Raw genomic sequence first — 143664 nt, forward strand, 5'->3', positions numbered from 1 at the left:
ACGTCCTGGAGAACAGAGCCCACAGTATGTCTAGAATACTTTCCCAAATGTAGCATGAACAGGAAGTCACGTTTTAAATCAAGCAGGGAAGTTTACGGCTGAAAGAAAACTCTTTCTGAAAGCAAACGCTGCTTCCAATGTCCTTTCGTTTTGGTTTAGTTTTGAGTCCTCATTTTTATGAAGTTTTAACAGAAAGTCTACCTGGGCATCACGTTACCTCCCCCCCACCGCAGCCTCGTGCAGTGGTAACATCTGCACAGTATTTTGCCCAAAGTCCCACAGCGACTAAGTAAAGCCTTTGATTTGACCCCAATCTGTCTGACTCAAAAAGCTATATATCCATGCTCTCTCAGCGTCCCCCGAGTCAAATATCTTGAGAGCAAATATTGCGTGTGACTCCAAAAGGACTTTAATGATTGATCTTCATGTAACATGATTTTTCTTATTTCAGAAGGGATGAAAATTCGACGCCATTTTAGGGTACAATGCAAGTCAAAAAACACATTCCAATGTTCTGTGTATTTAAAAAAAAATAAACAAAGTAAATCACTTCAAAAGCATTATGACTTCTCCCAAGTTAACAACAAACAGAAAACCAGTCTCACTCCACACTGAAGCAATTGGGCAGAGACAGGTGGACCAGAGACTCTTTGTATAAAGCATCACCCACAAAACGCCAGCGCATGAGATGGCAGCTTTCAAAACAGTCCATATGCACAGTCTGTCTGCTGTATGCGGTGTGCGGTGTGCAGCGTGAACCCCGGGCATCTCGGAGATGTCCCCCAGTGGGAGGGGACGGGCCACCTGGGCATCCAGGAGCTGTCCTCCAATGGCCAGAGGGAGACGAGCTGCAGAGAGTCATGCTTCAGGGGTTCAATGACATCAGGACTCTGAAAGATAGGATGTTACTGCTGCACAGAGGCTGCAGGTGAAGCACTTCATAAAGAACAAGAAACGTATCTGAGGTCATTTCAGAATGCTACCTGCAAACATGTGCGAGCACAGCTGTCTTGGAGGAAAGTTGGACTAGAACAGAAAAAAGACAGCGTCGGTTTGATCTTCTCCAGAAAGTGCATCTCTGTGCCTAATGAAGCATGTGTTCGCATGGTTTAAGGAAGACGTGTGAGGCGGTGACCGAATTTTTTTCCTCTAGCATCAGGGACAGTAAATAACATCCTCCCAGAGAATAGAAACGGGAAAATACCGTCAGCATATATTATACGAAGTTACACAGTGGAAGCGAATGCCGCAACAAACAAGCAGGCGACTTGCTTCCCCAACCCCAGAGTGAGATGACAGACTCTCCTAGTGATGGAGAACGATTTATTCCTCCCCGGCAACAAACATTTAATTACCAGATCAATCCCGTGTCATTGTACTGCATGGTGGAAAATCATCATCATCTTCCACATGTAGAAAGACAATGAATTTGAAAACATTTTGTGGGTTTTCCTCACGGAATGAATGTCCAGGATCCCACTGGCTGTGCTCACACACGCGGACCTGCAGGCACAGCCAGCCTCGCTCCACTGTGGAGAATGCACCAACCCTTCGGGTCTAGCACCCCAGCTTCTGACGAGGCAGCGATTAAGAGCACAGCTCCGGGGCCACACTGTCTAGCTCCAAAGCTGGCTGTGGGATCTTAGGCAAGGCTTTTAACTGTATGTGCCTCAGTTTCTTGGTTTGTAAAATGAGGCTAAGAGTGCCCTACCTCAGAAGCCTATTGCGAGGATTAAATAAAGTAATACAAATAAAGTGCTTAGAACAGTGTGTAGTAAAACACTCAATAAGTGACAAGACATCATGAGCCTTTTCTCCTCTGTCACTATGCTTGTGTTGGCTAGAACTCTTGCCAGAGATAGAAAATCTGACTCAAACTTAGCTCACATAACTGAAAAGTCCAGGGGAGTAACAGCCTCAGATACAGCTCGATCCAGGGACTCTAATAGTATTGTCAGGCCCTGGTCTCTCTCTCTCTATCTCTTATCACTCCTTCCTCTGGCGTGGCTCCATTCTCAGACAAGCTCACCCCTCGTGGTGGCAAGGTGGCTGCAACAACATCAGCCTATATCCTCCCAGGTTCAAGTTCAGCAGGAAAGAACACAGCATACGTCTCAGTAGATCCTGCACAAACTCAGTAATTCAATCTAACCACACCAGTATGAATCACTGCTCTTCGTTTCTCTGATTACTGACAAAGTTGAGCATATTTTCATATGTTTATTGGTATTTATATCATTAAAGGGTGTTAACTTCATCATTTTATTGAAAAACTGCCTGTTCATTGTGCACAATATGAGAGGAGGGTATATTTTCTTCCAAGTACATTGGTTTACTATAGGAGGTGTTCCCAGATCTGCCAAAAGGAGAGGTGCCTCGCCTTTCTGCACAAGACCTTCGCTCCTATGATCTGTCAGTCTGTTGAGGTTAAAACAGTAACTCCAATGTGGCCCTGCTCACGCTCAGCTCCACCTGAAACCTGAAACCGCGGCAATGCCCAAGCCTCTTCACCTCACGCACTCTTCACCCCTAAGTCCCAGCCTGACACCCGCTTGGCTCCTGGCGCTGCTTATTTCCTCCAAGCCCCATGGAGAAAGTCCGGCTTTAGTTGTTCCCACTCCCTTTGGAATCATGTTAGATCAAGTCCCAGCTCTTTTCTAAATACTTGATGAAAACTTGCTTCCTCAGCTGCCCACACCCCCATCCCTCAACACGAAAGCGTTGGAAGAGCCGACCCGCTGCACGCACACAAATTTTCTGAACACCGTGGTCCCAGGGGGGTCACCGTCTAACGTGCCTAGGGAGCTGGGAGCCAAGAATTACCCCCACCAACGCGCCTGGTGCCCTTGGCTTTGCGCCCAAGCTATTTCTGGCCCAAGTAAGTCCTTCTCTCTTTAAGGACTTGACTCAAATGCCCCCCGAATCTCCAAGACTGGGCGCGTCATTCCTGGCCCTCTCCTCCTGGGCCATGTGACTCATGCCCGGAACAGTGCTGAGCTGAGATCGCCGGCTTTCCCACCCACGGCTTCCCCCACCTGCTTGCACCTAGCACAGCACCCAACACAGAGTTCAGGCGCGGCACATGTCGGCTGAAGGAGTCCCCACTTGAACGATGGGATGTTCATCTACACCCGAGAACCCCATCATCCTCGTGACCCCACCGCAGTGCTTCCCGAAGTGCGGTGAACATTCTCATGACTCAAAGTAAGAAGTACGAAAACAAGATGGGGCTTTCTCTCTCTTCGTCCTGTTTTGCCAAATCCTGTGCCACCAAACATGGCTAAAAATGGCATAAGAATGCCAGTGTGGTGGTTGTAGGTTTGAGGAGGAAAATAAGCAATTTGACAAACACTTGTCAAGTGCCTCCAACACACAAAGTGCTGAAAGGAAAAGTGGGGTATGTATCAGTCAGGTTAGGCTAGGTTTTGCTGCAATAACAAACAATCCCTAAATCCCAGTGGCTTTTAACAACAAAGGTGTATTTCTTGCTCATGCTACATGTCCATTGTGGGTTGGCAAGGGTACCCAGGCTGATAGAGCAGCCTCCATCTCTAATATGGCTGGTCAGCATCCCAGAGGGCATAAAAACTCTCGGGGGTCGTGCACTGGCAGTTAAACGACACCCATCGCTTCCACTCACAACTCATGGGCCAGAACTAGGCCCCACCCAAGCATAAGGGGACCAGAAAATACAACCTGACCGTATGTTGGAAGGGGGGGAACTGGAAATATTTGGTGAGAAGCACTCAGGATGCCCGTGGGAGGTAAGTTCTGGGCCTTGGGCCTTGTCTTTGATGGAGGGGGAATAAAAAGGGCACCAATCATGTGAAGGAGGAAAGAAAGGAGGATGTGGGGGACGCTGGGGTGGAATGAACAGACCTCAGGGACCCATGAGTGTGTGACACAATCTGCTGAACCTAGAGCTACCACTTGTTATGTGTGTAGTACGTACCAGGTGAGCTCTTGTGCTAAGCTTCTGGATCAGTTAGTGTGCTCAGGAGGTTACAACAGAAATCCACTCTGGCCAACAAGCAAAGATGGGCGATATCAGAAGGCTCCAGAGGAGCTCAGAGAACTGGAGGGAAAGCAGATGAACCAGGCCTCCCATTGGAAATGAGATCAGCTCCAGGGGTCTTGACGGCAGGACCAAACCACTGTCCCTTCAGCTCCAAGCTGTCTTCACGTCACGCAGGTTTCAGATCCCCAGCAGAGAGGCTGTGGCACGGCTAGGGTTTTGGTGCACCATCAGTGAGGGGAGGCCAGGGCTCTCTGACTGGTAACCCCACTAAGACTGCATGCAGTAGAGGCTTTCCCAGAGGGGAATCAAGGTGCTGCTTCTAGAACAAGGGGGAGTGATTGATGACGGCTCAGGCAAAACAGATGTTCACAATAGCATTTACATCCAGATTCTCACAACCACAACATGGGTATCACCATCCCTGCTTTCACACAAAGGAGCTAAGCCTCAGAGCCTAAGGAATGTCCCAACATCACACAGCTGGTAAGTGTCAGAGGCCCAATGCTGTGGGACCCCAGAGCCTGCACTTTTACTACTGTTATCTACTGTCTCATGCAGACCTACCGGCCTTTTTGTTGCCGTTTTTCATGAGGCACTAAAATGAGCAGAAGGAACTTGAAATGGCCACAGCACGACTAATCATGCAGCCATCACATCTGTAGAGCACTCTATAGTCTACAAAGTGTTTCCACACATGTGATCTCCTTGGGCCTCCTGAGACAGCGTGAGGTGGCAGAGCCCCATCATCCATCCCATTTACTGGATGAAGACATGGGGCTCGGATCCCATGATTGCTTGGGAGCTGGTGAGGGTGGGCCCAGTGTTTCCAAGTCTTGTTTTCTGGTTGGAGGTGATGACCTGGCTGGGGCTTCCTCAGACTCAGTTTGCTGGTCTGCAGTGTGGGGCTGGCAGGTCGGAGCCCAAGTGCAGGATGGTGGTTGGAAATGACAGGCACACAAGATGCACAGGAACCCTTGGTCTCTCAGCCTCGCCAGGGGGCTCTCAGGGGAGTTCTCCACGCTGAGTGTGTGGAGGTCTCACTTAACGTTCTTAACGGAATTGGGGAGGTGTAACCGAAGGGAGGCTCAGCTCCCAAGCCTTCCTGCGTCCCTGCCATGTCTGACTCAGGAGGCCTCTATAGCACAGGGTCCATGCTGTAAAATGGAAAGCTGAAAGCAACTCACCGTAGCTTTAGGGATGTCTGTAGAACTGAGTTAAAAACAAAAGAATGAAGGAGCTTTGGGTATTGAAGCTTCCCTGTCACTTGCCCTCAGCTTCCTGCCTGGATGCATCAAGCCACTGCTGCTTCTCCAACGCGTGGAGGCAGCATGATGAGGTGGTTGGGGTTGACCAGATGTCTCTGGAGTCCCACTGTGTGGGTTCAAATCCCAGCATCACTGCTTGCTGCTCTGTGAGTCTAGGTGAGTTATTCATTTCTCTGAGCTCATTTCCCCATTAGTGAAACATACCCACTTTGTGGGAATGAAGATAAAGTGAGATAATCCACAGAAAGCACCTAGAATGGTGCTCAGCACAGAGGAGATGTTTGGAGACATTCAATAGATGGTAAATCAGAGAGACTGAGTAACTTGTCCAAAGGTACACAGCTAGGGAGTGGGAGAGTCAGGATCCAGATCCAGATCAGAGTACAGATTCGGAATGATTCTTCCCACCATGCCATGCTGCCTCTCAGGGGGGATTGGGGTTTCTGGTAGAAAGGGGTAAATTAGTGTCTCACTTCACTTCCCACTGAAGCTCTCCCAGGATTCATCATCATCCCATCTTCAATGGACTTCTTACGTCCATGAGCAGAAAGCATGATCCTTGGTGCAAATTTTTTCCTTAAATTCACCTAGCCTTGCAGTTGTCAGACCTGCCCCAACCTCTTAAAGGGAGCTTTGTAGGCTTGGTAATGATGTAGGGAATAGTGTTTTTGTACAGCACATGCCCACTTACATAGAGGAGAAAATTCTTCCATGGAGAATCCTCTAGCTTGACCCTCATGCAAACCAATTTGAATAATCAGAAGACACACTATCTCTTGTAATGGAGAGTCAAGAGATGATGAGGGCTTCAGGTATGGTATGATCAGGGCTCTATCTGAACTTCTCTGTGGCTCTCTGGGCTCAGCCCTCCTCCACACATTGACTCTGTACTTTGAGCTAGCTTACTTCATTGTGGCATATGGCAGCCTACAGAAATGGACTTGCTACCTGTCACATCTAGGGAGAGAGAGAGGACACTGCACCTCATTCCAGCTTAGGCCACCCACCCATCCTGACCCAATAACTGTTGCTGGGGCTATGCTACCTGATTGTTGGCTTGAATTCAAATTCCTGAGCCAATTATTGGGAATCACCCTTAGTCCAATCAGGCCGTTGGGGTGGAGGTAGGCTCAGAATCTGTGGGACACAGGGGCCTCAGTGGAGAGGATGGAGAAGAGGAAGAGTAGATGCTGAGTACTCAGCCAACAATGCCCACTCTGGGGTACAAGGACAGCGCAGCAAGGGGGCAGCACAGTAAGAAACTGCTGTGCCTAGGAACCCAGGGGAAAAATCTCATAAAATGTCAAATCTCTTTAAGTCAAAACTCTAATATGAGGTCACCACATTGAATTCAGAAGAAAAGTGCCATCATAGTTACTATTCATTGAGCAGCATCAATTGAACAGTGATGTTGGTGCTTCCCTCCATCATATCATTCCATAACTTAATCCTCACAACCACCCTTAGAATTTGGAATTACCACTCGTATTTTACAGATGAGGAAACAAGGCTCTGAGCAGTATTGTGACTTACTCATAGTCACACAGCTGAGAGGGACGGACAGAGTGGGAAAAAAAAACTTGGATTTCTGTGTGGAAAAAGCCCCAGCACCACATTTTGCTTGTTAGACTCCAAGAAACAAAAGTAGGATGTGAGTTAATTTCATGTGGTGTAGTTAATTTCTAATACCATTGTCAGAAAGCAGGAAATAAATGACCTTCAGCCTCTGAGTCCATGGGAAAAACACAAAAAACATTGTTAAAAGTTACAAATAAAGTGCAAAATGGGACCAGGAGAATTGGGGGAATTAATAGGAAGCCACCACGCATTCTTCTCCCTAAACACACAGAATCCTACTTAGATTTGGGACAGAAGGTGGGACCCCCGCCCCCGCACCCAGGGCCAGCTCGTCACGTTTGGACATCACTGTGGAAGTGTCTTAAAAGGTTGTTTTAAGCAACAAGGTCTTTGAAAAGGAGGTATCTTGGTCCAGCTGGTCAGCTGTCCAGACGGGCATTAACAGCATTAGAACGGACATCTCTACTCAAGTGAGTCTCCGCATGAGGAGCACTTAACTGCACAGGTTATTTGGTGGTGGGGGGGTTGGGATAAGAGCCATCTCGGGGGTCTTATTGAGAAGGTGGCCCTGCAGTTGTCCCCATGGTCTGCGGGAGTCCACATCTACTCCCCCGCACCTGCAGTGGCGGTTGAGGCGGACTGGCTTCCTCTTGTTGCTGTAACAAAGTACCATGAACTTAGCGGCTTAAAACCAAATAAATGCAAGTTGATTATCTAGCAGTCCTGGAAGTCAGAAGTCCAAAACGAGTCTCATGGGGCTAAAATCGAGGTGTTCTCAGACTGTGTTTCTTCTGAGGCTCTAGAGGAAAAATCTATTTCCTCGTCTTTTCCAGCTTCAAGAGGCCACCTGCATTCCTCGGCTAGTGGCCCCTTCCTCTGTCTTCAAAGCCTATTATTGCAACATCTGCTTCCATTGTCACATCTCCTCTTTGCTTTTGACCCTCCTGCCTCAGTCTTATAAGGACTCTTGTGTTTATATTGGGCCATCTGGACAATCCAGGATCATCTCCCATCTCAAGACCCTTAATCACACATGCAAAGTCCCTTTTGCCTTGTAATGTAACATATTCACAAGTTTTGCAGATTAGGACATGGGCATCTTCGGGGGCCTTTACCACATGAGAGATAATAAAAAAAGCATCACCTTATGAAGCCACCATCACCCACCACTGACGACTCAGAAAGACACTTTCTCTAATGGATCAGCTTAAAATGGAAACTAGCAAAGGAATATTCTGACCATCATTGCTCTCATTCAGGATTTTCTATTTTAGTTTGATAACATTTAACAGAGAGAATTTTGAGGCTGTATACACACATGCGTACACAGTGACTGGGGAAATGAGGAAATTAGCTGGATGATTCAGGGTCCTAATACTTATTAGGCCTAATATTTCCAAATAAATCCCCCTCCCACCCAGATAGTTTGAACTTGAATGGCCATTTCCCTTTCCATGTGCAGACTCCAGGTGTGTCTTTGTCCTGTCTCTTCCTACCTGTGACTACTAGGAGGCTGGTCACAGGTGACTCTGCAAGCAGATAGGGCGTTGGGGGAGGCCAGGGAATCTGGGAGGAGGGATGGCCAGGGTGGGGAAATGGGAGACTGGGAACACCCCCAGTGGGACAGGGTTTCCCCAACTTCAGGCATTCAGGTACTATTGTTAACACTGTTCTATATTGGTGTCTTACCTCTGCTATTATTTACTTAACATTTAACTTAAATCGACTAACTTTTGGTGAAATAAGTTGTTTTATCTGATATTACTTCCATAAATGAGAAAAACAGAACATATATAATAGAACAAATTATCAAATATTATTAAAACAAAAAAATATTTAATATTAAGATAAAAGATATCCATACGCCACCTGAAATAATCTCATTTGTTGTACACATCAGAACTTTTCAAACTTTAATGTGCACACACATGGCCTGGCGATCTTGTTAAAGGGCAGAGTCTAATTCAGTCCAGTCTGGGGTGAGGTCTGAATTTCTGTATTTTTAAGCAACAAATGGTAACGTGAGGTCCAGCAGACTGAATCACACACTCATGGGGCCCTGAGGCCTGTTCATTCCACCCCAGCAGCCGCTGTCCCCACCTTTCTGCCCACTTCCCAGTGATTGGTGCCCTTCTATTATTCCCCCTCCATCAAAGACAAGGCCAGAACTTACCCACCATGGATGTCACGAGTGCCATTCACCAAACATTTCCAGTCCTCCCCCTCCAGCTCGTGGTAGGATTGTACTTTCTGGTCCCCTTCCGGTTGTGTGGGATCCTAGTTCTGGCCCATGAGTTGTGAGTGAAAGTGACATGTGTCATTTAATTTCTCTTTTCCCATTGGGGATGGTGACTGACCATGAGGAAGATGGTGGCTGTTCCATCAGCCTAGGAAGACTTGCCAACCTACAATGGACATGTACCATGAGCCAGAAATAAACTTTCATTGTTAAAAGCCACTGGCTCAGGGATTGTTTGTTACTGCAGCAAAACCTAGCCTAACCTGACTAATACATACACCCTAGTTTCACCCACTTTACCCTTTAGTACTTTGCATGCCAAAAGCACTCGGTAAGTATTTTGTCAAATTACTATTGTCCTCCCCAAACCTACAACTCTCATGCTAGCATTCTTATACCATTTTTAGCCATGTTCAGTGGCACAGAATTTGGTGAAACAGGAAAAAGAAGAAAGAAAGCCCAATCACGTTTCCTTGCTTCTTACTGAGCCACATTCGAGCTGAAGTGGGATCCACATAGCAGTTCTTCTAACCCTCATCAAAGGCCTACACTTTCCCAGCTCTTGTTCCTAGTCACCTTCTGCTACGAAGTTTCATTTTGAAGGTTTTGTACAAGGCTGCTGAGGGTAAGTGAAGTTTGGTCCACCCTTCCATGGAACAAATGTTCTCCCAGACAACCTGCCTGGCTGATGTGGACAGGGTTCCATCAGCACAGATGGCAATTTCTTCCACATGTGATGACATCACCTCTCACTAGACCACAATTCCAGAAGCAATGTAAATTCAACAAGTGACTATGGGGGAAGGACTCAAGTGTGGCAGAAAATGCAGTGAACTAGGACTAAGAAATGTGGGCTCTAATCTCAATTCTGCCATCACCCTTGTTCGCCAGCCTCTTTTGAGGGCAAGTGAAAGAACTCAACTCATACAACTTATATGAAAAATAGAAAATAAAAACCTCTCTAGGTTCTCAAAAAATATCAAGAAGAAACTATCTCCCTCTGTGACAGCACACTGCAGTCTTTTGTTGGCTCTGTTCTCAGACCTGCTTTCCCCAAGTGGCTGCAAAGATGACCACAGCATGTCCAGGCTTACACTCTGGCAGCTCAGCGACCCAGGAGAAACGGACACCCTCTTTCCAAGGGTTCCATCAAAAGTCATAGAACAGAATTTCATTGGCATGTTTCAGTCACATGCCCATCTCTGAACCAATCACTGTGGCAAGGGAAATGCAAGTGTTCTGACTGGCCAGGCCTGAGACCCATGCCCACCTCTGGAGCTGGAGGTTGGAGCAGCTTCAGTCAAACCACATGGAATGAGAGTTGGGGAAGAGTAAGTTTCCCCAAGAAAATTGGGGTGCTATTTCCAAAAAGAAGGAAATGATTGCTAGAGACACAAAAGCAACTGTGAGCCACTTTACCTGCCAACTTCCTGCCATCCCCCAATCTCATCAATTCTAAGCCAAATTCTTTGTCAACCTCCCAGGGAAACTGTAAAGGTCCTACAATGCAATGTCGTTGAATGCAAACAGATTGCAAAGTGACACTGACAATCATCCCAAAGATGCACGAAGTCATGAACTGCAGGAAAGTGACGGTGAGGGGCCTCTCAAATGAAACACAGGGCTGTTGGCAAAGGAGGGTCTGACCGAAGTCAACAGCTTATAATTGAAAAGGAAAAGTCTACAGGGATGATGCTCAAATAAGAGTTTCAAAAAAGAGTGATTTAAACATCAAAGTTGATGTCTTCAAATATTATTGTCAATATCAATCCTTTTTATAATAAGACTCTGGATATTGGGTAGTGCTAACTCATGGTTTGGTTAAAAAAAATTACACTCCCCCAAAAAATCAAGATTTGACCTTATTTTGTATGTTCCAAGAGTTAGTGCACAGCTGCAATTACAAAGCAAATTTGGTTAAGTGTATGGTACATTTTTCCCAACTAAATGGGCATAGAGGGGAATCTCATTGAGGTCTTGATCTGAATTTCCCTGACCCTAATAATATGAGCAAGAATTCATAAATTCATTGGTTTCTTGTGCTCCCTCTGCTGAGAAATATCTGCTCATGTCTTTTGCCCATGTTTCCATTTTCTTTTCTTACTGATTTGTAGGTGTCCTTTTTATATTCTTGATACTAATCTCTGGTTGTGTATACCGCAAATATCTTTTCCTAGTAAGCTATCGTTTCAATTTATTGAAGGTATCTTTTAATTAGCAAAGCATTGATCAAGGAGTTTTTGTTTGCATGTTTGTTTTCGATTCAATGAGAAATATTAGCCCCTATTTTAAGCAGATTTACTTGAAGGGTTGTTTCCCAGGAACAATTATCTTCAGATACGAGGAACTTCTGCAGTTCAAAATCAAACTCTTTCTTTCAAGTTAGTGCAAGATGCTGAGAAATTTTTACTCTGACTTGCTTCTTTCAACATTCCTAATCAGCACCAGGAAACAACCCAATATCTTTCCTTGGAATGGGCCAGATCAGATACACTTAACAGGACTGGTGTTTCCCTTATGTGATATGGTTTATCCTTAAATTGATAACTTCTGGCAAAGATCTTCATGTTACTTTAAGTTCCTTGTTGGGAATTAGAAAATACTCTAGTTACATCATTATCACACTCAAAAATCATCAGTTAGGTTAGCTATATTCTAAGAAGATATCTGAAAAAAACAATCTTGTCATATTAGTTTCCAGTGTAGAAAAGAACATATTATCTTTATGAAAATTCTACAAGTACATTGCATTTTATTCACCATCATGCACTTAAAAAAAATTTATTTCTCCATCTGGAAGAAAAACAAAGTTAAACCTTTACCTCATACCATATAAAAAAAAAATTAATTCCTGATGGAGTGAAGCTCTAAATGAAAAATAGAACAGTATCAGAAGAACATTTTCATAAAATCTATAGGAAACCTGCCTACTAACAGACAGAAAAGTTAGAAACCCCAAAAGAAAGAGCAGACAGACCCAACAACACAACATTTTTAATTTTTTAGGGTGCAAGCTTCTTAATCAACCCAATTAAAAGTGAATAAGCAATAAGGACATTTAACCACAAAAAAAAAAAAAAATAGGCTAGATCCTGGATTGGTTTATTTGGTTTTCATTATGTCATTGAGAACCCAGGCTCTATTTTTTCACACTGTGATCGTCAACTTTGGCTTTTGGCCTTGGGCGTGTCCCAAGATGCTACAGCAGCTGCAAGCGCCGCAACTTCCCTCAACAATATCCAGAAGCAAAAGAAGGAAAGACTGTACTCCTTGAGTCCCTTTTTAAGAGTGGGAAACCGTGCCCCAGACTTCCCCTCTCAGAAACCCCCAGTAGACTTCCGTCACTGGGGAAGTCTACTCTCCCCTATATCTCATTGGCCATAATCCCATCACAAGCCTATGCCTAAACCACAGAGCTAGTAGGGGGAGGGTGATGACCACGGTTGGCTTGAACTAATCAAAATTCCCCCTCTGAGGCTGGGGAGAAGCTCATCCCCCCACACTCCTAAAGCCCACGGCTGACCCTGTTAGCCAGGAAGAAGAGGGAATGGTTGTTGGGTAAACCACCCACAGTACCTGCCATGGATAAGATAAAATCTCCTCCTCAAAATAACCAAATAATTACTGAGTTTAGGATATGTGCCAAGTTGCCCTCTAGAAGCTCATAGTCTAGTGCAAGAGTTGGCAAACCTTTTCTGCAAAAGGCCAGAAGATAAATATTTCAGGCTTTGAAGGTCATTTGTTCTCTTGTGCAACTACTCAACTCTGCCACTGTAGCTCAAAGCAACCATAGAGAGTACCTAAACAAAAAAGCATGGCTGTGCTCCAATAAAACTTTATTTACAAAAAACAAGTGGCAAGCCAGATTTGACCCAAGGGCTATGGTTTGTGAACCCCTTGTCTAGTGGAAAGATAAGCACGTAAACGAAGATCTCACACTGGCTTGCAGACATGTTTTGTTTGGCAAACCCCAGGTTTAAGCAAGACATTCACTTTCTAATTGACCTCAGTCCCCACTATTCCCTGTTGCCTTCCACCATGCCACTTTCACGTTTACTGTCATGATTTCTGAGTAAAGGTAAAGGCTGTTTCACCCAGAGTTCCAGAAAGCGCTCCTTTGCTTATTTATGGCATCTTTAGGGACAAATTTCTTTTGAACGTAAATTTCATTAACAAATACCACATAATGAGACCATTTGTTCCACTGTGATCCTTGGTATACTTTGGGACCTCAGACACACACACAATTTAAATTATTTGGGCACTGATTTTTCTAGGCATGCAGTCCAGAGGAGCCCCATGATAACCCTTTCTCGGGAGTGATCAACAGCCCCGAGTGGTCCCTGTTGACGAGCTCCGTGGTAACCCAATCTCGGCATTCTGCTGACGAGCCACACTCCCGTGGTTTATGAGCTCAGTGGAATCCCTCAATAGAATTATACCCTTTTATTGAGTCCTGAACCATATATTATCATGAGTCCTAAACCAGTTCAAATGGTCCATCCCCTCTGCCTTAACATTAGACAAAGCTTTCAGCAATTACCCTTCTCTTCAAAGAATGTGTTTTCTTTGGCACTGAATCCTGCTGAAAACTGATGTGCCCGGGGCCTTCTGCACTTCACCTCCAGGCTCCGTGCAAGGCTGCCCCTGACTCACATCGGCGTCTGTAGTCATTCAGCCAAGGACCATGGGGAAGCGAAATGTCTCCCTCCATAAAGACAGGATCAGTGAGGAAAACTACACGTGTGGGCTCAACTTCAGAGGGAGTGGTCACACCCCTACAAAGAGCAGCAGCTCTCCGTCACCTGACATCTTCACAGATGTCAAGCTCCTGAGAAGCACGCTTTCCATCCCTGACAAGCCGAAGGCTCTCCAGAAGGTGGGGCTTTCTTCGATGATTCTAAACAAGAAGACGCACCATTTATTTTCATTCATTGAATAAGTATCTATTTGGCATCTGCTATGTCAGACACCATGCTGGGCACTGCCGAACAAGTAAGGAATGGAAAAGACCCGGATCTGACAGTGTCGTGCGGTGTGGAGGGCAAGTCAGGAGCCCGTGATAAAGAGGTCACCAAGTCTGTGATGTGAAAGTAAGTCGTCGTCAGTGACAGGAAAGAAAAAGGACAGGACACCGTGTGTATGTTTCCTGCGGCTGCAGTACCAAATTACCACAAACCGGCAGCTTAAACAATGGCAACTTATCTCACAGTTCTGGAGGCTAGAAGTCCAAAATCAAGGTGTGGGCAGGGCCACACTCCCTCCAAAGGCTCTGGGGAGAATCATCCCTAGTCTCTTCCAGCTTCCGGGTGGCCCCAGGTGTTCCCTGGCTTGTGGCTGCCTCGCTCCAATCTCTGCCTCCATCTTCACACGGCCTTCTCCCCTCCTCCCCATGTGTTTCTCTTCCGTTTGTCTCTTATAAGGACTTTTATCATTGGATTTAGGGCCTACTCAGATAATCCAGGATAATCTCCTCTCTTAATTATATCTGCAAAGACTCTTTTTCAAAATAAAGCCACACTTACATGTGGAACCTGTAATCTTTTGGGGGCCACCACTGAACCCACTGCACTGTAAGAGATAATAATAGGGTAGCTTACTTTAGATGGGAGGGGGTCAGAGAAAGGCTCTGAGGAGGTGAGAGTTAAGCTGAGACTTGAAGGATGAGGGGGAACACACCAGGCAGAGGGAGGAGAACTGGATGGGAGAAGGGTATTGCTGACTGAGGGCAATGCAAAGGCCGTGCAAAGGCCCTGAAAGCAGCTGCAGGTACAGGATTCCAGAAACCGGAAGAAGCCCGTGTGGCCAGAGCAGAGCAAGTAAAAGGGCCTGAGATGTCCTGGGAGGGGCAGGCAGAGGCTTATCTTGAAGGCCTTCGGAAGCCACGGTAAGGAAACGGGATTTTACTTCCAGTGCAAGGAAAAGGCACGGAGGAGATTTTAGCATAAGAAAAGGATGATTAAATTTACATTTTATCTTGAAGACATTTTCAAATAGCATAGCTGTCCTCAGTGTAAACTGGGAATTATTATTTTTATTGTAGTCAGCAATAACAAATGCATCGTATTTTATCATTTACACCATTACATGCATTAACTCATTTAACTAAAAAATGCACATAACCCAAATACAAGCCAGGGCACCACGCGGTCCAGTGCCTGTCTGATATCACATTTTAGGAAGTACAGTCTAGAGATCAAAAATAATTAAAATCAATCCAATCTTTACCAGCATCTCTTCTAGAACATCACAGGGGATCTAATCCACACCAACACTTAAACCCTCTTTCCCCATTGCTCCCCTTCTCATCTCGCATCTCTTCTAACCCACAGCTTCCTCAGAAGCCTCCGTCCTCATGCCCAGCCTTGACTAATCCCCCAGCAAAATCTCTCCCAAAACCCTAGCCTAAGGTTCTTGACTCCTCCACCCCACAACTCCTTACTCAATCCAGCTGGCAGACTTACAGCCTCCCTTAGCAGAGAGAGGAGGCCGAGACCGGGCAGCCAGGGACAGAATCCACAAGCCAATCACGCTCTCTCTCTCTCTCTGTCTCTGGAGAAGCAACGGTAGCAGGAGTGTGAAGACAATTTTATGTCTTATCTGACTTATTTTCACACACAAATTTTTAATTTTAACCTCCATGAGGGCAGAAACAACATCTTATACATTTTGCATCCCCTACATTGTAGAGCAGACCTCTTTGCACACACATGAGACAGACTGATAACAGAAACCTGCCCGAGGCCCTGAATCCTTGCTCTGTGATCAGGCATTCTTCCTTAACTTCAGCTGCAAAGTCACTGAGCTGAAAGTGTCTGTTCTTAATTAAGCTTTGGCGACATCTGTCATGAGTGATTGGTGACATTTTTCCATCCACTCATCACTCCTAAAAATGGACTCGTTCCTGCTAATGAGGAATCAGGAGACTCAGGCGGCCTGGAGCAGAGGTGAGGGAGAGTGCGGGAGTCATCCAGGGGGAAGCGCAGAGAGGATGAGGAGGAGCAGCTCCCACACTCAGGACCCTGCTCCCAACTGCAGCTGGTGTGGACAGCAAAATCCCCTTCCACCAGAAGCACGTGCCATCAGTGAGACACAATCCTAAAACGGGTAGAGGAAAGCAGAGAGAGAGAGAGAGACGGTCTCCAGGAAAAGCTTGGAGAGGCCAAGAGGCTGTGTACTTCACACGGACTGCAGGCTCCTCCGGGCAGGACCTGTGCTTCATTCCATTGGACTTCCTGCCTCCCTCCACCCTCCACCTCAGGCCCCTAGCCTAGGACCTGGCGCCGTGTGAAGCTAGTGGGTTGGTGGGTTGGTGGGTTGGTTGGTTAAATGAGCAACTAAAATTTCTAACAAGGGCCCTATATTCCCTTCCTAGGTGCTATTCCTCTGAGACTTGACAAAAGCCATAAGGTCACATTTGCCCCTGCCCCCTTAGCCAACCGCCAACTTCCCAGATTGAGAAAGAAAAGTAATGATTTCTTAAACTCCCAGTGTGGTATAATAAAAACTATATCTTTGGTCTTTGTCCTGGGTTGCTGGCACCAAGCTCCTAAAACCCTTGGGATTTTCCGAGTGATGGGAACGTCTTGTATTCCCCTTTGAGCCCCTTTGAGCGTACCTGAGTTTATGCCATGAGGTGACGCTTGGTCGGCCCTCTAGCTAGCTTCAGGATGGGAGCTGGATGCCAGAGGAACCGACCACTGACCAGAGGGTGGGAACTTTCCGTCCTACGCTCCCCAACACTGCACAGCCCTGAACTCTGGAGGTGGGGAGGGACTAGAGATTGAGCTCAATCAACAATGGCCAATGATTTAATCAGCCATGCCTTCAAAACTTTGATTAAAATCCTGACACAAGAGGCTGGGGAGCTTTCAGGTTGGTGAACACATGGATGTGCTAAGAGGGTGGCACCCTAGAGAGAGCATGGAAGCTCTGCCTCCCCCCACCTTCGCCCTGTCCATCTCTTCCACTTGGCTGTTACTGAGTTGCATCCCTTATAATAAAACTATAATTGTAAATACAACACTTTCCTGAGTTCCTAGTTCTCTAGCAAATTATCAAACCTGAGTGGGGGTGGGGGATGTGGGAACCCCCTAGCTTGTAGCTGGCCAGGCAGATGTGCAAGTAGCCTGAAATGGGGGCAGTGTTGTGGGACTGAGGTTAACATGCGGGGTCTGGGCAGACTCCGGGTAGCTAGTGTCAGAATTGAACTGAACTGTTGGACACCTGATGGGTATCAGAGAACTGAAGAATTGGTGGTTGTTGGAAAAACAAAACACACAGAGACCCCAAAGATGCCCACGAGCCCAAGAGGCGCACATCTAAGCCATCCATCAGAGAATCTTATTTGTTAGAACTTCTCATTTTAAGCTTGTATGACTACTTAAATTTTTATCCTTTCTAATGTTTTACAAACTTCACTTAAATCCCTCCTCAAATGCAAACATTTTTTAAGCGCTTACTATGTATAGGGGGCCAGAGGCAGATGGTCTTCAAACGTTTAAGCTCATATTACTCTAAAAGAATTATGATATACTATGTAGGCCCTTGCACATTTTTGGTTGACATCTAAAATTTTTATCATAAATTTAAATAGTACAAAGGATGCAAGTCCCACTGTATTGTAAATACTGACATCTTATAAATAGAAAACTGTTACATCACTCTTATAAATGTTTCCAATGGAATCTCAGTGCCACAGCAATTCGATACCCACCATCAGCTATTTTAAAAAATACATGAACACACTCTTCTTTATGAGTCAGAAAAGTTTACATTTTCCCTTCTCCTCCTTGAAATCATACTTACTTTTCCTCACAGAATTTTATTGTAATATAATTTTTATGCTATAAAGTCTTATTAATCACCCTACCATAATTCTATACAGGAAAAAATATAATAATTGAAATTCTAGTTTACTTTTTAAGTTCTGTAACCATTAGGCTCTGGGTGTTAAAAATGTTTCCCCTTGGGCCGGCCCCGTGGCTTGGTGGTTAAGTGCGCGTGCTGCAATGCTGGTGGCCCAGGTTCGGATCCCGGGTGCGCATTGAGGCACCACTTCTCCGTCCATCCTGAGGCCGAGTCCCACATACAGCAACTAGAAGGATGTGCAGCTATGACATACAACTATCTACTGGGGCTTTGGGGGGAAAAAAATAAAATAAATAAAATCTTTAAAAAAAAAAAAAAATGTTTCCCCTGGATTGAGCTGCCATTGCAATTATCATTTGTACACATTTGATTGGGGCAATATGGATACATTACAAATTTTTGTGTATACGTGTTAAATACACACACACAATTTATTGAAAATACATGTCTTAATGAGGATGAGGGGGGTATGAAGTTTTCACAGACAGTGGTATTTTGAATGTCACTGTTTGGCACTTCAGGGTAAGGGGAGGCTGAGTCGTTTTTTGTGAAAGTGAGAGAGAAGCATCTGGAAAGAGTAGGAGAGAAGTGGCCTCCATAGCAGGGACCTTCTCAGGCTGACGCGTTTGAGCAAAGGACACTTAAATAGTTTCCTTCGAAGCTACCTTTGCTCACATCCCCCTGGAAAGTTGTCCCACGCCTCCAGGGATACCTGTAGCCCGGGTCTGAAGCTCAAGGCGCAGGCAATTCAGGTAAGAACAAGACACATCTTCAATCTTGCAGGAGTTTACCTCTGGATAGGGGGATGGGCTAGAGGCACCTCCCCTGAGATTAATAACTGTAAAAGATTAAAGAACTGCTCAAGACATAGATGTGGTAGGCAGCACAATGTTCCCCAAAGATGTCCACATCCTAATCCCCAGAACCTGCAAATATGTTACCTCACGTGGCAAAGGGGAACGAAGTTTGCAGATGGTGTTAAGGTTGCTAATCAGCTGACTTGAAAATAAGGAGAGTGTCCTGGATTTTCCAGTTGGGCCCAATGTCATCAGCAGGATTCAAAAGTGAAAGAAAGAGGCAGAAGAGGAGATCAGAGTGATGCTCTCTGAGGAAGGGCTCAACCCTCTGTTGCTGGCTTTAAAGATGGAGGAAGGCAACCTCTGGAAGCTGGAAGAGGCAAGGAAATTCATTCTCCTTTAGAGCCTCCGTCAGGAATGCAGCCCTGCTGACACCTGGATTTTAGCCCAGTGAGACCCATGTTGGATTTCTAACATATACAACAGGAAGATAATAATTGGTGGTGTTTTAAGCCACTAAGCTTGTAGTAGTTTGTTACAGCAGCCACAGGAAACTAATACACTAGACAAATGTTCCCCACACAGGACAACAGGAGCCCTGGTTGCTCAGAAAGAGGCACTGCCTCCGGCTGGGGGCTGAAGAGTGTGACGGTCAAGCACTGGCCAACTGAAGGTAGCCCACACCTGGGCGTGAATCCTGGCCCCTTCCAGCTTGGCCCAGGGTGCACCGCCAGGCTGAGGACACAGGTGTGAGGCCCACTCAGCTGCCTGCTACTAGCGTCCCCACATCCACCCTGTCGGCTGTGGGGCCTCAGCAGGTCTGAATAAAGGTGGTCTTCACACCTCTAATCCTCACAACAACATTGCAAGGTGCACTGTTATCCCCATTTCACAGCTGAGGAAACTGAGGCTCATAGAAGTGGAGGAATTTGTAACCGGCAATGGCTATCCCATCCATTATCCTGGGAGCTTGTCACAATCTAGATTCCTAAGCCCTACTGCAGACCCTCTGAGGACGGATCTCCAGGAATCAAACCCGAGAATCTTTTCCCCAAGTTCCACAGCGGGTTCCAGCTCCCAGGTGGGCTCAGGGACCACTGCACAGTGTAGCTCTGAGCTGCCAGGGTAAATCCTCATTTCCGCATAGTGAAAAAAGGTAAACTGAGGCACAAGAAATTTTGAAGAGTTTATCTGAGCAAAGCAGGGGCTAGGGCAGAGGTTTTTAAGGAGAAGACACAGAAGCAAAGCAATCATTTAACTGGCTGTAGCTTAAACCGTTGTCTTATCTAGTTATTTGGCTGTTATGATAGTTGTTTTTGAGTTTCATTTTCTCAAATTTGAGAAAATCTAGTTGGCTGTTTATAATTAGTTGTTCTTTTTTTTTTTTTTTTTTTTTGGTGAGGGGATCAGCCCTGTGTTAACATCCGCCAATCCTCCTCTTTTTTTGCCGAGGAAGACGGCCCTGGGCTAACATCTGTGCCCATCCTCCTCCACTTTATATGGGACGCCGCCACAGCATGGCTTGCCAAAGCAGTGCGTCGGTGTGCGCCCGGGATCCGAACCAGCGAACCCTGGGCCGCCACAGCGGAGCGCGTGCACCCAACCGCTTGCGCCACCGGGCCGGCCCCCTAATTAGTTGTTCTTCAGTTTTGTTTTCTTAGATTCGAGGGCACTGACTCTGGCTTAGGGTTTGGTTTGCTTATGTAGGCTGAGGGCACGAGGGCCACCCCAATCTGATGGCCTCCTGCTTATAACCACCTTAACAATAGGCAGCTCCCAAGTACCTGCCACCTGGCCTCACAGGGAAGTACTGGTGCCAATCAAAGGCTGGGCTAGGGAGACGGGATCCTTCTCTATTATGTAGAAATTGTTCTCAGCCTTCGCTGCATCTTAGCTGTCATCTGGGAGAGGGAAAAAGCCCGTCTGCCTGGGGCCCATATGACGACAAAGGCTCTGATTCAGTTGATTGGGGTGGGGCCCAGGCTCCAGTAGTATTTTAAGCTCCATTTTGTAAATGAGGAAACTGAGGCACAGAGAAAGAGCACGTAATTTGCCCTACATCACAAAGCTAAAAAGCAGCACTAGTGGGACCTGAACACAGATACTTGCTCCAGTGTCTGGGTGCTTAACCACTGCCTGCTTCCTGGGAAGTGAGACCTGCCTCCCTCTGCCCCATGCCCAGGTCCCAAGGGGTTCACATTTCCCTGTAACTGCCCTGGAGTCGGTAAATGCCAATGGCAGCAAGCTGTCCACCCATCCCCTTGCACTTGGGCTGAAGGCCATCTCGGGCTGCAAGAGAAAAGTCAAGATGGGGAGATGCCTTCCCCACCCACGTCCTAACTGCATCTTCCACCCCCGCCAACAGGAGTGCACTGCGGGGCTGCCCCTGCACCCCGGTGCCAGCGGATGCAGCTCACGACCAGCACACATCCACCCCCTCTCCACTGAGTGTGTACACAGCTACCGTGTTTTTCCTGGAGAAGCCACATTTCATCTGATTGGAAATATTATGTTCTTTTAAAAATCATTTTAAAACATTATGGACAGATGGACATTGTGAAATGGGAGGGGCTGTTTACAAAATGAATGTGTACAACAATTCCCATTTGTACAAATATATATGTATATACATGTTTAAAACTAGAAGAATATATACCAAGATGCTGACAGAGGGTGATTTTTATTCTGTCAGAATTAAATAAAAATATTTAATATACCCAGATTTCTGATTATCTGGGTATATTAAATATTTTACAACGAATTTGCATTATTTGTGAATAATAAGGAAGAGGAAAATCAAAGTAATAATTTTTTAAAGCAATGGTCTACAATAAATTACAACGTTTGGAATTCTAACCAAAAATATTCTTGTACCTAATCCTATATTAGTGAGGGTTGCTAAGGAACCACATGATGCAAATTAGGAATAATCCCAACGATAGCTTGAAAGGGTGAAAACAGAGGCAGGCAGTCAGGTGGACAGGAGCCTATGGATTGGAGAAAGGAACCCTGAGGCTTGTGTCTAATCTTGCTGGCTCCTGCTTCTCCAGCTCATGTGGAAAGGAAAGATGGTTTGCTCCCCAAAGCACAAACCCTTGGGTAGTCGAGTGCAAGAAGATGGAAGCCCAAGACAGCCAAGAGACTCTCCAGAGAACAATCAGGGCCAGGAAGGAACTAACCATCACCAGTATCTAGCAAATACTTATTACGTGCCAGGCACTGGGCTCAGCGTTGATTTAATTCTCACGACACCCGAAAAAGGTGGTCTATTATTATCCCCATTTTACAGACAAGGAAACTGAGGCACAAAGAGTTAGGTGACCTGCCCCAGGTCACACAACCAATAAGGGTCAAAGTTGGCCTGTGAACCCAGACGGCCTGATTGGGACGCCATGAAATGACCCTGTGCCCCCAGAAGGCGGAGTGAGAGCTTTCATTGTGTCAGAGAGAGAATAAGGTGCAAGCACAGCTTTCAAGGCCAAAGCCAGAGTGAGAGGAAGCAGACCAGCCCTGGTGGCCTAATGGTTCAAGTTCAGCACACTCTGCTTCAGCCAGCCTGGGTTGGTTTCCCAGTCTCAGAACCACACCACCATCTGTCAGTTGCCATGCTGTGGCAGCAGCTCACATAGAAGAACTAGAAGGGCTTACAACTAGGACATACAACCATGCACTGGGGCTTTGGGGAGGAAAAAAAATAAAAAGAGGAAGACTAGCAACAGATGTGAGCTCAGGGTAGGGAACCTTTCCCTGCAAAAAAATAAATAACTAAACTTCTATCTTAAAAGAGTATGAGGAAGCAGTAGCCTCTCTTCTTAAAGCAGAATGAGAAATAGAGAAGGAAAAAGATGAAGTATTAATATCTAGGAGTAGAGAGAAAAGTATGAGATTTTATATTTGGCTTTATTTTATTAATTCCTGCTAGGTTTATTGTTTCTATAAATAAGGTGTTGTTTGATGTCTATGTTCTCCTGCTTAACACAGGAGCTGCGTGGTGAGTGTGTGTCCACATGTGTGTGAGTGTGTACGCGTGCCTGTGCACAGATGATGTGTGCATGCGTGTGTGTGCATGTGGGGGTGTGGGTGCATACATGTGTCCACATGTGCGAGCGCAAGCACCATGAGTAGGCACACCCGTAAGAAGCCTGGTGCCCAGACCATCACCAACACTTGTGTTCTCCCAGCGGCAACCTGGCCTGATCGCCAGCAAATTCCTCACGGGAAATAAACAGCCTCGGGGAGCGGCCCTCCACCCCTTTCTCAAAGCGCAGCAGACGTCTCCTCCTCTGTCTCCCCGCGCGCCCACAGAGCCCCACGGACAGAGCGCCTCAGTCCCACTTGTTGACCGACTGACAGGGAGCCGGACTGTAGCCGGGACAGGCCCGGCGGGAGTGCCAGAGGCACAGTTAGGGGCCCCTCCTTTCTGGTCTGACACTCGCCTGTTACACATTCCTCAGATTTGAAAGAAGAAAAAAGCTTGCTTATTCCACTCTCTCTGCAGATGCACAGGGTGTCAGTGACCGTCACTGTCGAGCAGAGGCCAACGCCTGGCAAGGCAGCAGCACAGGCAGCCCCGCGTCGCCCGGTGGCCTGCGCACCACGAGGGAGGCTGCATCTCCAGCCCCTCCTTCTGACGGTGCACAATGTAATCCACACATTCTGAGCTGGGCTCTTCCAGCTGTGATGATGGCCACACGCTCTCAAGTCTGCCCCGCAGTTGGTACTGTTCTTGACCCCATGGGAGGGAGTCCCACTTTTTGAGCCTTTCTTGGAACCAGGCAAACAGCAGAAAAGTGAGACCTGATGGAAACTCCTTAGCAAGCAGGGATCTCCCTTGCCTAATCCTAATACGGTCAATAATCTCAGAGCACACTACAAGGACTGAAAAAGAGGAGTTCTGCAGCCTTTCCTCAACTCAAGCCAACAAGCAGAGCCTTCCTTGGGGGAATCACCCAGAAGACAGGTCAAAAGGAGAAGTGCCCTAGAGAGCAGCCCCTCCACAGATATGGGGGTGGGGGCAGCTGTAGAGAGGTTACACCCCTCCAGGGAGATCCCTGTCCCATCTGTAAAGCCAGAGAACTCTAGGATCATTTCCAAAGCAATGGGGCAAGTGTGAGAAATGGAGAGCAAATTGCGGGAATGGAGCCTACTGAGCATTCTGGTTATTTTTCAAAGCATCCAGAAGAAAGGTGTCAATTCCCCAGGAAGGCGAATTAAATAAGAACAGGCCAGGGGATACTAGCTAATGCAAGGCGTGATAGCTAATGCCGAGGGAGACGGTGGGGAGCTGATAATCAGAGCTGAAGGAAAGAGACACTGTTGACAAGTGAAGACTGTCAAAAGTGTCGCTGAGGACCAAGATCATTCTTTCACTCCAGACACCTAGTTGGCGTCTGCTCTGGACCAGGCCCTGGGCTCCACCGTTTCTGAACGCGAGCAAGTGCCAGGAGCCAGTCGGCTCACCGAGCAAGGCAGACGATAAGGAGGCCCCTTACATAGGTGTCTCCACCCTTCTGAGGCAGCCAGCACCCCTCAGCCTCCCACGTCTCATCCACAGCCACAGAGACCAACACAGCCAAATCTCATTTCAGAGATGAGGGATGGAGGGTCTGCCCACCACAAATGAGGGGCAGAGGCAGGACTAGAACCCAGACCTCCCTAGGCCAACTCATGGGTGGCGCCATTTCACACGCAAGGACCGACCCGGAGCAGGTGTTTGGGAGCAGAGAAGGCTGCCTGGCTCCTGGTGCCCCTCAAATTGTGCACAACAAGACACCCCGAAAAGCAGCCAGTCGTAAGTGGGGTGCCATCCCAACCTGGGGCTGACACCACTTCTCATCTGTAAGTGATTCCTGCACCCCTTATCCCTCAGGCAGCACATATTCAGAGACTCCCAAACACTTCTTGGGGCCTGTGTGTCAAGTCCTGGGCCATCAGGTGTGAAGTTTTCATGCCTTAAATGCCACACTAGTGAGGCCAGGCTTTATCCTGTAGGGATGGTGTATGGGGTGGGGGTGGGGACTGTGGACAGACCCTAAAGGGCTAACAGGGATCAGATTTGCATTTTAGAAGGAGCAGTCCAGAGCCACATACGGATTAGAGAGGAAGCAGAAAGCCCGCCACAGGCCACTGTCATAGCTCAGGTGAGAGAGGACAAGGGCCAAACTGAAGTGTGGACAGCCAGCCATGGAATCCAGAGATTATTTTTATAATCAAAAAAAATTCTCTTCTGTAGATGGATAATGACGATGGTTTCACAACAATGTGAATGTACTTAATGCCACTGAACTGTACACTTAAAAACGGTGAAAATGGTAAATTTTGTTTTGTATATTTTACCACAATAAAAAAAAAACCCTCTCCACCTCCAAGTAACACTTGTCATTTGTCAAAAAGACAAAGGGCATAAATTCAAGGACCACCCTCCCCTAGGTCTCTGAAGAATGAAGATGAGTAACATTTGATGGTATTTACTGTGTTCAGGTATTGTACAAAGTACTTGTATTAACTCATTTAACCCTCACAATGAACCTGCAAGATAGATACTGTTATTAAGCCCATTTTACAGAAGAGAAAACTAAGCAGGGGGAACTTAAGTAACTACCCCATAGCTCACATGTGGCAAAGCCAGGATTTGAACCCAGGCAGTCTGACTTCAGAGTCTGCGTGCTCACCCACTAAACTAAAATGCTCTGTCCAGTTAGATGCTAAATATCTAAACAAGAACAAAAAAATGTTGTCTACTGACGGCTAGCCCCACTATTTGATGATTTGGCTTCCACTTCCACCCAGATGTTTGGCATCACATAAAAAGATGATGTGCCCATGAGCGTGAGCCACTCAGGAATTAGAACTGTCGCTGGAAGAAACACTGTCTTAATGCAAGGTCATCATTTCATGAGTTAACGTCCTACCCAAAAACGTTTCCTGACCTCCTAGGGTATCATACTTTTTGAGGATCTGTTTCTGACAGCCTTTTGCTTAACTCAGTGCATGTTCGAGCAGTAGTTAATAGACATCCTGGCCATTTCTCGTTCTCCATCTCGTATTAGCTGAAGTCACATCGGATTTTTTTCCATCACAAATAACAAAAACCATGCATATTTAACTTCATCTCTGGGATTAAAGTAAATACATAATTTTGGCAAATTACTTGGAATTACGGGCTAGCAGCATCTGGTTCAGATATTCTCGAGTAAATTATTGGCACGGTCTCTGCCACATTTTTAATTTTAACCAAAATGTTCTCAGAAACGTGTGTTTTCTGTCCCGTTTGCATGCAATCAGTTTTAGAGGGCCTCAGAGTTTTAAACTGGGGTTTGAGAAATTAGCTGTGATACCTGGGCGCTGCCCACAGGCCTTGAAGAGCCGCCCTCCCTCCCGGAGCTGGGGGCGGCGGCTTTCCGCTCCTGCCTCCCGTTCTTCAGACAGAGAGGCCCGCAGGTACTCTGTGTATGCGTTCCTCGCCCTTCGTTCTGCTCCCAAATTACATACCTCACTTTCATGTCAAGTCCAATATAGCTTCCTTAGCAGTTTTTTTTTCCTCCTTATTCCACATCAAGAGTACCCAATTACTTTTATAAATACTTGTTTTAAAAATATCACAGTGGTTTCCTGCTGCTTCAAATTCTGAAGGGCTATGCAGGATTTTAGACTCTTATAAATCTTTCAAACAGTTTATATTTTATCAACAAAGTGTGCTTTTTTGTAAACCCTAAGTATAACTCCTCATCAAGGACATTTTTTTTTCCAATCATTTGACCTTTCCACAAAAACGACAAAATAAAAGGAATTTTTGCCATTTCAAAGTCATTTGCAATGCCCTCCTTGCGCTCATTAACGCCGCCACGCCCATCAACAAGAGCGGTGTTTTTGGTTAAAAGAGAAAGCATGAGGATTGTCAATTCCAAAATTTCCCAGCAGAGGTAAAGCAGGGTTATGTACTGGGTCTTTAAAAGAAAATTCCAGGAAGGCCTTGGCTTTTGTTAAAACCGAAAAGCTCCCTAGCTCAAGGCAGAGCCTTCTTGAGTGAATGTTCACGGTGGCAGTCACCAGGCCATGTGGTGAGACGTCAGCAGGGGCATGGAAGGGGTCAGCCCGCACAGTGGAGGCTGGCCTCAGGGTCCTGAGGATGCCACTGCCCTGCAGTCTACTCAGCTGTCTGCATTTACACCAGCACTCCTGTGGTTTTCCACTGGGAACTACTTGAAGATAACCAAAGGATAGCCACCTAGGAGGCGAATCCCAGAACGATATTCCACCACGAGCAAGATGCACCACACCAATCCAGCTGTATCCATCAACCAAGGGACCGTCTAGAAGCTCAGGAGACTGTACTTGAAGTACAGTCTCTTCTGCTATGTCTGAACTCGTATTTCATGTTTTGGAAACCATGCTGGGCAGGGAGCAAGAGAACAAGGGGAAAAGAAATGTAGTCTGGGTATATTTTAGAGCCTTAGGCCTCACACACAAAAAGAATAAACCAGTTCTTTGAAGTATGACCTTGGGTTAGTACTCTTGTATCCCCCTGAAAATCCAGGAAACTGTTTGTAATCAGCTCAGAGTCACCACCATCCCCAGCTTACCACCCAGTCCCACCACATGCCTTCATCCAGCAAATATCTGATGACCCGCATTGGTAGGAACGTTCCCAGTTCTCCTAGGAGCTGAGGAAGAGCCAAAGAAGCACGAAATGGGTACTTCTCCTCAAGAATCCAATTGGGTACACAACCCTAAAGCTACGTAACCTCACTAGGCACTATGTGGACAAGGTCAAGGAGGCATCTGACAATCAGGGCACTAGGAACAGCTAGGAAGGCCCAGCTCCCAGGGGCTGGATGCTCAGAGAAGGATTCCAGAAAGTGAGGTTTGGGCCAGGCCAGAGGAGGCATGTCAGCTGGGGTTCTCAGAGAAACAGTGCCAGTTAGACATGTATATCCGTGCGTATTTATATATTTATACACATACACAGATTGATTTCTTGTAAGGAATCTGCTCACACAATCGCGGGGGCTGGCAAGTCTGAATTTTTAGGATGAACTGGTTGGCTGAAAACACGGGCAGGAGCTGATGCTGCAGTCTTGAGGGAGAATTCCTCCTCTAGGAGACCTCAGTTTTCGCTCTTAAGGCCTTCAGTTGATTGGATGGGGCCCACCCACATCATGGAGGGTAATCTTCTTTACTTACAGTCCACTGACTACAGATGTTAACCACATCTACAAAATACCTTGGCAGCAACACTTAGATAGTGTTTGATTAAACAACTAGCTATTACAACCTCGCCAAGTTGACACATAAAGCTAACCTCACAGGAGGCACCAGACAAGGAGGGAGAAGGGGAGAGATGAGGGGTGTTGAGGCAGACTGGGCCTGGGAGAGAATGGCAGGTCGGGGTGCTGAAGGCCGTGAGCTGAAAACAGGGCTAGAAGGCGGGAACTGCTGCTTGGGAGTCAGTGTGGGGAGGACTCTGAACCCTCTGCTAAGAGGTTTGCGGCTCATGCCCTGGCCCCTGGGAGCCGTTAAAGGTTTCCCGTGACACAGGCAATACCACAATCTGGCGGGAGTCTGAGGATGGGCTGGAAAGAACAGACCACTGAGAAATCTGCTACATGAACCCCAGGGAAGGACGAGAACGAGGCTGGCGAGGGGAGCGGGGCTGAAGGGCTTAAGGGAAAGGATGAATGGCTGCAGGAGGCAGGCTGCCCAGTCGGGGAAGGGAGGGGACCGGCACACGGGGTGCTGAGGGACGCAGCCGGGAAGCACGCCCCGTGGGCAGCAGTGGGAACATCAGGAGAAGGAGCAGCTTGGAGGGCAGGATGAGGAGTCTGGGTCTCGACGTTTTGAGGGTATGCGCACAGAGACCACCGGGAACATTCAGCCACACGCAGAGCAGAAGGCATGGTCACGACGGAAAACCATCCATGCCGTGGTAACTGATGGCATCTCCAAGGGAGAGCCTAGAGTCGAGCCTCGGAGAGTGGCTCCAAAGCACAAGAAACCAAGGGGACAGGAGTAGAATGTCAGAGGGTCGTCAACAGATGCCAGCCAGGCCACAGGGGGAAGCGGAGGGCATAGTGAGGACCAGGGGATGAGAGAAGGCCTTAAAACAGCAGAAGCAACACAGTGACCAATGGGCTCGCAGTGACCCCGGGAATAAACGTGAGCTGGCCCTCAGGGCTTCCCCCACGTGCAAGGGAACAGGAAAGAAGAGTCTGCAGCCAAGGTCCCCAGGCTGTGCGGGCAAGGAGGGGCCGAGGCAGAAAGGGGTTTCCCCAGTGGACTCAGCCCTTCTGGGGGCCCAAGGGGGCGAGCAGAAGATGCCCAGGGAGGACGGGCAGATGTGAACTAGACTTAAGTGGAAGTCTAGTTAACACCTGACAAGTAGGATGGGGGGTGGCGGGTTACTGAAAGCGAGGAGTAGACAACAGGGATGAAGGACGACAGTAAACTGGGAGAAAGGGCCAGGTACACGGTCGTGGGGGGCGGCCAGACTGGGAGGCAAACCCAAATTAATTGATACACACACAGCAGGATACAGGAGACCCAGGCTCAATCAAGAATGGAAGGTTAGGGGGTCGGCCTCGTGGTGTAGTGGTTAAGTTTGGCACGCTCCACTTCAGAGGCCCGGGTTCGAAGGTTCAGATCCTGGGCGCAGACCTACACCACTCGTCAGCTGTGCTGTGGAGACGACCCACATATAAAAAGTAGAGGAAGATTAGCACAGATGTTAGCTCAGGGCTAATCTTCCTCAGAAAAAAAAAACAAAAACAAAAACAAAGAATGGAAGGTTAGTGTGGCCGTGTCAGGAGGTGGCCACCAGCAAACACTGCTTCAGACCCCTGCCTAATGCAAAAGGGTTGGTGGACACAGCACCCCGAAAGGATGCCAATAGCTCACACTTCCACGTCGTGCTTAGTGTCCCCCAGACACGACTCTAAGGGCTCTACACACTAACATAATCATCACATCCCTAAGAGAGAGGTACGATAATTATCACCATTTTACAGATAGAGAAATAGAGGAACAGAGAAAATTTGCCCAAGGTCACATAACTAGCAAGGGCAGAGCTGGGATTCAAACTGGACAGTCAACTTAAGTGTGAAGGTTAAATGACTTTTCTGAAACCATAAAGCAAGGAGATAAATTCAGAACTCAAAGGCAGGGCCCGAGCATATATATGGTGGCTGGTTTACCACCTAGAAACAAACCAGCCTGGGTCACCCTCTGAGCAACATGATCTAGAGGCAGAAAAGGGGGCTCACCAGGAGCTTGCAATGCCCCCTCCAGTCCTCAGTCAGGCAACTTGTTCTCAAAATCATTGCAAAGACTTGTCCCAAACCAGGATGACGTCTGCACAGGAGCCAGAGGCCCGAGGGCAGAGGGCAGGGGCTGCAGCTTGAGGCATCAGCAGCCTGGACAATGCTGGAGGTGCTCTGAGAAGCCAGGGGGTCACCGGCCAGGAAAGTCCCCCACCAGACTCATGTTGAGATTCGGGGGACACCAGATCGCTGGAAGTGGCTCAGCCGAGGGGCTCCAAGGAGACGTTTCACATCAAGGTCCCTCCCACCTCTAAGAGCCTCTGTAGCTACACTGCCATAACACAACAGATTTGGAATTGGGAGATTTATGGACGATCTGCTGTGTCATGTGATCTCTAACCTGCTGAAATCCCAAATGGTAACTAAGCCAAGTCCAAACACCCAAGACAGAGAGAATAAAAGAAAGTCTTTACCCTGAAAAGAAGCATACTGCTTTTACACTTGTACCTTGCCTTTTACTCCTAAAATCTTCCATCCTACAGAAGGGTTACCCGCTGCAAGGCACGAACCAGATGCTGCTTTTGTGCTTGTCTACCCAGCCGGCACCTCGAGCCTCCTGTTCTCAGCCAAAACCCTCTTCCTACTGCAGGGAATTACGGTGTAAACCCTCAGCACCTCTCAGACCCTCCAATTTCCAGCTCCTCCTCCTGCTCTCTCCTGCTCCAAGCCGAGTGCCCAGCCTTTATTCCACAGGCCCGGTTCCCCTGCCCATTCCACACGGCCTCCCCCACCTCCTCCTCTCCTTCCTCTTCCCCCTCCTCCTCATCCTCCTTCTCCTCCTCCCCCCCCCCATTTTCTCCTCCTCCTCCTCCATCTCCTTGTCCTCCGCAGCTGTTCTCAGGACAAGCAGCTAATGCAGGAAGGAGAAAAGTGAGTTCTACTCTGGCAGGAGGAGCCTGGAACAGGGCAGGAGGTCAAGGAGCAGGGGCGCCCCGGGAGACAAGAGAACAGCACCAGAGCACTTCCTTTGGCCCTCTTGCTGGTCACCCAAGCTGCCCCCTCAGCGCAGTCCATGACAAGTGGCAGCTCCGGGCAGCCATGCCCACAGTCCACAGAACAGGAAGTCGCCCAAGATTCAGAAGTGTGTCCAGGGACAGTTGTCATTTTCCTAAATGCCTCCTCACCCATCATATAAATCAGAATTCCCCAAAGTGTGATGTAAGTATTATTGGACCCCTCGAGATGATTCACAGGGCAATGGACACATGCTTTCTATTAAAGAGATTTGTGTTTATTTTTAAAATCACCCTCTATTTATAGGACAGGATAGTGGTTTTTGTGCATAGTCATGGTATAAAATTTCCTGCTAAAATAAATTTTCTAAGTGAAAAATGTGAGCCCATTTAAAGAAAAAGAGAAAGTAAGTTATTGCAAGAGTGGTGTGCAAGCATAGCAAAACCACAAAGGTGACAAGCAAAATGACTGACGATCGGTGGTTCCGACATAAACTGCGTAAATACAGACCCATCCCGTAGACCCACCTTTGTCCCTGATTCATTGAGAATAGGTCAGAATCACAAGCCAACTCAATTCAACGGACAAATATTTGCCAAGAGCCTTTGCCATGTCCAGGACTGTGAGAGTCACACAGAAGAGGGAGCTCCCACAGCAGCCCTGGACTTCAGGAAGCTTACAGCTCACTTGTTGGAAAGAACAAGTCTACACTCAAGGAAACCGCTGGAGAATGGAGCAAAACAGTATGTAAGAGGTGAGGGAAGCCAACTCAGAGCAGTGAGGGGATGAGAAAAGGGAGCCCAGCACTGGCTGGGCTGACTCCAAAGGTGGGGCTCAGGATCGGTCTCGGAGATCTCTTCCTTCCACTCTGACCTCACCACCTGGGTCCCTAGGAGTCACTTTGGGATGCTGGTGACCTTCCTGTGGCAGCAAAAGTCACCAGAGCACTGTACCTCTAAAGGTGTGAGAAAGGGATGGACACCAGCGAGGCACATCCTGGTTGCTCTGTAATCCTGACAGCCGCCCTCGGAGCCCACATGGCAAGGCTCTTCCCAGGTAGCACTGGGAACCTCAGCTCTAACTGGTCAGGCCTGGCTGAGGGTCACTCTCTAGGCAGCCTGCTGCCTACTCTCTGCTTTCCTTGTGGGCTTCTCCTCGCTCTGGAACTCCTAATGCAGCTCATCTGTGGTGGCTGGGGACCATCATCTTCCTTCCCATTCAGAAGCTGACCTAGGAACCCAGAGAGTGGGGCCTAACTGAGTAGGAACAGAGGCAGACAACCAGAACTGCTGCATTTTCCTCTAAATTTTGAGACTTGACATCTTTGGGTGCCTCTGGTGCCCTGTGTACAGTAAGGTTCCATCTTAGGGAACTGCTCTCCCTGCCCCACCCACAGGGTCCCGGGTGGGCACCAGTTGTTGACAAGTCACATGGTCGCCCCCTGGACCACAAGGCATCAGAGCAGGTATCTGAGTCAATAAGACAAAAGGAGATGAGCATGCCCCCAACCGTGCTCTACACCAGCCTAACAAGCCAGCTCTCACTCAGCCTTTGACCAAGTGTTCTCTCTGCCTGGCATGCCCGCCCCCACCTCCTTCCCCAAGATAACTCCACAGGACTCAAGGGTCCCATCACACCCAACAATAAAATCCATTGTTATGGACTGAATGTTCGTGTCCCCCAACATTCATATGTTGAAACCCTAACCCCCAATGTGATGGTATTTCGAAGTGAGGCCTTTCGGACTTAATTAGGTTTAGATGAGGTCATGAGGATGGAGCCCCCCATGATGGGATTAGTGCCCTTATAGGAAAAGACCAGAGAGGTTGCCTTTTCTCTCTCTCCACCATGTGAGGACACAGCAAGAAAGTGGCCGCCTGCAAGCCAGGAAGAGGGCTCCCACCAGAACCCAACCATGCTGGCACCCTGATCTCAGACTTCCCAGCCTCCAAAACCGTGAGAAAATAAATGTCTATTGTTGAAGCCACCAGTCTGCAGTATCCTGTTATAGCAGCCTGAGCTAACTAGGATATCCATCCCCCTTACCCTGGACACTGGTCCTAAATTACTCATCTCTTGCCACTCTCCACATCAGTCACTACTCCAGCCACACCAACCACCTTTCAGTTCTTTGAACAAGCCAAGCTTAATTCCAACCTCAGCACCTTTGTACTTACTCTGCTTCTGCCTGGAAGCAGCCTCCCCCAATCTTCACATGGCAGGTTTTTTCACATCATTTCACATCACCTCCCTGTTCAGGGAGGTCTTCTCAGAGCACCCTCTCTGACATAGGCCCTTAGACACCATATTTTCTCATTACCTTATCTGTGCATGCAACCAGCGACCTTGCCCATCTTACTCCCCACTAGATCCCCCAAGCCCAGCACAGCGCCTGGCACACCAAAGGTGCTCATCAGACATTTGTTGAATAAACGACTGAGACAAAAAAGTCTGGCCTCCACTGGTGCAGTCAGAGAGCCAGGCTGCCGGCTGAAGGGGGAAGGGGTGACCCCTCCTGAGGAAATACAGTCAGTGAAGGACTTGGCAAACAGACCCCAAGGCTGGTCAGAAGACGGCCACATGCGGAAATATGCACGACCAGATTTCGTGCACTGTGCAAGTTTTATCTTTGACCGTACTTATGGAAACATTATTCAAGAACATCGTGAACACACAAAAATAAATCTTTAAAAATACCATTTGGACGACAGACACATAGGAATGAAAGATTTTTCTCTTTCTACTAGAGCAGTCCATTAAGGCATTCTAAAAAGCAAATGTGGTAAGTTCCTGCACACAGTAACCAGCAAAGAAAAACGTACCCAGTCACCACCCACCCAGCGTCCCCCAAATGAAACCCACCCCAATCTCCCCATCCAGATGGAGTGGCCCCAAACAAGAGGGGAGGAGGGGCCACTTGCCAACTGCTGCCTGCCTTCTGAGGAGCTGATGGTGCCCATGGGCGCAGAAGGTCACGGTTCTTACTCAGATTCGGATGCGGGTCCTAGAGTGGCCACAGCCACCACCCCCTCCTTTGATCTTTGGGGAAAACAATGACTATTCGGTGCCTGCCAGGTGCCAAGCACTGAGCAAGGCATTTTGACACATGATCTCATTTAAGCCTACAACAACCCTATGAAGTACACAGTATTATCCTTGGGCTCATGTGGAGCTGACTGAAGCTCAGAGAGGCTAAGTAACCTGGCTAAGGTCACACAGCTAATCAGTGGCAAGGCTGAGATTTGAACTCCACGGCATCTAGGTCCCCACCCACCCAGAAGCTGTCCCCACCTCCACACTCCATGGATCAGCTCTCCTTGCCCTTCCTCATCTCTGCCATGAGCAAACTGACAACAAGGACCCAACCTCTCCTCTTTTTGTCTCTCCTAAACAGCCCCCACAGGCCAGGCCGAGAGGGAACGTCATGTAGTTGGTGACGGCATCCCCACGGTGCTTGCAGAGCACCCCCTTCCAGCCGGCCCCTCCTGTCTCCTGCCCTCCCCTGGGGGTTGTTTTCTCCTCTTTTTTTCTCATCAATTATCAGCCTTCTTGCTTTGGTTTTGTGTGCCTAATTTATCTTGTTACCCACTTCTTTTTCTTTGTAACCTTGCCAAACAACAAGAAGAATCTAAAAATATTCTTTGGCTCTTTTTATTTATTTTTTTTTTGTGAGGAAGATCGGCCCTGAGCTAACATCTGCCAATCCTCCTCTTTTTGCTGAGGAAGACTGGCCCTGGGCTAACATCCCTGCCCATCTTCCTCCACTTTATATGGGACACCACCACAGCATGGCTTGACAAGCGGTGCGTCGGTGTGCGCCTGGGGTTCCGGGCCGGCCCCTCTTTAGCTCCTTTTAGATTATAATCTTACCTTTGTTCCTTTCCATTTCTGTCCTCTAAGGACTTTCTTTTAGTTTCCTCTTTTACTTTTCTCTCGTCCTATTTATTTTGCCTTTCTCAAGGTTTTAAGGTCTTAGGGAGGAAAAAAAAAAAAAAAATATATATATATATATATATGCACACACACACACACACCACACAGACACATACATGAGTACTGGATTCCTCTGGCCATCAGGCTAACTAAACTCACTTTGATCAGCATCAAAATGAAAGTGTTCTGCAACATAATCCATAATCCTTATTGTTCACTGGTGGGGATGGAGAAGTGGGGTATGACTCCCAGAACAATAATAAAATACAAAGATCTTGGAATTTAAATACCCAGGTCCAAATCTGGACTTGAACCCTTCCAGCCGTGTGTGCCTTGGACAAGAATCTCTGAACTTCAGCTTTTCACCTGTAAAATGGGAATAATAACTCTACTCCCTCCCAAGGTTGCAGAGAGGTTTAAAGGGGCTATATGTATGAAAGCACTTTTCACCTGTAAACAATTCCAGCATAAAGCAGTATGGGCTCAGGGCCGTGGCTGAACTATGAAGTGCCACAAGAGGTGGAAGGGCACCTGTTGAACCGTCCACTGGACATCCCACCTGGACCGCCCGATAACACTTTACACTCACCACCTTCCCCCCAAACTGGGCTTCCCCTCTGTGAATCCCAGTTCTGCTAACGGAACTAGGAGGCATTTTGTCATCCAATAACCACACACACACACACACACACACACAGTCTGCTGCAGCTCAGGGACAGTAGTGGGTGCTACAGACTGGACACTGAACATGGCAGACAACATCCTCTCCTTCAGGGCACTTATAATTTATTTTGGGTGAGAGAAAGAACAAGACAGGCAACAATTAAATAAACAAACAAGGTAACAAGTGAGCAAGGCCCCTGATTTGCAGGAACAGCCTGTATTAAGACTCGAAGGCAGGAAAGAGGTTGATCTATTTGCAGTACGGAAAGAAGGTTCTGGAAGGGAATGACGAGGGAGAGGCTGGTTCCCATGAGGTCTGCAAAACCAGCAGGGCCAGATCTTGCAGGGCCTCCCCGTCTGTGCTCAAGAGTGTGGACTGAATTCTAAGGAGGACTCTGGGGATAAGCAACTGAGTGGCATGACTTGGTTTGGGGTTTATTTTTGTTGGTTGGTTTGGTTTGGTTTCTTTATCAACCTGGCTACGGTGCAGAGAACTTGGATTGGAGACAGTGTTGGTGAGCCAGAGTGGGAGCAGGAGCCCAGCTGGTCAACTCCACGATAGTACAAGACAGAGATGATGTGGGTGGTGGAAACGGAGAGAGGTGAACGGAATCGACGGGTATTTTGGAGTCAGAAACAACATGAACTGGCGATGAGTTTCATACGGAGGCGGGAAGGGAAGGAGAAAATGACTCATTTCCATACCAGAGATGACTCCTGGGGTTTGTTGCTGAAGCAACCAGAGAGGTAGTGATAGCATTGACTGAGATGGGGGTGGAGGAGGAGAACAGGAACATGGGGCAGGTGAAGAAGGGAATGGTAAAAGATGGGCTCAAACTTCCATCATTTTCCCCACTTAACCCTAGTGTGCAAAAGTTGGTTATCTTGACAGTTTGTCCCCCACGAGCTTCTCAAAATCACCTATTCCTCTGCATCTCCAATTGCCACCTGACTTCTCAATGTGTTCCTGCCTCGGAGGTCTCCACTCCAACCCATGTGCTGCACCCACACTAGCCCCACATCCTCAGGACTTCCTGGAATGCGGGTAACACACCTGCCGTGATTGTTTAAGACTTTTTGCGTTGGGGTTTCTGTTACATGCAGATGAATGCAAACACACCAGGCCCTCGGGGGTCTAACTCCAGTTGACACTCAACCACAAATCCTCTCCTCCACAAACACCACCAAACCACCCACATTTCCAAGCTGCCCTCTCTCTCTCTCTTTTTCTCTCTCTCGCTCCTCTGGGCCTCTGTATGTTGGCCCAGCTGCCTAGGATATTCTCTCTCCTCATTTCCACCCTCTAAATGTCTCCTAACCATTCTTCAACATCCAGTTTCTGGGTTTTTTTAAGTGAATGTAAAAACTAAAATTTTTCACCTTTGATGCCTTTCACGAGTCCCACAACCATTCTCCTGGTTCCCAGGGTAATCTGCCTTCATCTCTATCATAATTCCTACCACACGGTGCTTCCTCCCCTCTAGATTGGTACTGCCATAAAGGCAGCGCCTGGCTCTATTTCTTCCCTGTTGCCCAGTATGCAACACTAGGTCTAGCGCACAGACACGCACAAGAGTTTGTTGAATGAATGAATGTCAGCACAGGTTAGTGCTATAGACTGAACATTTGTGTCCCCCCCAAAATTCGTATGTTGAAACCCTAACCCCCAGTGTGATGGTATTTGGAGAAGGGGTCTTTCGGAGGTGATTAGGGTTAGAGAGGTTATGAGGGTGGGGCCCTCATGATCAGATTAGTGCCCTTATTAAAAAGAAGAGGAGAGGGCCGGCTCCGTGGCTTAGCGGTTAAGTGCGCGCGCTCTGATGCTGGCGGCCTGGGTTCGGATCCCGGGAGCGCCCCGAGGCACCACTTCTCCGTCCAACGTGAGGCCGAGTCCCACGTACAGCAACTAGAAGGATGTGAACCTATGACATACAACTGTCTGCTGGGGCTTTGGGGGGAAAAAAACTGAATAAATAAAATCTTTAAAAAAAAAAAAAAAAAAGAAGAGGAGATATGAGATCTTTCTTTCTCTCTCTCTCTCTCTCTGTGCACACTCCAAGGAAGGCCACGTGAAGACACAACCAGGAAGCAGGACTTCACAAAGAACCCAACCATGCTGGCACCCTCATCTTGGACTTCCAGCCTCCAGAACTGTGAGAAATAAATGTTTGTTGTTTCAGCCACCCAGTTGATGGTATCCTGTTATGGCAGCCCCAATGGACTAAGACGGATTCTAAAATCATCAAACAAAGTGAAATCTGGAATGGACAAAATTAACCTTAAAATCCTGTATACCACACACGAAAATACAGTATCCACGTTATGTGTCCTGTACAGTAACTCTTTTCCCCACTGAATTTTGAGAAACACTGAGTTCCACTGAAGAGAAGGATAAATAGAGACACTATATGACAATGTTTCTCATTTAAACCACCCCGATTTAAAACAATCACCAAGCCTTGACGGTCCGCATGTGTGGGAAGGTGAGGCGAGGAAAGGGATGGGAATGGATGGAGACTTCTACAGTGACTCCGACTTGCCTGAAGGAGTTTACTTGATTTTTGTTTTAATATTTTGCCTCTATAACCTCAGCCCCCAGCATACCAGGAAAAGGTTGTGGTCATCATTTACCATCAGGATCCAATGGAGCCTTTTTATTTCTATGAGTAATTTACAGAAGTAATAATAAAAAGATAGTTTTTAAAACTTTATTACAAAATTTAATAATTTGAACATAGAAATTTTTCATTTCCTATTTTCCTAACTTTGAAGGCATATAAACTCACAATGAGCAATGTCTTCTACATGCAACTATTTATCAGCTGTCATGCATGAGCCTGCAGCTTATCCAGTTATAAAGACTGAGTCCAGATTTCAAGTAAATCTCTAATAAGCTCTAGTTTCTCATTATTTCTGGTTCTTCTTGCACTTGCATCATAAAATTAGTTACTTTTGAAACCTCTGATGGCTCACAATTTTGTTAAAGAGAAGACAGTCATCTTCTGTTCTCCTTAATTGCAAAACATTTTCATTTTTAAATTTAAAAACACTATATGAATGATTAGTCCAATAATTTTCTTTTCATTTCTATATCACCTATTTCCTTTTGATCACCTTTGTAAACACATCTGACTTCATCACTTGTCCCCTTCAAATTGTATCAAGGAAACTGTGGCAAACAAACAGTACAAAAGGTAAAAAAAAAATTGGCCCCCACTCTTTTAGCAAAACAGGATGGCCCAGGTTCTCGTTGCAAAATATTGGGTGATGAAATCATTCCTGTCAAATGACTAACTTTGAGGATATCATATTTTCTTTTTGTCCTCAGAAATATATTGTTTATTCATCGATTCTGGAGTTTGAGAAAATTCATCCAGATTATTCTCTTGTAAAACTCATAGTCTGAGACTTTGCTTATAGAATCAATTTTACTATTATCATTAGCATTAACATTGCTGCTGTCTCTTCTGATTTGTCTACTGTAAAACATTTTCCTTTGTTAATTTTCTTCCTTTACCATTTTGTGCAGGAAATGAAAAATTCTGTATTCTCAATTGTATGCAATGAAAGTGATAATAATAAAACTACAAAGACGGTGTCCTCTGTCTTCTTTTATACCCTCTTGAAAGATGATGCAATACTCCAAGCCACGTAATAAGAAAACTAAAGTGATGCAACACTTCTAGGTGGCGATTCCCTCATTCTTCCATTTCCTTATTATTTCAGTGTTTTTAGCATAATTGGCAATAATTCATAAGTAATGATGAAACAATTCCTGGGATGATAAAATGGAAACTATTTCAAGATATAAGAAAAATTAAGATCACTAAGACCCTGCGAAGTATCTTAGATTTATAAGTGGTTTCAACGGTCCCATATGGTAAATTCAAGATGGAATGAGTTTTATTCTGTTTCTGTTAAAAAGTAAATGTTCTCTTCGATCTTTGGAAGATCTCTAGAAAAAGACCAAAGTCATGAAATATCAACCTTTACAAAGAGTTAGAACTGCTTAGGGAAAACAAAAACACAAAAACTAAAATTGAGTCCAATGGACCCTGGTCGTATACTGATGGCTAAATCACGTTAATAGATTTTATCATTTCAAGAAGATTTTCAAAATCTGGCTCACTGGGAAACTGCCCCACAAAAAGACTCTTCCTTCACCCTCTTGAAATCCAACAGGTCTCAGACCAAAGTTGAAACGCAGTCAGAGAGAGCCCCATGGTACCCCAGCCCCACAGATGCTCACCTCTGGGCTCCACCAGTGCTCCCCATGGAGACCAGGCAGCCCCCTGCCTGGGACATTTTCTCCTGGAGTTCGTCTCAGCACACAATGAAGACGCCAAAATTATGACCCAAGGAACAAAGAGGGCTTCTGGAATACTATTCAGGCTTCAAAGCAAGGCCCTAACAAAACTCAAACCACAATCAGACACGCGATGTTTACTGCTTTATATTCTTTCCAGGAAATGGATTTATTGTGAGGGAGACAGTGTTCCTATTCTCTTGGGGTTTTTAAAAATTCTTTTTTATCTTTTGTATTTCCAGTCAATTCACGAATATGATTTGACTATTAATCTATGACATAGAGGAAATGTCCAGTTCACAAATGTGGTGGGTTCCAAAACTTCGGGAGTTGGTTGTTTTGGGAACTCAGAATACATTTTCCTCCAATAAACAATATTATAAATGGGCCGGCCCTGTGGCTTGGTGGTTAAGTGCGCGCGCTGCAATGCTGGTGGCCCGGGTTCGGATCCCGGGTGCGCATCGAGGCACCACTTCTCGGATCCCGGGTGCGCATCGAGGCACCACTTCTCCGTCCATCCTGAGGCCGAGTCCCACATACAGCAACTAGAAGGATGTGCAGCTATGACATACAACTATCTACTGGGGCTTTGGGGGGAAAAAATAAAATAAATAAAATCTTTAAAAAAAAAAAAAAAAAAAACAATATTATAAATGATAGTGAGGTTTCCAGACTAGCCCCACAAAAGCCTTCTTAACTCACAGTGTCGTTGAAGTCCTGTACTTTTATGGTGAAAATTAGTACGAAGCAAATTCGTTGTAGTACTAATAAACCCAATATTGAAGACATATTGTCCTCTATCCTGAATTCTATTTAATGAAACAACCAGTTGAATGAAAGAAGATAAGGGGAAAAAGGGAGACTTTTTTTGTGTATGGGAGGAAGATTAGCCCTCAGCTAACATCTGATGCCAATCCTCCTGTTTTTGCTGAGGAAGACTGGCCCTGGGCTAACATCCGTGCCCATCTTCCTCCACTTTATATGTGGGACGCCACCACAGCATGGCTTGGTAAGCGGTGCGTAGGCCCACGCCCGGGATCCAAACCTGCAACCCCGGGCTGCCAAAGCAGAGCACACAAACCTAACCACTATGCCACAGGGCCAGCCCCAAAAGGGAGACTTTTTAGGGAGAGACCTCTGCTTTCTAGAATTTTGGAGGCCGATAGCAGCAGTTTGCTCTTTGTCCAGCTTCGCTTGGATACTTGCTCATTTTACTTCATATAAGCATGACCTCAAGGAGCCACAAAGGAAGATGGCAAAGGACGGGAGGAAAAGCAAAAAGTTTGAAAGAGATTTCCTTGATGGGGGAGGGGGAGACTAAAGCAGGTCTTTGTGAGGAGAAGACTGCCTAACTCAGCATTAACTGATTTGCTAAGACAATTGAGGAGAAGGCTGCAGACCCCATAGTAGCGCCCCAGGCCCTCCAGTCAGGTAGAGATGAGGAGAGAGTCCACTGTTTGGTCAGACAGTTCCCTCTCTGACCATCAGGTGGTGCCATCAGCCCAGACAGGCAGCCACAAGGAGGCGGGGTGTGCAGTAGGAGGGGCCCTCCACGTGGAAGCCACGTTTTCCACTCAGGCTCTGGAACTCACAGAAAGCCTGGACTAGACAGCATGTATCAACCTACACGACACTGCCTCATCACCCAACAACTGTTCCCATCCTCCAAGGCCCCACGTGCTCACACCTGAGCAAGAACACCTTCTGTCCCGCTGGGCATGGCAACCCACATCAAGATTCCAGCTAATTACTCCCATTCCTCTTATCAGTATTTTCCTTCACAATGTCAGCAATGGGGCCCTGACCATTTCCTAATGCCAAAAGGGAATCTAGTCTAAGAGCATCCTAGAGTCTCATCCCTAAAGACAGTCATAATGAGAGAACAAGATCTTCTGTGGTGAGCACAGATTTGTCACAAAGGCCCCAACAACAAGGCCCCAGACACTCTCGCCAGCATTATCCTCCCCTTTAACACCAAACTGAGCAACCCCTACTCCAGATACAAATCCCACTGTATCCCCTCCATGCATTTACCCCTGTGGGTCCTCCCTCCCTCCTGTCACATCCTCTCTCTTTTCCTTACACCTACTTGTCAGTATCCTCTCCCCTTTCAAAGTCTAACACAAATTCCCTCCTCCACCAAACCTACTCACTAAATGTTTGAATTTAACTGGTGAACTGGAGTTAGACAGAAGAACGTGGGTCCCATGCATCAACGACAGAAGCCACTAGATATCACGAGGCAAGCCTGCCTCATCCTTTCCACAGCTGGTTGGGTCTTAAACTGAGAAGGACCATCCATCTAGCCAGACTCCCTGCAGAACCTCAGGGCAATCCCAGCTGGTCTGTCCTCACTCCTCCCAAGTCTCAATTCCCATCTAGGGTGGACTCAGGTCTAGAGAGCCACCAAAGCTGCAAGCTTGGTGTGTGGCGCAGTGTCTGTTCTCAATTCATGTTAGCTTTATAATCATCATCATCATTACTATGATGACGACTACCCCTTCCCCACCCCCACTCTCATCAGCCACAGTCAGCCAAACCAGGCCTGAGTTATAAAGCTCCAAGAATGAGGGGGGAGAGCACGACAAAGTCACCACTCTGAGCTCCTCTCCCCACTCCCACCCCAGGCTTGGGGCCTAGACTGGTAATCCCAGCAAACTGCCTAATGATTCTGCAGAATCTTCTCAGCCCTGACGGCACTGCCGGGATGGGCATTCTTCTCTGGATGTTTGGCCCTGGCCAAGCAGCCTGGAGGTTGAACCTTTTAGAACTAGTACTGTACTTGCAACACCTTCAAATCTTTTTTTAGTTCTAAAGAGGCAGTTGATTCAGGTGGGGGACACGAATGTCCCCTGTGAGGCTGGAGCAAATAGCCTCAAAATGAATTTTAAAATTATGCAGGTCCTCTGAGGGCAGCCTCAGGGCCTCATGGCACCAGCGCCTAGCCAAAGGCCACAGTGAGGCAGGAGCTCAGAGACCTCCTTCTGCCTGGCCGCTCTCTAGGTGCCCTCAGAGGCTTCTATCAAGTAGATTCAGAGGGTTTGCATCCAGCAAAGGTGGGCTTGCTCCCACCCTCTGGACCTCTCTTAATTCTGTGCTCAAAGAACCAAGTTACCAGATACCTTTTTTAATGCCAATGTTGCTCACGTTCTCACCTACAAGAGGCTCCATGGAAAGAAAGCCTACCCAGGAAATTCAGGGGCTTATGGAATTCCTGAGAGGCCAGAACGCTGCTGTTTGTTTGTTATGTTTTGTCTTTCAGGATCTACAGGAGATGGTTTTTCATAAACTAATAAAGGAAGCGAACTGTGCAAACAAAAGCAGGGTGGGAAATGCGAACCACCCATTTTAATGTACTCCTACCCCACCTCCTTCCACAAAAGATCTGAGGCTGCAAGAAGTAATTGCTGTTGGAATCATGGGCATGAGGGGTCAGTTTCTTGCCACCGCTGCAGACTCGGACCTTCAAAGTGACCATTTATTGGGGCTCTGAAAGTCGGGCGGGGATAGTGGACAGCAGCTCTCTGGTGCTGCAACCTGGAGGAGAGGCCACTCCAAAGGCGCCTTCCCCACCTCCTCCTCCCCTTCCTCCCTACTCAGGGCCGCTCCACGCGCCGGACGACTGCGGCCAGCGGCGGCCACCCTGCCCCCACCCCCGCCTCCGCTTTCCCTATGCCCGAGTGCAGCAGAGACCCTGGGAGAGAAGCTTTGGAAGCCGAACGGCGGCCGGAGGATGACCTGGCCCAAGCGTCTCCGCACCCCATCCCCCAACTGTGTCACATGGCGGCCCCAACGAGGCGCGCAGTGCGCCCCACCGCGGAGACCCAGGGCCGCGTCGCCGCGGGCAGGGGGTGATGAAACCTCCCCGGCGCATTACCGCAGAGGGCGCGGGCTGGGAGCGGGGCGGGGTGGGGGATGGGAGGTGGGAGCTGGTACCCTGGCTCACCTGTTCTCCAGGAGGAGGGTGGAGACGGCGGGGGAGGGGCGAGGACGCGTCAACCCCGGGTGAGCGCCGCAGGGCGCCCGGCCTCAGCGCTCGCGTCCCCGCCCTCCTCCAGCCCTGCGAGCCCCCAGAGCTGCGCCGTCGGACTGACGATGCCCGGAGCAGTTCCTGGCCCCGGCCCCGGCGCCGGGGAGACGTGAGCGTGCACACGTACACACACAGCGGGGGAAGAGGCGCTCCGAGCGGCGCCCAACTTTCTCCCTGCTTCCACTGGCCCGAGGAGAAAGCAGCCGGGGCCAATCCAGCCCCGGCCGTGCTCGGGGAGGGATCTCGAACAAGAAAGGAGAAGAGATGAAGAGAATTTCCCCAGGTTTTGTGGGTTTGGTTTGATTGGGGCTTTTTTGGTTTTTTGTTTTTTTTAACCATTTCCATCCGAGGACTGGAGAGTGAAGGGAACTCGGAGCCGGGCGGCGAGTAGCGCTTTGGGAAAATTGAAGAGTGTGTTTGGAGACGCGGAAAGTTGCCTTTCAAGCTCCGGCCTCCGGGGCACGCGATGCTCCGCGGCTGGCTGACTCAGGGCTGCCTGGGCCTCCTTGCCACCCGCCTGGAAATGATGCAAGTCCAGTCTGTCACCTGGATCCCTGCAGCCCAGTTGGGAATCCGTCTGGATTGGGGGAGGGGCGAGAAACTGGCACCCTAGGTGTTGCACGGCCCACGAAAGCGGGGCAAAAAGGAAGGGGGAAGATGGGGCAGTTTTCAGGTCAAGTCCTATACCTAGTGCTTCTGCTCCTATCTTACATAGTTTGAGGGGTTTTTTTAATGCAAAGCGTCACAACGCCAGGAATTCCCATGTGTGCTCGGTTTGCCCCCAGCATCACTGTGCCCAGGAAAGTCCTGCAATCTGTCAAGGTCTCGGAGCTGGGAATCTCACTGAATTCCAAACATCGGAAAGAGGAAACTTTCCCAGCACGACGCGGGTGTGGTTCGAGCCAGGGGCCCCGGGGAGGGGGATGGGGACGCTGTCCCAACGCAGAGCGTCCCCTCTCGCCCGTCTCTAGCTGCAACCGGAGCTGAGATTCGCTTTTACTTTTTAAAGTCCGTTCGGCCATTGCCGTGGAGCACCCGCACACGCGCACGCATCTCCGGCCGCGCTCCCACACACTCACACGCACGCAAACGCGTGGCCGTCGCCAGGTCGCCAACTTTGTTCGGCGCTCCCAGCGGCGCTCGGCTTCCTCGTGTAGTAGTTGGGCGCAGGCCCCGCCTCCCGGCCGTCTTGTCAAATGGGCGGGGGTCTCGGATTGGTCCAGCCGCCGGGACAACACCTGCTCGACTCCTTCATTCAAGTGACACCAGAGCTTCCAGGGATATTTGAGGCACCATCCCTGCCACTGCCGGGCACTCGCGGCGCTGCTAACGGCCTGGTCACATGCTCTCGGGAGAGCTACGGGAGGGCGCTGGGTAACCTCTATCCGAGCCGCGGCCGCGAGGAGGGAACAGGCGAGCAAGGAGGAAGAGTGGGAGGAGAAGGGGAAGCGGCGAAGGAGGAGGAAGAGGAGGAGGGGAGCACAAAGAATCCAGATCTCCGGGCAGGAGGTTTACACTAAGAACCATGTGTGCCGAGCGGCTGGGCCAGTTCATGACCCTGGCTTTGGTGTTGGCCACCTTCGACCCGGCGCGAGGGACTGACGCCACCAATCCGCCCGAGGGTCCCCAAGACAGGGGCTCCCAGCAGAAAGGCCGTCTGTCCCTGCAGAACACAGGTAAGTGCGTGCGCCCCCGCGGCTAGGAGCTGTTAGGAGACAACACCGTGCACCCACGTAGCGCGCCCCAGGAGCTTCGCCCGGAACTAGGCGCCCACCCAGGGCCGCGCAAACTCTTGGGGTGGCGTGGGACGTGCAAAGGAAAGCGCGAGTCGAGGCGAGGTCCGCGCCGGGCTCCGCGCGCCCGGAATCCGCACGTGCTGGTAGGGTGATGAAACGGCTGGGGCAGGACTTGTTGCTGTCCTCCCCGGGGTCGAGGGTAAATGAGGCCGTGCCTGACGCGACCAGTTCCGGCCCCGGAGTCCCGGGTTCTTTGCAAAGGTCCCTGCTCCATCCTAACCGGCCCGCGGGAGTACGGAGGGTCCCCGGAGCCGGGCTGCGCCCTGCACCCGGCGAACTTCTCTTCCCATCCGGCGGGCCGCAGCAGGACCGCTTCTCCCCCTTCTCAAAAGATGCCCGACATCCGAGAACTCTGTAGGCGAAACATTGCATTGAGAACTTTCCCCTTGGAGGCATTCCTTTCGGAAGGAGGGGATGGCGCAAAGCGTACCTTTGCAGTGCTGCCGCCGTCCCCAGCTCCAGGGCAGGTCAGCAAGCGAAGAAATGGTGACATGGCCCGAACCGTACGCCGCGGCTGCTCTCCTCATCGGCAAGCTGCCGAGCAGAGCCAGGCGTGCAGGGCACGCGGCTGGCCCTTTTCCCAGCTCCCGAGAGAGTAAGAAAATCTGCCTCCAGCTCCTTCGCTGTTCGCGGCCCTCCCTTTATTTGGGGGCCTGCGGACTGGCGGCGGCGGCGTGCGTGCGCTCACCGCACGAGCGGGAATGCACGAGTGCCCATTAGGGACGCCCCCAGCGAGTGAATCGCGGCCCTGCGCGCTCCTGCCCGGCGCGCCGGGACCGCGCGTGGGATCATCCGGAAGCCTTCCACCTCCACTAGCCGGTACCAGTACCCTGCTCGTCCTAGGACCCTTGCCCACCCTTCCCCCGCTGCAAAGGTTTCGCTAAGGATTGAGCGTGATTCTCCGTAGTTGGTGACTCTCAACAAATACACGTTCCTCATTCTCTCGGTAGATTTAATCTGAATGCGGATTATCTACTCCGACCCCTCCCATCTTCCACAATATACTTTTCTGATGTAATTCTGTGGTTGGTTTAAATCAGGGAATTGGGTAGGGGGGAGGGAAGGAAGAGAAGCTTTGCATACGGCAGCCTTGTGACAGTTAACTCCCTCAGTCTGTCCTTTCAGAGAGACGAATTAGGGCCACATTCTGCGAAGGAAGGCAGCAAACTGCCGGGTCTCGGGAATTCTAGGGGATTAAGTGACATCTCACGCCGGATCTCTATTTAAAAGGAGCCTCTCACCACGGTGGTTGCGTTTCTGCAGGCTAGCCCCTGTCTGACTCGATTCCTGCGCCTGCTCTCCAACCGAAGCTTCTACAGTCTGGTGTTTTTTATGCGGATGGTTCGGAGACTCTGCCTTAACAGGAATTTTGTTTTGATTTTTGGATGTTGAATCATAAAGCTAAATTGAAAGTGCTTTTTGGACGCTCTCATTTGGGGGTCAGGAAGGAAATGGCTGTAAGTTAATAGCAGCAGCTTTAAGTTCCAAGTAGAGAAGGATATTTCATTGATGAAGCACAGAAGGGAGAGAGCAAGCTAATCGTTTAAAATCTGATTTTTGTCTGGGCTTAGAAAGCTGAAATATCTTCTGCCCTCAAACTAAGTATTCCCACAAATACTTTACTAAGATGGGAAAGATGAAAAACGGAGTGCTCAGACCTAACTTCTGGTTGTGATTTTTTATAATGTAGGTTTGGCTAATTTTCTACAAATATTTACGAATACTGATATAAGTACTTTCGTAAGTAGATTAAATGATGAAATTTCCTTTCCCTGGCTTTTTAGATCCTGAAATAGTCATTTCTAACTTTTTTTTTCTTAAATTTTCTTTTAGTTGTTACTTTTATTTCAACCGGCCTCTGCACTCCCCAGCGTGGCTGAGAATTTTGTATATATTTGTATGTAATTCTCATTTTAGCGGAAATCCAGCACTGTTTGGTCAACGCTGGCGATGTGGGGTGTGGCGTGTTTGAATGTTTCGAGAACAACTCTTGCGAGATTCGGGGCTTACATGGGATTTGCATGACTTTTCTGCACAACGCTGGAAAATTTGATGCTCAGGTAAAAACCGTATAGAGCACGAAGAATGCTTGGGGTTAGTGTAGCATGACTGAAATGTTTGTTGGAAAGACTTGTTAACAGATTTCCTTAGCTGATCTTTGTGGTGTGTTTTCGCACTTGCAAAAGACATTCTAGATGTACTGCAAGATGCCAAAGTCTCCCCGCTCCACTCTCTGGAAGTGTCACGGAGGCTAAATCCTTCTCCGCTCTTAAGCTGTGTCTACACAGGCAGAGTGGAATGGAGACCAAGTTGAACCATTATCTGAGGATTCTTAGCAGGGAAGACAAAAGTCGTAATAAATGATAGACGTCTTCTGAGGGGACACACTATGTCTGAACACCCAGAACCCAGTCTGCAAGGCCCATGGCATTAGGAACAGTAGGTTGAGGGGGGAAGGGCAGGGACTCCAACTATACATTCCAAAAGCTATTTTCACCTAATAGGCAAGAATAAATGACACAAAATTCGTAGAAATTCATCATCTCATAGTGGGTGTATGGGCAGGCAACGTGGATAATTCAGGGCCTCCAGAAGAGCAGACTTTTCTTCCTCCTAAGTAGCAGACTCTCCTCTCCCAACTTGAAAAGTCAAAATCCTGAGTAAGTGCTGCCATTCTACACTCTTCTTTTGCTCTGTACAATAAACATAGTCAGGGCCTGACCCACGTCGGTTGTCCCAGAGTCCCAAGGATAAAGCCCAGTTGCTGTGTGGGGCAGGAAAAAACCAACAAGCAACCTTGTGGCTCCAGTGCTGATAATCCACATACATTTCAGATGGCATGTGGCATTGGGCTCACTTTTTTCATGTCCTCCCCAGCCCATATATGCACGATGAAGCACCCTGTTATAAGAAGGTATAACCTTCCTCTCCCATTTCATCGGAGAGTGATGACAATGTCTGGATGAGACCAACAGTTTAGGTGTGATTTATGAACATCACCAGTCACCATCAACTGACATCCTGTAGAGAGCCTGACAAAGCAAGGCCTGGGAACCAGAAAGGGATGCGACCGGGCTGGCAGCCTACAGTACAGAGGATGTGGGGTGGCAGGAGGGGAAACAGAAACCAGGGAAGGAAAGAGGTAGACTGTTTGAACTCCTTGAGGCTCCCTAATAAAGCATCCCTTCTGGATTCACTGGAATTAGGAAACGTAATAGGAAATCCGGAGGAAAGATGTGTATTGAAGGGCAATCCCACAGGATGTCAGGGAAGAATACCAAGAGCAGATTGCTGCAGCCCACGCATACATTAATCTTCCTTTTCTTCTCCACCAACAGGAGTGTGTTCTCAAGTTAGAAGCATCCCTTTCAAGTCGGTTCTCAGCACATAACTACTTAATAAACTGGCACACCCAACCCTCTATCCTATTTGGCTCCCACTGGAGAGTCAGAGGAAAGGGGGCCACAGGGAGTTGGTTTTTCAGTGATCAGACACGACCTATAGACATTTCAATTGCTTCTAAAGGAGAGAACCAAAATAAATGTGCTGGCTGGCTTCCCACTTCCAACCTAAACCCCTTTACTTTCTCAACTCCGTTACTTCCAGGCCTGTCTAAAAACAGAGGGGTGACCTCTCCAGCGACAGCTTGTTTCTATAGCGATGGAGGGTGCGGGGATCCCTGGGTAGGTATCCCACAATGCCTCTCTGCCCTGGGAGGTTGATAAGGGAACTAAAGGCCTGAGCTCGCCTCCACACCCCCAACAGCTGTCTCCTTTCTAGGATAAGAACAATCTAATGGAGTTGCCAGGAAAGAGAACTGTAGGCCAGATGTATGCCTGGCTGCCGCGGCGCTCAGAGGCAGGGAGCCTGGGGGAGGGGCTGTCAATTGGGCAGTTCAGACTCCAGATGCTGCCAGGCAGTGTGCCAGGCGGGCCTTTTAGAGGCAGTAATCCTAACAGTTTAAAGGAGTCGAATCGTTTTCAAAAAGGAAAAGAATGTTCCTCCTTAAAGGATAGGAGGAGACAAGAGTCTGGGTCGGGGGCAGTGGGAGACACTGAGGCAGAAAGGAGAGGCACAGTCAGCTCCCCATCTTGACATCACTTGTGGAAGAGAAGGAAAAGGAAAGGTGTGAGATTTGGACAAGGAGGCACCTTCTGCTTGGGAAAAACTCCTGCTGGGAAGCACCAAGGAGTTCTGGATTGATGTCTGGCCAAAGTCCCCTTGTGTTCCAGAACAGTTGCCACCGAACAGCCAACACTGGGCTGCCTTGAGGACAGACGGCCACGGAAGCCCCGGGACGAGGGAAACTAGAGGAACAGCTGGGGAGGAAGTAGGCAGATTTGTTAGTCTCCCGAAGGAACATCCTTTTTGGGCAAATGCCAGAGGCATCGTGTCACTCTAGACATCCCTCCTGATTGAGCATCACCCTGTCACCTGCAGGGACGTCAGTCTGGGGCAGGGCCATGGGGTTCAGTTGTCAGAAAAATCCTGGGTACGCCCAGGAAGGGTAAATGGCTAAGCGTGTAACAGGACTCATTTCTTCTGCCCCTTTCTCGCTCGTCTCTGTCCTCTCTGTTCTCAGGGCAAGTCATTCATCAAAGACGCCTTGAAGTGTAAGGCCCACGCTCTGCGGCACCGATTCGGTTGCATAAGCCGGAAGTGCCCAGCCATTAAGGAAATGGTGTTTCAGCTACAGCGGGAATGCTACCTCAAACACGACCTGTGCTCCGCTGCCCAGGAGAACACCCGGGTGATGGTGGAGATGATTCACTTCAAGGACCTACTGCTGCATGAGTGAGTGCTGCCCCACGGGCCGGGAGGGAGGCCTCAGCGTGGCTAGAGGGCTGGAGAGTCTTCTTCAGCGAGAGGGGCTTGTTTTTAGAGGCTGAGCTCTCCTGTCAAATGGGAAAGGTTATGTTTACCTCAGAGAGCTGCGCTGACTCCCCAGAGAGTCCCTTTCCTGCTGGCCTTCAGGAAAAGTGAAAGAAGTTTCCACCATCAGTTTCAAAATCATAAGCAATAGAAACGGGAAACTTTTTTATTAAGTATGAAACGTGTAGGATTCAGAATACCCTTTGTGTTGCCCTCAGCCAAGATCCAACAGTTCTCTGAGTCTTCCAAGTAGCCGTGGAGGTGCCCCAACAGACAGCCATGAGATAATAACATTTGTCAGGCATTTACTAAGTGCCAGGCATTGTGCCAAGTGCTCTATGTGAATTTTCCACTTGATCCTCACAACAGCCCTGTGAGCTAGGTACCATTCTCATCCCCATTTTACAGAAGAGAAAACTGAGATTCGCTGAGATGAAGATCACACAGCCAATGAGAGGCAAAGCCAGGACTGGGAGCCAGGCAGTGCAGCTCCAGAACCTACGCTCTTAAATGCTGAGGGCAATGGCTATTTTTCCTGCCTCCATAAGCTCTCCTCTCCCTTAGAAGGTCCAGTTCACCTCCTCTAACATGTTAATGCCCTTTCAGAGAAAATGCAAAGCAAATGTCAAAAACTTTAATCAGCTAAATACCTTTATGCCAAAGTGAGGAAGTGTGAACTTACCTATGTGAAGACTTGCAATTCAATAATAAACCTAGGACATCTCATTCCTTAAAAAACTCCCATCTAGGGCAAGCTCTGATGGCCTAGTGGTTAAAAAGTTCCACACACTCTGCTTCAGCAGCCTGGGTTCAGTTCCTGGGTGTGGAACCACACCACTCATCTGTCAGTAGCCATGCTGTGGCAGCAGCTCACATAAAAAGAGGAAAGGTTAGCAAGAGATGTTAGCTCAGGGCGAATCTTTCCCAGCAAAAAAAAATCCCATCTATAGGATCCTAAATTTGGCAGAGTGATAAAGCACGTGGATACATAATTGCTCTAACATGAAGCCTGGTCGATAGCCCAGGAAGGTTATGATGGCCTCTTCCTCAGAGACACAGGGCAGAAAGCAAGACACCAGCTAAGCAGACCAGTACAAGTCATTGCCACCTTGATGGCACCATTGGTCTTTCTGCAGTGACTTGATGGGCCAAATCAATACAATTTTATGAACTCTTGCTCCTAGTTCATGCCATGGACTTCCCCTGGCTGTGTCATTAAGCAGGCTATTCCCCACCCTACCTTAGATGATGGAGGACAACCATCACCTGTCACTTTCCCTTGGTTATGAGGTTCTAGGTATCTGGCAACACCCCTGGTGCAGTGTTAGAATGATAAGACTCACCGTGCATCTCTGCAAGTGGCTCTTGCCAAGAGCAAAGTAACGTCGCCTTTTCCTTGAGTTACACTAATGCCTGATAAAATATTTTTTACTCTTCCAAATACCTGTAAAGAAACAACAGTATCAACAACAACAAAAATAATAATAGCTATCATTTTTTTAGTGGGCCACGCCCTGGGCCAGAGACTTTACCTGGATTATCTTATTTATCTTTCCCAACAACACTAGGAGATGGAGATTACTGTCCCCATTTAACAGAGCAGGAAAGTGAAGCTAAGAGGTTAATGATGTTACTCTGAGATTTGATTCCTGCTTTTCAGCTTGGGAATTGATATATATGACTGAAGCCAGTTATCAAGAATAGACCTCAAGTCTCCTTGCTCCTGGCCTGCTTGCTCCCTACTAGACCTGCTAAAGGCTCATTGGTCCCCAAATGTGGCAGGGTTTTCCCTTTTCTCAAATATATCCCCATTGCATAAGGAGAGCGCTGTGAAATTCCCTTCCTTCAAGGTGCCCCTAGAAGAGGCAAATGCCCCATGGATGAGAAACTCATGAAGTTCATTTGTCCTCAACCCGCTATCCATTAGAGATAGTTTGTTAGCCTCAAGAAGAGATCATGGGGCGCTAGTTTATAAGTCTATGATACATTCCTGGAGCTGAGAAGACTTTCTCTTTTTGAAGAAAAATCTTCTTTGGGAAAACTGAAGGTTTTGAAGTTTTTCATCCCCGCTGGAATTTAAAAGGGGTAAAGTGCTGTAGCTTTCTGTTGTCTCCTCCATGGAAACATGGCCTGTGGGGCCATGAGACCCTTACTTTCAAAGGGCTCCTCGCATCATTTAGAATGAACACATAGCCCCCCACCACAGCCTGCTCTGGTGCAGGTGGCCCACCCCACAGGGCCGCCTGGGCCTCTTTTAAGAACACTCACTGTGGCTGCTCGCAAGTCCTCTTGCCGCTGCTAAGCCAGCCCCTCTCGGCAGCCGGTCTCGCCTCGCTCCGGCTCCCCACAAACCCCCGCTACCTTCCCTTCTGAAGCCACAACTATGCAGTGCATCAACTTGTACTTCAAGCTGAATTGCCTGAGTTTTTTGTTTTTTAAACAATCTTAACTGATTTTTGCACAAAAGATCCCATCAGTCCCCAGATATCAAGACCATTTAAGAATGTGTGGCATTAGTCACAGACAAGAAAATGGGAACTGAATTTGCTCTTCACTTTAGAGAGGAGGAAACCGCAGTCACCCCAGAATCCACATCCATCCCAAAACTCTCATATGCAGTTAAAGTGGCTCCCTTCAAGCTCTCCATTCCCCTCTGCTCCCCTCACCCCTTCCCGCCCCACTTTCTCCATATCAACTGCCTTGGCCACCACACACCCTGTCACTGGGTGCTGGCAGCCTCTAGGCACGTCCCCCTCCAAGTATTTTTTAAAATCCTTTAGCCTTGCTGACACCCAGTTGAGGGAGCTGGGCTTTGTCATTAGACACGGGCTGAGCCTGCAGCCTGAGAAGGCACCACGCCAGCTCGAAACACAGCTTAGATTAACACACCCTCCCCACGGTTCACAGCTTTCTCATCAGGAGAGAGCGCCAAGGGCAGAGGAGAGCGTGGGCTAGTCCAGCCTTCTCAGATCCGCCTTGGGGTTCCGAGAGTCATCTGGCAGGCAGGACGCCCGGGGGAAGGCGGCCAGGGGGCAGTCCGTCCATTCCCAGTAGTCCATTCCCCTCCCCTTACTCTGCGGAAAGAAACTTGAAGCGGAGCAGTGGCTTAGTGTCCCAGAAAGACAGAGATTCTCGTTCTCAGCCCCTGCCGTTTGCTCCTCTAGCCCCAGAGGAGTGGCAGGTACAGTCTGGTGCTGAAATCCTGGTACTGCCGCGGCAGATACACTCCATGAACTGGAGCTACCGGCAGTCAGCAGCTAGTTTTCAAAAGATGGAAGGAAACACACATGCATTGAGCATTTGCCTTGTGTGGCTCCAAGATGATGAGTTGATCACTGTCCTTGTCACTGTTAGGGGCCTGCCTTAGAGAATTTAAGCACCCTGCCCATCAGCCGTGCACAGACTCTCTGACTCCAAAGGCATCAAGTAGGCCTTAAAAGGCAGCTTGATCTCTATCAGCCAGAACATTCCTCCTCTGCACTGTCAGCCCAGCCCCAGGCCTTCCCAGCCCAGAAGCTGCCAAAAGCCACTTTCTCCTCACACTTTTACATCTGTGAAATAAGGACAGTTCACTCCATTACAGCTTGAGGGCTAATTCCCGAAAGTGGCAGTAAACTACTTCACAAGTCTTACAACACAATCTGCCCTTCCTGCGTGGCAACAACTGCCAGCTTGCAAAGGGAAGATTACATGGGCCACAATGCAGCCAGCCAGGTGGTCCAGGCTCACAGAGGACACAAGTCTTGCTCCTTCTTATAAATGGTCTCACGGTGCAGAGTGAGTTCCCTGCCCGCAGTGGTGGCCCAGAGCTGCCGTGCTCATGGTCAGATATATCCAGGAACTTTGCTGGCCAGGGACTGCCTAAGAACACTGGTTAGCTGCAGGAAACGTTCCACACCCTCCTTGAGGCTTTTAAAAGGCCAGTGAGATGTAAGAAAGGCTCCATGAGCAAGCGATGAGAGCCCATTGCCGGGGACACTCTTACCAGATGGGCTCATAAATATCAAAAGCAGGCACACTGCTGCTGCCTTCTGCACACACCTCCCACCCCCAGGAGGCAGGTTTGCATGACGTGATCATTCCTCCTCCAGCACTTTTCCTAAAGGACAACCCAGGGCAGCTGGAATGGCCTGAGCAGCTGGCTCTCCCCTCCGGAACCTAGCGTGTTTATTTCACAGACAGCTGCCTCTCATTCTAAACACTGGGCCCCTGGCGGGCAGCCCTCCCCTCCGGTTCTGGGGAGGCCCAGCCTGGAAGAATAGAGATGCTGAGATGGCTGCTCCCGCTCCCCAGCCTCAACTACCAAGAAAGGGAAGAGCTCCATGGGAAAGGACATCCCAAGGAGGCGGTCTTCCTCCCACCCTCTCCACCCCTTCCAGACTCCTCCAGGTACGGAGGGAAGTGCATCCATTAACTTCCAAAAGCACCCCTCTTCATCATGAGTCTGAACCAGGGGCAAACACAGACATGGGGAGAAGGGTTTCTTGGGTGCCTCACTTAGAGAAAGCTCGCCCAGGATAGTGGCACCCAGTGCAAAGCCAGCCAGCCTGCTGACGCCACAGGCAAGGGGGCGATGTGGGGCTCCCCAAGCCCTAAATCTGCATGGCTCCTCCTTCCCTGCCAAAAAGGCTCCTCAATTTGGTATTTAAGGCTCTTCACCATTTGCCTAAATATTATTCCACTGGCCCCTGAGACCCATCTCCACTCCTACTAAAACCCTCCAGGTTAGCCTGCCCGACACGCCCAGAGCTCTCCTGCTCTCCTGGCATTGTTGCCATGGCTGCCCTGCGTGGTGTCCTCACCCCACCTTCCCTGAGGCTCTTTCTTTTAGCATATGCACCTGTGAATTGTCACTGGCCCTTTTTCTTGTGGGCTCTGTCTCCAACCTCTGACTCTCCAGCGCATGGCATGGAGCCTGGTACATGACCACCCAGTACATGGTAGTTGAGGCCAGTACTCCAAAGAATATGAGTAAAGGCTGAAGTAACTCTGGAAAGCTCTTTCTCCAAACCAAACCCAAGCCAAGCACTGGCCATCTCTCTCTTCCCTGGTGTTGTCACTGCCCTCCATGGCCCACGCGGTTCTGGTTCCATTCCTGGTCTCTCTGCTCTCCATCTCTAGACCCTACGTGGACCTGGTGAACCTGCTGCTGACCTGTGGGGAGGAGGTGAAGGAGGCCATCACCCACAGTGTGCAGGCACAGTGTGAGCAGAACTGGGGCAGCCTGTGCTCCATCCTGAGCTTCTGCACCTCAGCCATCCAGAGGCCGCCCACCGCGCCTCCGGAGCACCGGCTCCAGGTGGACAGAGCCAAGCTGTCCAGGGCCCACCACGAGGAAGCGGGTCACCGCCTCTCAGAGCCCAGTAGTCGGGAGACCGGCCGAGGTGCCAAGGGCGAGCGAGGTAGCAAGAGCCACCCGCATGCCCATGCCCAGGGGAGAGCCGCCGGCCATGGGGCCCAAGGAACTTCTGGAAGCAGCGAGTGGGAGGATGAACAGTCTGAGTATTCCGATATCCGAAGGTGAAACGAAAAGGCTGGCCAGGAAATCTTTCCTCCACGCCGTCCATTTTCTTCTCTATGGACATTCCAAAACATTTGCCATTAAAGAGGGGTGATGTCGCACGCAGGATTTGGTGGGGACTGCGGACCTGAGGAAGCTGTGTATTAGTGGGATGAACAGGTGAGGCGGAGACTGCCTGGGCAGCAGCAAGGTCTGGGCCGTGCCCAGTGGGTTCCGCCCTCGCACACCCTGAGGTGAGGGTGCCACGTGTCCTTGCAACTTTGTCTTCTTTCTGTCGTGGAGCCACTGGGCGGCGGCCTGCTGGGGAGATGGAGCGGGGAGGGGACACTTGGTGCGGGTCCCCGCCCCGTAGCTTCTGGTGCTGTCTTGGCGGACAGCAGCTGGATTCCGGTGCAGGAGTGGATGTGAAAATCTCCATGCGAATCAGGAGAAGGCTGGAAAGGAGGCAAGGACCGTGTGGGTTCTTGGTGCCAAATCGAAATTCAGTTTCTTGTATGGGACCTTGAGGTTTGGAGCTGCTTGGCAGGGGAGGGCGAGGGTTCTAAGTGTAATTTCTGAGCCGTTGTTCTGTCTGGGGGACCCTGTCCGAGGGAGTGGCCCCGTGTGTTTGTATCTTAACCACTGCTTGAAGTCTCGATTTCACTTTTTTATTTATCCAGTTACATCTACGTATCTGTCGTCTAAATAAATGGCTTTCAAACAAAGCAACTGGGTCGTTAAAACCAGCTCAACGGAAAAAAAAAAACAGCCCATCTTTTAGGGCTGATTTTTTTAAGTGCTATTTTAAAAGGAAACAAAGAGCAAAGCAGCTATCCATCTGACTGCCTGGTGTGGGCTCGGAGCCGCTTAGGGCAAACCCCACACCTGGAGTAAAATGCACACACCAGGAGTTCGTTTGACAGACGTCCCTCAGCATCTCCTTATCTCACCTCGACCCTCAGCCAAGATCGTTAATGCACCATACCCTGGACTCCGTGAGGCCAAGTTGGAAGGCTGCCTTTTCCGTGCTGGAGGATGGAAGAGGGGAGAGGAGAATGGAGACTACTCAGTAATTTCCATGAGGGAATGCCGACCTTTTACATAAATGGAGAAGACTGCCGAAAATCGCAGAGGGACAGGATATTCCAGATCCGATTGGAAATTTAGCAACAAGGAAAAGAGTCAGCGTGGACAAGAAAAGGCAGAGAAGAGAGACAGAACTGAGAATACAGGCGAGAAGGGAGAGGATTATAATAGAAAGTGTCAGCAGTGGATTTCTTGCGGTTACCTAAAACATTTCAGAGAGATGCCTTTTCTTTTCTTTCCTAATAGGCTGTCAAATTAAAGCCTATCCTTCCTTGCAGCCAATACTCAAATAGGACCCCAGTATTGCAAGGAGTGGACGAGTGTCCTCAGCCAGGTCCTTCTAGAGCAGGGGTCAGCGAATTTTTTCTGTAAAGGTCCAGATAGCAAATTCACTATTTTCAACTTGGCCGGGCATATGGTTTCTGCCGCAACTACTCAGCTCTGCCGTTGTAGCTTGAAGCAGACATACGCAGACCACACGTAACAAATAGGCCTGGCTCCGCTCCAGTGAAATTGTATTTTAACAAGTGCCCCACTGGCTTTGGCTCTTGGTCTGAGTTTGCTGACCCCTGTTCTAGTAAGTGGGCAAAAAATATGCATCCTGCGTTTGTATCAGCTCATAGCTCTCCCTCAAAGCAATCTGAAGCCAGAGAGAAAGAAGCTAAATTTATCTACTCCAAAATGATCTGTTCCACGGAATGCCCTTACCCAAAACAGCTCGTATTTAAACACCCAAAGTCCAACCTCATTGCCGCCAGGACGTGGTGCTGGAGGGTCAGTTCCCTGATCTTTCATGATCCGTGTTGGAAAGAAATCATTTGTGTCTTGGGGGAAGGGGAATGAAGTGTTGAGAGAAGCACCTAGAAAGACCTGGAGCTGTGGGAAGCAGAGGAGATGGTGCCCTTAATCGCGCTCTGCCTGCGGCGGGAGGAGGACTGGTGTGGCAGGCTCTGCCACGGGAACCCAGCGTGAACCGCGGTTGTCTCCAGCATGGGCCACTGCAGCGCGTTGACTGTTTCACTCACATCACTCAAAAGCTGAAGCAATAACATTCTCCAGCGTTGCTGGGTCAGCTGTTCATTTGTTCACCAGCTCCTGGGCTGGATGTGTGAAAGGCATCACTTTTATATTTTCCTCAGTGTAAATGTTTTATGTGTTCGCCTACTGATGTCCCATTTGTTGCTTCTATTGTAAATATTTGTCATTGTATTTATTATCTCAGTGTTCCCCGCCCCTCAACGCATAAACCTGCTTACGATGTTCATTTGAACCCCTTCACGGATCTCCGTTGTATATTTTTCATGCCACTGGTTTGTTTTATCTCACAAGTCAGGTAGATATCATTTCATTCTGGTTCCTAATGTTTTGAAGCATACGATAGTATTTATTGCTAAGATTCTTTTGCTCAAAACTGAGGAAAAGTCCAAATTCCTGTAAGCATTCATTTGTCCCATCTAAACTGTAAGCAAAGTGGTCATTAAAAATAGACCCTTGCCTCGGGCTTCATGCTTCATACAGATTTACTCATGAGCCTTCCTTTGAGGAAGGATGTGGATTTCCAAATAAAGATACGATGTTTATTTTGAGCTTTGCATGTTAACAAGATGATCTGAACACCTCTCCTCTGTATCAATAAATAGCCCTGTTATTCTGAAATGAGAGGACTGAGTGGAGTGAAATGCTGACACCCAAAACTAAATAAATAGAAAACACCAGCCCAGAACTTTAGTCATATTTTGACACACACACACAAAGAGAGAAATCTAAACTTGAACCAAGTAAACGGCTTCGCTAGAACAACATGGAAAAACAATGCTTCCAGGGCCATTTCCTAAGGAAGAACAGCCTCATCTGATCTCAGAATTGGCACCAAGTGAGCTTGCTAAGTCATAATACCTGTTTCTGTTATGGATTTAGGCAACAGGATCTGTACATTGTCACATTGCATTATTTTTCTCCCAGCATTAATAAAGGTTTTAAATAAATGGCTCCCCCTTGAGTAGCATTATTGTCTGAGAGGGCGTTGGACGTCCAGTGCAAAGGGGGACGGCTGTGAGCAAGTCGCCTTTTGAGTCCTTTTAAAATGCTGGATGTTCAGTTTACAAGGAGGGGAACGAGGTGAAGAAGACCACCCTGGGCTTCTCCTCCATCAGAGGGACTCTGTCCAAGACCCTGGCTGAGTCACCCAGACACAGAGGAGAATGAACTCCATGCAGCCAGCCTGGAAGTGCCAGCCCCATGGCCATTAGGGAGGTCACAGCTCCCTCTGGTCTCCCCTGGGCCCTGGGACCCCTCCTTTCAGACTGAGCCTGTGCGGACACCACCAGCATAAGTGCTCAGTGGCCTGGCACAGGCAGGGAAGTTCACCGCATCCTTCCCAGCTCTTCTCACCACAGCAAAACAGAGCTGGAGTCCCTGATCTCTGAGGGTTCACACACCATTAGTGTACCTACTATGTGCAGGGCACAGTGCTAGGTATTTCGCATATATTATCTCATCCTAACTGTGTCCCACAAGTAGCAAATATTATTCCCATCTTACAGATGAAGAAACCAAGGTATTGAAAGATAAAGCAACTTGTCCCAAACCATGTGGCTAGTGAGGGGGAGGTCTGAACCCAACCCAAGGTCTGCGACCCTGAGACCACATGCTCTCCCCCACTTCAGGCCTAGATTCTCCACGTGCGATTTATTGTTAATTTAAGCCGATCAGTGTTATTCCTATTGTACATGAGGCTTAGAGAAAGAATATTTATACTCTTACATTTACAGCAACAGGACGCTGAGGAGTTCTGCTTTAGAATGGAAAGGAAAATTGACACTTTCACCTTTCTTATCTGCAAAGACTCAAGTTTTGGTTCAGCTGAGGGAGAACGGGAGAATCACAGAGTCTCGTCACTTTTCTGTGCATGTGGGTAATTGTCTAAAAGGTTCTCCTCAAGGGCCACGGAGGAAAGCGTGTCGGGAGTGGCTGGCTTCTGAGAACATGTAGCAGAGCTTTCTCCACTAGACCCACCAGATCACCAGCCCTGTCTGAGAAGCCGGGCTCCCCTGAGATCTTCACACCATCATCGTCCTCATCGTGACAGCAGCAGTTTCTTGTGGATCTTTTCTGTGCCCCATGCACTACCTGGTGCTTTATGGATATTATTTGAACCCCATTTTGCACAGGAAGAAACTGAGGCTCAAAGGCATCTTACTATGCCTAGAGCCCGTCACAAGGCTAGCAAGCTCCAGAGGTGGCATGCCAACCCACCCCAGGGCTCTGCTCTGTCTTACTCGCCATCTCCCACCCCAGGTGGGAAAACATGGGTTAAGTACACCCAAGTTCAGAAACGCAGCTGCCTCCCCCAACCCTCAGGACTGCTCCAACCCATCGGTTCAGGAATTATTAGGCTGTGGGAGGAAGAAGGCAGAAGGGCTTCCAAATACGCTGGTATTTAAGTGAAGTTTCCAAAGGAAGCTGGAGCTGCATGCCCCAAAATCTGGAGACGGAAATCTGAATTTGTTCTAAAGTCAACAAAAAAGAAAGCCCCCCGCTGAGGAGGGGACAAGCCTTGGCCAGAGAACAGGTTTCATGTGAAATTATTTTTTTGTGGACGGAGAAGAGAAGAAAAGAGCAATAGAAGCCTTGGGCTGGGAGTCATGTGCTGCTGCTGCGTAAGCAGTTCGGTTTTTATCACCCCCCAAAAAGGACACACGCAAAACGTCACTCCCCAGAGAGAACGGAAGAAAAAAGCCACAAAGCCAACCTAAGCTTATACGTGAAATGGGCCCAGCAGGATGAACCCTGCCGGTCGACAGAACACAAGCCTGGTGGCCCTTGAGGCTGTGTGCCCACCTAGCCACCGTTCAACATCCGGCCTGCCTGGGAGAGCTAAAAGTTGGGAGAGGCCAGAAGAGCTCCTCTGAGGAATTCTCACTGGCAGGGCAATTGTTCACAAGGTACAGAGGAGAATCAGCTGGTTCCATTTTCCATTAGACAGTTTCCGGGATTTTTTTATGGTTCTTAAAGTTAAGGGGGAGTGCCCACGTGAAAGAAGTGACAGGCTAAAGAGGATCAGGACCGCCTGCCCGCTCACCCTCCGGAGTCACGAATGATACTCAGCCCAGGACCCACGGTGCCAAAGAGTGCTTTGTGCAGGAAGAATGACCAGGCCCTAGAATTCTGTCCCTGTCACTTATTGCTACGTTAACAAACTACCCCAAAAACTTGGTAGATTGCAACAACCATTTTATTTTGCTCACAATTTTGTGCATCAGAAATTTAGAAAGAGCTCAGCTGGGTAGTTGATCTCTTCTCCATGTGGCCCCGGCTGGGGCAACCGGGACTGGAGGGTCCCCTCCCCAGATCGCCCCTTCAGGATGGTACCTCAGTGCCCCGGCCTTTCTCTCTCTTGTGTCTCTCCACGTGGCCCCTCATTCCCCGAGGCCTCTGGAAACAAGGCCGGCTCTGGGCAGTTAGCCTCCCTTCTCCCACAGTGCCTGGCTTCCCCAAGAGAGACTGGAGGATTCTGCAGCATATTCTGCAAATCTAAACTAGGGTTTTTGGGGCCAGCCCCATGGCTTAGCGGTTAAGTGCGCACCCTCCACTACTGGCAGCCCGGGTTGGGATCCCGGGCGGGCACCGACGCACCGCTTGTCCAGCCATGCTGAGGCCGCATCCCACATACAGCGACTAAAAGGATGTGCGACTATGACATACAACTACCTACTGGGGCTTTGGGGAGAAAAAGGGCAAAAACAAAACAAAACAAACTAAACTAGGGTTTTGATGTCATCCTTGGTATTGTAACAACCCCAGGATCTGAACACCATGAGGGCAGAGACAGGGTCACTTTTACAGAGTTTCTCGTCTCCCCAGCAGCCCTGTCATTGCACAGTGTGAATGAATGAATGAACGAATGAATGAGTGAGTGAAACCTCTTGTCTAAAAGAGTGCAAAATTGTCAAACCAGATGTTTCAATTCACTGTGACGTCTAAAGTAAATATGTCCTTGTGTCCTTGTGAGGGGCATCGACATGTGACAGAATCAGTGAGTGGGTGTCAGAGTTTAAAATCATGGGAAGCCTGTAATTTTGGAGTCAGGAGACACAGATGGGAGTACTGATCCAGCCACTTACTTGTCTCACACCAGGTAAATCTCTTCTATTTTTAAATAACAACTGAAAAAATAAATCAGGGCTGCACCTGAGACCTTGACAAATCACTTGAACTTTCTAAGCCTGTTTCCTCAGCTACAAAATAAGGAATCTAACAGCTACCCTGCTTCCTTCACAGGGGTGGGGAGCATAAAATGACTGAAGGTGTTCAAAAGTCAGAATACATAGGAAATGCTTTGAAGACTGACACGCCATGTAAATGGTAGGTATTATTTCTCCTGGCCATTTTGGAAGGCTTCTGCCTAAAGCCAAGAGCACAGGCAGAATGAGCTGCCCCATCCTTTCCACTCCGTTCTGGCGGTTCTCTGAGGCAGGTACGAAGTCTTTTATGGCCAGAACAGAGGGGCCAGCCCCGCCTGGGGGGACTTTGAACCAGGCATGAGAGGTCACAGGCTAACTAGGTGGGGACCCTCTCTAGGGTCAGAGAGTGGCCTCCCAGCGGCTCCGTGATGCCGCAGCTCTCCCAGGCAGGAGCTCCAAGTGGCAATCAGCCGGGCAGCGATGAGACCATGCTGGGGAGCAGAGGGCCTTCCTGCCAGGTTCCCTGCAAACCTCAAGGCAAGGCACCCACAGAAAAACCAGTTCATAAACCTCCTTAATGAGAAAGGAAAGCAGAGACTGACAGAGACAAGGGAGGAAAGAGATTCGGGGCCAGAGCCCACTCCACTGCGTGCCAGGCTTCCTAAGAGTTTGACATTTGGAAAAGATTTGGCCTGGAGGAGCCAAGGATTTGGGACAGGGCTCCTTCCGGCTCCCAGGAGTGTCCAGTATAAGAGGAGGAGGAGGAAAATGACTCAGCTGAAATGAAGAAAAATGTATTTTTAAAAAGCGAAACATTGAAAGGCACAAAGAGATAAAACGGAGCCCCAGGATAGGGCCCAAATGCCTTCTCAGAGTACGTGGGGCGAATTTGCAAGAAGCTAGAGAGCTCGCAAGGGTTTCTAGACCAAGAATAACACCATGAAAATGAAGAGAATCTTCTGGGCTTGCCAGGTCCACGGCCCTTGGAGCCGTCCCAGCTCCTGATCCCTGGGGGGCTGGTGCCACCTCTGCAGGAGAAATGCTGAAAGCAACCCGGCAGCACAGAAGCTTCTCCACACTTCTGATTCTGAAAATGTAGTGAGTTCTGTAACAGAGGGGTGGGGTAAAACTCATCTCCAGGTCAAACGCACATTCACCTGGCGGGGCAAGCCTGGGAGGAGGGGTCCACGGGGCCCTGCTGGACTCCCCCTCACTCCATTCCGTCCACAGAACCTCAGGGGGCCATGAGGGAAGGGAGGTGGAACGAGGCTCCCTCCCCAGAAGTTAGCACAACTCCATCCCTCCAATAGCCAAGGTCAGATGACCTTGATTGCAGAAGTGTCATTTTGAAATACTCGGTGGAGAACAAGCGTGATGACGACATAAGACATGAGAATAAAGAGAAGCCACTGGCAGACAGCTCTGCGTCTCCCTTCCCTTGGGGCATCCAGTGAGTGTTGGGTTCACGCTGGGGTGCCACCTCCTCCCTAGCATGGAACTCCGTGGAAACCCATATTTCTAGAAGAAGGAAGGTTGGGAAGAAGAGTTCAGCTCAGCACAGCCCAAGAACTGCGACCCCTCACATGGGCGTGTCAACCCTGCCGGCCTTTTTCAGAGTCTCCCGGCACTTACCAGAGCTTGCTGTCGCTGGGAAACCAGCAAAACGTGTTCTCCTGGGAGGATGCAGAGCAGGGAGGCCAGCCTGGTGGGGAGCACAATGACGGACGCAGGGGAGGACCCCCGGAGGCTCAGCTGATCAAACCTCACTGGCCCACCGTCCTGACGCAGGGCTAGGCAGAAGGAACGGGGCCAGCTGCCCTCTGAGGCCCCCCTGCCAGCCATGACTGTTCTGAGATTCCTTTACCAACCTCTGCTTTTCTACACAGTCACCCAGGGGCAGAGATGGAAGCAACCTCCATACACGTATTTCCAGGGCCTGGGGCCTTAGAAGGTGTGTCAGTTAGGGGAAGCAGAGACAGAATCAAAAGTGCAAGAGATTTGTTGGGGAAACGCCGTGAAGGACCAAGTGGAGAGCAGGAGCGGGCAGGTGGAGCCTCAGGTCACAGTGCTGGTCTGACACCTGCGGAGGGGGGTGCGGAGGGCCAGGCAGGAGTGCAGTGGGGTTCTGAGGAAGTCAACGCCAGCATGATGGGAAGCCCCAGGGCAAAGTGTGCTGCTAGAGGAGGCCTGTGTCAGGCAGGAGTGGCCGGCTCCAGCCCTCCTGTGTGCTCGGAACAGCTGAGGAAGAGCGTGGCTCAGCCTGAACACTGTGATGGGCCCTGAAGGCGTGGCAGGCAGAGGCTGTGAACTAACACATTCTTCATAGCAGCAGACTCTCACGGCTACCTAAGAGCCAACGCTTTTTAAAAAATCTTTAAACAGAGCACTACACTTAGTTCTTGAGACAGGACCTACCCATGACCAGCCCTTTGGCAAGAGGCTTCACAGGGTTGTCGTGAGAAACAAATAGAGAATGGATGTAACAGTAATTTGCAAACTAGAAGGCCTACACTAGAGGATCACAAAATGGTGGCTCACAGGCCAGATATTGCCTGTATATGTTTTCTCTTTGACCTCACATATTGATTTTTTAAAGCCAAATTAGTTGCCAGCACATACAAGCCACAAATATCCAGATTTCCAGCTTGTCTTCAAGAATAAAAACATCCACCAACACCAAACCCACGACCAATTCACCACAATCACCACCACTCCCTATCGTCTTACACCCTACCTGCCTACTCATGTGCTTGATGAGACTGGCCACTGTAGGCCTCCTGCCTACACTCATGGATGCAACTAAGCAATTCATGGTCATTCCATTTCCTAGGGGGATATAAAGAGGAACGTTTAGAAAACTGAAAAAAAAACTCCAGGAAATTAAAATATGAGAGAGGAAAATTAAAAATTCAATAAAAAATTGGGAGATCAATTTGAGAAAATCCCTCAGAAAGAGATGAACTACGGAAGAGAAAAAATAAGAAAGAGAATCAGTCTAGGGGCTTTAACATCCAACCAGCGGGAGTTCCAGAATAAGGGAACTGAGAAAATGGTAGGGAGAAACTTACCAAAGAAATAGTACAGAACTGAAGGGCAAGAGTTTTCAGACTGAAAAGGCCTCAAGGGGACCCAAGACAGTGAAGGAAAAACTCCCCAACAAGATGTGTTCTTGTGAAACTTCAAAACTCCTAGGGATAAAGAGGAAAATCCCAAAAACTTCCAAAGAGGGCGGAAAAAATCACGTAGAGTCAAGAATCAGTATGGCATCGGACTTCTCAACAGCAAAGCAGCCAGAAGACAAAGTACAGCATTCTGAGGGAAAGTAATCCTACACAGTCAGATCACCACCGAGGTGGAGCACAATCCAGGTATTTTTCAAACATGCGAGGTCTCAAAAACTTTGCTCTTCAAATATCCTTTCACAGGAAGCCCCCGAACGCTGTGCTCCACCAAAATGAGGGAGTAAACCAAGAACAAAGACACAATCAGGTCCAGGAAGCAGAGATCTAACACAGGAGAGAGGGAAGGGACTTCCAGGATGACGGTAAGAAGAGTCCATGGTGACAGCTGAGCAGCCAGTCCCACTGGGAGCAGAGGACACAGGGGACTGCAGACGAGCACTTCATGGTTCTGCCAGAGGGCTGGGGGCTAAGTTAGCAATGATTAAATTAGTTATAGGAAACTAAACAAACCAAAACTGAGCAAAAGACTTGAACTGGCATTTCACAAAAGAAGATGCTCAAATAGCCAGTAAGCACGTGAAAAAGACGTTGACATCATTAGTCATTAGGAAAATGCAAATTAAGGTGACAGGGATCATCACTACCCAGCAGAATAGATCAAATTCCGAACGATAGACAATCACCAGACCTCTCGTACGTTGCTGACAGGGACACGAACGGTACAACCACTTTGGGAAACTCTCTGGCAGTTTCTGATAAACATATACCCATCCTATGGCCCAGAAACTTCACTCCTAGGAATATGTCCAGAGAAATGAGTACATAGAGCCACCCAAATACTAGTACAAGAATATTCAGAGTAGCTTTATGCAGATCAGCGAAAAACTGGAACCAGCCCAAAGGTCCATCCAATACGGAATGGATAACAAAGTGTGGTATTTCCAGCCAAGGAATATGACTGGGCATTAAAAAGGAATGAAGGGCTGATACACACAGCCATGTGGACGAACCTTAAACACACGATGAGAGTAAAAAGCCAGACAGGAAAGAATACATGTGGTATGAGTCTATTTATATAAGGTTCAAACACAGGAAAAACTAATCTATGGGGTGAGAATCAAAATAGTGGTTATCTCTTGGGGGCAGGGATAGGCAGGTATTAACTGACAGGGACACAAGGGAACCTCCTGGGATGACAGATGTGTGCTGGTGTCACCCGTATATCATATGTAAAAGTCATTAAGCTGAGCACTTAAGATATTTATGTTTCATTACGTGTCATTTATTCCTCAGTAAAGAACTGAAAGAAAAGAAAACTAAGCAAACCAAAAAAGATGCATTGTTAATTCCACGAAAAGTAAAGCCTTACATTAAAAAAGAAAATGTAATCATAGGACACTCCCTGTAGTGTGGACTTAGCTTGGCTCTGAACAATAATTACACAGTTATCATAATAGATAAATACCCTATATACGATTCAAGTAGAAATCTGTATTGGCAGGATGGGCAGAATGGCAGTGTTTGTACGAGCAGAGGGTTGGGGGTGAGCAAAGAGCTAAATCCTAAGATTTTGCAGTAGGAAGCCAATAGATAATGTCTAAAATCAAATAAACAAACAAGAAACAGCAGTGAGTTATGTTATTCAGACATCTGGAGGTAAATACTAGAAGAAACAGCTAAAGGGAAGCAAGTAATCATCTCTGGGGAGTAGGATTTACTGGTGGGGAGGTGTAAGCAGGTAATTTGGATCTGCTGGAATTAGGTTTGGTGGAAAGAAACAGAAACCCAAAACAAAATCCCTTAATTAAAACAGAAATGTATTTCTATGTCAGGTAAAAGTCTGGAGATAGACAACACAGGGCTGCTCCATAAAGTTCTCAAACAGTCAGGCTCCTTTTTCTCATTGCTATACCACACATGGCCTTCAGTTCCAAGACCGCCTTATGGTTCAATATGGCTGCTCCAGCTCCAGCCATCAAATCCACATTCCAGCCAATAGGATGGAAGAAAGGACAAAGATGAAAAACAGTGCATACCAGTTGTCTTTTTAGGATGTTTCCCCAAAGCTACCACACAACACTTCTGCTTAAAACTCACTGGCCAGAACTGAGTCCAGTGGTCACTCTTAGCTGCAAGGGAGGCTGGAAAAAACCGTCTCTATTCTGGACAGCCATGTGCCAGCCACGGAAGAGGGGAGCCTCTGCCATTAGGACTTGTGTGTAAAATCTTTAATTATACATAGGTATTACTTTGATTAAAATCTAAACAAAAAGAAATAGCATGAGCAGCCAACAGACAACATGAGGAGCAGTCCTGCTCGGTGCACTAGCCCTGCAGGCCGCACCGGTCCTGAGCACACACCTGGGCAGGCGGAAGGAAACACCTGATGAGAGCAGAGCCGCCCCCTCAGGCCTCCCACCCGCTGGAGAGCCGGGAGCGAGGCCCACGGAAGGAAGACCGAGAAGCTGCCGTGCGGAATTAAGGTATTGGGTGGCGCACACAGAGCAATAACCTACCCCGGGGCCAAGTAACTCCACGACAACAACCTTGCAGATGGCCCCAAGCTCTGAAAGCTCTCCAGCCCTTCCACATTCAGACCAGTGTCTGAAACGATGAAATCGCACAGTGTCCCGGACAGGTGGAAGTTGGTACTCCTCCTTTACAGGTAAGGAAGCAGCCTCCAGAGGTTAAGCGCCTTCCCCCAGGTCGTAACTAGAGGAGCTGAGACTTGACCTCAGGAATCCCCAGGACCGAGTCCGGGTTTCTCTCCTCCACGATACAGGTGCTCCTCCAAGAGCACCACCCGCAGCTCGTGGAGCCTCGGCAGGGCCACGTCAAGCCTGTCAATAAGTCACAGGGAGCAATGGCTCGTCTGAAGACAAGATGAGCAACAGGGAGGCCGGGGGGGGGTGAGCGGTCCTGTTTCCCAGGAAGGTGCCTTCTGCAGGGCTGGAAGAGTACACAGTTAGCCGGCAGGAGCCCCTTCTGCAAACACCAGCACGGCAGTTTGCAGACAAAGAGAAAGTGCTGCTGGGACTAGAGATGGGCGCAGGGCTGGGAGCTGCGGAGTTATTCCAATCCTGAAAGGGCTTTTGTCGAGCCTGGGCCATGAGCCTGAGCATTTGGAATTCCAAGCCTTTCCCTTCCAAGTCCTCCAGAACCAAAAGGGAAAGTCCTTCTGCACTGCTCTAATAATACTTTCCTGCTGTGTCCCCTCCAAGGATCCCCAAATGCCTCACCAACATTTCTGGATGAAACTGCAGAGCCTCCGAGTGACCCTGGGGCAGTCACTTCCCCTCCCTGCACCCCAGGCCTCAGGGGAGAAGCAGACGGCTGCCAGGGAGAAGGAGGCGATGTGGCAGAAGGCAGAGGGAGCTTAGTGTCTCCAGAAGCCGTCCCAGCCATGTCTGTCTGGACGCAACAGGCTCACGGGCACCAGCCACAGCCCAGAGCCCAGACAGGCCAGGAGGAAGGTGGCAGGCGGGTCAGGGAGAGCCAGGCAGGCAGACAGAAGTGGAGGGCGGGCAGAGCTGCGGAGCACACGGAGGACGGCAGAGGGCCCCGGCCCCGGGCTCAGGCACAGACACTGGCACCTGCAAAGACTCGGATCCCGCTGGGCCCCCACCCCGGAAGAAATCTGCTCTCAGGCGCAGGATGCAGGTAGAGCCCGGTTAAGGCTCGGTCATCGGGACACAAGACAGGAGACAGGCCTGCTGGGCTCCAGGTCAGAGTGAGGTGACGTCATGCTGACTCAGCCAGAGAGGCCTCAGAGGAACTCTTCCTACTGCCCACCCGGCCATGGAACTGAGGCCAGAGACTGCAGCTGAGTCAACTTGCAAGTCAGGGACTACAGAACAGGATGCCTCGGAGCCAATTCAGGGAGCAGCACGGCCTCCGCCACCTCCCTCCCGTCCCCCTGCTCAGGAGGCCTTCTCCTCCAAATCGTCAGAGCCAAGCAGGTGACCTTCAGTGCAGCCCTGGGCCTCTGTGACAACACCCAGAACAAAGCCCTGCTCATCCGTGACCCCTTCCCAGACTCCCCCAGATTGAATGGACCTTCCTAAGGCATGAGTTTTCTCTCTGACCCAATTCAAATCTTCCATTGCTATTTTAAAATGACTCACTCTCACTCCACCGCAGCACCCAGCACAACACCGGGTACTCAGAAGAGCTCAGTCAATATCTTTGTTTTTGATTTGACTTGCAATTAATCCAGCGAAGAAGATTAAAAAAGAACTATATAGGAAAATTTCAAAATACAAATATGCAGAAAATGATGCCGTGCAAATAAAAGTCATAAGTCCTGAGGGAGCATTGAAAAAGTAAGTGAGAGAGAGGGGGCATTAGTCTGGGAAGTCTGTTTGGAGGAGGTGAGTTTTGAACCAACTTGAACCAGAGTCTGGGCTTATATATTAGAAGTATTTTGGTTGCAAGCAACAGCAATCTAATTCAAAGTAGCTTAAGCCAAAAAAGAAAAGAAAAAGGAAGGAAAGAAGGAAAGAAGGAGGGAGGGAGGGAAGGGATGAAGGAGAAAAGAATAAGGGGCACTGCACTGGCTCAAGCAATGGGGTGTAGGCATGGCTGGATCCAGGTGCTCAAATGATGTTGTCAGGAATCCACCTGTCTCCATTCTGCTTTCCTGTGTAATAGCTTCATTCCAAGGCAGGCTCCCTCTAGGGTGGCTCCCTAGACTTAGATCCTACAGCTTTACAACCCCAGCGAACTCTCCCTGCAGGGAGGCCGCCGGGTGTCCACGGGAGACCTGGGGCCCAGCGCCGCTCCTGCAGCCTCCCGGGGCCACCGCCTCGCAGGGCCCTCCCCGCAGCGGGAACAGCTGCCCCCTCGTCATTGCAGCGTCCGAGTCCTCGGGAGCTGAGAGGCGCCTGCAGCAGCTTCCCTTACCTATGTCTACCCCCCTGGAGGAAAGAACTCAATCCGGCCTGTCGGCTGTCCCCGCAGACTCAGGCAAGCCCGAGTGGGACGTCACGCTTCCTGCGGCAGCCGGGGGTCAGGAGTTCACGCGCCGAAGCAGCGCCTGGGAACGGGGTCCTAACAGGCGTTACATCCTCCCCCAGAGCTCCGACAGCTGCGCTCCCCCTCGCTGGGAAGGGAAGAGCCCGAATATAGCAGCAGGAGGAGTTCCGTGGGGCAGAAATGCTCAGCGTGGGATTCCGAGTCCAAAGGTCAGACTCGCAGTTAGGATTCCCAGCAGGTCATTTTTGGGTTTCTGCCTCAGTTTTCCAAAGAGGCAAAAAGGGGGTGGAAGGGGTCATTTCGGGAAGAGAGCCAGTCTTTGATACAGTAGGAGCTTCTCCATCCAGGTCTGCTGGGTCCCACAGCAGTCCAAAACCAAGCCAACCCTCTTCCTAGAAGATTTGCTTGACCCCCAGACTCACTGCAGAAGACAGCGCTGCGGTCCAGCCGAGCTCGCCTCTTCAGTTCTCTGTCCAAGCCAGGCCCTGCATGGGGCAGAAATCCGGAGGGCTGAGCCTCCCGTTGTCGGCTTATAGCTCCCCAAGCACCTCTCAGAAGTGACCCAAGGCGGGTAGAGAGGCAGAAGCAGGACAGGCCAAAGTGTCCCTAAACCCCGGGGCCTGGCCTCCCACCTTGTAGGGAGCACCGAAGAAAAGGAGGCCTCGAGGACTCACAACCCGCCACTCCGAGCATCCCATGCATTTATAAAGCAACAAGAACCAGAGATGGAGAGGCGGCCAAGTTTGGGGAAGGGGTTGAAGAGAACTCAATATGTGACCAGGTCAGAACAGGCAAGAGAGAGGTGGTTCCTAGCTGTTAGTCTAGAACCCAAAAGTTATTTATTAAAAACAAGAAAAAAGAGTAGAAAATTAAAAGAAAAAAAAGTCTGTATGAAGCCCCTGCTAGGTACCCGGCTAGGGAGCATACAGCTAAATATAAAAGACAGGGTCCAATTGGGGGCAAGACTGGCTACAAGGCCTTTGTATAGAAGGTGTTTCAAAAGGACAAATCTAGCAAAATCACTTAAATGGGAATTAGGGCAAGTCCTGGCAATTGTATTAGACGATTTTGGTTGCCAATGGAAGCCGTCCAGTTCAAACTGGCTTAAGCCAACAAGGCGAGTTTATTGGCTCATTGGACTAAAAAGGTCAGGGGTTCCAGCTTCAGGCAGAGTTAGATCCAGGCTCAGACAGTGCCACGAGGACTCAGCCACCTCTTCTCCATCTCTGGGTCACACCTCCCTCTGTGCCAGCTTCATTCTAGGATGCCATGTGGCACCTCCTGGAGGCTGCAGGCACACAGCCTCCTTTACTGGCAACCAGAGAGGAAAAAAAGAGTTTGTCCTTCCCAAGAGTTCTCACTGTCCTGGTTTGCGTCACAGCCAGTGTGGCCAGGGAGAAGAAATACACTGATTGGTCAGCCCAGCGCCATGTAGGAAGTCTCATTTAAGGGTCTGGAACTCCAGGAGAAAGGCCTGGGCTGGAAACAAGAAAGGGACTCATTGGGATAAAGATGGAGCCAGGGTTACCAGCTTTGCCACTGCCCAGCTCTGGGGCCTTGAGCGAGTCAGTGTCCCACCGTGAACCTGTCTTTCCTCATCTGTAAATGGGGCAACAATACCTACCGTAGATGGCTGCTCTGGAGATCATGCAAAAGAATTTATATACAGTACCTGGCACAGGGGACTCAACAAATAGTAGTTACTGTTCTTTTTTCTTTGTATTCCATTTGTCTCTCACTTTAGTTTCCCTTTTCCCTGTTTCCTCCTTAAGACTGCTGGAGGCTTAGCCGTCGTCAGTGCTCAGTGTTCTGGGCAGTCTGGGGTAGACAGATGGGAGGGGGCTCATTAGGCCCATCCCTCCATTCACTTGGGCGTGCTCCATCCTGCAGCTGCGGGCTGGGGGACAAGGGCTGGGAGGGCCAGGTGCCCCCAGGGCCGAGGCTGGAGCAGGAGGTTCTACCAGAGGCATCGTGAGCTATGAAGAACCTCGGGGAATCAAACACCTCCAAGAATGCACCCCCGGTTTGGAAGCATCGTGGCGGGAGCGGGGTGGGGACTGCCAGGTGGAGAGGGTGAGAACAGGAAAGGGAAGGGGCAGAGAAGTGACCCCTGGAATCCCACTGCTCACGAAAGGCACCAAAGGCGGGGGAGACAGCCTGGCAGCTCCTGGCGGAGTCAAGGCCATCCCTGAGTCCTAAGAGATTGGAGGAATTCTGTGAATTCAGAAAAACATCAGAATAACCCCACCCACTGTTCCTGGAAAGAGCCACACGATGACACCAGCAATTATGGCCCCGGTGCGGGTGGGAACCCAGCGAGGAGCTGTCACAGGAAGAAGGAGAAGGAAGCAGGCCTCCAGTCTCGGGAGGCCAGCCCGAAAACCTCCAGTGTCCTTCCTCGCTTTCCCCCTGCCTTTTCAAGAGATTCCTTCGCTGAGAACTCCCCTCCAGACCTTCCCAAGTGCAGGGAGAGCGGCCAGGCAGCGAGGGAGGCTCCGCCCCAGGGTGTGCAGGCCGGCAGGTGTTAGCGATGACTCTGGGCTTCGGTCCTTGGCGGTAGGGACCTTGGGCAAGTCTCATTTCCTCGTCTGGAAAGTTGGAGCAGCCACCCGTCACCTCAGCCAGTGCTGGGCCCCAGACGGGGCAGGGAGGGCCCTGAGGGGCATGAGCCTGGGGAAGCTTCGGGGGTTCCCCCGCTCCACCCACCAACCGGGGGCCCCCCAGAGCAAGAACGCCTCGCTTGGGAGCCCAGGGGCACCTCTTAGGACACCTCTAGCTCTTCCCCATCGGGTCCACCCTGGCAGCAGACTCGGCCCGCCACCCGCCTTTTCTGAGTCGGAATTCCAGCCCAGGGGGCAGAACAGCTTGCTGGGGGCGGCAGTGCAGCCCAGTTCAGCACCTATGCTTTGGAGCCATGCTGGCTGGGTTCAAATACTGCCTCCACATCTTATTAGCTATAGAACTTTGGGCAAGTCATTGCCCCTTCCTGGGCCTCAGTTTTGCCATCTGTAAAATGGTGATAACGGTAGTTTCTATGTTAAATCAAGTGAGCTCAGTGACCTGCACATAAAAATCGCTCAGTGATGGTGGCTGCTATGATTGATGTTGTTGTTATTATTATTATTATCAGGCTTAGGGAAAGAAAAGAGGCCTTCAGCTAAACATTTCAAAATCCACATACCCAAGAGAGGTGGCTCACAACCTAAAATTCCATTTTATCACTCCTTTAACTGTCTTTCTGCTTTCTTGTCTCCTGGGCACCTTCTTCGCAAGACTGCCCAAACATCTCCCCTCCAACCATCAGCAGCCCAGAAGCGGATGGTAAAATTCAGACAAGGAAAAAGCTAATAGCAGACAGCAGCTCGAAAACCAGACTGACATGCAAATGTTGGCAGCTGCTCAGATGAGTGAGTGCCCGCGGAGCTCTCAGACAGGGCTCTGCTGCCAGGGCAGCAGCAGTATTGCTGCTGTTCTCTGACACGGATCACACACTAAATTTTCCAAGGGGGCTCGTAGAGGAGAAAAGGGTCAAGGCGGTGGTTTCCAGGAGCCGCGTGGTAACAATGGGTCATTCTTCCTGTATAAAGACAACACAACTGGTCTGCAGTCCCAAGCATTGAAGTCCTATCAAGCCCTGGAGAGAGATTCGCACACACAGATCCTTTTCTAAGCCCCTCCACGCCCTGCCCCATTCGCCTAAGAACAGTGGGGCTCATCTGCAGGTCATCTGGAGAAGTCGAGAGGACAGTCCCCAACCTGAGATGGAGAAAGAGGTCTAGAGGGCTCAAGCAGGGAGCAGCCTCACCCGCCCTTGGTGACGGGGCCCATGCGCCACCAGCATTCACTGACCTGTGAGCGCTCGCCCCCTAATTGAGCTTTCAATTCAGCTGACCTTAGAATGAACTGGAGCCCCCCAGCGCTGCGGCTGATAGTAACAGGAAGAGGGAGGGAGGTTGCTCAGGGATGTTGGGGCACAGACGATGGAGAAAATTCAGGGAGGGGCTGAAAATGGTCCAGATCTTCACACCAGTAGGCCTGGACCCCGGGTTCCAGGAGCAGAGCCTTCCCTTCCCTTGTGGGTGAAGCAACACCCCAGGGACTCGGGACTCAGACGGGGTGCCTGGGAAGGTGGTTGGCACGCTCCATGCAGAACCTCCCTCTGAGCTACCAGCTACACCAAGTGTCCCCAGCCACCCCACGTCCATGTCTTGTCTCCATACATGGCAGATAGCATCTCTGGTTTTGTCGGGTCTTACAGGCTGTGCCCACATGGTTCCAGGGAGCCCTTAAACGCCATGAGCTATGCAAGTGGTAGCCCTGAGGTCGTGCAGGAACAGCCTGGGCAGCCCTATGCCACAGCCCTGGGTGCATCCATTCCCGCTGGATGCTCTCCTCCAGCTCCATCTCTCTCACCTTAGCAGCCTCCACCCAAGCCTGGCCCGTGACATCAAGAGAGGTGGCAAAGGTATCGAGTGATCACAAGGACAAGTGGCAAGGTCCAAAGAAGGGCAAACTGAGCCTGAAACACCAGGCTCCAGGCCTGCTTTCTCCCCCACTGAAGGGGCCAGTGGCCCCAGTCAAAAAATAGCCTTGTTGAATCCCCTGCACCCGCCCCTCCTGCCTGTGCCATCCTGCCGGCAGCTGCGTTAGGAGCCACCCAGGCCCTCCCACACACCTGCCGTGGCTGCCCAAACCAGAGACTCCACCAGGCCGTGCTAGACCTGGCCCCACAGTCGGGGGGCCTATCCAACAACTGTTCCCCTACATCACCCCGCAAACTCCCTGCCCCTTCTTCCATGGTTCCAACATCTTGCCGGATAAAGCCAGACTCTCTCGCAGACCCAGGGGATAAATTATGCTTGGTCTAAGCCATCTTGGCCACCCCGTTCTTGCCAGTGAGAGTCCAGGAATGGTGATGTGACCCAGCTCTAGTCAACGAGGTGTAAGAAGTTCGCCAACATTTTCTGAGGTTGCTGACTAAAAAAAGAGCACTGTGAGAAACGCCCTTTTTGCCATCCTGCTCTGTGTGAGGATGTGAGGCCTGGAGCAGCAGCAGCCATCTCGTGACCTAGAGAACAAATATAGGGCCAAATGCCAACACGCTAAAGATGGCGGAGTGGAAAGAAAGAAAGGTCTTGGTCTCTGGAGCCATCGCGGGGCTGCTGAGCCGAAACTGAAACTGCCCTCTCCAGGTTCTTTCTCTGTAAGATACTTAAATGTCTCTATAACTTAAGCCCTGGTTGGTCAGGTTTCCTGTTACCTGCAGCCAAAGTCAGCTAGCTGATACAACAGTAGGCAAGTCGCTTTCTCTGCAGCCCAGGCCAGAATCCTGCCCTAGCTCGTTCCAGGGCCCGGGCGTGCGGTGCTTTTGACCACTGACCAGAGCACACACATGTACCATTTTAGAGAACTCTAGGCACCCACAGGCCTCCCCCAGGACCAGGAACTCCAGCCTTCCTCTGCTGTGGTCAGTGGGACGGCCACTAACCACCTGGGGTCCGTGGACTCAGACTCATTCTGTTCCCTCTGCTCACTAGTCAGCTGCCTCCTGTTGTAGACAAGCCACAACATCTCTGTGCCTCTGTTTTCTTACCTGTAAAATGGGGGTGATATTTTTTTTAAACTGCCTTATTTGCTCACAAGGTATCATAGGATTAAAAATAGATGAGAGGATGAGAAAAAGCACTTTGTGCATTTTAAAGTGCTAGGTAAATGTCAATTAGTGTTGTTACTAAAATAGTATCTAGATGGGGAAGCACTTTGGAAAAAAACACTGGCAAATATAAATGTCATGGAACTGTACAATTTAAGTGAGTGAAATGAGGGGCCAGTCCCGTGGCCTAGTGGTTAAGTTTGGCACACTCCACTTCAGCAGCCTGGGTTCAGATCCTGGGTGCAGACCTCCCTGCTCATCTATCAGTGGCCATGCTGTGGCGGCAACCCACATACAAAATAGAGGAAGACTGGCATGGATGTTAGTTCAGGGAAAATCATCCTCAGCAGGAAAAAAAAGAAAAACGGGTGAATTATATGGTATGTGAATTACATCTCAAAAAGCTGTTATTAAAAAATCATTTAATATGTGTGGGGGTGTGTGTATATATATAATCACTGCTATCAAAATTATTATTGTGATGATAAAAGAAGATTTTGGAACAGGCAGGACAGGGTTAGAATTCTGCTTCTGCCACTTACTAGCTGTGTGACTTTAGGTAAATCACTTACCCTCTCTGAGCCCCATTTCTGCTATAGAATGGGGAGAATAATACCTAGCTCACAGGGCTTGAAAAGGATTAAAAGAGAAGATGTGTGTTCCTGGCATAAAACGGGTGCACAATAAATATTGGCTCCCCTTCTCAGAAGATCCATGCCGAGCCAGGCAGTGGAGGAAGTCACCTTTACCAATGCACAGATAAAGTCCAGCATCTTATTCCAAGTACGGCCCAGTAACCACTTGCATCAGAAGCACCGAGGTCCTTGTAAGGAGCCCTGAATTAGTGTCTCCACTGCAGGGAGTTGGGAGCTGCCTGTTGACAGTTTATGCCTGTGCCCAGCTCACTCTTCATCCCCAGCTCACAGGTTCACACAGAACCAGCACTCACTCGCTCACATGCCCCAGCCCGATGTCTTGTCCCCGTACCCCACACCTCGTGGGGAGGAGGGCATCGTGGTCACTCCCACTTCACAGAGGCTATCTGACGGAGGAGTGTACAAGGAGTGTGTTGGTCTAGAACAGTCCCTCCAAACCTCTCAGGCCTGCTGCCCACATGAACATCCCCTAGACCTGGGCCCCCAAGCCCGCTGCCCACATGAACATCCCCTAGACCTGGGTCCCCGAGCCCACTGCCCACATGAACATCCCTCAGACCTGGGCCCCCGAGTCCACTGCCTGCCCTGACATCCCTCAGACCTGGGCCCCTGAGCCCACTGCCCACAGGAACATCCTTCAGACCTGGGGCCACGAGCCCGCTGCCCACATGAACATCCCTCAGACCTGGGCCCCCGAGTCCACTGCCTGCCCTGACATCCCTCAGACCTGGGCCCCCGAGCCCACTGCCTGCCCTGACATCCCTCAGACCTGGCAGGTGCCTATACAGACAGCGGCTCCTCCAGGCCCTGAGCCTCTGGACCTGGGCGAGGCAGGAGGGTCTGGAACCAAGGCAGCTTGATTTGGTGGCTGCCCAGGGACAGGCTTTTGGCCCTGACTGCCCAGGGGCCTGCACAAGTCCATGAACTCCAGCTGGGCTCTTAGGGCTTCCCATGTGGTGCCCCCCCCCCCGCCCACTGTTCTCCCAACACTAGTAAGGCGGGTCCCTACGTACACCACACCCATTCCCCCATTCCCACCTCCAGGCCTTTCTCCAGGACACCTCTGCTGTCCTCTGAGCCCAGAATGCTAGGATTCTCATCTCCCTGTTCAATTCCCTCGTGTTTCTAAGGCCTGACTCAAGCCCCACCTGCTCCAAGAAGCCTTCCTGGACCCCCTTATCTGATGGCCTGTAGATTGACTGTCCATCTCACAACGTGAAACCCGTGGTCATGTTCTGTAGTGTACGTTCGCTCAGCTGATTCAATATGACACGAAATGTACTGGGCACGTTCTACATACAAGGCAACAGGACAGGCATTGTGCAAAGATGACCTGCTCTTAACTCCCAGTGAGCACACTGAGGACAGTAACACCGTGTGGAACCTCCAGCTAATTGCACCTCCCACGGGCTGTGTCCAGACAGGAGCCCCGTCCTCCTCGTCTCATCTGCCCTGCAGTCCAGACACAAGCTCACAACAGCACAGCCTGCTCAGTACCGCCCCCCCCCCCCGACAGCACCCCGAGGATGGCCCATTTTACAGATGGGGAAACTGAGGCTCAGAAACAGAGAGACTTGCTGTGGTGATGCCACTAGTAAGTGCCTGAAGCTGGATCCATGCCAGGTCTATGGACTCCAGTCTATGTGGTTCTCTGCACCATGCTACCTCTCCTGTTAGGTTTCAGTGATGACATAGAAATTGATGCCTGACTGCTGTATCTTTCTTCCCCGTATTCCTACTTCTGTCCGGGATCTCCCCTTCCCTCCTCGCCCTGCCTGGTGCGCTTTTAATAGCTGTGCATTTGCAGCCCGCTTCCTCTTTTCTTTGAAGCTCTCATCTTTGCTCTGCCTGTATCTCCCCTTCCGCAGCCGGAGCCGCGAGTCCGTTTCCTATTCCATAGCGCCGCCTGGCGGCCGTGGAGAGCACAGCGCACTGTCGATCAAGCGGGCAAAGGGAGGCCGCCTCAGCGCCTCGGAGGTCTGGAGGTCATCTGAATGTCACACCGACGGCAAAACCGGAGCTTCCGAAGCAGCCCGCGCCACCTGCCCGCGGGACTCACGTTTGCACTGACTCCACGACAGCCCGCCCTGCCCACGTAGGAAACAGAGAAGCCTTCCCTTTACCACCAGGTGGTCCCCTGTGGGCCCAGGCAGCTGCCAGTCACAGTCCAGTACAAACCAGGGGACGCCCGCCCCTGGGTGGAATCCCGCTGTCTGCGGCCCAGGCGCGGAAGGGGCCACCCCAGCAGCATGGGTGCCACACGCAGCTCTAAACTGGTGAGGGGGGTGGGCAGCCTCAGCCAGCTGCCCCTTTCCTGTAATTCAGTGGAAACACAGTGAGAACAGTCCCCATTCTTATAGCATGATTTTAAATGATACATGCAGAATATGAAACTATACATACTAGGTGATCTTTTATGCTTTTTACATAATTGTTCACTTGTTACAAAATTGCACTAAAAATCTGGAAGTGTGTTAAATGTTAATGAGGGTTTCTTGTGAGTGGTGGAATTTTTAATATACTTTTCTATATATTCCAACTTTTTCACAATTATCCTGGAATATCTTTATCACAGGGGTGGGGGGGCATTGAAGACATATTTATGCTCTTTGGAAAACTGATGATGTTTCCCGTGATGCACTGGGGAGCTGTGGCATAGGAGCTAGCCTGGAACTTGAGGTTGAAAGCCCAGGGCATCCACTCACAGGCTGGGTATCCTGGGGTAAGTCACCTCCCTAACCCCCCATCTGTCCTCCATAAACTAGAAATAATTATAGCTACCTACCTCACAAGGACTAAATGAGATCATGTCTGTGAAAACACTGGTGTGGAGTGAGTGCTCAATGAATGTTCTTTGAGTGAATAGTGTTTTAAGTACTTAGGACTGAGCCGTTCAATGCAAGTGACAGAAACCCAACTCAATCCAGTTTAAGAAAAAAAAGAGGGGACACAAATATTGAGTTACAAAACTGAAAAGAATAGGGTTTCAGGGACAGCTGTATCAAAGTGCTCAAATGACATCATTAGAGACCTGCTTCCTCCGTCTCTCAGTTCTTCATTCCCCTGTACTGGCTCAAATCTCAGACAGGCTCTTCCTAGAAGTGGCATGATGGCCCTCAGCAGGCCTCAGCTCACATCTTACCAGCTCAGGTCTCAGGACCCTTAGCAGGGAGAGAGCTTCTCTTTCCCAGCAATTCCAACAGAAGTTCCTCAGCACGAATCCAAGCACCAAGTCTGACTGCAGGCCTGGGAAGTCACAAGCGCTCCCTGGGGAAAGGGGGCCAGGGCCCGCCCTACCCACACCTTGTGATTATTTGGGGTGTTTCCCCAAAGGAAACTTTGGGTACAGTTACCAGAAGAAGGAAGAAATGGCAGGCATTCCCAACACGCGCATTAATCAAACATGACACAGAGGCTGTCACAAAGATAGGGTCACACCTCCGTGAAGACACAGATTCTGATGATTAGCTTAACACCTGTGCGAAGAGCCACGCAGCAGTGGCTGCAGCGCCGGGCTGGGAGCTGGAAGACACGCATCTCACTTGCAGCCTGTCCCACACGACCCCGAGTGAGCTGCGTGGCCTGGCCGCTCTCAGTTTCCTCATCTGTCCCAGCCGGGGTTTGGACTAGGACCCAGGCTCACACACTCACGTGCCCCCAGGGCCAGGCAGTTACAAACGGGTGAAGTGACCGGGTGAGCATGACAAGGAGGGGCGCCACCCGTGAGTGCAAGTCCATCCGGAAGGCCAGGCTGCAGTACCATGGGAGTGCAGGCCTCCATGTTACCGCACTTTCTGGTTCTTCAAGGCATTCTGTGAAATCTCCTGGTTTTTCAACTGTTAAAAATTAATTGAATTGTGGTGATGGTTGCACAACTCTGTGAATTGTGCACACCACTGTGAAAGCTGTTGAATTGTACACTTGAGTGGGTGAATTGATGGTACGTGGATTACATCTCCATAAGACTGTTATAAACTAATTCAAGAGCTTTCTAAAATTAGTAAGCCTTAAAAAGGCATGAAGTCTTGATACATGCTGCAGCGTGGATGAACTTCGCAAACATTGTGCAAAGTGAGAGAAGCCAGTCACAAAAGCCCACATATTGTATGATTCCGTTTATGTGAAATGTCCACAAGAGGCAAAAGACAGGTTGGTGGTGCCAGGGTCTTGGGGGGGGGCGGGGGGAGTGACTGGAGTCTCCTTCTGGGGTGGTAAAAATGTTTTGGAACTAGACAGTGGTGATGTCTGGACAACATTGGGAATGTTCTAAATGCCACTGAATTGTACACTTTACAATGGTTAATTTTATATAATATGAATTTTACCTCAATTTTTGTTTTTAATTTTTAAACACTCTGCTAGCCAAATAAAACATATCCATGGGCTGAATTGGGCCCAGTAGTTGCTGGGATTTAATCTCACTATGGTCCCTTCTAACTCTCAGATCCCATATTTCCAGGGACCCAAACATTGCCTCCTGTCAGGGGGGCAGTGACAGGCTGACTGAAGTTTACGGCCAAGAGGAAAGAGGCATTCTGTCTCATTGAAGCAGAACTTCCCAAAGATAATTTGAGGCCAGAAAATACAAGTCTGCTTGAGTTGGAACCAGGCCAAGGTTTTCGTTTTTTTTCTGACTGCCCTTTGCCACAATGAGGGGCTACGAATTGCATCTGGGTGACAGCGAGTGGACCTTGTTGACACGGCCCAACTTTAATTTTTGTGAAGTTAATAATTAGGCTGTCATCCCTCAGCTCCAGAGCAATTAGTGGCCTGCAGAGGGGATGAATGGGCCCTATTATCAGGGGAAATTATAAATAGAAGAAGTGCAGGGTGGCGGGGAGCTCTGCACAGTGTCACCCCTGCCCTCTCGCACGCACCAGAGTCTCCACAAGCCCGGCTGTGTTGACTTGCCTCTGGCTGACAGCTTGAATCCCAGCTGCCATCCAAAAGGGCTCTAAATTCTGCCTCTGTCATCCGAGCCTGACTTTTTATGCTGTCCAGAGCAGGGCCAAGCAGCCCAGCTGAGCAGCAGGAGAGCCGGAGGGAGATAAACGCCTTTGTTCTAGCGGCCTCCCGACTCCGGGGTCTGAAGGTGTCTGGTGCTGGGCAGAAGGAACTGGGCTCAGCTGACAGGGTGTCGGGGACGCTGAGTGACAGCCTGCTCAGTGGTTCCCCAGGTCAGTGCAGGCTCCCGGCCAGGAGTGGCAGCCCCCTAAAGGTTGGCCATGGCAGGAGGTGGCCCAGGTTCCCACTGGGATCCTCTCTCTGCCTGCCTTGTGTCTTCCAGCATCTCGGGCAAGTTCATAACCCTGTCTGCAAACTCTTCTATCAGATCAGATCAAAGCAGAGTTTGGTAGTTCAAGAAGGAAAAGCATCTGTCACTGTAAGGGAAAAGCAGCAGTGGAGAAGATGCAAATGTCTACAGCCAGAAAAGCACTACAATAACAGCTGTCATTGATATAATGTTCTAACGCACCAGGCACTTTTTATGTATTAACTCCTTTAAGCCGCCCACAACAATCCTATGAGATAGGTACCATTATTGTCCCCATTTCACAGGTTTGTAAACTTAGGGAGCAAACAGTTAGCTAACTTGTCACATAGCTAGTAGGTAAAATTCCAGCCCAGGCACTCTGGCTCAAGTCCACGCTCTCAACTACTATTTCTACGGCTTATACTTCAGTTAACAAGTGAAGCAGACCAGGGGTAGGAGACAAGAAGGAGCGGTGGGGACTGCGGTGCCCTGGAAACAGCACACCCAGACTGGAGGGGGCAGCAGACAGCCGATGGGTTGCCTCACGGGGATGAGGACTTTAATGTTTTCAACAGAAGCTGGAAATATGAATTTAACATAAAATTTGATTTGCAAATGTTGGCAACTAACTCAAAGCTTTCAAAAACACCGCACATACAATAGAATACTACTCGGCCACAAAGAAGAATGAAATCTTGCCATTTGCGACAACATGGATGGACTTTGAGGACATGATGCTAAATGAAATCAGCCAGGCAGAGAAACACAAATTCCATATGATTTCACTTAAATACGGAATCTAAAAGCAAAACAAATGAACAAACAAAATAAAACAGAAACAGACTTATAGGTACAGAGAACAAAGTGGTGAATGCCAGAGGGGAGGCGGTAGGGGGATGGGCAAAATAGGTGAAGGGAATTAAGAGGTACAAACTTCCAGTCATAAAATGAATGTCACGGGACGTCATGTGCAGCATAGGGAATATAGTCAATAATCTCGTAATAACTTGTTATGGTGACAGATGGCGACTAGATGTGTCACGGTGATCATTTCATAACGTATAAAAATATCGAGTCATTATTTTGTACACCCGAAACTACTATAATACACTTTAACTAAAAACAAACCAACCAGCCAACCACTGTGCAGACCAAACAACGCACCTCTTTGGGCCAGCGCTTTGCCATCGTGATGCAGAGCCACGCTCCTGCCTCACGGCCCCACCTCTGGCCTCACCAGGATTCAGTTTAAGTCAAGTGCAGCCTCTTCACTCTCCCAGACACCTTTCCACTGGCGAGGGGGGCGGGCAGACGACCCACAGTTCAAGGACCTGGGCTCCATGCTGGGCTCTACCAGCAGCTGTGTGACTTTGGACAAGCCCCTTACCCACTCTGGGCCCCAGTTTTCTGATTTATTAAATAGAGATGATGATAATTTCTGTGTCTCGGGCTTGTTGGGGGTCTGGAATAAAAGGATGCAGGAACCAGGCTTGGTAGGCTGTAAAGCACCTCACAGATGTGGGGCCCGCCTGGTACAGGTGGTCTCAGCCTGTGCTCTGCCAGGACAGGTAGAAGGAAAGGAGCCCCAACCTCGTGCAGCCACCTGCCCATCTCACCAATGCTCCCCCACCTTCCGCCTTTCCACTCACACACCCAGTGATGTTGGGACGAGCACACACCGTGGAGCCCGCGTACTCCACGTCCCTGCTGGCTTCGTCCCCACACCACCCCCCCCCGGGACGGAGACCACCCGCGCTGGGCGGCAGACGTCGCAGGCCAGCCTCTTACTCCTGCACGTGACACAGAATTTCAGAATTAGAGAAAAAGTAAAAATATGGAAAATGAACAACGCCCCACATCCCCATAAACACTTTAGAGCATATTCAACTAACTAATTATTTGTATACCTAACACAGAAACTACGGACGGTACGTGTCTATGAATCTGGCAGCCGATGCACATGGCAGCTCTCTTTTTACTTACTACACCATGGATGGCCCTCCACATTAGCATATGCTGCTGTGTTATTAGTGGAGTTTCATTATTTTTTAAACTAGTCCCCTGTAGGTGGACGTTGCTTCCACTTTTTCGCTGACACCAGCAGAGCCACCAAGAGCATCCGTGTCCCTGTAACTCTGAGCACTCGGGGGGAAGTTTCCACATGGCTAATTATTAGATGTGGAAACGCTGAGTCAGGAAGGCTGGGGAATTGTGAGTCCTTTCATTTTCTTAGGCTTATTCAAGTTATTTTAATTTTTTAAAATTTGTTTACTAAGAAAAGTGAAGAAACCTCAAGTAGACATTGCAAGCTATTAAAAATATCTTTGTGACCCACTAAGAGACCACGACTTATCACAGTAGGGTGTGTGGTTACTGTACAGATTCTGGGACTAAACTACAGAGCTTGCACTCAGGGTTACCTTTTAAAGACAAGGAAGCCCCTTATGTCCCTTGTCCCTGAGAGGGAGACTCAGGCCAACAACACGGAGGACTCACTTGTGGGGAAGTAATTCGTACCTGGAGCTAAACTCCAGGAGAGAAGAGGGACAGGACAAAGGAGATACAGGTGAAACCAGTGAGGACGCCACAGTTGGGATCTTGACCCTACATCTACTAGCTGTGTGGTCCCGGGCAAGTCATTTATCCTCTCTGACCCTCAGTCTCTTCCTCTGAAAATGGGTGTAATAGTCCAACCTCACAGATACATGAAGAATCCAGCACAACGCCTAGCAACATAACAAGTGTCCAATAATCATTGGTTAAATCACAATCATTGAAACCTCCCCTGCAATCAATCCAACAAATTCTGTCTGGGTTCACAGGGGACTACTGGAGTGATGCCGTCGCATGGATTTTGCGATCAGTTGACTGATGAGGGCGGTAAGAAATGGCTGTGACTGACTTTGGTCTCAGAATAGACTGGCTGCTTCACTGCCCCAGGAAACAGGCTGTCTTGACAGCGCCCACCACTGTTTCTTTGGCAGCTGCAATAGCTAAGGGGCTGGAGATGCAAGTGAAACCACGGCCTGGCACTTCTGGGGAAGAAAGTGCTTTCGCTCGTGCGTTCCCTTCTTCCTGACACACCTTCTCGCTTCCTCTAGTGGCCCTGATCCTCGAAAGCCTGACTAAAGAATCATCTCTCCAAGAAGCCCACCCAGACCACCCCTTACTCTGCACTGCTTCAGCCCCCGGGCCCACAGTTTCAACACACCTGTGCACACACTTGCACGCACAATGGCCTGATGGTATTTTGTGCTTGCTAGAACTCTTGACTGCTGTATGGACCTGCATCAGGTCTCCCTAACTAAAGCGTAAGCTTCCAGAAGATTAGGGATCTTCTAATTCTCAGATCTACTAAATGTCACTTACTGAGCATACATTATGCACCAGGTGTTTCACCGACATTATTTTATTTAATCCTCCCAACAACTCTGCATGATTTAAACGTCCCTATGTTCAATTTACAGACGTGGAAACTAAAGTTCAGAGAGATGGAGTAACTCGTCCAAAGTCACAGAGCTTAGCACCCAAGGTGTGCAAGTTGGTACTCAACAAGTAATCGTGAAGGATTTAAATACTAGATGGAGGGATGCGGATGGGTTGATGGGAGATGGATGCATGGAGGGATGGGTAGCTGGATGGACGGGTGGATGGATGGATGAATAGACAGCGAATCAGTGGTCGAGCCAGATTTACCTGACTCCAGCAAGGTCTTTCCATTTGCGCATAAGGAACTCCTGCTTTTAGCACCCAGAGTAGGCACATGGCAGGATTCAATCACTATCAAACAGTTCCCCAAACACACAGTAGCAGCTGAGCATCCTTGTTCCAACCAGTTTCCATAGCTACCTCACCAAGGCAGGCTGAGGGATGCTGGATCCAGCCACGGGCATAGGTGATCCCTGAGAGGTGAGGACCAAAGACTCTCCTCCCTCCCTCACAGCAAGACAGGCTGATGAGCTGAGGTTCCGTGTGGAGGATGTGGGTGGGATTCTGGTTTACTGAATCCCACCCACACCTGCTTAGCAAGAGACTCCCTCGCCAGGCCACAAGGGGGCAGCAGTTCAGCATCTCCGGGCATCCGCCCACCCCGGGGCAGGCAGGGCCAGGTCAGGAGGCTGCTGCTGGTGAGCGGGTTCCTCCAGGTGCCCCACCTCGGCCCTCGCTGCGGGCTCCTTCCTGCACCAGCTGTTGGGGTGGAGGGACCGTGGCTGGGAGTGCTTAAGAAAGCACTAGAACCAAACAAAATATCAGGACCGGCTGTTAGGGGGCTGCTTAAAATGGTCACGGCGTACACAGTTCAGCCCTGCGCAGCCCTTTTGAAGAACGTGGGCCTGCTGATGCGGAAAGGTCCCCACTGTACATCCAGTGACAAAAAGCAAAGTGCTGAACACACGGCCAGTATGACCTCATGTGTGTAAATGTTAAATACGTGTAAATAATTATATGTATTATTTATCTGCGGGTCTATGCAAAAGAAGATTCACGAAGGAAACCCAAGCAGCTGTTTTAAGGCTACCTTCGGAAGAAGAGGCTTTTCCTTTTCTTTCCTGCCTTTCTGTGCTGTTTGAATTACTTTTTTGTCATTGGAGTGTATTAATTCTTTTTAAAGATTTTATTTATTTATTTTTTCCCCCAAAGCCCCAGTAGATAGTTGTGTGTCACAGCTGCACATCCTTCTAGTTGCTGTATGTGGGACGCGGCCTCAGCATGGCCGGAGAAGCAGCGTGTCGGTGCGAGCCCGGGATCCGAACCCGGGTCGCCAGCAGTGGAGCGCGCTCACCCAACCACCAAGCCACGGGGCCGGCCCAATTCTTTTTAATTAACAGGGGGTATCTGGAAATTGGGTTTTGGAGAGATTTTTTGTTTGCTTGCTTTTGCTTTTTTGAACTTTCTTGGTTTGTTAACCTAATCAACACTGTTTATAAAGGAGGAAGAGGGCAGTGTAGAGCTTGCTGCTGGCCCTGCCTCTCTAGCCCCTAGGCTGGGGGGCCAAGAGGCAGCGCCAGGCTGCATGGGCCCCTCTGTCTCCAGGGCAGGGTGGCAGCTCAGCCTGGAGCACAGAGCCCAGGACAGCCCGAGCCTCAGGGTGGCCAGCACCATTGGATTTTCCGAGGCTGCCTTTGAGGAATCAGGACAGCTCCCCGGGGGTCTGAGGGCTTGGCACTTGGTGCTACAGTCCCGACTGGTGAAGCCCTCTGGCCGCTGACGTGGAAAATGGAGCTTCCCGGTGGGCCCATGAAGCGAGCTCAGAGAAGCGCAGGACCACGGAGCTGTGAAAGCAACAGGTACAACCTGGGGATTTGCCATCCTGCTTGGGCTCCAGTCAATGCCGTCCTGAGAGTAAAATGGGCAGGGCTGTAGGATCCAACAGACTTGACTTAGAGCCTGGCTCCTGCATCTGACGCCGAGTGACTTTGGGCAAACGACTTGACCCCACTGAGTCTATTTTCTCATTTGTAAAATAGCAGTTATAAGAGCACTGTTAGACAATTTAGCATTGGGGTATGTAAATCTCCAAACAAAAAGATTGGCATATAGTTGGCATTTAATTAATGGTGACCATTAATTACCATCATCTTCTTCTTCTTCTAGAAAGAAAAGCAACCATAAAACTGAATGGAATGAAAACTGAATCCAGAAAGTCTCCAGCCTGGTCGTTGTCATCTAACTGCCCCAGGTCCATCTCTGAACCAGATCATTGTCCCTCAAGACTGGGGAGGACATGCTGCTCCTCTCTCAACGCTACATCTGAAACCACAGGCCCCCATCCGCGGCGCAGACCGCGGCTCCCGGGCCTGCAGTTCCTGCCTGCTCACGCTTGAAGGCAACATTGAGCTTCGGATCTCAACCTGCCCGGGAGCGCTTCCCTCTCCTCGGTTCTCCAGCCTCAACTGCCAAATCACAGTCTCAAGACCAGGCCACTCTTCATGCTCTGAGAGCAATTCCAGAGACAAAGAAAAGGCATGCTCCTTCCCACAGCACTGAGCAAAGGCGTGAACCGCGCTAACCATCAACGTGGGATTGGCTGGTTCCAGTAGAAAGGAGACAAAAAATAAGGCGGAGCGTGGAGAGCTATGTGCATCTTTACAGACTTATCTATGAGTAATAAAAATCACAAACCACATAAATGGCTGTGATAGCTAAGTAAATGACGATAGGTCCACTTGAGTAAACATTTAAATTCTAATGATGAAGATTATGCAGCAACTTGGGACAATTACATAAGTGGAAAGAAGAATGTGATTTTTTCTATATTTTTATTGCAGCCATCTAAAGATTACATCTGCTTGTAAGAAAAAAAAAAACAAAGGGAAGAGGACTAGATAAAAATTGAATTGCTGAGGTAAAGGACTACGAGTTATTGGTTCATATGTTCTGTTTTGCATTTGTGTTGCTTACTCCCTATTTTAATACTCAGGACTGTCGATGGGTGTTGGTGCAGCGTGGTGTGGTAGAAAACACGCAGATTCTGTAAGAACACAGTCCCCACGCTGCTGCCGCTGAAGTCATTGACCACCCACGGGGAGATGCTCCTGCGGGTTAAGATACAAATGGTCTCTGGAGAGCGCCTAAGAGATTGTTCATCTGGTGGAAGGGGACAAACACCATTCCACTGAAATGCATTAGAAAATAAGAGTGTGTGCATTTACTACGTTCTCTCTCTTTATACAAAAGCAGAATTTCACATGAGGGGAAGAGAATGGAAAAACAAGGAAGGGGATACTATTCCATGATAATAATCCCTTATGTGAGCAGACCTGGTTTACCTACCACTTGTGTCATAATAATAATAATTTGCCATCTATTAGGTGCCAAGCATTACACTGGGCACTTCATTATGTTCTCCCATTCAATGCACTCAACAACCTCATGAGATAGTAGGTTTTACTTTCCATCTTTTTCAGATAAGAAACAGAGGCTGCGAGAGGTCATCTGCCCAAAGTTGTGTGGCTTGTTAGAGGCCAAGCCAGGATTTGAACACAGGTGTGTCCCTTCTCACAGCCTGTGCTCCTTCTGCCCCACACACAGCCAGACAGGGGGGGCTGGGCAGGCCTAAGGTGGGTAGGACCTGGGCGTGGCCTTAAACACGAGGTGAGAGGCAAAAAGCTTCACCAGAGCCCCTCGTCTTAGTCCTGATGGTGACACGAATAGTATCTGTGTGCCAGCGGGTTCCGGACACTTCTGCTGGGATTAAAGCAGAGTGGTTGACGGGCGGGCAGGGGAGGGTCTTCACTGGAGCCCACGCTCTCACTCACCACAGTGTGACGCCTTTCACTCTTCGAGACCGCTGAGACGGAAAAAAGAACAAAAACAAAACCACAGCAAGCTCTCTGAGCCTCAGGCTCTTTGTCCATAAATTGGGATAATAATAATAATTAATATGATAATACCTACCCCAGAGGGTTGTTGTGAGAAATAAATGTTAATCCATGTAAAGCAACCCACGGGCTGCATTCAGTAAATATTAGTTGTTACTTAATTATTATTGAGATTATAGAGTCAAGACTTGGGAGGACCACAGTGACCTGGTCCAACCTCCCTATGACAACCTCCAATCTCTGCTTAATCTGCGAAGGAGCCATCCTTGCTCCTGAGGCAGTTTCTTCTCTCATTAAAACGTTCGTGATTGGAACGGTCTTCCCGTGTATTTGGCTAAATCTGGCTCGCACAACTCCCATCCTCCCTGCTCTCTCTCTGCCCTGGGAGAGGACACAATGAAGCCAGTCCCCCTCGCACTGGGCAGCGCTGTTGAGCTGAGGAGCCCACCACGCCCGGGCCCTACGGACCCCTCCCGTCACACGCCTCCCAGACCCCCTCACCACTCAGCATCCCTGCCCCTCAACGCCCGGACCGGGACGCGGGTGTCAGCGGGGCCCTGCCACTTCCCTGCCCTGGGCTAATGTTCATGAACGTGGGTCCCCTTCTGTCTTGCACTGACAGAACGTGGGATAAAGAGAAAAGACATGGAAAGCACAACACTGAAAAATAAAAAGGGCGGTTGTATCTGGAGCACTTGGTGATATGACAAATCTCAGTTCATGACACTTGTCGATCTCTTCACTTCTATCCCCCAGCTCATTCTCACGGACAGGAAAGCTTTTCTGGAGTGAGGCCTCAGTTCTGGTTTCTGTTCTAGGGACTTCGGTCTGGAACTGTCCTCTTCTAGCACTCAGGCACTAAGAATAAACCGGGCAAACGGGGCTGGGTTCAAAACACATTTCTGTCCACACACCACGTACCGAGTGGGCCAGGCCTGCCTGGAAGCCCGAGCCCTCCTCCGCCAGCATCCATCACTCGTGCTGTGTCCACACCGCGTCCAGGGGAGGGTCAGGCTCTGGGCCAGCTTCTCACAGAAGCAGACTCGGTGTTTTAAGTGTCTTTATCTCCCAGAGGCTTCAGGGAGCTGGGACCCCTGAACGAGCCCTCTCCACACCAACGGAAGATGCTATTAGCCAGCAGGGAGGATATGATATAGGGCTGCCTTCTCATCTCTGAACTTAACAGGGATTCTCTTGAGTGTGTGGAAGTGTTCTGAAAAGTCGAAGCTTTATTCCAAGCCTGGACTAAGTGCGTCCGCCAGGCGCACTCCTGCTCTGACCTGATCATCTTGGTATTCACACTGTATTGCAACTGTCTATTACCTCGTCTAGATCTCTCCCTGACGTGTGAGCTCCTTGAGGGAGGGGTGCATGTCTCCTGTCGTCCTCTGGTTCCCCAGGACCTAGCACAGTGCCCAGAAACAGTAGGTGATCAAGGAATATTTGTTGAATGAATGGATTAAATGAATGACTCTTTTTAGCACTTACCATCTGATCAGCACACTGTACTCTAAATGAAGCTGCACAACCTAATGAAATGTATATTGGGGAACCTCCAGTTTCAAGATGGTGGAACAAATTTTCCTCTTGGAAATCAAATGAGGACAAGCAGAAGAAGAAACAGGCACAAAACGCATCTTCAAGGAAACCAGAAGATACTGGTTACCCCGACCCCAATATATAAAACCACAAGTACCCAGAGAAATGTAAATGACCTCGCAGAGAGACAGCACGTCAGACTTAAGGGCCTGCAGGGTTGGGTAGGGTGACCCACAATTTGGTCTACAGAAAACACCCCAAAAGCCTCAAGAATAGGAGGCATCAAGTTCTCACGTTTCATGTTAAGGTTGAACAGGGAATGAACATAGGAATTATTTATTTGAAAAATCTCTTTAAAAAGTACACAGAGTCCATCAACTGATGAATGGATTAAAAAATGCAGTATATCCATACAATGGAATATTATTCAGCCATCAAAAGGAATGAAATACTGATTCAGACTACAATATAGATGAAACTTGAGGACATCATGCTAACTGAGAGAAGCCAGACACACAAGACCACGTGTTGTATGATTCTATTTATATAAAGTGTCCAGAATAGGCAAATCTATAGAGACAGAGAGTACACTAGTGGTTGCCAGAGGCTGAGGGAGGGTGGAGTGGGGAGTGACTGCTAATGGGTACAGGGTTTCTTTTTGGGGTGATGAAAATGTTCTGGAATTAGATAGTAGTGATGATTGCACAACCTTGTAAGTATACTAAAAGCAACTGAGTGGTATACTTTGAAGTGATAAATTTTATAGTATGTGAATTACAGCTCAATTTTTTTAAAAAGAGTGCACAGAGCTTCCAATCAGCTTCTTCTGATTTAAGTATGAACCAAGAGGCCAGGATCACCAGAATCTTGAAAGACAGAGACCAAAAAATACAACAACAATAAAGAAACTCAGAGGAAACAGAGCTAATGCAGGGCTCGGAAGAAAACTTCAAAGAATTATAATTAATATCCTCTGCATGATAAGAGGATAGTGCTCCCATGAAACAAGAGCAGAATACTGTACAAAAGGAAAAGCCAAAGAACAAGAAATTTCTCGAAAATTAATATTGCTGAAATAAACAAACCCTTCAATAAAAGGATTAAAAGGTTAAGTTAAGCATATCCCCCTGAAATACTCTCTCCCAATAAAAAGTCAAAAAAATGGCAATAGATGAGAAAAGATTAAAAAGAATTAGAGAATCAATTCAAGAAACCTAACATGAAAATCCAAGTAATAGGCATTCCAGAAATGATAGCAGATAAAATGGTGATATGGAAATTATCACAAAATAATACAAAAAAAGGTCACAAAAATCATAGGACATAGGTCTCCAGATTTTAAATCCCTCAAAGTTCCCAGTACAATAAATAAGAAAATAACTATACCAAGGAACATCACTCTGAAATTTCAGAACAGCAAGGATAAAGAAAAGATGCTGACAGTATCCACAGAGAAACAAAACAAATTACGTACAAAAAGATGAAGAAATAAAATGGTAGTCAGCTTCTCAACAACTAGAGATAAATGGAGAAGTGACTTCAAAATCTTAGGAAACATGAATTTCAACCTCTATATCCAACCAGACTGTAAGTCAAATGAAAAGATTCAAATTAAGACATTTTAAGCATGCAAGATCTCAAGAATTCACCTCTTGTACACCCTTTCTGAGAAAACTATTGAAGGATATTCCCCAAGAAAACAAAGAAAGCAAAGGATCAAGAGAAAGAGGAACCAACATGAGAGAAAGGCAAGTGGATATCCCAGAAAGGAGTGAAAAGAAATACCAGGACAACCAATAGCTGTGCAGAAAGCTTAAAGAGCAGGAGGAAGAAGAAAGACTTCAAGAAAAATATTGAACTGATGAACTGCCTGATAGGTTTGATCATATAGAAAATTTATGGAGAGGTTTACAGAGCTGTTGAAGAGTGAGGCATAGCCAGTCAGATACTGAAAGAAAACTTAGCAAACAAAAAAATTGTACAAGAAAGGAAATTTAATCACAGTAGACTATCAGATTCAACAATGAACAATGCTTACAAAGTCATAATAATATAAATACTGAATAAGGATTTTATAAATATTGAAAATAAATTATATTGGAAGGAAAGGGAAAGAGAAGATATAAGCGGGCTAAAATCTTCATCTGCCGTGATTGGAAGTCAAGCAATAATGGTCAAATTGATGAATCAAGAGATGGTTTAATATATAAATCTTTTGGAAATATGCAAGCAAATGCCAGAGTAAATAGCTAAATGGGTATAAAGATGTTGTTTCTGGGGAAAAGGGGTCAGAATTAGTTGAGTGAGCTGTGGGAAGATGGGGCAAGATAATTTGACAAAATTTCTTAAATTAGGTGCACTGGCTTTGAAGTCAGGACATGGTTTGACCTGGTTCTGCTGCTTCCAAGCCGATGACCTGAGTGAGTTCCCTTCTCTGGCCTCAGTTTCTTCTGTGTTAATAATCCCTCTAGCTCATAACAAAGACACAATGTCTTTGTAAATGGTAAATAAACGGGGGTCCCTTCTCATTCCTCCTGTTTCACGTGAATATTGTCGTGTTTCTTCTGGGGGCAGGGGCTGTGCCCTCTGCTCATTTTCTAACCCACTCAGCACCCAGCAAAGTCTGTGAATATCATTTGACAAAGCTGCCAAACTGAGTAATTGGCAGTTATGACATATTGGTCATCTGAGAGTAGGTATTTCACTGAGGGAGAATTATGGGAAAAAGGAGATAACACCGTTATAATAACACCATTACTACCGTGTCCTTTTAATTGTCCCTACAGTGACAGAGTTTTATGGGTTTGGTTAAAATAAAAGACTACAAAATAATCTTGTACAGCTAATAATTTCTAGCCATTTTTTTAATAAAAGCCCCCACAGCTGAAGCCACTGATTATCCACCAGCCTCATTTTTCCCTTGTTCCTTTTAATCATAGAACCCGCCATCCTTACCTTAGCTGACCAGACAGAGACCACATTTCCCAGCCTCCTTTGCAGCTAGAGGTGGCCCCTGACCACGTGCCCACCAATGACTGTGGGAAGACATAATGTGTGCGACTCCCCCATCACCTCCTCAGAAGAAAACTGCCTACCCTCCACTTCCTGTCTCTTTCCCCCATCACACAGGCTGGGACCTGGACATGGTGACCAACAAGACAGAAGGAACCTGGGGCCCCAGAGGACTTAGTGGAGCAGAGCTGCCTCCCTGCCCCATGGCCCAGCTGCTCAGCGCCTGCAGCCTGTCTAACCCAGCAGCAATTAGAGTTTGTCCCTAATTAATTTTTATAACATATACACATGCTTCAAAACTCAAAATATGCAAAAATAAATGTATACTATGAAACTTCTCCCTTGATTCTAAGTTCCCCAGGCCGGATCCCACCCCACTCTCAGCCCCCAGCCAACTACTATTATTGGTTTCTTGCGGCGTCTTCCATAATTTCTTTACGCACATACAAACATAGATGCTTATATTTGCTTCCGATTTACACAAAACACAGTTTTCTACATTCTACATCCAACACTCTACGCTAGTACCATTTCTGGGAATCTATTCTTAGAAAATAGCTAGAAATTTTGCAGAATGACCAAAGATATTAATTGCGGCACTATTTATAATTTTTTTTTTAAGGAACTCTTAATGCACAAACCAGGAAACGTAGCTATCAAGATTAAATTTGTAAAGAGTATTCCATGGCATGGGACAATGCTTACAATTTTACTAAGTGGAAGAATCAGATCAGAAATTGCACACACTGTGGCTTCGGCTACGTGAAAAATACGTACAGAAAGACGAGGGGAAAGTACCACTCCTGAATATTGGCAGTGCTTTTCGTCAATTGGTGAAATTATTTTTTCTTCTGCTTCTCTATTTCCCAAAAGGACAACAATGAGCTTGTGATTCTTTTATATAATGGGGGAGGGGATAGGATGGGGGAGGGTAGAAACCTGTCTCCCACCTCCCTCCCGAGGTACTTCCGGGGTCTCTGGGCGCCTTCACAGGCAGGGGTGACTCTGAAATGGGCGAGTTAGGGGAAGGGCTGAATTGCATTTTTCTTTCCTCTGCTTTGCACACAGGAACTCCTTGGCCCTGGGTCTTGATGCTGTCATTTCTTCCGCCTCTGTTCAGCTTGCCCCTGTGATGATCTCGATCCCAGTACAGCCAGCACTGGGACATCACTCTTCCGGGTTAAGAAGGCACATGAGAGGCGGAGCCTTTGTTTTAATGGGATGAGGCTTTAATTTAACCTCTCTTTTCACCCCAAGGAATGAATATTCCCCAAACAAGACGCCGCTCTACCTTCTCCTGTCCGTCAAGAAGTTTCTCCTTTGCCATCCTCACCTCTCCTTCCCCCCACCAGCCCACACCCACCAATAAGCCCCCATCCAGGTATGTCCCCCTCCCTACCCACCCCATGCCAGCCCACCACGGCTCCCTGAATTCTCCACATTTTCCCATCTTTCTTTTAGTTAGGCCAGAGTTTTTCAACCAGGGTAGTAGCTGGATTTTAAAAAATTAGTAATTATTTACTTTAAAGTATATTAAGACAAAATACAACTAGGGTCTCAAACCCAGGATTTCTTGGATATTATGACTTGGGACAAGGCTAAAATAAGTTTTCAAGAAAAAAAAATATATATATCCATTTCAATAAATATATTATTTATTTAATGTATTTATTTATTTTTATTTATATATCTTTATTTATACATCATTTATCTTATCTGCCTACAGCAAACAACTGTGATTTAAGAAACTCTACATTCACTTTTTTTCATGTTTTAATACATACCTGGGAGGGATCATTCACTGCCACCCTCGAGATTCGCACCCTGAGAGGCGGGCCTGGGCCGAGGAGCACGGGCAGAGGCAGAGCTCCACCACGGGCAATGGGAGGCCAGCGGCACCTCAGCAACGCCCCACTGAGGGTACTGTTTCCCCCGTGGATTCTGTGAGGGCAGAATTCCACGGGCCTCTATCCGGAGCATCTTCCTAACCAGATCTGAAAGCTCCCAAGCTGGGCGGCCAAGGCCTGGCCTCGTCTACTTTCACCCGGGAGAGGGAACGAAGCTGCAAGCAACCTTCCCAGCACCATGGAAGAAGCCCCACTCACCACGCACCGGGGCTGGGAGCAAATCCCACTCCTAAAATAACAGACTTGCTATCATCCAGTCCAATCCTAGTGAGATACAACACACTTTGAGAAACCTCTCCACTTCCTGAAAGAGGAGCTGACGAGCCAGGATTTCCCCCATCTCCTCCAGGGAGGGGGACAAAAGAGAGAAAGAAGAGAGCTGAAAACTAAATGGATCCAGTTAAACAGAACAGGGCCTTTTAATCCCCTGCACTTAAGTTCGGGGCTCTCTGGCACTTGGTGCTTCTCTGGGCAGCCTACAACGAGGGCCTTCAGCACTCCTTACATGCAAGTGGGGAGGCTACACACGGGTGGAAGTGGAGCAGGGGCAGGGGGCAGGCAAGAGGCTTCCTAGACTCGAAGACTTCAGGGGATTAGGGAAGTGACAGGCGTCTCCTGCAGGAGCGCTGCCCCCCCACCCACCCCTGCGCCTGGGTCCAGCCTTCTCCCTGAATGCCCAGCCTCTCCCTATGTCTCAGTTCACGACTCCGGAGATTTGGGGCGGGGGGTGGCAGGCTTGGCAGGTATGGTCCCCACCAACTGGCACCTTGCTGGGCATGGGCAGAACAGCAGGCGGGTCCAGCAGGGAGGCGCAGTTTGCCTATGTTGGCACCTGCCAGCCTCACACTGCAGCTTCCGCGATATAAATACAGGGAGCGAAAATAGCTAATCCCAGATAACAGCAGTGTAATCACCCAGCGCCCGGCCTGGAATCCTGGAGAATTTGGAGGGAGCAGCTGCCGGGGCTGCCCCCATCAGCAGCCCACTGCCCCGGGGTGGCCCGGGCTGAGAGTATAAGCCAGAACAAAGCGGGGGGAGCCCAGAGCAACTGGAAGAGAGACCTGATGAAAAACACCTCTAATCACCGCTCTGCCCGGGAAGAGATGATTTTTCTAGAAGACCATGAAAATTCTGAGCTCGCAGCAATGTGAACCTGGTCTCCCTGCTCTTAGTCGAGACGTGATGACACACGCGGAATCATCTTGTTTTGTTTTGTTTTAACTTCTGGGTATTATTATCATTATCGGTATTGTTGTTGTTCTTCAGTCTGGGAGGGTCGGGGCCTCTCTCAGGCTCCTCCCACATCCTGGCACTGAGCGCGAGGGTGGTCGATCCATGGCCACCAACTCCAGGCTCCTGAACTCAGTTCTGACATGCTGGCTATGCCAAGTGGTTATGCTGAAGTTCCAAAAGATGGCTTGTAGCCACTGCTCCTGCAGAAACCACCAGTCATCGGGGAGAAGCTGCTGAGCTTGGGTCGTCAAACAGGACACCTAATTAGGGCTCGGTGAGATGGCGCAAACAGCTCAGGCCTCCTCTGTCCTGTTCAGTGCGCAACCTGGGTCTCTGGCTGCCGCTTGAGGGACAAGCGACACTCAGCCGCCAGTCATGTCTTTCCTCACACCCTCTGAGGTTTGTCCTGGCTTCCCAGTCGTGCCTCTGAAGGGCCCTGGACACTCAAATCCTTTCTGACGGTCATGAGGCACGCTCTCTCGCAGACACGGATTGCAGACACAGCCTGACAGCCACAGAGTCAGCTTGGGCTGAGCTGCTATGGAAGGACGCTAATGGGGTGAGGCCACAGAGGTGCTCAAAAGCACGGGTGGGGGCTGGGCCTCAGAATATGGCCTCAGTGAGCACCCAAGACATTTGATTCCCTTTGAAGCATCATCACCATCCTCTGCATATGCAGGAAAAGGGGAGAGGAGCATTCCAGAGCAAACCAGAAGGAATGGGAAATGGAATCATTGTCATCTCCACACTATCTGGGGGTGGCAGTGAGCAAGACTCCTCCTGACTGGTGTCTGAGAGGCTGCTCTCTAATTCTCTAGATTGCAAAACCCAGATTATTATGAATGATGTTGTTTTTGTTTGGAGTTCCGTGTCATTTCGTCATACAAGAGTTTCTTATAGTCAACTGCAGATGAAAGTCACCTGTGTGCCCCCTACCCCAACAGGGTCTTAGATTAGCTGCAAATATTTCAGTGGAAAGCAAAACATGAGCTCCACAAATCTCTGATCCCCAAGCTGAAGGAGGCAAGTAAAGTGGATAGAAGGTTTACCCACCTCAGAGTCCCCTCAGCCCACCTGAGATGGGAGCCTGCGAGGTTGAAATGCCACCCTGGGCCACCACAGGAAGCTCAGCCACCAAGATCAAATTTGAAAAGAGTATTTGACGATGTGGGGAAAGGCTTACAATTTTATATTAAGTGGAAAAATCAGGACAAAAGTTGCATATGATATGATCTCAATTATGTAAAATATATGTATATTAAGATAACGGAAAGCCACACGCCTAAACACCGTCCGTGCTTCCTGTCACTTAGTGAGATTATAATTTTTTCTTCTTCTTTCACATGAACTCATCATGCCATGGGCTTCTCTTCAATTTCTTTTGCTTCTAAAGAAGAGACATTGGACCTGACAGTCACCTGTGTATTAAAGAAACCCACAATTTCTTAGATATGATTGCTTAGGTGAAGGCTGAAAACAGTTTTCAAGTTTTAAAAAAGTCAATTTAAATTAAAATATTAAATAAAAATAATAAAATAAACAAAGAATAATATATTTCCTTATTGTGGCAAATGACTGATGTTTAGGAAACTCTACATTAGGGTATTAATTTCAAAAAAGAAAAAACCTTTAAAAATATGTACAAATGTCTGACTTGGTGGAGGTTAATCCATTTCTTTTTTTTTTTTTTAATTTTATTTATTTATTTATTTTTCCCCCAAAACCCCAGTAGATAGTTGTATGCCATAGTTGCACATCCTTCTAGTTGCTGTATGTGGGACGCGGCCTCAGCATGGCTGGAGAAGCGGTGTGTCGGTGCGCACCCGGGATCCGAATCCGGGCCGCCAGTAGCGGAGCGAGCGCACTTAACCACTAAGTCACGGGGCCGGCCCAAATCCATTTCTACCCCTGAGATTTGGGGCAGATTCCTGCCCCAAAGGGGGGATCCACGCAGAGAACCGGAGAGAGGGAACGAGCTCCATGAGGGGCGTGTGGGAGCCCTGCAGGCCCCCAAACGGAAGGCAGCACTAAGCTTCCTACTCAACCCCAGTGAACCCAGGAGGCTCTATCTGGAGCCTCTTCCTGACCCAGCTTCAACCTTGGTCCTGATGCTGTGCACCCCCACAGATCCTCGGTAACAGTCAGCCGAAGACTGAGATGGAAGATCACACCTGGGATAGTAACTACAGTGCATCCTAACTATATCTGAATCTCGTACTCCTCGTCAAAACTTTTTTCCTTATATATTTAACTGAAAATGAACCCAAAAAAAGAGAGAATAAAAAGAGAAGGGAAACGCCATTCATTGAATGCATACTATGTGCCAAAAATTATATTGGAAACAGGATGTATTTTACTTAATGCAGCCCTCACAACAACTAAGAGATGGATATCACACTGTCCATTTCACACATGAGAAAACTGAGCCTCAGAGAGGTTAAGTAACTCACGCAAGGTCGCCCAGCTAGAAGGGGTCAAGCAAAGGTTCAAATATGATGAATCTGACGCCAAAGCCCAAGGTCTTTCCACCAAACCTCACTGCTTCCTGCGTCCGCAAGGACTCAAATGTGCACAGAAGGCAATGAGGGGGTAAGAGGAGGAGAAGGAACATGCGCTGAGACTGACAGGATTCCAGGTGGTTGACGAGCTTTCTCACCAGACATTGCAGCATGGGGGAGACACATGAGCTCAGAAAAAGACAGCCAGAGAGGGAAAAGAAGGAGAAGATAAAAAGCAAACACACAGGACAGCACACGGAACCAGCTCCTCGGCTCCGTGCTTGTTGGGCTACTGCCTCCTGCTCCAGAAAGGAACCCCTCCTGGCCAGCGTGTAAATGCGGGTTCCACTGCACATGAAATGTACAGGACCGGCTCTCCCATCTCTGCCAGACAGGCAACTCCGGCTGTAATCTAATCGCACCCCTTGAAGGCCCAGCCAGCAATCTCTTTCCCTCACCCTGTCACAAATGCCATCACACTGCATCACAGATTCCCCTCACACGCAGCCCCGGCGGGACCCTGGGACCTGTCTTGGCCACACATCCACAGATCGGCAGGGTCAGACCTGGTTCTGCACAGTTCACAAAGGCCACAATAAGAGTGAGACCCAGAGGGGCCCTGCGGGAGGCAGGCCTGGCTGGCCGAGGGAGGTCCAGGCTTGGAGGCCGTCTCTTAGCAGAGTCCCGGTCGTTGCGGCTGCACATTGTGAGTCTGCTCACAAAAAGTTATTAGAGACAAAAAGTAAAGAAAAAGAAATAATCCAGGGATGCTTCCCAAGATGCAATTATTTGGAAAAAGAAGTGAGAAAACATAAAATAAAAACTCACCTGATGATCCAGACTTAAGATTTGACTGCTATAGTGAACAGTGATATCAATGGGCCTGATGCTTAGAAAGTCACAGAAGGGACTGTCTGATGCAAACTGCGTTGGGCACCACCACCTCAGGGCTGGGAGCCACCTTGGGCCCTCCCTCCCAAAGAGTCCAGATGCTTCTGGAAATCCTGGGATGAGCATCAAGGGAAACAGACTTTAGCACTGTGCATTTATGTTGGGTTCTGTGTCTCCATGTAGCTTATCTCATCTGCTCCTACAATAATCTGTGAGGCAAGTAAGCCCACATCATTGTCCTCTTTTGACTAATGAGCAACAAAAGCATGTGGATCCGCAGTCCTACAAGTAATTGGTGACAGAGCTGAGACTAGAACTGAAATAGGGAAGAGTGAACTCCCATGACCAGTAATGGCAAACGAGGTAATTCAGACCAACCTCCATTCTGCTGAGAACCAAAAAAAACTGCAGACGAGCAAATCCTTAACCAACAAATGGAAGAAATTCACGAATTTTCCTGGAATTTACTAAAAGACAAATATTGCTAAGCTCTATCTGTTCCTTTCCCCGGCACATTTAAAACTGGGAGACTATTAATAGACTCAAAGGCAGCAACAAAATTACCCTGCCTCTCTTCTCAGTAAATGTAAAATAATAATAATAAATTATTATTATTATTATTATTATTATTATTATTATTATTAGTCCTAAATAGTGATTGCTTTGCCTCAGATGAGGATGTGGCACTAAAGCATGCAAAGGTAAAATAAACTGAAAGAAAAATCTATTTTTTTATAAGTGGTTTCTTTGTGAGAATTTTGTCTGCCAGAATATCTTTTGAGAAAGAAAAGGGATAAATCCATGAAATATATTGTCGGCTTACTTTGTTGTTGTTTATGAACATTTGTTTTAGGCTTTTAATAAAATTGATGATTATTCAGGGTAAAAAACAAACAAACAAAAAACCTGCATAAAGACACCAGAGAACTGACAAAATAATGAAGAATTACCAGCGGGGTTCCTGGGGAAGAAGGAGCCCAGGGCAGCGAGTCCATTCTTTGAACTCCTTTGAGACATGGGGCATCTGCTAATTCTGCAAGGGGTGGCTGAGAGGCTGAGTGACACTTTTGACAGCCTCACAGGGCTAAAGAGGCAGAAATGGAATCTGAGGCCCACCAAGAGTAGGATTGGGGCTTGCTTTGGATTGGACCTCCAAATGGATGCTCTCTATAAGTAAGTAAGAGCCAGAAGTAGACAGGCCCTTGCAAGGACTACAGCTCAGCTTCAAGTGTTCTAAAGCCCTGAAATTAGATTTAAGTAATCCTGGATTGTCGGTGCCCCAGGAGCCTGGCAGAAGCAAACACAAATCTTCTTAGGAGGAAAATAACAGCATTGGAGGCCTCAAATTAATTCTGCAAGCAATTTTGCAAATACAATGCCAAAAACATCATAAAAAGTAATAAGGCACAAGGATACAAAGCAGTATTTTTAAAAGGAAAATATAGAAAAATCAACGAACAATAGAAACAGACCCACAGAGGCTCTAGATATTGGAGTTATCAAAGACTTTAAAGTAACCGTGCTTACCACATTCTAGAAATAAAGTAAATAAAAGGTAAGACTGCGAATTTGGCAGAGAACTGAAAACTATAAAAAAGAACCAAACAGAAATGTTAGAACTGAAAAATATAATACCTAAAACTAACAACTCAAAAGATAGTTTTAGGGGCCGGACCCGTGGCTTAGCGGTTAAGTGTGCGCATTCCGCTACTGGTGGTGAATGGCCTGGGTTCAGATCCCGGGCGTGCACTGACGCACCACTTCTCCGGCCATGCTGAGGCTGCATCCCACATACAGCAACTAGAAGAATGTGCAACTATGACATACAACTATCTACTGGGGCTTTGGGGGAAAAAAAGGAGGAGGATTGGCAATAGATGTTAGCTTAGAGCCGGTCTTCCTCAGCAAAAAGAGGAGGATTAGCATGGATGTTAGCTCAGGGCTGATCTTCCTCACAACAAAGTAAATAAATAAATAAAAATAAAAAGAGGGCCGGCCCTGTGGCTTGGCGGTTAAGTGCGCACGCTGCGATGCTGGTGGCCCGGGTTCGGATCCCGGGTGCGCATCGAGGCACCACTTCTCTGTTCATCCTGAGGCCGAGTCCCACATACAGCAACTAGAAGAATGTGCAGCTACGACACACAACTATCCACTGGGGCTTTGGGGGGGGAAAATAAAATAAACAAAATCTTAAAAAAAATAAATAAATAAATAAATAAAAAAATAAAAAAAAAATAAAAAGATAGTTTTAGCCTTAAAAAAATTTGGGTAACTATGTTAGGTCAGAAGAAATTACCAGAATACGCTAAGAGAGACAAAAGAAGAGATGATACAGAAGATAGGGCAAGAGACATAAAGGACACAGTGAGATCTAACGTGTGTTATTAAGGGCACAGGGTAAAGACAGAGGGAATATGTCAGAGCAATATTTGAAGAGATAACAGCTGAGAATTTTCCAAAAGTGATGAAAGATAGCATCACACCACAGATTCAAGAAGCCCTACAAATCCCAAGCAGGATAAATAAAGAGAGATCCACACTTAGGCACATCATTAAAAAAGTCTGCTGAAAACCAAAGATGAGGAGAAAATCTTAAAAGCAGCTAGAGGGTAAAAAAGATGGATTACCTTAAAAAGGAGCAGGAATTAGGCATACAGCTGACTTCCCACCAGCAACAATGGAAGCCAGAAGACAATAAGACTGCACCCTTGATTTGCTGAAAGAATACGTGTCCTGACTACAAGTCTAGTTCTCTTTCTACTGCACTGTGCTGCCACCCAAGCTTTCATTTCTTAGAGGCTTCTAGAGCTGGACAAGCCTGAGTTCAAATACTAGCTGTTTGATGACAAGCCTCTGCTTCTTTCTGTACAACACAGATAGTAAAATTTAGTAGAAAATTTATATAAAGCGTCTGCCACTTAGCAGCTCAACCAAATAGAATCCCTGCTCCCTCATTTTTCTTTCTCCCTCCCTGAGACTCTTATATCCCCTCAAATAACCATCACTGGTAAATTTTGTTCCCCTTCTCTGTTTTTTTTCTCATACAGTTCAAGTCCTAATGATTTGCTGAACCATAGTTATACCCATATTTAAATTTTCCAGGGGAATGGTCTGCTTTATCCCATCTCACTATCCTAAATGGTTCTTCCTTCTTGGGCCCTCCCCCACTGTCCTGGTCTGGATCACTCAATGACAGACCCTGTAAGCCAGACCTCACTGCTCTGGCCACCTCACCTCCTGACAGCCACACATGTGAGGGTGATGACCACTTGTCTTTTCCTGCAGTGATGCATCAGATACCTGACTGCCTCAGGGCTGGAGCATAGCTGTAATCTGGAAGTCCAAAAGCATGAACTTGACCGTGGCAAACCGAGAGCTCCAGGATGACAGTAGTTCCTCACTCAATCATACCATCATATGACACCAGTTAACGCTTAGTGAGAACCTACCAGGGATCGGGCATTGCACTGAGCATGGCAGCTGCAGAGAGAAGACACAGTGCCTGCCCCCAAAACACTCCCAGTCTACTGAGGAAGAAACCATTTCAACAAGTAACAAAATAGAATGTGATAGAGTTAGGAGGAGGAGAAAACTAACTTGAGCAAAGAAAAGACCAGCCCTGAGCCCTCTTTTCTTTCTCTACACGCTCTCTGCTTAATCTCATCATTGCCATGGTTTAAATGCCATCTGTACACTGATGGACTCCAAACCATATCTCCAACCCAGACCTGTCCACTAAAGTCCAGACCCAGAAGACGAATGCTCACCAGAAACCTGGATGTCTGTAACAACACAGAATCTAAAGAACCACACATCTAAAGAATCTAAAACAACACATCTAAAAGAGAGCTTTGAGGGGCCGACCCTGTGGCGTAGTGGTTAAGTTCACGCACTCCACTTCAGTGGCCCAGGGTTCGCAGGTTCAGGTCCCGGGCATGGACCTACACACCACTCATCAAGCCCCATATACAAAGTGGGGCAGCGTCCCATATACAAAGTAGAGGAAGATGGGCACAGACGTTAGTTCAGGTACCATCCTCCTCAAGCAAAAAGAAGAAGATTGGCAATAGATGTTAGCTCCGGGCCAATCTTCCTCACCAAATAAAATAATAATAGTAATAAAATAAAAAAGAGCTTTGAGTTCCTGCCTTGTATCCCTCCCCTCACTCATACACACACCCCCTAAAAACCTGATTTTCTGCAAGTCTTCTCCACCCCAGGAAATGATACTATTTGCCTAAGCCAGCCACTTATGTACTGAGGTGTTATCCTCAACTCTTCTCTTTCCTTTATCCTCCAAAACCAATCCATCAGCATGGTAGTGGGCTCTACTTTCAAAATGATCTTATTTATCTGTTTGAATCTGTTCATTTTCTTCCACTGGAATGTTATCTTCTTAAATGCAGGAACACTGTTGTTCTTTTGGGTTTTGCTTGATTTATTTTTACTGCTGCACCCCCAGCTGCTTGTGGACCAGTGACTGTCATTTAACAGGCCCTCAGTAAATGTGGTTACCAGCTAAGAATGTCAGGGAATGTGTCCCAGGGGAGGGGATAGTTGAGCCGGGCCTTGAAATATAAGTAGCTGTTCCCTTGCTAGAGAAGGAGGAAGGAAACACCCGGAGGAGGGAACCATATGAGCAAAGACAGAGGAGCAATAAAAAGCACAGAGTGTCTGAGAAGCTCCGACTCTGAGGTCGGGTGTGCTCAGTTCAAATTCTGGCTCAGCCCCTGCCTCTGTAACCTTTCAAAAAGTAGTTTCCTGATCTGAGTAAAGTGGAACTAATACAAGTATATTCTTCATAGGGCTGTCCTGAGAATTAAATGAGAATGGGGGGCCAGCCCTGTGGCTTAGTGGTTAAGTGCGCGCACTCCGCTGCTGGTGGCCTGGGTTCGGATCCCGGGCGCGCACCGACGCACGGCTTCTCCGGCCATGCTGAGGCCGCATCCCACAGACAGCAACTAGAAGGATGTGCACCTGTGACATACAACTATCTACTGGGGCTTTGGGGGAAAAAAAATAAATAAATACAATTATAAAAAAAAAATAAAAAATAAATGAGAATGGGCACAGCACACTATGAGTATGCAATAAACGGTAGTAATATTAATACTAATCTAATACATGTATTAATTAATAGCACAGTTTTAATAATTTTGTATGACTAGAATGTGGATTGCAGGTGAAGTTTCCAGACGATGTGGCTAGATGGTCAGATTGGAGTCAGATCGCTAGAGGTCAGGAGATCCTCAAAATCATGTAGCAGCAGTGGCCAAGTGATCATGGCTCTGCAAATTATCCTGTCACTCAAAGCATCAGGTGATCAGCAAACTCTCACCCGAAAGCAAGCTTCTGCTCTTATGCAGGCTGAACAGCAGTCAGCTAACACAGGGCAGCTCTCAATTATGAAAGTTGATGTACTAGTTATCTATTGGTGCATAATAAATTACCCCAAATTTTGGCAGCTTAAAGCAACAACCAATATTTATTATCTCATACAGTTTCTGTGGGTACAGGAACAGCTTAGCTGGCTCATTCGGTCTTGGAGTCTCTCATGAGATTGAAGTCAGTTGCAGTCATCTGAAGGCTTAATTGGGGCTGGAAGATTCACTTTCAAGACTGTTCACATGGTTGGCATGTTCAAGCTGGCTGTTGTCAGGAGGCCTTAGTTACTTGTCACGTAGGCCACAGGGCGGCTTGAGCGTCCTCAAAACATGGCAGCTAGTTTCCCCCAGAGCAAGTGATCCGAAAGAGAGGAAGGAGGAAGTCACAATGTCTTTTATGACCTAGCATCAGAGGTCACACACTGTCATTTCCACAATACCTATTGTTTCCCAGGTCAGCCCTAGTCATTGAGGGAGGGGACTGGGGGCCTCAGTTCTCCACGTGGCCTTTTATCCTTCCAATACCAGGAAGTGAGGATCACTGGGGGCCATCTTGGAAGCTGGCTACCACAGTTGGCCAGAGTGGAACTGAATTTCTTCTCACATCCCAATAGATGGAACCAATAACAATAATGACAGAGAAAGTCCAAAAATGGAAAGCAGAAGAACAGGACTGTGCAAGGAAAAAAGTAATAATAATAGTATCGTAATAACAATAATAGCTGTCATTTCTTGCTTCCCTTACGCAGGGTAAAGGCGAAGTTCTGTCCACGCTATATCTCAGATGTCAACAAGCTATGGTCCGTGGGCCAAATCTGGCCCACCGCCTGATTTTGTGAACAAAGTCTTAAGGGGACACAGCCACACTCATTCGAACATGCATTGTCTACAGCTACTTTCACCTACAACAGCAGCTGAGTACTAGTAACAGAAACCATATGGTCTGTAAAGCCGAAAATATTTATCTGGCCCTTTACAGAAAAGGTTTACTGACCTGTGCTCTATCCCATTAAAACCTCATAAAAACCCCACGAGGTAGAAAAACAAAAAATTTAATTTTAAAAATGTGAAAACCCACGAGGTGAGTGATATTACTTTCCTCATTTTATAGATGAAGACACTGAGGCTCAGAGAAGTGAAGGGAATTGCCCAAGATGTTGTTTGTCACAAGTAACAGAGTAAGGCTGGTATCAGGCAGCCTGATCTCAGGGCCTGGGTTACACTGGGATGGGAATCAGAAAGGCGGGCTTTTCAAGGAGCTATGTGACCTTGAGGAATTACTTAATGTCTTGCTCCTCATTTTTCTCTGCTAGGGATAGATTTTTAAATGTCTGACAAACTACTTCACGGGAAAGTCAAATGATAAATATAAAAGTGGAATGAAAAAGTAGCAAACATTTCAACAAAAGGAATTAGCATTCTTAGCATGTGATGCTAAGGCTTACAGAGAAGAATAGCGCTGGGAGAATGACCAGAAGAGAAATATGTCAGTCACTCCTGCAAAACAGACCACCCAAAACTTACTGGTTTAAAGCAACAACAATTTATTATTGTTCATGATTTTGTGGGTTGGCTGGGTGGTTCCTCTGCTGGTTCCCCCTGAACTCACTTATGCAGCTCCACTCAGCTACAGCAGAGATTCTCGACCAGGGGCGATCTTGGGGGGACATTTGGGAATGTCTGGAGACATCGTTGGTGGGTGCTACTCTCATCTAGTGGGTAGAGGACAGGGATGCTGCAAAACATCCTATGGTACATAGGGCAGCCCTACAATAAAGAATTATCTGGAAACAAATGTCAATATTGCTGAGGTTGAGAAACCCAAGCTAGAGAGTCAACTGAGCTGGAAAATTCAAGATGCCCTCACTCTGGTATTGGTGGTGGCTGTCGGCTAGGGGCCTCAGTTCTCCACGAGGCCTCTCGTCCTCCAGCAGGCTAGACCGACTCCCTTATATCATGGTCTCAGGGCAGAGGACCAAAAGAGTGAAGGTGGCAGCTGCAAGGTCTCTTGAGATCCGGGCTCTGGAACTCCCCCAAGGTTGCCTGCATCACATTCTGTTGGCCAAAGCCAGTCACAAGGTCAGCCCAGATTCTAGGCAGTAGAGGAATCCACTCCACCTCTGCTGGGGAGGAGCAGCAAAGTCACACTGAAGGGGGCATGTATACTGAGATGGGAGGAATCGATGACTATTAAACAATCTACTACAAGAAGTAAGATTAAATATGTTTTAGCTGGAGCTCCACAGCTCAGGGGACAGCTCTAAGCTAGTGGTTCTCAAAATGTGGTCCCCAGACCTGCAGCATGAACATCACCTGAGAACTTCATAGAAATGCAAATTCTCAGGTCCTGTCCAATCCAACTGAATCAGAAACACAAGGATGGCAACCAGTAACCTGTGTGTTAACAAGCCCCCCAAGTGATTCTGATGCTCACTCAAGTTTAAGAACCACTGGCCTCAAGTAGGCAACCAGATCAGACCCCTATATATGCCCAGGACACTGGCTTGAATGTTGGTAGAAGCGAAAACACCTCTCCCCACCTCTGCCCACCTCTCCTTGAGTCTCTGGCCATTCACCTGAGGACAAAACTCTGTCTTTAATAATGGAGTTTAGCAGGAACAACCCTTACACAGAAACGTGTCAGCGGTCAAGTCGACAGGAACCTGAGGGGCAGCTACTGCTCAACAGAGAGCTGCGGCAGGGCAGGAGGGGGAGCAGAGGGAAGCCAGCACGGCTCAGGAAGGCAGCCAGCCCTCCTCGGGAACTGGACGGGAGGAACTAGAGGACTTTTCTGGTTTTGTTTCTGCTACTAACAATACTAGCAGAAAATAAAATGGGAAAATGTTAATGTTAAATAAAATGAATTTTAAAATTTTAAGGCTAAAAAAAAAAAATGCTAGTAGAGCCCTTTTAGAATCTTTTATCCTCAGCCCAGAACTTAAATTTACAGCATTGATCAAGAAGTAGAATGGGCCTACACCACTACTGATGACCGCCAGCCAAAAGCACACGGAAGGTGGTAGAAACCCCGGTCTCCCAACACCACTACACTCTGCAGCCCTTAGGCAAAACCAGAGGTAGGACATGGTCAAGTTCCCAAGCTCCCCGTGAGTCCCCTCTGATGACTATGCCTCTGGTTTGTTTTCTTTGTTTTTGCTTTTGTTTATTCTGGAAATTACGGAGACAGCTTATGACCTGGAAACGGCCAGCTGAGAGCGTTACACAGGGGAACATTGAAGCCCAAGGCTGTCCACGAGCACCAGAGAAGCCTCAGGCTCAAGGAGTTAGAGCAAGAACGGGGTGGGACTCAGAGCCTCGCCCCTCTTCCCCTCTAGAAAGCCTTCCACCCAGAGCCAGCCAGGTCCTCAAGCTCTTGAAGGAAGAGGGAGACCTCTGACTCCCACTGGCCTCTTACAGTGTCCATTCGATCCGAGTCAAGATGGACTTTACCAGATCCCTGATAGACCACATAGTCCAACAAAATGACTCAGTCATTGTTTAGCACAAAAATGGCTCAGCAGCCTGAGATATTCACCATCTCCAGGGCCGGTACTAAATGGGCTACAGGATCCTCCTGGGGGCCCATGTGGATGGAAACATACGATGCGCAGCCTTTGACGGATTTGGGAGAGGAGGAGGTAAGAGTGATTTACTGGCGTTAAAGTAAGTCTTCCTCACCATTGGCCTGATCTTAGAATAGTAGGGGCTGCCTTCCAAGGTGGTGAGCTCCTCTCACTGGAGTTATGCCAGCAAGAGGCAGGACATTAACAACCAATCATTGGGGGTGATACAATAGGGATTTAGGGACTGGATAGAGAATTTAGACACAATGGTTTCCAAACAGGAGGCAGCATGAGGACAGGAGGACTCCCCTACACTCAGTCCTTCTGTTTTATGAATTGGAATTCTGCATAAAAAGATCATTTGCAATAAGTGTTCCATTGCTTTAAAACAAAACTTTGAAAACAACTGAACTGGATGACTGCTAATATTCCTTCCAACGTTCGGATTCCAAGGTTCTGTGTACTAAGTATCTGGGTGCCCAAAGTATTCAATAACCCCTATGCCATAATCCTTGTAATAATCTCTAATGTACGAATATAAACTATCACTATAGCATAAACAACCCAACAGAACACTAATTTCCCCTTCCACTGAAAAGTTTAAGTTCTTCTTCCTTGGTCTGAACAGGGGAGGCAGAGTTGGTTCATTATTGACCTTTTACTCTTCGTCGCTATGAGAAAATGGTGATGACATCTTTTTGGCCAGATGGAACTGATGGGAGATTTATGGAGCAGCTGAGAACTGTCAAAGCCAGGCCAGGCAGATCCCCCAAGACAATGACCATGGCCTTTTCATCAAGGAGCATGTTGCTTTCTGGAATCCACTAACACAAGAGGTTCATATCTACCCAGTCATCAGCAAGATTATCCCAACACCCCACCAGCTGCTGCCACCCAATCCGGAGGCCTCCGCTTCTGCTCTTGAAGGATGGCATGTGACTGCACAGGAGTCTTACCCCCCACCCACCATCACCCCCCTGCCCCAGTCTGGTACCCACAGCCCTCCCAGAGTGGGAAACCCCATCCAATGCCGTCTCCATTACAGAGATTTCAGAAATTAGTCACAGAAAGGAGGGCAGGAAGAGAAGGGAGGCTTCCTGAAGGAAGCGGTAACAAGATCTGGGGTGTTTCACCTCAAGGTCATAGCAGCTCAGACTGTCCCTGAGTTAGCAACACGTGGTCAAGAATGAAATCACCCTCTGTGGACCCTCTGCCAATCTGTCCACCATCGACTGTACACAGGGCTTCTGCAAGGCAGGACTCCCAGCAAACAGGCCTCCCCAGTCACTGACCCATTCCCTGCCCCTAGCCTCAGAAGATGGCCCAGTGCCCACCAACTATCAGACAGAAGGAAGGAATGGAACCGGACACTAGAGTCCAGCATTTGTTTGAGACAAGGGTTTAGATTGGCTTCCGATCTTCATCTCGTAAAGTATCCACCATCGAGACGCACACTGGGACTCCTCCTACAGCTCTGGTGATCCTGTACTGCTCTGCACAGGACAGTCCCAGCTGGTACCTCCTGTCGTCCCAGAATCATTACTGATATCACTGCCTTCCATTCTCAAAAGTCCCCATTTGGACAATAAACTAAACAGTCACTCTATCTTTGGCCCACCTATGCTTTTCAGTAAGACTCTGGAAAACTCCATGTAGCCCTGAAAGCCAAGAGATGTGGGGATTTTAAAAAGCCAAAGAGATCAAATATATTTCAATTAAATAAAAAAGCGCCAAAGGATGGTGATGTTCATTGGTTGGTTTGTGACAGGGGAAACATGGAAACAAGCCAAACGTCCATCAAGAGGAAATCATTTGATAAATCAAGGCTTATCAATATGGAATACTATGTGTCAATTCAAAAGAAAAAAGCGGATCCATGCGTACTCACATGGAAAGATCTCCCAGGCAGACTGGCAAGATAAAAAGGCAAACTGTTGATCAATGCAACATGAATAATCCCAGTTATCTTTTCTTTGTAATTGTACATGTAGATGTACAGATGTATGTATATAAATGCACAGAGAGGGCCGGCCCCGTGGCTTAGTGGTTAAGTGCCTGTGCTCCACTACTGGCGACCCGGGTTCGGATCCCTGGCGCGCACTGACGCAACACTTGTCCTGCCATGCTGAGGCCGCATCCCACATACAGCAACTAGAAGGAAGTGCAACTATGACATACAACTATCTTCTGGGGCTTTGGGGGAAAAAAAGGAGGAAGATTGGCAATAGATGTTAGCTCAGAGCCGGTCTTCCTCAGCAAAAGAGAGGAGGATTAGCATGGATGTTAGCTCAGGGCTGATCTTCTTCACAAAAAAAATAATAATAATAAATAAATAAATAAATGCACAAAGAAAGGTCTAGAATAACACTAATAGAAATACAATGTGAGCCACATATGTAATTTAACATTTTCTAGTACCCACATTTTTACTCAGTGAAATTTATTTTATCCACTCCAATGTATCCAAAATATGACGTGAATCAATATAAAAGATTATTGATGAGACATTTAACTCTCTTTCGGTACTAAATCCCCAAAATTAAGCTTACAGCAATCTCAATTCTTCCTAGCCACATTTCAAGGGCTCAGTAGCCACAGGTGGCTTATGAACAGCTCAGGGCTCGAAGGATGCACACCAGATAACAAGAGTTATGGGGTGGGGTGGTGGGGGAGTGGGATTAGGGAAACAGTGATTTGTGTAGAATTTGAAATGTTTACAATGAGAATATACTCACTACTTATGTAATTTTATAAAACAATAAAAACTTGAAATTTAAAAAAGTGAGCCAGAACATGAGATGTGAAACTAACAAAGACTATAAATGAACTATGAAGAAACACATTATTAAAATCAATTCATCAACCAATGAGTGTTTGCATTTTTTTTCTTTGACTCCCACGAGCCCCAGACTCCCACGGCAGGCCGTGAGCTGCACCGACCAGCCCAGCAGCTAGAAGCAGCTTCCTGAGAGCCGCCTGGCTTCCTTCCCCATCCAGAAACAGGAGGCCATGGTGCCTCCATGAGGCATCTGTCACCTCAGGGGAACAGGGCAGTGCTCCCGAATACTCAGACACTCAGACGGATGCTTCGTCAAAGTGCATACGAGAAAACCAGCACCATCAAAATAGGCAGGGGTGCTTGTTTCAAATGCAGACTTGTGAGTCCTACGAAGTAAGAACTTCCGAGGCGGGGTCTAAGAACCTGCAGTAAACAAGAACTCCAGGCGATTTCTAAACTCAGCTAAGATACAAAGGGATGTCATTCTCTTCTTTCCAACTTTCCACTGCCACACTCCGGGCTAGAATCTGATTCCACCTAGAATCATACTCACAAAAACTGGTAGAAGACAGCAAATCCAAACGCTCAGAACTCCCCCCCGGCCCACCCTAAAGAAGACTTGACACTTCTTTCACAGTACTTCTTGAACGATGCTTCAAGACCCCACGGCGAGAAAGCAGGCCATCCCTCAGTGAAGACGAAGACGGTCTCGTCCACAATCAGCCCTGCTTCCAATCCTCCGAAGCAGAGAGAGCCCCGGCTGGCAGACCCAAGCCTGCCCTCAGCCCCGGTGCCGACTGTGGGAATGGAAAAGGTATTTCTTTCTACTTCCACCACCCAAGAGGTGATATTGGGACATCTGGGTGGAAGGGTTTTCTTCAAGGTGAGATCTTGTATCTATTTGGTTTTTATTGTTGTTTACATGCTTTCTCTTCTTTCTTTTTAAATAAACCAAGGTGCTGTTTAAAAATGGGGAGAGGCAACTTCTTCAAAGGCATATTCTCAATAGTGAAAAATTATTGCTTGCATGTGTGTGACATCTTCCATATGCGTTGAGCCCTCCAAACATCTCACAACCAGTGAAGGTGACAGGTGTAATTATCCCCTTTTCACAAAAAAGGCCAGGAGGGTTAAGGGGGGAGTTGGAGGGAGAAACTAACCTTTACTGAGCTCCTGCTCTGTGTGTGGTCTTGAGCCGGGTAGTGTATGCAGGGGACCACAGTTCATTTTCATGACAACAGTGAGAACCTGGTATTGTTACTCTTCCCACTTGCACAACTGAAGGAAGGGGATGGCGGCTCACAAGGCCAGTGAGACACAGATTATCCCCTGGACTCCTCTGCTGGTGCTCTCTCCCCTGCTTCACACAGAATAGTTCCCTCTGACACCAAAAGATTTACTGCTCACTTCACCCCCACTCAGCCACGTTTAGCTGATTAAAAGAAGGGCCCTCTCACAATAGTTAAACAAGCAGATGAACGTTTTCATCAAAGCTAAATGTTCTTTAATAATCTGATGCCCATTCTCCTTCCCTGACACCTGGTGGCTGTCAGTCTCCATGAGCCAGAGCGAGAGAGAGCAGAGTTTTCCATCTCCCCACAGGCCTGGCTGGGCGCCTTCCCTCAGGCTTGGAAACTCTCCTTTCCCTTGAATGTTCTCTCCCTCTCTCTCTCCCCCTGCCCCCCAACCTCTCTCTCTTTCTTCCCTCTTCCAGTCTCTTCTCTCTCTCTCTCTCTCTCTCCATCTCTCCTCTCTCTCTCCTATCTCAATCTCCCTTCCTCTCTCTTCCAGTTCTGTAAGAAAAGCAACCAGCAGCGACGGCAGCAAAGCAGAATGAAGGGCGGGCAGGAGCACCGCAGCGGGGCACCCTCCGCAGGGCGGAAGGTCAAGGTGAGAGGCGGGGGAAGCCCGGGGGGCGTGGCCTGCGCTAACGATCTGTCCAGATGGTCTGCAGCGCAGACAAGGCAGACGATCGGCCGGTGCCGCTCTGCCTGCCGCCCGTCAGAAGGAGGAGAAGCCTCCTGGATCTAAGGAGGGCTGGGCGGCGCTCACCACGGAAACCTAAGATTCAGAAGATTCGGCTCACGGCCCCAGCCCAGGTCTCCACGAACCCCGAGGAGGCTGTGGGCCAGGACACCATCTCCAGAGAAAAGCAGAACGACGGTTCTGCTGCCGCTTAAAATGCTACACTGTTGGCTACAGCCAAGGTTTTCCCCTCTGCAGGTCTGAGGCCCCAGATGTAACGTCCCTGAGTTGTCTCCCCTGAGCCCCTGGGGAGGGAGAGAGAAACCGGTGAACTTGAACAGGGCCCACCGACACTGTGAATCCCGGCCACGGAAAAACCCCCCTCCTGTGCGGGAGGCGCTGCGCACGCGCACGGACCTGCTGTGAAGGCTCTGCTCGACGACGTTGGTATTTATCAATCCGCAAGCATTTGTTGTACACCCACAACCTGCCTAGACAGTGTATTCTCTGCCCTCAAATGCCTGCAGAGATGGCAATGCGTGGGAAGACAGGCACTTAATAAATTGAAAAGCGGCGCACGGAGGCAAGAGGTTACTGTTAATCTGTGTGATTATTACTACGGTTACCATACTATTATGGTTTTATAGTTCAAGCAACAAGATGTTTCCTAACACCTCCTCTGCTCCCCAACCCCACATTCCCCGAGCTCCACTCCAGCCTACAACCCTTGCCAACACGCCTCTAGAATTTATTTAAAGGAGGAGCGTGATGCAAAAAGAGAAGATGCTAAGGCCCTCCCACCGCCTCCTTTCGTGGCTATTTGCGGTTTGGAACTCTAGAGACAGGGGGCAGGGGGACTCACATTGGAGCCAAAATAGAGACACAGTCCAGGTGGAAGGCCTGAGATCATCTTGGATCAACTTTCCTGTTGATCCAAAAAAGCCTGTCTGCTTTTTTTCCTTTAACAGCCTTTTGTTCTCCACTCTGGGACAACTCAGTCACCCATAATACTAAGAGCCAGTGTTTATTTAGCACCTACTACCAAGCAAACAGTGTGCTAAACCATTTTGCTTAAACACTGTTCTGGTTATCTGTTGCTGCATAACAATAGACAATAGACCTAAAACTAAGTGGTATGAAACTACCATTTTCTTATGTTCACTGATGTCGTGGGTCAGGAATTTGGACAGCACACAGCAGGGATGGCTTATCTCTGCTCTAGGAAGTCTGGGGCCTCAGTTCTGAAATCTTGACCAGCGGGGTGCTGGAAATCATCTGGAGGCTTCGTCACCCACAGGTCTGGCGCCTAAGCTGCCAGGACTAGAAGGCTGGATCATCTGGAACTGTCAGCCAGTGTGCCCACATGTGGCCTCTTCATGTGGCTTGAGCTTCCTCACAGCATGGTGGCCTGGGATAGTCAGACTTCTTACATGGTGGCTCATGGCTCCACGAGCAGATGTTCCAGCAAATAGGAAAAAAGCTACATGGCTTTTTCTGACCTAGCCACAGAAGTCACATGGTGCCACTTCTACAGTATTTTGTTGGTCGGTCGTATTGATCAAAGCAATGGCAGACCTTCCCGGATTCAAAAGGCAAGGACATGGACCCCCACCTCTCCGTGGGAGGAACATCGAAGAATCTGCGGCTATGTTTTACAACACTAACTTCTTTAATTCCCAAACAATAACCTTTTGAGGAAGCATGAGTATTATCCTCATTTTACAGATGAGGACACTGAGGTTCAGGGAGGTTAAACAATTCAAGCAGCCCTACTCCAGGGCCTGAGCTCCAAATTCCCACGAGCCTCACTGCCCATCATTTCTTTTTTTTTTTTGTGAGGAAGATCAGCCATGAGCTAACATCCATGCTAATCCTCCTCTTTTTGCTGAGGAAGACCAGCTCTGAGCTAACATCTATTACCAATCCTCCTCCTTTTTTTTTCCCCCAAAGCCCCAGTAGATAGTTGTATGTCATAGCTGCACATCCTTCTAGTTGCTGTATGTGGGAAGCGGCCTCAGCATGGCCGGAGAAGCGGTGCGTCTGTGCGCGCCCGGGATCCGAACTCGGGCCGCCAGTAGCAGAGCACATGCACTTAACCGCTAAGCCACGGGGCCGGCCCTCTGCCCATCATTTCTGATGGCCTCCTTTGTTCCGGATGCTCCCCAAAGCCCCCCAGCCCAAACTCCAGGACCCCTCTTTCCTCACCTCTTATCTGCTCCAAATTCCCTCCTGCCCTGGGAGAAGCCAGTGATACTCCCTTCTCCATTCCATCCTCACGTGGAGCCCGGGATGGAAATTCCAAGGAAGGCACCCCCCAGGTTATGCCAGCTACTTATGGGCTCTTCATGCTCTACTAGGCCAGAGTGGGAATGATCTTTGTCCTATGGAATCCCCACCACCTCAGGGAGCTGCTGCGGTGGGCTGGGGCCCTAATGCGCACAGCCTGCGCTCTGCCACTAGCCACGGCCAGTCCCAACTGGGAAACAACCCCACCAGTGTTTGAGTATCTCCTTTGTACATTATCATCAGATGCCTTAAAATAAAGATGAAGGTTTTAGGAAGACAAATGGGAAAACAGTAAAAATACTTGCAGCATAAAATAAAATGACAAAGGGTTATTAGCTAATATAAAGAGCTCATAGAAATCAATAAGAAAAAACTACGATCTCAGTAGATAAATAGTCAGAAGATGCAAACAGGTGATACATTTTAAAAAGAGTAATACAAATGGATTACAAACATTTGAAAATAATCAAAATAATTAAAAATAATTATAATATCCTGTTTCCACCTTACATATTTGTAAAAATTCTTAAAATGAGAATTCCCAAGTTGCTTTCCAGAAGGATGTTACAAAACTATACTCATGTTTCACTCATGTTTCCAGAGGAGAGTTGCAGCAATCAGGAAAGACTACCTGGGAGAGGCAGGACTAGGACCGGGACTTTAAAAGTGGGTAGGAGGCCTCAGCTATGCCTCTACATTTACATTGTCTATGTTTTAAAAACTCATGGAATTTAAATTCTTCCATTTAACCAACCACTATGTATAAAAAAAGACACATAGTGAATTCAGACCTCTCCTTTAAATCCAAAGGTTCTATTGGGGTTTCTCCTATTTAATAGATGACCAAAATATTCTCAGAAAAGACAGTGCTCTAGCAATTATGAGGAAAACAAGCAGAATCAGGCCTGGATTCTGTCTTCAAAGAGTCTACCATGGAAGGACCTTCTGGTTGCCCAGAAGGAACCTCAGCCACAGATGCCCCAGACATATAGACTAGCAGTGCCACTGCCTCAAGGTCAGAAGCATGTCACTAGACCAGAGCCAAAAACAGGTGCTATGGCACTAAGAGAGTGAAAATGCAAACCACATCCTGGGAGATGATGTTCACAATGAGCATTTATCCAACAAGGAACTCATATCCAAATAAAAAAGAACTCCCACAAATGAGCAAGAAAAAGCCAAAAGATTTAAACAGGCACTTCACAAAAGAGGATATTCAAAAAGCCAAGGAACATTTGGAAAGGTGCTAAACGTCATCAGTCAGCAGGGAAAGGCAAAATAAAACCACACTGAAATATCCCTCCCCTCCTACCAGAATGACTTAAAATTAAAAATTCATAGAGCCAGCCCTGATGGCCTAGTGGTTAAAGTTCGGTGCTCTCACCACTTTGGGGGCCTTGGTTCGTTTCCCAGTTGCAGAACCACACCACCCATCTGTGCTGTGGTGGCGGCTCACGTAGAAGAACTAGAAGGACTTACAACTAGGATATACAACCACGCACTGGGGCTTCAGGGAGGGAAAAAAAATTCATAATACCAAGTATTGACAAGAATGTGGAGCAACTGTGATTCTCATACACTGCCAGGATGCGTGTCACTTGGGACAACTGTAAACTGCAAAACTGTTGAGTAGACTCTCCTAAAGCTGAATTTATGAATATCCTATGGCCCAGAAATTCCAGTCCTAGATACACACCCAATAGAAATGTGTACATGTTGTGCATGTCACCAAAAGACAGGCACTAGAGTGTCCATAGCAGCTCTCACTATTCATAAGTCAAAAACTGGAAACCACCCAAATGTGCAACAAGCGAGAATGGGTCAATAGTGGTATATTCATACAATGAAATGTTATTCAGAAATGAGAAGGAGCAAGCTACAACTCATAGCAACTACAAACAATGTGGACGAATCTCACAAACATATATTGTGTAAAAATTGCCAGACACAAAGAGCCTACATAGTACACAATCAGATATACGGGAAGTTCAAAAACAGCCAAAACTAATCTATGCTGTTAGAAGTCAGAATGGTCTTCATCCTGGGGGAAAAGGAATGTGCTTCTAGGTACTGATAATGTTCTATTTCTTGAACTGGGTGCCAGTTACACAGTCGTGTTCAGTTTGTGAAAATTCTTAGGGCTGTTCACTTTAATTTTGTGCAATTCCGTGTTATGCTGGAACAAAAAGTTTCCCAAAACTAGGAAGGCTGCACAGCTACACACTCGTGTTCAATGAGGGAGGAGCAATTGCACTGCTGGACTGGGTCAGAGGCCTAGGGGACCCCTGGGTTTGTCACAGGAACAAGCAAAGCTCACTTGCTCACCCCAAGTAGCGTCTCCCAGAGTCACTGCCGAGCTCAGGATCCAGGAATTGGCTAAGAACTGTTCCCAGTGCCGCCTGGCCCCACTTCCCCTCTCGCCACTTCTAATGAACCAGCAGTCCAGCTTCCCATTAAGAAAAGGGCCTAGAGCTTCTAGAAGATGACGGCCACATCTAGATGGAGGGCAATGCACTGAGGTCCACACCTGATCCCACCCTTGGCTGTTCTCACCACTCTCAATCCTAAATGTCCCAACTTCCCCATCTCTCACTCACACATCTTGTTAGAAGAAAAGAAACGAAGCATCCTGGGCTCCTTCTACAAAAGTATTCGTTCAGAGGAAGCCCTCTCTGAGGGCCATCTCCAGGTCTACCCAGGACTGAATAACAAGGTCGCCAGACTAACTCAAGAGGCCAGGAGATGAGGGACATTTTGCCATTGGTTCAAAGACGGCATGATGGTGTCCAGTTCACATTCTCTAGTTTCAACATGCCACATGGTACATATGATCCACCCTGCAAGAAAACACAGCTAGAGTCTCCCCTCCACTTCCACCAACCTTTGGTTATTGATAATAACCACATTCAGGATTTTTAAAATTAAGGCTGAGATAATATGAAAAGGCCCACAGGGAGTAGGAGGGCCTAGACCAGGGCCTTAAAGGATGAGAAGCTTCAGAAATGCCCCCTCCTCTCCATGAGGGAGGAAGGTGATACTTTCCCCCACTTAATTTCCCCATAGTAATTTCTAATGGGATAAATAAACCCTGATAAATGAGAACCCAAATTTTCCCAAGACCTGCATTTCCCCTGGAAGTGTTTTGGTGGGTGGTCCTCTCTCAGCAGTTGGAGTAATCCAGATGATCCTGGGCAAGTTGGAAGGAAGCAAGTCTGTATTGAAGCCAAGAAGTAATGTTTCCCCTCCAGCCTCCCAGGAGAAGGGAACCCTGTGGGTATTGTGAGGCTGGAAATAAAGGCGGGGCTGGTCCCAGTTATCTAGATGGTTGGTGGTGGTGTGCGTGCTTCCGGGGTGAGAGGGAGGAGAGATTGAAAGGTTTTTGTTACTATTTGGATTACTTTTCTTTAAAAAAAAAAAAAGTTGGGTACAAACGACTTTGAATATAGAAAGAGAAAAAGGAGAAGACGCAGGTAACAGTGCTGAGACATCAGAGGAGGCCCGGGGCCTACTGGCTGGTCGCCACTTCTAAAAACACTTCTGCGCAGGGCCTGGCCTGCAGGAGATCTCCGCGGAGGGTTCACTACGGGAGCGAAAGCCAGGTCGGCCACAGGGCCTTTGCTAAGGCTGGAAGACCAGCCTTGGGTTGCTCCTGTCTGCTCCGCCTTGCCCTCCCTCGGCTGGCTGGCGTCAGCTCAAGACTGCAACTAGCCGCAGGCCGGGGAGGTGAAGCCGCCAGAGGGGGCGGCGGCCGGATGCGGAGCTCCCACTGACCCTTAGGGCTCTGGACCTCGCTCCTCTCCCCAACAAAGTCGCCTGGAAGCTGCCAAAAACCCTCACTTGACCGCACCGCGAAAGGTAACCTCGCGCCCGGCAGGGGCTTCCCGAAGTCCCGGCGGCCCTCTCCGAATGCTAAACCTGGTTTTCCTCAGGACGCGGGCAAGCACGGTTGCCCACACAGCCGCCAGAGCGCTGCTCTCAACCAGCCTACAGCCCAGATAGACTATTTTCGTGGTTAGAAAAAGAAAAAAGAAAAGAAGCACCCCTGAGTTCACCCGAAGGCGTCCCACAGGCAGGTCGATTTCAGCCGGTTTGTCAGTTTCCTCCCCCACCCGGTTGGGAGTTCCAGGCCCCCCCCCATCCCGGCCCCCGCCCCTCTTCCCACCCTCCCGGACCCCGAAGGGGCGGCGGGGCCCAGCCGGGGCGCTGCGCGTGACCCCGAGCGGAAGGGCCCCAGTCTGGGTCCTAATGCGGGTGGCGTCTCCCTTGACAGGCGGCGTTTGGGGACAACAGCGGGGACGGGAGATAAGGTGACATACCAGAGCAGATTTGGTGAGCGCGCTGATACTCCTCTCCCGACAGGAAACGCGGAGCTATTTAAAAGACCCTATCGATTACTTTATCTTTCCCGGAGGAAAGCTTCTTGCCGAGAGACAAAAGATGTTCCCTACCTAGAGATACAAGGCCTTAGCCCTCCACACACCACCGAGGGTCTGCACAGGCGACGCCCAGTTGGGGCGCAGGGAGAGCAGAGACACGTTTACACGGCGGAGTGCACAAATGCGTGTGTGCCCAGAACGCTCTGCAGGGCAGCAGGAGCGGAGAGAGGAGCCAGGGGTACTTCACAGGATGATCTTCTGTACCCTTTGAAATTTTTTTGACCGTGTGCACTTAAAACACACACAAAGAAAGCGACTCTGCATTTAAAGCACGTGTATGTATACCCGTGCCTTTTCAGCATATGTAAAGCGCACCGGTAAATACATTCAAAGCGGGTTACGGGTCGCTGTGAATGTACTCCACGGATCCGCGTCTCAAATGTAAACGCTCCACTGTGCTCCTTTTAAGGGCTTGAATGTCTACCACTGTCATGTGTACACTTAACGTATGGGAGGTGTCAACACAACTCTTGATAGTGCGCTCATTTCGTATTTGAATCCCCGCATTTCGCCAATTTGTTGGGAGAGCAGAATGCCGTCAGCGATACCCCGCTGCTGACAATCAATGTGCCCCGCAATCCCGAAGCTTGTTGGCTTCCGGGTCCCCAGAGCCCTGCCCGGGGGAGGCTCTCAAATACTGATTGAACCGAATGGCGCGGAATTGAATGGTTTTTCCTGTGCAGCAATTTGCCATCTACTCATTCGCGTTGCGCTCCGCCCGGCGGTGGAAACTTCGCCGCGTTTCCGCAGAGCAGGTTAGAGGATAAGACGAGGAAAGAAGATGCGGAGGAAGGAAGGGTGGCGGGAAGGTTCAATCGCCCGCTGACCCGCCATTTCCGGCTTAAATTCAACACTCACCAGGCCGCAGCAACCCAGGCTGGAAGCTCCGCGGGCCGCGGCCGGGTGTCAGGGCGGGTGTCCGAGGGCCGCACGGATCTGGGCGCGACTCTTAGTCTCTCGGGGAAGCCGCGGCCCCGGCGCTGCTGTAGGGCCCGCTACCTACCCCCCGGACCCCCGACCCCTGGGAGCTTTGGACAAAAACTGGCAGCTGTTCGCCCAGCTCGGCTTCTCCCAAACTTGCGCGCCCAAGCCGAAGGTTCTTGCAAAGCCTCGGCTCCCCAAGGTGCACACCCGCCCGGCAGGTGTGGACCGGCCCTAGAAAATCCGTTTTCCTCTTCACCGTATTCTGAATCGTTGGCCATCTTATTTGAATGTCACCTGATTTTTCCAGCTGTGACCTTCAGCGACGGGATCCCGAGGGACTGATTCGAGTGTCTCGGTTCTCTCCGCCTCTCCGCGCTGTTTTCACTGAAGCGGTTTGCAGCCCTGGGGGGGGGGGGGGGACAGCGGGAACCCAGAGGAGAAATCACCCAATAAACGCGAAACGACAGAGCACGTTTGAAAGCGACTCCCTCCGGTCTGGTGAACGCTAACACGAGTTTTAAATCGAGTCATATCTACTGACGCAGGATAAATTCCGTTTTAGAAACATACCCCCCAAGCGCGAGAAAGTGACTTACACAAAGATACTAGCAACAAAAACTGGCAACGACAGAAATGCAAAGGATCCCCCAAAGGTAGTTGTTCTCAGAGGGGAAAAAAAATCCAATGCATAATAATACTTAAATTTGCAGAAAATGTCTTTAGAAGGACATATTTTTAAAAAGCCGGTGACCGCCTGGGTGGGGCTGGGAATTAAGTGGGAAGGGGAAGAAGGAAACCTTTTGGGGAGATGAGAATGTTTTTGTCTCTTGATTGTGGTGTCCTCACACAGTTCATCCATGTGTCAAAACTCATCAATGGTACACTTAATTGTATTCATTCTGTTCTTGGCACATTATGCCTCAAAAAAGTTGATTTAAAAAATAAATAAACCCAGTAACAACTTTGCCTTTAAGGAAGGAAACTGAATGGCTGGGGGAGAGATCTGACACACTTTTCAGTATATATCTCTTTTTTTATGTGTTTGTTTTAGTTTTTTTGTCGTTGTTTTGTTTTTACGGTGTATTACTTATTCGTAATATATAATTAGGATATTCGGTGATGTGAATATAAAACAATTGTTAAGGAAACCAACAAAAGCAGGAACAGAAGATGCTTGTACACCCCGTTGTAGGGATAAGAGAAAGTACGCGCTGTCCAAACCCAGAAAATATTTTGGAAAGGGGGATATCTTTAACGTTCGGATTTGTTTGGTTTGGGTTTTGCTCATATGTTTAACACACCAACGAAAAATGAGGACCCAGAACTTCTCGGGGCCTTACGTGTGGTGTGGGTGGCTGTCATCTGCTCGGGGACTCGTAGGGCAGGCCGGCCACGGGAGCAAGCGCCAGGAGGCCACAGGAGCGGAAGGGAGGGTTCCCCGGACGCTGCGCCCCAGCCTCCGCGAGCAGCGCCCCATCCCGCTTGGAGCAAAGACACAGTGGTCCTCCGGGCGAAGGCCAGACCTGGGGTGCTCAAGACCGGCCGGAGGTGGAAGCCCGGCCTCCGAAAGGCTAAGCAGGTGGGCGGGGTCCCCATTGGCCTGAGAGGCCCGAGACCGCGCCGCCTTCTGGACCCAGAGCTTCAGAGCGCGCGCGGTCCACCTTCCCATGGGGCCGGCAGTCTGGGACTAGTGACTGCAAGGGTCTCACCTCTGTTTGGGGGAACCAGGTATGAAATACCTCCATTTGTCGCCCTGGAAGATAGGGAAGAGTCAATTGTTAAGACAGATTCCAGATATGGTTCGGATTCAGAGCTCTTTCAGAGAGGTTTTTGGAGGCTGGCCCTCTGAGGCAGATGGACAGTGGCTCGGAGGCCGGGGGCCAGGAAAACTAGGAGCTGCCAGACTCCTCTGCTGTCCTGGGGGCAGGGTCTGGGTGGGGTTACCAAGCCCGCAAGCCAGCTTCATCTGCTGCCTCACTTACAGCCGCCAGACCCACAGCACCTCCAACCCGCCAGTCAGTGCGTTGATTCCTGTGAGGGAGCTGCATGCGCCAGGACCCCAAGACTCGGGTCTGCCTCCGAGACCAAAGCACAGGTCAGGGGGAAATCATAAGGGTAAATCTGCTGGGTGCCAATCAGGACCACCGAGGTCCTGTCCCTGCAGGGTGCTGGATAAAGGCCATCCCACTCCCCTGTCTCTGGGGCTCCACTGACCCCTCTCCTCAGACTTCCTCCAGCTGATGGCTTAGCTCCAGGCCCCTCTCTGAGAAGTCACTGGATTGCTGCTTGGGCTGCTGTCTCAAACTCTGCACACCTTTGATTTGTAAACGCCAGGATGAGAGGTGGAGCCCAGAAATGTGCATTTGTAACATGTACCCCAGGAGATTCTGGCCTGGATTATTTCCACAGCCCCAAGAGTCTCTTCCCCTTCTATGAAGGTTTAGCTTTATTCACTACATTTGGGGTTTACCTTCATTGTGGTTTTTAAAAATGTTTTTAAGGCAATACATGCATTTGGTAACAACAAAACAAAAAACAGAAGGAAATTGTTCTAAAAAATGTGCTATGGAAAGTACAATGTTTTATTCCTGACTGTCCCCCCTTCTCTTCTCTAGAAACTTTCATTACCATTTTGTTTATCGTCCAAAAGAAATCTGTAGAACCATATATATGTACATATGCCTATATTTAAAACACAAATTCTGCAATTTGGTTAGATATTTAATGTATCTCAAAATATATTCATAAGAGTACATATAAATGAAACTGATTCTTTCTCAAGGCTGCTGCTATTCTGTTCCACCAGAGAACATAATTTTTTTAAACCAGTCACCAAAATAGATATATTGGGGTTTTTTTTGAGGTTTTGATTTTTTTTTAATTAAAAACTGCAATGAAAATACTTTTCTTGTGTGCATATACCTATAGAATGGAGTCCTAGAAGTGGAAATACTTGTTCAAAGGGCTTATGAATTTTTAATTTTTTTAAATTTTATTTTATTGAGGTCACATTGGTTTATAACACTGTAAATTTCAGGTATACATCATTATATTAGGCTTCTGTATAGACTGCATCATGTTCACCACCAAAAGTCTAGTTTCCATCCATCACCATACACATGTGCCCCTTTAGCCCTCTCCCTCTGCCCCCAGTCCCCTTCCCCCCTGGTAACCACCAATCTCTTCTCCTTAACTATGTGTTTGTTTGTTTATCTTCCATATATGAGTGAAATCATACAGTATTTGTCTTTCTCTATCTGACTTATTTCACTTAGCATAATATTCTCAAGGTCAAGCCATATTGTCACAAATGGCATGATTTCATCTTTTTTATGGCTGAGTAATATTCCATATTTTTATCTGTTCATCTGTTGATGGGCACTTGGGTGGCATAGGCTAATGGAGATAAGATGCTATCAACAGAAAAAGGACGAGCTCATCTATGAGATATTTTATACAAACCTCATGGTAACTACAAAATAAAAAATCAGAGCAGAGTCACAAACCGCAAATAAAGAGGAAACTGAGAAAAACATCACAGAAAACCACCAAACTGAAATGGCAGACAAATACAAGAGAAAAGAAACAATGGAAATATAGAACAATCAGAAAACAAAAGATAAAATGGCAATATAAAGCCCTCATATATCAATAATCACTCTAAATGTAAATAGATTTTTTTAAAGATTTTATTTATTTATTTTTTCCCCCCAAAGCCCCAGTAGATAGTTGTATGTCATAGCTGCACATCCTGCTAGTTGCTGTATGTGGGACGCGGCCTCAGCACGGCGGGAGAAGCGGTGCCTCGGTGCACACCCGGGATTGGAAGCCGGCCGCCAGCAGCAAATCGCGCGCACTTAACCGCCAAGCCACGGGGCCGACCCTAAATGTAAATAGATTGAATTCACCAATCAACAGACACAGAGTGGCTGGATAGATTAAAAAACAAGACTCAGGGGGCCAGTCAGTGGCCGAGTGGTTAAGTTCAGCCAGCTCCACTTTGGCGGCTGGGGTTTGGTTCCTGGGTGTGGACCTACACAACTCATTGGCGGCCATGCTGTGGCAGCGACCCACATACAAAATAGAGGAAGACTGGCGGAGATTTTAGCTCAGGGTGAATCTTCCTCAGCAAAAAAAAAAAGACCTGACAATATGCTGCCTCCAGGAGACCCATCTCAGCTCTAAAGACAACAGTAGGCTCAGAGTGAAGGGATACATCTTTTTAATTTTGATAGTATCAGATTTCTCCAAAGAGATTTACCAATTCACACTTCCAATCAACAATGTAAAAGAACACCTAGGCAGAGTAATTATCAAACTTTTTGATCTTTGCCAATCTGATAAGTGAAAACATTTGCCTCTTTTTGTTTTTTCCTTCTTTCCTTCCTTCCTTCCCTTCCCTTCCCTCCCTTCTTTCTTTCTTTCTTCCTTCCTTCTTTCTTCTTTCTACCAGCAAGTTTCTGTAACTCTTGGCCAATTCGTCAATTGTTTTCTTTGGTCATTTTCTTATTGATTTACAGGAACTCTTTCCATATTGAGTAAATCAGTTTTTTGTTGTCAGTTTTTCTAGCATTTAACTGTATGTTGTTTTCTCTGTGATTCTATTTATGGTGTTTTCTGCTGTGCACAAGTTTCTTTTTATGCCAGCAGGTATATGTAATTCATCTTTTATGGTTTCTAGATCTTTAATTCTCCTCATCCACCCTCCCAAATATATAAACATTCCAAAATTATCTTAATCATCTATAGCACTTTTATGTTTTATTTCTTAGGTTTAAATTTTTAATCAGTCTGGAATTGAATGTATTTGGTGTAAAAATAATCCATGTTCCTTTCCCTAACATGACTTTCACTTTATTTTGGATGTTTATTGTTGTATAGACCACAGTCCCAAAAATAGCATAATATCGAAATTGGCAGGGATGACAATTTCCCATCTTAACCAGTTTCACTTTGTAGGTTAGACAACCACCAACATGGCTCTCCACCCCTCCCACTACCCAGGCGAGTCCAGGTAACAACCTGAGATGTTTCCCAGAATAGCACAGCTGGGAAGGGACCTTAGGTACACCTAACACCACCAAGGAAACAAACGTGAAACTGGTGCCTGGACAGAAAAAAGGATGTGCTCAAGGTCAGCCAATCAGTGATGGAGGTAGGACCGGAACCCAGTACTGGCTCATAGTCCAGTGCTTTTTGTGGTACAACTCTGCCTCCTTCAGGGTCTGTGTCTTGGGCTGTGCAACCCCAGCACCTGGAGCATGGTGGGCACCCATGCAATGTGGGTAAAAAGATGCAGGAAATCAGACCAAGCGTCCAATAATGACTAGGCTGTGGGGCACTGGGAGGCTGGGTGCAAGTTCTCGCCCACTATTTCAGCCCTTCCCCTCACTGCCCACCCCCCAACACACACACACTCACACAACCACATGTACAATACCCACCAGCCAGGTGGATCTGCCCTCTGCTCTCCCCATCCGGGAGCCCCAGGCCCTTCCGATGGCCAAGCAACCTTGGAGAGACAGCTCTTAAAGCATCTCAGGGGACTTCCTGCCTGTCCCAGCTGAATAGCAGGGGCTAGACCCTGGAGCAAACGAAGCCCAAAGCCAGATAGATTACAGGGCCTTTGGAATATGAAGATGGTATTTCCAGGGCTCTGCTCAGACTGCCAAGAAAGCAGAGCCAGCTATATAATTTGTGGGACCAAGCGCAAAATGAAAATGTGGAGCCTCATGTTCAAAACTTATCAAGAATTTCAAGACAGCAACAGCAGAGCACAGGGCCCTTCTAGGCTCAGGCCCTGGGTGACAGCACAGGTCATGCATGCCCATGAAGCCAGCCTTCAGGGAAAGATAGGGTTAATTATGGGGGGGTCGGGGACTCTTCCTGAGGCCTCTAAAGGTTCAGATTTTAGGGTAAAGTGGGCTGCCGGATTATTCATAATAGCCAAAAAGTGAAAACAAACCAAATGTCCATGAATGATGAATATAGAAACAAGATGTGGTATATCCATACAATAGAATATAATTCTGCCATAAAAAGGAACAAAGTACTGATCCGTCTTACGACATGGATGAACCTTGATAATATTATGCTAGGTGAAAGAAGCCAGTCACAAAAGGGCACGTATTATATGATTCCATTTGTATGAAATGTCCAGAATAGGCAAATCTAGAGAGACAAAAAGCAGACTGATTAGTCATTGTCCACAGCTGGGGAGATGGGAGATGGGGGAGAGAGTTGGGGTTGATGGCTAAAACCTACAGGTATCTTTTGGGGGTGATGAAAATGTCCTAAAACTAATAGTGTGATGGTTGCACAACTCTGTGAACATACTAAAAATCAGTGAATTGTATACTTTAAATGGATGAATTATGTGGTATGTGAATTACATCTATTATATCTTAATAAAGCTGTTACTAAAAGAAGAGGAGGGGGAGGAGGAGGTGGAGGAGGAGGAGGAGGTGGAGGAGGAGATATCTTAAATTTCTTTCTCTCTCTCAAATGAACTTAATGCTGGAAGCCCCCCTTGTCGATGAAGGTTTTGGGGAACCCAGCATCCCAAATCCAACAGCCTGGTCCTCTTCTCCAGCTGAGTGGGGTGTATGCGGGCTAGTGTTTTGCTTCCTCTCCAGGGGGTGAGGCTCTAGGAGGCGGCGACGTGCAATAAAAGAGAACATTCCCAACTCGGTAGTCAGTCCTCTGTTCGAATCCTGACACTGTCAATTCCCATCTGTGTGACTTTGAGCAAGTCACTTCACCTCTCTGAGCCTGTCTCCTGTGCAGAGCAATCGAGATGAGCGGATCAGCGATGACACAGGTGAGAGCGTGTTAGAAACGGCGGCAGGAGGAGGATTTGGTCCCGGTTGAGCTACCTAAAAAAGGCGCGTGCCGCGGCAGGAGAAATCCGGTGCCGCGGAGGCCGCCGGACTCTCCAGGAGCCACGGGCGAGCCCTCAGAGCCGCCCCCGCCCCCAACCCCGGGCCGGAAGGAAGCCAGGGCGGCAGAGGGGCCCCGCGGCCGGGCCGGGAGCCGGGCGAGGGCCGGAGCTGGGCGCGCAGCCGCCGCGGCTCATCCATCAGCCGGACGAAGAGCAGAGGCGCGCTCTCGGCCCTCTGTTTGCTTTCTCGCCAATTATTGCCGCGCCGCAGCCCCTTTGTTGATACAGTAGTCCGAAAAAGTGCTAATGTTCATTTATCAGGGGGCCCGCCGGGGACTCCCACGAGTTGCGATTCTTCCCAAAATATAAACATGGGGCGAGCGTCCCAGACAGAAACCCCCATCTGTTTCCCCGGCGCGGGCGGAGAGCGAGGCGTTGTTGAAGATAAAGCCGCGGATAACGCCGCCTGTCTCCAATGGACGTCTCCCCGGCGCATTAATGACATTCCCGGTGATAGTTCCAGCTTATCTTTCAATTAATCATATATACCTTTTGCGGCCGACCCTGCTGATTGCAGGGAAGGGGGGCCGGCTCGGGCCGCGCCGATCGCTTTTCAATTAATAATATTTTATGTGCGCAGAATGCGTTCAAGTCATCCTGGAATTTGGCTCGTTTGAAAGCACTAACTCTTTAAAAGGCAAGGAAATAGATAGATTTTTGATCTCTCCTCTCAGCCTCCTTTTTTCTCTTTCTATCTTTCTCTGGTCTGAAGGCTGTTTGTTTGTCCTGCTAGTTTGGCCAAAGTGCGGCTTAGAGAGGCGGCCAGGTTGGGTCAGCCGCCCTCGGGAAGGAAGATGCGTCCCTGGTGGGGCTGGAGAATCAAGTTTCGTCCCTCCCCACCCCCAACCATTGCAACTTCTATTTAAAGCAAACAAAGTTTTTTCTCACTCAAACAGTGAAGACTGCAAAGAAAAGTTCGAAATTGTTCTTGGACATTTCTGCTCGCAGACCAGCATGGGTCGCCCCAATTTCTGTTTTGCACGTATTTATCCGGTTTTGCCCCGGTTTCCTCTCTCTGGCAACGCTAAGGCCTGTTTTAGAGCCAAGAGAAATTATTATCGGATTCATAGAGGGGGTGGGAGGTGTAGAAGTCACAGATTTTGTCCAAATAGGGAGGGTTTTGTTTCCTCCCCTTTTCATGACACCTGACCCACAGGTCTATCTGTCAGCCCTGGGAACCCCCATACCCGAAATAGGTGATAAATCTTCCGCTCCTTGATTTGCAGAGGAAATGCTGAATTTTTTACTTCCTCCAGAACTATCTCTTTTAAACACACACACACACACACGAAACCTAAAAACAGGGATCCCGGATGCAGCCTCGATGTCCCCCATTAAACGGTAATATTTCAGGCGTCGGCTCTCACTAATCTTTCAAACTGTCATCGAGAGCCGCCCGGCCAGCCGATTCACTTCACAGCGCTCCCAGGACCCTCGCTCCGAGCTCTTTTCAGCGAGACGTTTAATTGAATCGGATGTGGCTCGTTTGCCAGACGTCACCGCCTTGGCGATAGGCATCCTCTCCACTCCCCAAAAACAATCTTCAAAGGCGAGGCGGGCCCCCAAGCTAAGTTAGTTGAGAGCAATAATTGTAACATTGGGCAAAAGTCGTGGCGAGGAAAGGCCGAAGAGAGGCCACTGATCTGCAGATCCGTCGAGGGAGAATCCGGTTTGGGGGGTTGGGAGGTGGGTGGGTGCCAAGGGTTGCTGGGGCTTGAGAGCCCCCCACCTTTGGAAAAAGGCATCTCTCCGCAAACCGAGCTAACAATCCCAGAACCGCACGTCGTCCCTGGCTCGAAAACTGGAATGGAGCTTGCGCCGCGGCGACCAAGGCTTAGTACTGGCGGCTGGCGCCTGGAAGCCGGGGTCGGAGTGCTCAGAGCCGCCGGCACGCCGCGCAGGGCTCCTCTCTCCTTCGCCCTAGCCCGGAGGCCACAGGCCCTGGGAGTGTGGGTTTGATAAGGGGCTGGAAAGGTCCCCACATTAGGCCTATGCTTGACTCCACTTGCACCCTTCCTGGCCGCGTTGCCCGACGGCTCGTCGTCCCGCTCAAGCGCCCTAAGCTTCTTGATCTTGACGGACACCACCTTGTCCCCCCGCTTTTTGCGTTTCCCCGGCGCCTTGAGCGCACATTCTGGAGTCTTCGGTCCGGAGCCTTGTCCTTAGCTTGCCTTTGGCCCTGAGCGTCTTTTTTCTGCTCCCAACCGCTTCTTCCCCAGTCCTCAACTCGCTCTCTGCGCGCACATCCGCGGGCCCCGCCCGCGCCTTCCCCACACAAGCTCGGGTCGTGGGAAATCGACGCTTTTCCCCTGACAAGCTTCGCCATACACAAAGATAGGCTAAGGCCGCGACCTTAACCTGGGGCTATTCTGCCTGCCTGGATCCTTCCTGAAATTGCACACAAAATAGAATGCCTTTCTGCAGTGTTCTGGAAGTGAGAGGAGGGCCCGAAGCTTTCATCAGATCTCTCAAGGGACCCAGAGGGATGAGGCGGACAGGCGCAGGATCTGGCCAGGTAGCTTTCGCTCCTGAAACACTGGCAGATTTGTCTGACAGAAGATCCCTACTTTACCTGAGCTAAAAATTAAAAACACCTCCCTTGCCCTGCCCTTTTCCCATGCACCTGGCTCCATCGCCGCCGGGAAGCCCCACTAGGCAGCAGTCCATAGACCTCAGAGAAATCCCGGCCAAGCTGGGCTCAGAGGAGCCCCGCCTGGCCCAGAGCTAAACCTGGGATGGGGCATGAGGCCCTGGAGCTGGCAGAGGCCTGGAGGCCTTGCTGCTAGGCAGGGAGGGTAGGGGACAGAGGGAGGCACGAATGGTGGTGTCCAGAACAGGATAACCTAGGGCACCCTGGAAGACAGCTTTCTTCTGGGTAACTGAGCCTACTGACTGGGATTCTGGATTAGTTTCATTATTAAGAGGAGGGTCATCTCTCTGGGAGGAGACTGGCAGTGACTGGCGCTCCCTGGAGGTGTGTGTGTATAACTTGCACTACTGTAGGAGGTGGCCACTTTCCACCTGGCAACCACCCACCTTGCCTTTCTGCTTGACTCACCCAGGAGCCCCCAGGGTCTGGGCTCCTGGGGAAGGGGGGACTACTGGGGCATGACTGGCCCTATAGTCGAGCCAAACAGAAACCCAAAATATTCCCCTCCTGCCATCACCCCAGCAAACTCTCTCCCCCATGCTTTCCTTATTCAGAGTCTTCCCAGTCAGAGACATCTTCAGTAATAAAGCCTTTAAGACTCCTGGAAATAACTCCCCTCCCCCAGCTCCCCATTCAATCCTTCACTCTCCCACTCTGTTTCAGTTGCTGAGGAACTTTTCTTCAAATCCCAGATCCATCCAACGCAGCCCAGACGCCAGATTCGGAGAATGGGGTCCTTCCCTGTGCATGCGTGATAGTGGGGTTTTCGGGCTAATACTATGGAAAAATCTCAGGCTGCAGGAGCAAAAGGAGAGCCTTCCAAATGCGTCGCGGCCCCTTTAAAAAGCTGAGCAGGATTCTTTTTTTTTTTAGAGCCGTATGACTATATTAGGTGACACGAAACTGCTCATCGCTCCTGTCAACGCGGCCCCTGGCCCAATGGCAGGCTGAATCCCCCTCCTCCGGCCTGGTCCCGCCTCTCCTGCCCCTTGTGCTCCGCACTACCTGCCGCCCGGCCACATCCCGAGCAGGAAGGCGGGTGCGCGGGCGAGCGGCGGGCACCATGCGGGGAGGCTGCCAGGGGCCGTGGGCAGCGCCTCTCTCTGCCGCCCACCTGGCGCTGTGAGAAGCACGCTGCCACCATGTTCCCCAGCCCTGCGCTCACGCCCACGCCTTTCTCGGTCAAAGACATACTGAACCTGGAGCAGCAGCAGCGCAGCCTGGCCGCCGGGGAGCTCTCGGCGCGCCTGGAGGCCACCCTGGCGCCCGCCTCCTGCATGCTGGCCGCCTTCAAGCCCGAGGCCTACGCGGGGCCGGAGGCCGCGGCGCCTGGCCTCCCCGACCTGCGCGCCGAGCTGGGCCCCGCGCCTTCGCCTGCCAAGTGCGCGCCTGCCTTCCCGGCCGCCCCGGCCTTCTATCCGCGTGCCTATGGCGACCCCGACCCTGCCAAGGACCCTCGAGGCGATAAGAAAGGTGAGGAGGAAACAGAAGCTCCTTCTCCACTGTGGGGTCGCTTTCGTCCCCAAACCCCGCCGCCAAGAAACTCTGGCCTGGGTAGAGGAGACGCGAGTGCCTGGGCGGAGGGCCGAGTGCAGGGGGCTCGGAGTCTGAGAAGTGAGGTTGTCGCTAGGGCGCTCGCGCCCTGCGTCCAATCGGAGGTTTAGAGGAAATGCAGGACTGAGATGATCAGAAACAAGAGACAAAAGGAAAAAAATTTTTTTCTGCCTAACAAAGCCCCAGGCAGCGGCAGCCCTGCTCCTGGATCTGTTATGAAGTTGAGCGATTGGTTTGTGGTAGGCAGAACAGGGAAAGAAAGAGATATTCTCTATATCAAAGGTTTTTTTTTAAAAAAAAAATATCTTTTGGATCTAAGGGTCTCTTGAGTATCTGAGGAAAACCGCTGAACAGAAATTAAAATACTGCACAGCAGTCCTGCTTTGGCGCACAACTGGAGGAGGGTCCAGGACCTTCTGTAGCCCACCTGTAACCCGGATTTCTGGGGCCTTTCCTCCTTTGCGCCAGGAGAGTGAAATCTTTGGGAACAAGAGTCTTGACTTAAAAATGGGATTCTGCGCACTCTCAGGAATCTGACTTAGCTTTATGTTTCCAGCACAATGTCAGGAGACGGCCAGGGCCTAGTTCTCTCCGGGAAAAGGTTAGAAAATGCCGCGCGGGGCAATGGAGGAGATGACTGGGGAAGGTGGCTGGATCGCCGCGCACGCCATGCCAAGGTCCGGGGGCAGGCTGGCCCAGCCGCGGAAAGGGGCGCGTTGGGGAGACGGCGGCCCAAAGCGGGTTGCGCGCGAACCCGGGGAGGCCGGGGCGCCCGGCGAAGGGCCGCTGTGAGCCCCGAAAGGATCTTTCTGTGAGCTTAGAAAGGTTTGTCTAGGAGCAGAGGGAAGGCCCCGGAACAGCTGCCGGCTGGGACGGCGAGCTGAATTGGTCGCTATCAATTCGAATCCAACTCGAGCACGCGGGCAGGGCAGGTTCTGAGGCCACCCGTGGCTTCTTGGGCTCTGCGAAAACTCCGCGGCGGCTGCGCGGGAGCCTTCAATCACCAAAACAACACCCCTTGGCCTTCTGGTTTTCGGTTCCATAACTTTGAGACAATGTGACCGACCCTGGGGTGAGGCCTCAGTGTCCCTTCATTTAACTTCTCCAACCAAAGTAGCCCTAATCTAATTCACCCCAGCGCATCATTTGGTTTTATTTTCTTTCAGCCTGAAATCTTAAGTCACTATCCATCTCCTTCACCAGAATGTGAACTACCCGAGGGCAAGGACCTCTCTTGTTTTGTCTTCCAGTGCCTAGAGCCGTGCCTGGCACATAGTAGACTTTCAACAAATGCCGACTGTCGAGAGGACACCGAGCGGTCCACGGCGCCCGGTGCACTCGGCAGGGCGAGCCGCAGCCAAGCTGGGCGCTCCAGGCAGTACAGGGTGGCTCGCACTAGGGCCCATTAGCCGGCGGGCGCTCCGCGGGTCAGGCCGCTCTGACCCAGCGTCTCTCTGCCTCTCTGTTCCCCCTCAGAGTTGTGCGCGCTGCAGAAGGCGGTGGAGCTGGAGAAGCCGGAGGCAGACAGCGCCGAGCGACCGCGGGCGCGACGGCGGAGGAAGCCGCGCGTGCTCTTTTCTCAGGCTCAGGTCTATGAGCTGGAGCGGCGCTTCAAGCAGCAGCGGTACCTGTCGGCTCCCGAGCGCGACCAGCTGGCCAGCGTGCTGAAACTCACGTCCACGCAGGTCAAGATCTGGTTCCAGAACCGGCGCTACAAGTGCAAGCGGCAGCGGCAGGACCAGACTCTGGAGCTGGTGGGGCTGCCCCCGCCGCCGCCGCCGGCCCGCAGGATCGCGGTGCCAGTGCTGGTGCGCGATGGCAAGCCGTGCCTGGGGGACTCCGCGCCCTACGCGCCAGCCTACGGCGTGGGCCTCAACGCCTACGGCTATAACGCTTACCCCGCCTATCCGGGTTACGGTGGCGCGGCCTGCAGCCCTGGCTACAGCTGTGCCGCTGCTTACCCGGCCGGGCCACCCCCGGCTCAGTCGGCTACGGCCGCTGCCAACAACAACTTCGTGAACTTCGGCGTCGGGGACTTGAACGCAGTGCAGAGCCCCGGGATTCCGCAGGGCAACTCGGGAGTGTCCACGCTGCACGGTATCCGAGCCTGGTAGGGAAGGGACCTGCCTGGGGCGCCCCCGACCGATCCCACCTCTAGAGACGGGCACCGACTCCCGGGGGGAGGGAGGTCTCCGACACGTCTCTGCGTCCCTCGGATTTCGCATTCACTTCCGCAGAGGCCTCGGAGCCTTTTCTGCGCCCTGCGCCTTTGTTCCGACGCGCGGGAGTGTTTGTGGCCGAGTTTACGCAGCTTGCGGGTGAAAGATCCCGCAGCTTGGTGCCTTAGCCGTCGGCCCCGGATCGCCTTCCGATGCCCACGGGCACCCCCATCCGGCCAAACACCGGCCAGTTGGGACCGGGAGCCCCAGCGCGCTGGGCCTAAGATCCGGCCGCCTTTCCCCAAGCCTGGGCCCGGCGCCCGGGCCCTTGCTGCCTTGCCGCCGCCCACCCACCCGTATTTATGTTTTTACCTGTTGCTGTAAGAAACGAGAATCCCTTTCCCATTAAAGAGAGTGCGCCCATCCCGCATGTGTGCTTCTTTCAGCTCGCGGCGCGCCAGATGCAGCTTCAGAGGCGGAGGCGGCCTGCCGGCTGGTCTTGAGTCACAGGCAAAGGCAGTCACTGAGCAAATTGATGGGAATAATAATAAACCCCGCTGGGTCTTGGTTAGGCACTTTCTGGGATTGTCTCGTGTCCTCTTTAATAACCCCAAAAAGGAGGTCCTTTTTTCAAGTTTAGCTGACTGAGGCGTGGAGAGGTTTAATAACTTGCCTGTGAGCAAATAGCCAGAACTGGTAGAACTGATCCCGGGTCACACTTCAAAGATGGAGGGCATTTGCCCAGAACTCCCGACCTCACCTGCTTGAACCCTGCTATGTGCAAGGCACTGTTCCAGGTGCTGGGCAGTAAGTGGAGAGCAAAGGGGCCTGGGCATGCAATGGAGCACACTGTGACTTGTCTCACTTGGAGGACCACCTAAGCCCGTTTTACAGGTGGAATAGTGGAACCAAACCTCTTGTCAAGCTTTCCTGAACTGCCCAGCCCAGTCGGGATGGAAGAGGGCATGGAGTCCAGTCACCCAGGCCTCACTAGCTGCTCAGCTCAACGGGGCTGAGCGCAGGGCCTGCGGACCTTGCTCACCTCCTGCTGTGGCTAGGCCACCTGAATCCTGGAGGTCAGGGAACTCCCTCGCCACCCCACCCCCCACGGGGTCCTCTCCTCTCAGCGTTTAACGAATTTCGCCATAGTCCTGACCAATGAAAGGTGTTGTACAAGTTTTGCAGACGAGAATACTGAGGGTCGGCAAAATCAAGCTAAAAACCTGCTCGCTGTGGGACTTCTGGCCGCCCGCCTCCCTCTTTCCGTCTGTAAAATGATGATAACCAGGATATCTTGCTCTGAGTCCCGGTAGCACCAGCCCACAGGGCCCCCGACCTGACCTCCAGCTCCTCTACCCCCAGCCCCCGGGCCCGGAGGGACTAGCCTGCGCTTCTTAAAAAGGGACGAAAGCAGAAGGGAGTCGGGGCTTTGTGTTCCCATGGAATACGGGTTTTTCTGAGATTTTGCCCGGGAAGCACTGAGCTGGTCACGTGGGGCATGGGGCCCCAGGCCGAGAGCTCCTGTCGCAGACAAAACTTTGCTTGCGGCGTTCAGAGACAGCGCGGCTCGATGCGTCCCTGACGCCCCGAGAAGAGTGGCCAAGCCAGGCCTGGGGCGACCAGGAGCCGTCGTGCTGCGGCGCCCGGAGCGTGCAGCGCTGCCGGTGACTATACTGTCCTCTCTTCGGGTAAGTGCTGTCCCCCAGGCTCGCCCCACTCGCCCGCCGGCGACGGGAAGGTGCCAGGGCCACCGTTTGCCGGGAGCCGTGCTAGGCGCAGAGCCGGACGCCGCTACGATGCAGGGGCTCTGGGATGCATGCGGTCGACCACCGCAGGCTTATGGGCTGGGCTCTGTGAAGGAAGGGGGAAGAGCTGAGCTCACGCCTTGGCTCCGGGCCCCCGGGCTTGAATTCCCTCGGCTTTAAGGTCCAAGCCAGGCTGGCCAGATCCACGGAGAGGGGATGTGCTCAGCTCAGCCTTCATTCCGCCTCCTGCGCCCACGACCCGGCTGCGAGCCTTTACGTCGCGCGTTCAGCGTTCTCTGCCCATCTCATGACGCGCGCCGTGGTCCCATCTCACGGAAAGGCACACTGAGGCTCTGCCAGGCCATCATACCAGCTCTTAAGCCAGACGGAGCTCTCCTACCACGCATCCCCGGCTCGCAGCCCTAGCAGGCGGCCTAAGTCACACAACCGCGGAAATCCCTCTGTCTGGAACTCACCCAAATTCTCTCTCTCAATCAGATCTGTGCATTTGCCCGCTACCCCCGGGGGCCCTGCACGCCCGTGGGCCCTTTTCATCTTACGCTTGTCTACAACAACGTTAGAGGTAATATTTCCTTCACTCGACGTTATACCGTTATACAGGATTTCTCTATGCTGCCTCCCTCTTGGCATCTCCTTTCCGGGACCAGCTGAGTGACCTCAAGGTCTCTCACAAACCGATAACAGCGGCTGGCTGGCTGACGTTAGGCTCACCAAATGCCAGGTCTGCGGGCTAAATGCTTTGCAGTTCTCTAATCCGTCTTAATTTGCAAACCAGGAAACTGAGGACCAGAAGTTATGTCAATGGTCAAGGTCATACATTCCCTAAGCGCGGAGCCGGAAAATCCACCCGACTTATACTGAAGGGCGGAGGGGGGAGCGTTTAAGAAACGAGAGCCCGCCACGTAGCGTTTGTCTCGCTCGTAAAGATGCAGCGGGACCCCGCTCCAGCCACTGCGCCGACCAGACCCCCGCTCTCCTCGGTGCGGTGAGGACCTCACGCTTCACGTCCAGGCTCCTTACGGGGCAAACTGTCGTGCGCGGAGCTCTGGAAGCCGCACCGACGGCTCTTGCGCGCGGAGAGTGTTGGGTGCCGAGGGCCGCAGGGTCAGAAGTGTCCGAAACTAACAACGCCGGCGTTTACCTAGCGATCCCTTCCCAAATTAAATCGGTAGTGTTTGTTTTGTTTTTCAATTATTATATAAACGACGCGCGCGGAATGAGAAAATTCAATCAGGACAGAAAAATTAGAAACAAACGAGAAGTGCGGGGCGCCTCCGAGGGGGCACAGCGCGCGGAGATGGGGGTGGCGCGGCCGCGCTGCGCCAAGGAGGCGCAGAGGGAACTAGTTACATTTAATAATTTTTTAAAAGTCAAACGTGCACACGCCGCTCTTAAAAAATAGTGAGAGGTAAACCCTGACATTAAAAAGACAAGAGCTGGCTCCCCGGGCTGCGGTGCAGGGGTTCCCTCGGCCCGGCGCCGCCCGGCGAGCCCCGGCCAGGGGTCCCGGGAAGGAGAGGCCCGGCCACCGCCCCCTCCCGCCCGGCTGCGCCCTGGCCGGCACGTCCTCTCGTTTCCTTGCGTTACTCCCAGCCAGCAGACACAGGTTTTGTCAAATCAGAATAGCTCCCGTCTTCTTGTTTTGTATAGATTTCCCCTTAAATCGACGCCATGTTGTGGATCTCAATACACACCCGTATTTAAAAGAACGCGCAGAACCTGCAGGGCTCTGCAGACCCGCGAACTTGACAGCAGCCCGGAACCCTGCCCTGCTCCTTGGCAAGCACGCCCTTCCTGGGCCGGGCCCCTCGCCTCCTCCGGGAAGTACTCCAGCCTCAGGCCCGCGCGCTTGCGCCGGAGGCGACAGGTCCGCAGCCCCCAGGTCTTGCTGACTTTCCCTCTAGACTGGGTTCCTGGAAAAGGGGGCCCGTGGCTTGGATTTCATTTATGTCTCACTCCCGGAGTCTGCCGCGTGCCAGGCACTGTCCTGAGTTCTTTACAAGTGAACCCATCTAATCCTCTTTCTCATGTCTGACTTCTGCTGAGGAAATAGATGAAGAATCAATCTTAGGCCCAGAGAGGAGGAGTAACTTGCCCAGGGTCACACAGCTGGTCAGTGCCAGAGTTTGGTTAAAACCCCAGGCAGGCTGGCTCTGCAGCCCACGAGCATGGTGCCACCCCATCCCTAGTTCAAAGAATGGGCACCAAGAAATTTGTGTCAATTGATTAAAGAGTACAGTAATAATATTATCCAACAATTCTTTGAAGATTTCTATGTGCCAGGCATAACAAGCCTATGAGGTAGGTACAATTAATCTTCACTTGGCCAGGAAAGGAAACTGGCAGAGAGATGTGACCCGCCCAGGATCTCCCGTGTGGGAGGCATGGCAGCTGAGATTCCAGGGGGCAATCTGGCCCCCTTGCCCTACTCCCTGCTTCTCAGGAGAGCTTATCACAAAGCAGGCCTGACAGGCTGGTCACCCGGAGCCACCACGGGCTCCCCAGCCTGCTCCGACCCACAGCTGCATGGGGTAATAGTACGGATTATGGCTGAACATCTGTTCCTGCTTACTGTGTGCCAGGCCCTGGCTAAGTGCTGAACCTGCAAACCTCTTTCTGTCATTTCCCAAGGAGGAAACTGAACCCCAAAGAAGCTAAAGACACTGCCTACAAAAGGCCACTCTGGTAGTATGGACTAGGGGAGCCCGTGCTTGAATCCAGATGATTCCACTGGAGCCCTGGCTCTTTGAACCACTCTCAGCAGTTCTCAAACTTGCCTGAAGACACAAACTGCTAGCAGCTAGGACAAACCAAACCCCTGCCTGCCCCTGTTCCCTTGACAGGACTCCCCAGGGACAGGGCCTGCAAAACCGCATTTGTAACCAGGTGATTCTCATCATCTGGCGAATTGGAACCGCAACTCACAGAGGCCCCAGACCTTTCAGGCTCCAGCTCTTGAGGGCCTGGGAGAAACGGGAGTCAGATTTCCCCTCTCCAGGCCCTGCTATTCCATCTCAGAGTCTCTGTGTGTTTGCTGTGATCCAGTGGCTACAGCACAAGCCAGGTACCTGGGAACCCTGGGAGTGGGGAGGAGGGCAGAGGGAGGGAAAGCCAGTGGGGAGGGGTTGGGAAAGGTATTCTGGACACACCCGTCTTGACCCAGAGCACAAAGCCACCCCTGTGGCTTATGCAGCCCTGTGCCTGCCAGTGCTGCACAGGAGAGAAGAGGAATTTGGGGGGACTGTTCAGAGACAGTCCGTCTGTTCTGCCCAGATCCTAAGCTCCACCCCGGGTCCCACAGGAAAGGGAGCAGGGACAAACCAGCTTTCATAGGGGTTCACGGTGTACCAGGTTTTCAACTAGCCCTCTGTCCCTGTGAGGTCGTCAAAGCCGCACAATTCCCTGATCATCATGGAGTCTACTTTACAGATGAAGACAGTGAGGTTTAAAAAGGTTTTGTCACTTGCTCTGTTCTCACAGTGCGGAAGTAGCCGAGCTGAGTTCTAACACCAAACCTTCTTCTTTCCAGGACACCTCCAGCTATCCCCACCCCACCCAAACTCCAGCTTGCACAAATCTCAGTTGCAGCATTGGCTCACATTAGCTCTGCCTTCCCCACCCCGTCAGGCTGGCTTCCTCTGTCCTCAGCTTTTTAGGGGAGGTCTTGAACAGAAGCTGCTGTCTAGAAAGGAGTTCTTAATTTCAGTGAATGCAGCAGTTGTCCTTGTTCTTCGCTGGCCCTTCATCAATCCCCGTGCAGTTTCAACAATAAGCAACATGTCTCACTGACGACCTTAGTTTAGCTTTCTCCTTACACATTGAAAAGAATAGTTTCTCTTTTTCTCCACCTCCAGGCACATGCGGTGCTCAGTCATCACCATATTTGTCCTCACTGGGGGCTATTTGACTTCTTTCCTTGATCTGGATTTCCAGCCACCTAGGTAAGCACCTCAAGAGCCTTTTAGAAAGATTTAAGGTTTAAAACATGTAAATAAAGCAATGATGGTTTAAAACATCCCTAAGTGTTATACAGATTCAGTGTAATCGCGGTCAAAATGCTGATGGTGCATGTGTGTATTGTGTAACTTGACAAGCTGATTAGAAAACTCGCATGGAAGTATGAAGGTCTAGGAAAAGCCACGATATTCTTAAATAAGGAAAACAAGGTGGGGGGTTCTTCCCCCATCAGATGACAAGGCTTGTAAAGCCAGGGTAGTTAACACAGTGTGGTACTGGCACAAGGGCAGACAAATGGACCAGTGGAACAGAACAGGGTGCCTAGAATCAGATCCATCCACATATGATCCAAGATAGGGTTGTTTTTGAAGATCAGTGGGGAAAGGGTGGACTTTTCTATAAATGGTGCTCCGTAAGAAAAAAACAAATTAAATTAGACCCCTACCTCACAGCATTCGCAAAAACCAAATCAAAGTTAATTAAAGACTCACCTGTGAGAAGAAAAACTGTACAACATTTTGGAGACAATGTAGGAAAATATTTGTATGACCTTATGGTAGGAAAAGATTACTTAAATTGACACCCAAAAGCACAAACCTTAAAGGAAAAGATTGACTACGTTAAAATTTAAAACCTGTGCTCACTCACACGCCACATATGGAGTGAAAAGACAAGACAAGCCACGAGCTGGGAGAAGATATTTGCAATGCATATGGCCAACAAAGTATTAGTATCCAGAAGAGATAATGAAATCCTAAAATTCTTCCTCGCCACGGCTATTTTCTTTGCTTGGAATGACCTTCCCCCAGATATCTGCTGGGCTAATGCCACATCTGTTTCAAGTCTATTCAAATGTCACCTTATCATGAGGCCCACCCTGACTATCCTATATAAAATTGCACCCCCATATACATACTCCTGGCAGCCCCTTTATTTTTTTCCTTTAGCCCTTGTTACCTTTTAATATACTGTTTTGTTCAATGATGTATCCCAAGCATCTAGAAGAGTGCCTGGCAATTGTGGGTACTTAGTAAAATGTGATGAATGAATGAATGAGTACAAATTAGCTGAAAGGGAAAATTAGGCAAGAGAAATGAATAGGAATTTCATGGACAAGGAAGCACAAATGGCCCCAAATTACATAAATATTGTCAATCTATTCATTAGTTAGCAAAAAAAAACTCATGATGAGATACCATAATTCACCCACCAGACTGGCAAAAATTAGAGCTGTCAGTACCAGAAATGGGGAGAGTAGGCAGGGATAGGAACTCTTCCCCTGGAAGAGGTGTGACTAAGTACAAAGACTTGAGAAGACAGTTTGGCACAACTTAGTAAAGTTAAATAGAAGCCTACCCTAGATCCAGCAATTCCACTTCTAGGCATATATCCCAGGAATAGTCCTGTATATGTGCACCTGGAGACATATGTAATTAAGTTCAAAACAGCCTAGTAGGTGATAGTATAGACTGGAAACAACCCAAACGCCTATAAACAGTCAGATGGATAAATAAGTTGTAGGAGATTCACAGAGTGGAATATTATACAGCAGTGAAAACGAAGGTGCCTCAGCCACATTCTTCAACAGGAATCAGTCTCAAAGATGAGTCGATGCGCAAAGTGAGAAAAAGTGTCACTGAAGAATAGAGACAATGAGATTCCATTTACACAGTGGCCAAAATCAGCAAAGCGATATGATGTATTAGTTAGGATGTGCACATAGATGTCAAAACTAAAGAGAGGGGCTGGCCCAGTGGCATAGCAGTTAAGTTCGCGTGCTCCGCTTCGGTGGCCCAGGGTTCTCGGGTTCAGATCCCAGGTGTGGACCTGCATGCTGTTCATCACATGCTGTGGCGACATCCCACACACAGAATAGAGGAAGATTGGCACAGATGTTAGCTCAGGGACAATCTTCCTCAAGCAAAAAAAAAAAAAAAAAAACTAAAAAGAAAAGCAAGTGAATGTTAACTCGAAATTCAAATGGTCATCTCCTCTGGGGGAGAGAAAGAGGAAGGCCACCGGAGGAGCTTTTAGTGGGGGTTGTGGGGTAGGTCATGGTCTGTTTCTTGGTCTGGGTGATGGGTACTCATGAGTTCATGAGTATTATCTTTAAACTATACATACATATGCTCTTTATTTTTATTTTTTTATTATTTAACTTTTTAATTGAAGTATAACTTACACACAGTAAAGTGCATAAATCTTAAGTAGTCAGCTCAACTAAATTTTGCAAATTATAATACTCTTTTGTGTATGTAGCATGCTGTCATTCACAATTTTGAAATGCACCAACAAAATCAATCGTGGTGTCCTGAGTTTCAGGACTTAGCCTTAGAATAAGGAGCCTCTACTCTGTTAAAGTGAAAGAAAGCAGGGTTAAAACTGTGCTTCCGTAAGGATCCCAAGTATGTAAAAAAAATCACATTTACTTATAAATTATAATGCATGACATACGATTATTTTATATTATCTAATAACCACCGTTTTCCTGCCTGTCAAGTGTTATTTAGCTTGCTGTGCACTGAGCCCTTAAAGTCCTATGCCCATTGGGCCTCCCAACACCTCTGTGAGATGGATCCAGGTACTGTTTACACTGAGGAAACAGAAGGGCAGTGAATCCTGTGAGTCACCCAGCTTGTCGGGGCCCAAGTGAAAACGGAACTTACGTTTCTCTCACTCCCGTGTCATCACACCAAACTGGGGTTGGAGGTGGGAGGAGGTGAGGAGGAAATACATCAGAACGAGCCTGGCCAATGGTAATCTCGAATTTTATA

General features: G+C 49.0%; 2 protein-coding genes and 1 long non-coding RNA gene across 4 annotated transcripts; 2 read left to right on the plus strand and 1 right to left on the minus strand.

The window, feature by feature from the left end:
• Positions 1 to 386: 386 nt before the first annotated feature.
• Positions 387 to 46341, minus strand: LOC147917196 (uncharacterized). Of its 2 annotated transcripts, none has more exons than XR_015551905.1 (2): positions 43886 to 46341; positions 387 to 890 (listed from the first exon to the last, which is right to left on the minus strand). It is a non-coding gene; the product is annotated as an uncharacterized LOC147917196 (long non-coding RNA). The 2 variants fall into 2 exon arrangements; XR_015551906.1 differs by lacking the exon at positions 43886 to 46341 and adding an exon at positions 984 to 1273.
• STC2 (stanniocalcin 2) lies at positions 44118 to 59212 on the plus strand. Its single transcript, XM_004428509.3, has 4 exons — positions 44118 to 45645; positions 47683 to 47825; positions 50348 to 50559; positions 55759 to 59212. Exons 1-4 carry the CDS (start codon positions 45495 to 45497, stop codon positions 56159 to 56161), a joined length of 909 nt encoding a protein of 302 aa, XP_004428566.1. The 5' UTR covers positions 44118 to 45494; the 3' UTR covers positions 56162 to 59212.
• Positions 59213 to 132482: 73270 nt separating this feature from the next.
• NKX2-5 (NK2 homeobox 5) lies at positions 132483 to 135591 on the plus strand. The gene is made up of 2 exons (XM_004428510.3): positions 132483 to 132927; positions 134485 to 135591. Exons 1-2 carry the CDS (start codon positions 132597 to 132599, stop codon positions 135120 to 135122), a joined length of 969 nt encoding a protein of 322 aa, XP_004428567.1. The 5' UTR covers positions 132483 to 132596; the 3' UTR covers positions 135123 to 135591.
• The last annotated feature ends 8073 nt before the right edge of the window (positions 135592 to 143664 follow it).

Source organism: Ceratotherium simum, chromosome 4 (assembly GCF_057802395.1).
Source record: "Ceratotherium simum simum isolate JZ-2026a chromosome 4, ASM5780239v1, whole genome shotgun sequence".
NCBI classification, from domain to species: domain Eukaryota; kingdom Metazoa; phylum Chordata; class Mammalia; order Perissodactyla; family Rhinocerotidae; genus Ceratotherium; species Ceratotherium simum.

Excerpts from the sequence above, each read along its gene's own strand:
- STC2 (XM_004428509.3), top strand. The coding sequence starts at position 45,495 with ATGTGTGCCGAGCGGCTGGGCCAGTTCATGACCCTGGCTTTGGTGTTG. Across the intron at positions 45,646-47,682 it reads TCTGTCCCTGCAGAACACAG|CGGAAATCCAGCACTGTTTG; the intron begins GTAAGTGCGTGC and ends TTCTCATTTTAG. Across the intron at positions 47,826-50,347 it reads CTGGAAAATTTGATGCTCAG|GGCAAGTCATTCATCAAAGA; the intron begins GTAAAAACCGTA and ends CTCTGTTCTCAG.
- NKX2-5 (XM_004428510.3), top strand. The coding sequence starts at position 132,597 with ATGTTCCCCAGCCCTGCGCTCACGCCCACGCCTTTCTCGGTCAAAGAC. Across the intron at positions 132,928-134,484 it reads CCCTCGAGGCGATAAGAAAG|AGTTGTGCGCGCTGCAGAAG; the intron begins GTGAGGAGGAAA and ends GTTCCCCCTCAG.